Consider the following 144,179-nt stretch of genomic DNA (forward strand, 5'->3'; position numbering starts at 1 on the left):
CTTCACTGTTTTTACTCACTGGACTGACTCTCCCTAGACGGACTCTCCCTGGATGGACTCTCCCTGGACTGACTCTCCCTAGACTGACTCTCCCTGGACTGACTCTTCCTGGACTGACTCTTCCGGGACTGACTTTCCTTGGGCTGACTCACTGGACAGACTCTCCCTGGACGGACTCTCCTTGGACTGACTCTCGCTGGACTGACTCTCCCTGGACTGACTCTGCCTAGACTGACTCTCCTTGGACGGACTCTTCCTGGACGGACTCTCCCTGGACTCACTCTCCCTGGACTGACTCTCACTGGACTGACTCTCACTGGACTGACTCTCACTGGACTAACTCTCCCTGGACTGACTCTCAATGGACTGACAATGACTCACTGGTGTCCCCCAGGGATGCCCGTTATCACCCTTTGACATTTACATTTTCGACACGGCCGTGTCCCTTTTTCTGAACCTGTTATTTTTCTAAACTCGGAAGCCGTGGACTGGAGGTGAGAGCCAGCGGGCGGTCCGGTCCTCACCATGGTGTTGCCGCCCCCGGACAAACGCCACGTGTGCCTGACCACCATCGTCATCATGACCAGCATGGCCTTCATGGACGCCTACCTGGTGGAGCAGAACCAGGGGCCCAGGAAGATCGGCGTGTGCATCATTGTGCTGGTCGGGGACATCTGCTTCCTCATCGTGCTGCGCTACGTGGCCGTGTGGGTGGGCGCCGAGGTGCGCACGGCCCGCCGCGGCTACGCCATGATCCTCTGGTTCCTCTACATCTTTGTGCTGGAGATCAAGCTCTACTTCGTCTTCCAGAACTGCAAGGCCGATAGGAAGTCCCTGGAGACGGTGGCCCGGAAAGCCTTGACTCTGCTGCTGTCTGTGTGCGTCCCGGGGCTGTACTTGGTTCTGGTGGCTCTGGACAGCATGGAGTATGTGAGGACCTTCAGGAAGAAGGAGGACATGCGGGGGAGGCTCTTCTGGGTGGCTCTAGATCTTCTGGATCTTCTGGACATTCAGGCCAACCTGTGGGAGCCTCAGCGGACCGGCCTGCCCATCTGGGCCGAGGGACTGATGTTCTTCTACTGCTACGTCCTCCTCCTCACCCTGCCCTGCGTCTCCCTCAGCGAGATCTCCACGCAAGGGGAGCACGTATCACCCCAGAAAATGATGCTTTACCCTGTCCTCAGCCTGATCACCATCAACGTGGTCACCATCTTGATCCGCGGGGTCAACATGGTGCTGTTCCAGGACAGTAGAGTCTCCACTATCTTCGTCGGCAAGAACGTGGTGGCGATCGCCACGAAGGCGTCCACCTTCCTGGAGTACCGGCGTCAGGTGAAGGAGTTCCCTCACCCGCAGAACGCCATGGCGTTGGAGCTGCAGCAGAACTCTGTGGGCCACAGACATATGCCCCACACGTCGCACTCGCAGCCCCTGGCCAACTCCACCAACCAGCCCCACGAACCCTCGCCAGCGTGTGACATCGACACATGACCGCCAGCACTGGACTGTCTAGACACCAGCGGAGCCTCTCCACCGCTGCCTTCAGTGACTAACTAAAACAGAACTTCTGGTGTGACTGGTTCTCTCTCTCTCTCTCTATCCATCCATCCATCCATCCCACTCTCTCTCTCCCTCTCCCTCTCTCTCTCTCTCTCCCTCTCTCTCTCTCTCTCTCTCTCTCTCTCTATCTATCCAGTCTCTGAGAGTTTGGTGTTAAGAAATATGTGGGTTCCATGACAGGATGGTTTTCTTATTTCTGTCAAGCCCACTTGAACAACAGAGGATGTAACAACTAGAGGGATATTTTCAGCCTCTGTCTGCCTGTTGGAGAAGGATAAAGATTCACCTTCTTGATTCTGACAGGAGGGAACTGATGTGGTTTTTATTGAATTGTTTTTAAATGAACAGTTTTATTCTGCAATTGAGTAATGTATGTTCTGTAACAGTAAATTTGACAATATGTACTTCCCTGAATATCTGTGATTTTCGAAAGGCCCCTTTTCGACCATCCATTGAGTGGCTTTTTTTATTTGTAGTCCTTAAAAAGGAGGCATACCACTCGCCCTACAGAAGCACTCAGTTGAAGTGGAGAAAGAGAGGATGGAGAGGAGAAGAAGGGAAGGAGAAAGGGTCAATAAGAAGGGTGTGTTGGAGCTGTGGGGAAGGGTGGCAGTAGAAGAGGAATTCAGCCTCTGCTTGGTTCTGCTGCATCGGTCAGTGTGACACGTTACGACCAAATGGTTCTGCTGCCTCGGTCAGTGTGACGCGTTACGACCAAATGGTTCTTTTGCCTCGGTGAGCGTGACGTGTTACGACCAAATGGTTCTGTTGCCTCGGTCAGTGTGACGTGTTACGACCAAATGGATCTGCTGCCTCGGTCAATGTGACGCGTTACGACCAAATGGTTCTGCTGCCTCGGTCAGTGTGATGCGTTACGACCAAATGGTTCTGCTGCCTCGGTCAGTGTGACACGTTACGACCAAATGGTTCTGCTGCCTCGGTCAATTTTGACGCGTTACGACCAAATGGTTCTGCTGCCTCGGTCAGTGTGACACGTTACGACCAAATGGTTCTGCTTCCTCGGTCAGTGTGATGCGTTACGACCAAACGGTTCTGCTGCCTCGGTCAGTGTGACGCGTTACGACCAAATGGTTCTGCTGCCTCGGTCAGTGTGACGCGTTACGACCAAATGGTTCTGCTGCCTCGGTCAGTGTGACGCGTTACGACCAAATGGTTCTGCTGCCTCGGTCAGTGTGACGCGTTACGACCAAATGGTTCTGCTGCCTCGGTCAGTGTGATGCGTTACGACCAAACGGTTCTTCTGCCTTGGTCAGTGTGATGCGTTACGACCAAATGGTCTGGTGCTTTCGGTCAGTGTGACGCGTTACGACCAAATGGTCTGCTGCCTTGGTCAGTGTGACGCGTTACGACCAAATGTCTGCTAAAAGCACCAGCGCTCAGCACTATACACTCTGCATGAGGCAGCCAACCATGTGTGTTATTCTGCATGTGTGTGTGCGTGTCTGTGTGCGTGTGCGTACACGTTTGAGGGGCAGAGGGGTGCTCATGTGAAACTGAATTTCAAGTTCAAGTTTTATTGTCAAATGCACAAGTACAGTGAAACGCTTCACTTGCAAGCTTTACCCAGCAGTGCTGTAATCAATATCAAAATAGTATAACTAATAAAAAATTTAAAATAAATTATAAATATAAATAAGAGAGGAAGCTACAGTTGAAGTCGGAAGTTTACATACACCTTAGTCAAATACATTTAAACTCTGTTTTTCACAATTCCTGACATTTAATCCTAGTAAAACTTCCCTGTCTTAGGTCAGTTAGGATCACCACTTTATTTTAAGAATGTGAAATGTCAGAATAATAGTAGAGATAATGATTTATTTCAGCTTTTATTTATTTTATCACATTCCCAGTGGGTCAGAAGTTTACATACACTCAATTAGTATTTGGTAGCATTGCCTTTAAATTGTTTAACTTGGGTCAAACGTTTTGGGTAGCCTTCCACAAGCTTCCCACAATAAGTTGGGTGAATTTTGGCCCATTCCTCCTGACAGAGCTGGTGTAACTGAGTCAGGTTTGTAGGCCTCCTTGCTCGCACACGCTTTTTCAGTTCTGCCCACACATTTTCTATAGGATTGAGGATGGCCACTCCAATACCTTGACTTGTTGTCCTTAAGCCAATTTGCCACAACTTTGTATATATGCTTGGGGTCAATGTCAATTTGGAAGACCCATTTTCGACCAAGCTTTAACTTCCTGACTGATGTCTTGAGATGTTGCTTCAATATATCCACAACATTTTCCTTCCTCATGATGCCATCTATGTTGTGAAGTGCACCAGTCCCTCCTGCAGCAAAGCACCCCCACAGCATGATGCTGCCACCCCCGTGCTTCACGGTTGGGATGGTGTTCTTCGGCTTGCAAGCAACCCCCTTTTTCCTTCAAACATAACGATGGTCATTATGGCCAAACAGTTATATTTTTGTTTCATCAGACCAGAGGACATTTCTCCAAAATGTACGATCTTTGTCCCCATGTGCAGTTGCAAACCGTAGTCTGGCTTTTTTATGGCGGTTTTGGAGCAGTTCCTTGCTGAGCGGCCATTCAGGTTATGTCGATATAGGACTCGTTTTACTGTGGATATAGATACTTTTGTACCTGTTTCCTCCAGCATATTTACAAGGTCCTTTGCTGTTGTTCTGGGATTGATTTGCACTTTTCGCACCAAAGTACGTTCATCTATAGGAGACAGAACGCGTCTCCTTCCTGAGCGGTATGACGGCTGCGTGGTCCCATGGTGTTTATACTTGCGTACTATTGTTTGTATGAACGTGGTACCTTCAGGCGTTTGGAAATTGCTCCCAAGGATGAACCAGACTTGTGGAGGTCTACTATTTTTTTTCTGAGTTCTTGGCTGATTTCTTTTGATTTTCCCATGATGTCAAGCAAATAGGCACTGAGTTTGAAGGTAGGCCTTGAAATACATCCACAGGTACACCTCCAATTGACTCAAATTATGTCAATTAGCCAATCAGAAGCTTCTAAAGCCATGACATCATTTTCTGGAATTTTCCAAGCTGTTTAAAGGCACCTTCAACTTAGTGTATGTAAACTTCTGACCCACTGGAATTGTGATACAGTGAATTATAAGTGAAATAATCTGTCTGTAAACAATTGTTGGAAAAATGACTTATGTCATGCACAAAGTAGATCTCCTAACCGACTTGCCGTAACTATAGCTAAACAAGAAATTTGTGGAGTGGTTGAAAAACGAGTTTTAATGACTCCAACCTAAATTTATGTAAACTTCTGACTTCAACTGTATATACAGGGTCAGTGCTAATACTAAATGTACAATGTGCAGGGATACTGAAGTATTTGAGCTAGATATGTACATGTAGGCAGGGTTTAGGATAAAGTGACTGGTAGCAGGATCCATAATAATAACAATAATAGTAAACAGTATGGCAGGAGTGGTGGGTGTGTGGGTGGGTAAGTAGGTGGGTGTGTGGGTAAGTAGGTGGGTGTGTGGGTGGGTGGGTGGGTGAGTTGGTGGGTGTGCGCATGCGTCGTGAGTGTGTATGTAAGTAAGGGATGTGGGTGTTAGTGTGAGTGTGAATGCAAGTATGACAGTGTAGGCGTGATTTGGATGTACTGTAGCGTGTGTGGCTGAAACGCGGGTGTGAAAGAAACCTTACTGTATTTTCCTCCACAAGTAATCCTTGAAGTCAGAGAATGCGGAGTGCAGACAGCCTCATTAACAAACGTTAAAATATACATTTACAATCCAACCTGAAAACTGCAAACTATTTCTACTTAATTGATGAAGTGAGTATTAAAGTATTATTATTATCGTTATTACTACGTGTACATTCTTTACTAAATGTGTATGTTGGAGGCCAGTGATGTTTTAATAAAAGTATTCAAAGAATGTGAAGGCGTTGTCTTACTCTTAACCCACAGCATGTCGTGGTGTTGTACTCAGCATTATACAGAAGAGGAATGTAACCTTAAAAAACCCAAGTTCAAAGGTTGACAGACTATTTATCCATTCTGAGCAGGTTCCAGAATATACTTCTGTCTACAAGAAAATGACTTCACTCTCGTTTCTCTTTTTCAAAAGAAAACACATTAATTTATTTGCAGGCCAACTCAATTGAATTCAATTTTTCCAACGAGCCCTTTTATATTTTCTGTATTTTTCCAAAGGCACTATTTTTGATTTCTCGATTTTCTCTTGTCTGAACTCTTCTATGGTTGGTGAGCTATTTGCTGTTGCCTTGGAAACATTGTTTCATTGGCCAACCCTGGCATTATGGACAGAGAAGAAAAGTTCAGCCACGTGAACAATGTACTATTGTGTACCCAGAATGACACATGCAAAGATCAACCACAGGTACCAGCACTCTGAGACACACTGGAGAATCATCAGTGGCCTTTGACCCCATCAACAACAACTGACTGGCCTGAAAGTGACAGTACCCTTTAACCTACCATAATAAAACACAGAGACATAGAGAGAGAGAGAGAGAGAGAGAGAGAGAGAGAGAGAGAGAGAGAGAGAGAGAGAGAGAGAGAGAGAGAGAGAGAGAGAGAGAGAGAGGGCGAGAAAGAGAGAGAGAGGGCGAGAAGGTGAGAGGATGAGAGAGAGAGAGAAAGACAGATGAGAGGATGAGAGAGCGAGAGAGAGAGAAAGACAGATGAGAGAGAGAGAGAAAGACAGATGAGAGAGAGAGAGAGACAGATGAGAAAGAGAGAGAGACAGATGAGAAAGAGAGAGAGAGAGAGAGAGAGAGAGAGAGAGAGAGAGAGAGAGAGAGAAAGAGAGAGAGAGAGAGAGAGAGACAGATAGAGAGAGAGAGAGAGAGAGAGAGAGAGAGAGAGAGAGAGAGAGAGAGAGCGAGAGAGAGAGGGGGGAAGAGAGAGAGAGAGAGAGACAGATGAGAAGAGGGAGAGCACCTGATTACAGCAAATGCAAGAATGCCAATTCTCTTTTTAGCAGTGCCCTTTCAAATGTAGACTTTTGCTTTAGGATTAGAGAGGAAACATGCCAGACTACCATTGTGAAGATCACTGGCCTTACTAGATCGCACAAATATGGATTTGTTACATCTAAGCCTTGCTCTCAGTGGGTCTCTATCTCACGACCCAGCTGTCCCAAAAAGACACCACTCAGTGTTAGATGAACACTTTTGTTTGAATAAATCTTGGATAAAGGAGAGAGAAAGTAAATGGACAACTTGGGGATAGGAATAAATGACCTGTAGCCGCCTCAGCATGAGCTCACCTTAGCAAGACCCCTTCGCAGCGCCAGACACATTCATAAATCAACCAGAGCTTCATCATCATCATCATCATCAGGAAGTTCATTGTGCTCCCTCCATACGCAATGGGGGTCGTGAAAACGCTTTCCTCTCTCCACCAACCTGTGATTTATTTTGCATCTCTAACTTTTGTGAAATATTCAATTTTCGACAACATTAATTCAGGACGGCGTGCATAGAGGCGAGGGAGAAGCCTCAGGAGAGTGAGCAAGTGTGGGTGTTGACCAACCTAAGGGACTGCTAACTCAACGCTTTCTCTGATCTCCACGTGGCTGCTCTGTCAAATCAAATCAAATTGTATTTGTCACATGCACCGATTACAACAGGTGTAGACCTTACAGTGAAATGCTTACTTACAAGCCCTTAACCAACAATACAGTTTTAAGAAAGAATACCCCCTTTTCCCCCCCTCCAAAAAAAAGTAACAAATTATTAAAGAGCAGCAGTAAAATAACAATAGTAAAATAACAGTAGGGAGGCTATATACAGGGGGTACCGGCACAGAGTCAATGTTAGTTGAGGTAATTGTCTGCTCTACTACGCCCCAAACCCTCTAATCACTTAGCTAGCCACTCTAGCTGCCCTGAGCACAATACCACTTCCCAATGTGAGCAGGAGTCCCATCTATATGGACATACAGGTACTGGAGCTCTGTCCCAAATGGCACCCTATTCCTTTATCGTACACTACTATGACCAGGGCCCATAGGGCTTGAACACAACTTAATTATTATCCTTTTACAAATACAAAATATACACTTACTGTGCCCCGTTTTACCACAGATTTCTACAGAGGTTTTTTGTCTAACAGCTTTCAGCAGTTATTTTTTTTCAATGGGGGGGGGGGTGGGTGGGTGGGGGTTCCCTCCCGAGTTTCCATTAGCTCAGGAAGTGCTGTAGCCTTGTTCAGGTAAATGTGCAACACTAAACACCTCAGTGGGAATCTGTGTTAAAACGCTGCACAGTAGGTGTATCTTTTGTATTTTTAAACTATTTTTCGGTGATATGAAAGCAGAGTTTCGGTGGTTTCTAAAATCGTATTTTCACGCAAGGATTATTAACAGTTAGACAGAGCATTGGGACTGTTGCAGGCCTACACATTGGCTGCACTGTGGTCAGTAGTTGGAATGAGAATGACTGGGGATGGCCCATTGGATTCTCAAGCGCTAGACACAACCCAGCAACAGGTCTCTCAATAAAAAAATGAAACTAATAAAACAGTGTATATAGGTCTATCTCTAAAGCAGTCAAACACTTTGTCTAAATTATGGATCATATCATGACAGTGCCAAAATATCCATTATAAACTGGGTGGTTCGAGCCCTGAATGCTGATTGACTGACAGCCGTGGTATATCAGGGGTATGACAAAACATTTATTTTTACTGCTCTAATTCCGTTGGTAACCAGTTTATAATAGCAATAAGGCACCTCAGGGGTTTGTGATATATGGCTTATATTCCACGGATAAGGGCGCATTGCGTCGTGCCTAAGAACAGCCCTTAGCCGTGGTATATTGGCCATATACCACACCTCCTCTGGCCTTATTGCTTAATTGAGACCTACGCCATCCATTTAGGCCCCTCTCTCTCCCAAACTCAGTTTTTGCTTTGCCTTGCCGTTTCAAAGACACAAAGCTCTGAGCACACAATTCATTCATCTATATTTCAGCAACAAATGCGCCGGTGTGCTTGGTCATGACTCATGACTGATGTGTCTGGCCCTGTTAAACCGAACTAAACACGAAGCATACTACCAGCATCCTGCCCGGACATCCCGTCTAACCGTTGGTGTTCACGGTTTAAGATGGGTTCCTTTGTTTCTTCTTGTACCCACTGTCTTAGTGGAGTGCTGTGGTCCTGTAGCAGCGAGACTCATCAATCCTCACCTCTACAGCTCATTGTAAAGTCTTCCTGACCCAACCAGGACTAGTCAACAAGAAACGCTGATTTGTTTATAATGGTCAGTCAGCACTAAACCCATCAGAAAAACATGGGAGGGAACGAATGTCATGTAAAAAAATATATATATATATCATCACAAATGAATCAGATGGCATACAGAATCAAATCAAAATCTTCCAAACTCAACTCAAATCAACTCAAAAGGCACACTCTCTGAAACACAAATGGAAATGCAAAATCAAGTCTCCGTTTTAGTTGAGCAATAATGTCTCCACCCTTTAAAGGACAGAGTGATTTACTAGTTTAGTATGTGTAATAATCCAGGAAGGTAATAGTCCATCGAGACAATGACACTATAAGTATGCCAGTTTATGTCAAATTGACATCAAAAGTTTTAAATGTTTGCATTTTAGCTAACCCTAACCCTTTCCCTAACCTTAACCTAATTATCCTAACCTGCTGCTTAAGTTCTCCTAACCTGTTACAAAAAGTCAATTTAGACATAAATTGTATTCTATCTAGTCAAAACCGCTATGGAGTGACTGGGGTGGAGCCCAGAGCCTGTGCACATCTCAAGAAACCATGGAACATGTTTTTTGTTGCAAAACGTTATAAAACATTTTCTGTTCCATGCCCTAATATAAACGACCCTGGAGAGTCACACTGCAGTCTCTGAAAGTCTATTAATTCAGTGATATGGCCATTTCTCCCTGCATGTGGGATCTAAATGCTAAAATTGGAATGTCATAAACACAAATAAGAGATAATATGATGGTGTGTGTCTCTGGAAATCTCTTTAATAAATCTACTTTACAAAATGGATGACACAATGGCTGACTTCAACTTTTTTGCTGAATGCACCAATTTGTAAGTCGCTCTGGATAAGAGCGTCTGCTAAATGATGTAAATGTAAATGTAATCTAATTGCAAGGTTCCCAGACAGTTTTAGAAGACACATTAAATGGAACAGTATTCAGACCTGCCTGGCTAACCAGACACATCACTCCTACCAAACGCCACGCCCCCACTAACGTTTCTTCTTCACGATGAGTCTGGGTGTCGCGTTCCCCTGACATTGCATTGCATCAATCAATCGTTGCTCAGACGTTGCATTGCTACAACCAATGGTTGCTGCCACGTCATCAACTGTGCAGTCGGGCACCAGATTGCTGTAACATACTGTATGTTGTTAGCTGATATGTAAAATACATATTCAGGTGTTGTAAGATCTGTCATGCGTCAGAAACGTCTGAGCAGGGGAACACGACCTGAATATGATCACCTCCCGACTGCTTCTCGAACGCGAACACATTCAAGCCATTCTGATTGGTCTCAGAAACCGATGGGTTTGACCAGAGCCAGAACACACGTGGGTAAAGCGGCGTTTCGGAAATAGTAATTGGCTTTGATACTCTGATTGGTTAGAGACAATCCAATCGCTAATGACTTGTTTTGTACAACGCCCCTCACTTTGGCATCAGCAGAAAGGACATCTAGGATGGCAGTCTGACCGAATGGATCGTCAGAAAGGACTTCTAGCGTGGCAGTCTGACAATGTATGTACCAATAGATAGAGCAGGGGAATTAAATTCAGTAGGAGTCGTCAGGAAAATTCAGACCCAGAGACACTTAGGATTTTTTGGGGGTATTCGAGGGACATTTCCATTTTATTCATTTAGCAGACACTCTTATCCAGAGCGAATTAAAGGAGCAATTAGGGTTAAGTGCCTTGCTCAAGGGCATATCGAAATGTTTCACCTAGTCAGTTCAGGGATTCGAACCAGTGACCTTTCAGTTACTGGCCCAACACTCAATTGCTAGGCTACCTGCCGGGACCTTGAAGGTAGCCAGAAAGAGTACTTTTCAGAATACTCAGTAAGATATTGGAGGAACAGATATTGGAGGAACACTATTTGAATGTCCGAAAATAATAGATAGTTCAAAGTCTGTTCTGTAAAATCATTTTTTGGGCTGACATTTACAATCTGTTCCTGACGAATCCATATTGCGCTTCAGACTTATATAAAACCATAAATATATCTAACACAAGGTGTCCTTTAAAAAAGAAAAATCAGGATTGAGGAAAGATTCAAACCATGTGCTGTGAGAAAGTACAAATTATACATATATTATATATAGATTTCATTTTGTTAAACAGATACCTGGAGGTTATGTTACACATTCCCTTTATTTTGGTGTCATCATCACAAGGTAAAACCAAGGAATTAGGTAACATTGACATTAACTTTTTGTACATGGTGTACTTTGAGTGCGTCAGAGAAACGACAATAGGCAACAGCAGCCCGGAATGCTCACCATCCATCACTTTGAGCAGAGCGATTTGCAAAAACAGCAGGACCATGTAAAAAAAGAACAGAGAACAAACACAAACAAAATGTCCCCAAAATACTACCACAGAGATGACTGGAAAAACATTTTTCTCCAGATCTCCAGAAGAGCAGTTGGACTACTAGCTGTATATAGGCCAAACTTCTAAACTGTCTATGCCATTCTCTCAGGATTTGGATGGGAGAGAAACAGGAGAGAGAGAGCAGAGTGAGATATTCATGAGATAAAGCAGTCCAAACGGAACGCTTGTTAGGGGCCATTGAGAAGAAGAGGATCTTCAGAGCACAAGATCACGCTTGAGAGAAGCGGGGAGAGAAGAGAGAGAGAGAGAGAGCGGGAGAAGCTTGTTAACAGTAATATGCTAGCCAAGAAGCTGTCTCATTAGAGGAAGACGCATCATTGGCTACATGGGGCCAAACATGCTGCTAGATCCAGATGGCCAGATCCCCGACGTGATGTGCGTGAATGGACCACGAGATGGTCACCCATCTTGGAGAAATGTGTAGATTAACAAAGTTAATATTGAAATCGAAAGGCAGTTGTGATGGAAATGGAACCATGCTTTGGCATTACAGTTTTCACTGTGGGTTTGGCGGATGCCAGGAGAACGCTACCTGCCCCACTGCATAGTGCCAACTGGAAAGTTTGGTGGAGGAGAAATAATGGTCTGGGGCTGTTTTTCATGGTTCGGGCTAGGCCCCTTAGTTCCAGCGAAGGGAAATCTTAACGCTACAGCATACAATGACATTCCAACTTTGTGGCAACAGCTTGGGGAAGGCCCTTTCCTGTTTCAGCACGACAATGCCCCTGTGCACAAAGTGAGGTCCATACAGAAATTGTTTGTCAAGATCGGTGTGGACGAACTTGACTGGCCTGCACAGAGCCCTGATCTCAACCCCATCGAACACCTTTGGGATGAAATGGAATGCCGACTGCGAGCCAGGCCTAATCGCCCAACATCAGTGCCTGACCTCAATAATGCTCGTGGCTGAATGGAAGCAAGTCCCCGCAGCAATGTTCCAACATGTAGTGGAAATCATTCCCAGAAGAGTGGAGGCTGTTATAGAAGCAAAAGGGGGACCAACTCCATATTAATGCCCATGATTTTGGAATGAGATGTTCGATGAGCAGGTGTCCACATACTTTTGGTCATGTGGTGTATGTAGACAAACACTACAGCTGAGAAATTCAAGTCAAAGCACAGCTGTCAACATCTGTATTAATTGCTACATTTAATATGTGACTTTAAAAAAATCTTGTATTCAAGGCCGTTGAGACAAATGTACAGGAATTATTTTGCCATTTTATTTTTTCACGTTATTGCTTTACAGTAAAATGCATCGTTGAATATGTCCAATATAGAGACAATACATTCATATAAGTTATACAGATGTTTTCGATAATGTTTCATAGTAACTAACTTTAAATTAAATATATAATCATTATGTTTTATTTCTCATTTTTATTGGTTGACAAATGACTCCCACATCACATTGAGCTCACAGTGCATCAGGTCGCATTCATTCAAGAGAATTACATACGGCTCCACTCCGGTGTTGAGAAGTCACAGTTATTGAACGTGTGTGTGGCCTACATTTTCATAGTGCAAACAAATTGTTGCTGAGTGCAAAAAATACAGTAAACCACTATAATCTGTTAGTTTGACAATTAACTTTTCTTCAACAATGTGTGCTATAAAGAGGTGATGTAACTACAGTTTAGTAAACTGAGCGTTTTAACACACATTGAAGAAAAGTTTTAAATTAAATCACACTACTAGATTATAAATTAGTTTTATGGTCATTTTTGCCCTAGGTGTGTGTAGATACGTGCACTTTTATTTTGTACAACATGGTTTCCATACAATCTGTATTTTTGATGCAGAGCTATGACATTTACGGCATCTGAATACTACTTCTTTTTAAAAAGTGAAAGTAAAGTTATGAGGCAGATTGCCTGGTGAATTATTAAACGGTGGTGTGTGTGGGTGTTGGAAGAGTTAGGACAGTCAAACAGTAGGAGCAGTGTGACCTGCTGTGCTGAGGTGTATTCATTAGTCGCAGACCGTTACAAATCATTTTGCCTGTTGCAAAACATTTTGCAATGGTAACCGTTTACTCTAGGAACCAAACAGGGAGGGACCTACCTGAATTTGTCCAATAGAAACTCTCGTTTTCGTTGCAAAACATTTTCCGTTTAGAGTAAACAGTTTCAGTTGCAAAACGTTTTGCAACAGACCAAACATTTTGCAGCGGTCTGGACTAATGAGTACACCCGTTGACACTCTCAGGACCTGGCAACGAGGGCCCAATTTTAAAGTAACCCCTAGACCCTATGCGCTATACACTTGTGGAGATCATAGACGATTTGATTGGTATTAGCGCAATATGGTGAAACTTCCACCGAGCCTGGACGTTAGGTGGCTATGTGGAGCTATTACTTACAGCTGTCAAACCCTCTCATCTCTCCACAAGTACCTAGGGCCTAGGGGTCCATTTGGGATTGGACCAAGGACACAACCACACAGGTGTTGTACACAGACCCAAACCCACCGCTCAAAACCAACAGACAGACAGACAGACAAAGGGAAATGCACAAAATCAACAACCCCCCCCCAAAAGACATGAGACATTCTTAATCAACTCAGGTATACGCTTGACCCAAAAAGCGAGCATCATATGTTCAAAAAATATCTATGTATGTACAGTTAATAAGAACCAGTGAAAAGATTGAGAATGCAGTGGTCGTTACAAAGAAGACTACAATGAGAATCAGAATGGCACTAGCAGAGAATACTCTTTCACTGTTCTATGGGGAAAAGACCCACTGGGGTATATACAGTGCAGTAGGGGTAACTGCTATAAGTTGATGGTCGAGCGGGGTGAGGGGGACATGACACGGGATGGGGGTGGTCAGAGAGAGCATTGGGGTGTGATAAGGAGGGGTGAGGAAGGGGGGGCAATAGAGTCTTGAGGACCTGTGTGGTCACTTTCTTTCAAGAGAACACAGCAAGTCCAACGCCCCCCCCCGCCCAAGAGTAGCATTTAGGTCCTGCTACTAAAATGTCTGCTCCTCAGGTCCTTCACACAGAGAGGAGATCTCTTTCCTGGAGAAGGAGAAGTTCAGAGTACGCTAGACTAAACCATCTGTAGCCAGCCTGGGGGGTGTTTCCCAGCTGGAGTCCTTCCCCTCCTCTCCTCAGGTAGAGTTGGTGGTTGAGTAATGCCCTTGTACCAGAGGGTCGGACTCCACCGAACACACAGAATCCCCCGTTCCAGAACATTTCCTCAATGTCCTCTGGCTCGGTCCTTTAGCTGTCATTCAGACCAACGAGCTCAAATGTTCCACTAACATTATGGCAACCCCCATGGAGGTCCTCCAGAGTCCAACACACATTACATTGAGATTGCATATACAAGTACCTGCTGCCAACACAAAAAGGAAAGACAAGTTATCATCATTAACACTCCCCTATTAATGCAAGTCTCTCCAGCTTATTGTAGACTCCGTTCCTGCAGGTGTTTTTGCATGATGTCAAATGTCTTAGATTGCAGTAGCCTGTAGCTGCCGTTTTTTATAAAGTGGGCGCAGGAAGGGGGGGGGGGGTTCGTGCCATGGAGGAGCCTGCATTTATTGTCCCAACATGCATTGCACTGCAGACAGAAACGGGTGTGTGCTCACGGTGTTGGAGGTTCAAGTTCAAGGGATTAGAGGTGGTGAGACCGACCTGGGCGCGGGCCTGCAAGTCAGCACACACCCTCGTCATTCTCTCACACACACACACACACTGTACATACAACCACACACACACACACAAAGGAAGCACTAGTTGATTCAGAATGAGAGGACGGCTTTGCTTGTTTTAAAGTGCAATATCTACATGTAATTCACAGAGAAAACACCACCTATGTCGCCCCCTACTGGAGCTGCAAGGCTCCAGATATTCCCTGATAACCAAACGGCTGTGGTTGCTTGAGACCCCTGCCATGCAGATAGATCAGTGAGGGAGCATTGCCCCCTGGTGGTCAAAGGGGGGATAGAGCAGACAGGAGAAGGAGAGAAGAACAGACCAATTCTACCATCTGTGATACTATACACATTTCGCCATGCTACTGTCCAAAGACGTCCGAATATGGACACCGTCCCTAAGATATCCCCCAACTCAGTGACATATCCAGCGCATCTCTGGAGCAAGTGTTTCTTCTCTTCAGGTGTTGTGCAGTCAGAGGGGGTGTGTGAGAGATATCGGTCTCAGAACAAGAAAAAAAACAACAGCTGAACTTTCAGCACCACGGGTTTTGGAGTCGCCGCCTTCAGCCAGACTCCCCCCTTCTAGGGGCAGCCAATTCTCCTTACAATAAAAGCATTTTCTCTGTGCGCAATTCATTACTGTGAAACAGGCAATGTCCTTTATGATTGCAACAAGCTCTCCTCAAAGTATTTCATACTAGTCATTTTTTAACTCTAAAAAAAACAAAAATCCACAATACAAAAACGAGAAGAAAAAAATAATTTTACAAGTTTCCCCATTGTGCAGTGCTGCAAATATACATGATACTCTCTTCTGGCAGTCTCAGCTTTGAGTTGGACTGCAGACTCGTTAGACACAAAGATTCCTGACAAAATGTCTTTCTTAAGAGGTGATTGAGAGAAGGGAAAAGTTAAAGAGTAGAAAGAGAGATTGAGGAGTGAAAGTGAGTGTCTGGTGCAGAGGGGTGGGATGTGGTGATATGGATAAAGTCACAGTTCGGACCATGTCAGAGGGGTCCAGGTCTGAAAGGGGAGGAGGAGAGTTCCTCCTCCAAAGGTTGGGGGTACAAGCAGGAATCGGGGGAGAGGTAGAGGTTTAGGGCGAGGTTGTGTATTCTCCATAGGGTCTTTGGGTGGATCGGTGGGGTGGGGTTGGGATAAGAGGAGAAGTTTGGATGGAGAAGAGTAGAAGGGGTGAGGGTCAATGCTGAGGGTCAGGACTAACCCTAACCTGGACAGAGATATGTGTGGGTTGTTGTGAGAGGGAGACTATTGTAGCTACTGTAGGGTTGATTCTAGAGCCTGTGGGTGAATGCTAATAAAAGCACAGTGAGACTACAGATAGTGTGGAGGGGGGGGGAATGGAAAATGGACTTGTCTGAAAATGGGTCCAGTTTGTTTAATGCGTCTGTCCACTCCACAGAACAAAGCCTCATTGGAAAGTGAGTCCAAGCACAGGGAAAGAAAGATTTAAAGACCAGGATCAGATCAAGAGGTCAACAGGTCAGTTATGACAATGAAAGGTGGGTCAGACAGACAGGAGATATCCAGGTAACCAGGTTTAGTAACGTGGTGGAGGATGGGGAAGGTCGATTGTGATTGGTTGCTGTTTGGGGTTGAGGGAGTGGAGCTTCCTAGTTCAGAGGTCAGCGTGGGTGGGCGTGGTCTAGCTACTCCTCCATGCACATGGGCAGGTTGACGAAGGTAAACACGTTGTACTCAATCATAATGGAGAAACACAGGAAGACAGCGTACAGGACCAGGGTGTAGATACCCAGCTTCAGGTCCAACTTCCAGTGGTTCACGTGGATTCCCCCCACCTGCAGAGGGGAACACACACACACATACACATCATACATAGTCACTCTGCAGAGAGGAACACAGTACACCCTACATTGTCACTCTGCAGAGAGGAACACAGTACATCCTACATCGTCACTCTGCAGAGAGGAACACAGTACATCATACATAGTCACTCTGCAGAGGGGAACACAGTACATCCTACATAGTCACTCTGCAGAGAGGAACACAGTACATCCTACATAGTCACTCTGCAGAGAGGAACACAGTACATCCTACATAGTCACTCTGCAGAGAGGAACACAGTACATCCTACATAGTCACTCTGCAGAGAGGAACACAGTACATCCTACATTGTCACTCTGCAGAGAGGAACACAATACATCCTACATTGTCACTCTGCAGAGAGGAACACAGTACATCCTACATAGTCACTCTGCAGAGAGGAACACAGTACATCCTACATTGTCACTCTGCAGAGAGGAACACAGTACATCATACATAGTCACTCTGCAGAGGGGAACACAGTACATCCTACATAGTCACTCTGCAGAGAGGAACACAGTACATCCTACATTGTCACTCTGCAGAGGAACACAATACATCCCTACATTGTCACTCTGCAGAGAGGAACACAGTACATCCTACATAGTCACTCTGCAGAGAGGAACACAGTACATCCTACATTGTCACTCTGCAGAGAGGAACACAGTACATCCTACATAGTCACTCTGCAGAGAGGAACACAGTACATCCTACATTGTCACTCTGCAGAGAGGAACACAGTACATCCTACATAGTCACTCTGCAGAGAGGAACACAGTACATCCTACATTGTCACTCTGCAGAGAGGAACACAGTACATCATACATAGTCACTCTGCAGAGGGGAACACAGTACATCCTACATAGTCACTCTGCAGAGGGGAACACAGTACATCCTACATAGTCACTCTGCAGAGGGGAACACAGTACATCCTACATAGTCAGCCGAACAATCAGACCTCTAGACACCTGACTAGGCTTATGCAAGGAACACTGATCATCTGACTATTTTACACACACACACACAGTTAAGAATGGGACAGAAATGTTCACATTGAATTTATACCATCATTTATCCAAAAAGTATGATCTTTGTCCCCATGTGCAGTTGCAAACCGTAGTCTGGATTGTTTATGGTGGTTTTGGAGCAGTGGCTTCTTCCTTGCTGAGCGGCCTTTCAGGTTATGTCGATATAGGACTCGTTTTACTGTGGATATAGATACTTTTGTACCTGTTTCCTCCAGCATCTTCACAAGGTCCTTTGCTGTTGTTCTGGGATTGATTTGCACTTTTCGCACCAAAGTACGTTCATCTCTAGGAGACAGAACCCGTCTCCTTCCTGAGCGGTATGACGGCTGCATGGTCCCATGGTGTTTATACTTGCGTACTATTGTTACAGATGAACGTGGTACCTTCAGGCGTTTGGAAATTGCTCCCAAGGATGAACCAGACTTGTGGAGGTCTACAATTATTTTTCTGAGGTCTTGGCTGATTTCTTTTGATTTTCCCATGATGTCAAGCAAAGAGGCACCGAGTTTGAAGGTAGGCCTTGAAATACATCCACAGGTACACCTCCAATTGACTCAAATTATGTCAATTAGCCTACCAGAAGCTTCTAAAGCCATGACATCATTTTCTGGAATTTTCCAAGCTGTTTAAAGGCACCTTCAACTTAGTGTATGTAAACTTCTGACCCACTGGAATTGTGATACAGTGAATTATAAGTGAAATAATCTGTCTGTAAACAATTGTTGGAAAAATTACTTGTTGTCATGCACAAAGTAGATGTCCTAACTGACTTGCCAAAACTATAGTTTGTTAACAATACATTTGTGGAGTGGTTGAAAAACGAGTTTTAATGACTCCAAACAATGTCTATGTAAACTTCCGACTTCAACTGTATGTAAGCAATTACATTTTCCAATTAGCTGTGATTTAAGATACAGTACCTTAATTATGTTTTTAATTGCACATGGTGCCTTTAAACAAACTACTACTACTACTACAGTGCAACAGCACGCATGTTATGAGTACCTTATTAGCAAATTCATTAATTAATCTAATTATGCCTTCCATTAGTGTAACTGAGCTTATTGCACACTTTTTTCAATAACACCAACTAATCACTCAAATCTAACACACACACACACACACACACACACACACACACACACACACACACACACACACACACACACACACACACAGCAAAAGTTTACACAGTAGCCTTACAGCATTATTCCTATCCAGAAAACAGAACCATACCAGTAAAATCTGGTTGCATAAAGCTACGGCCACTCAGAGACACATGAACACGTGCAAATAGTATATGCATTCATTACATTTTAGTCATTTAGCAGACGCTCTTATCCAGAGCGACTTACAGTTAGTGAGTGCATACATTTTTCATACTGGCCCCCCGTGGGAATCGAACCCACAACCCTGGCGTTACAAGCGCCATGCTCTACCAACTGAGCTACAGGAGGCCCTACAAAGTTGTATTTTTTTAGTGACCCAATTGACATTTTAGTCATTTAGCAGACGCTCTTATCCAGAGCGACTTACAATTAGTGAGTGCATTCATTTTTCATACTGGCCCCCCGTTGCATTATGTAAAAAGACGTTTGTCGTTGGACAATCTTCTCCGTCGTACATCAGTCAACGGATGACTCCATTGAAAAACCATTGGCTCAATTCATAATTTTAGGAAACAAAACAATGTTTTACGTATTGGGTGGTCCCGGGAATCGAAACCACTATCCTGGCATTACAAGCGTCATGCTCTGCCAACTGAGCTACAGAAGGGTATCTGCTCACCGTTAAAGCCACAGATCCCAGTAGCAACACCACAGAGTAGACCAGTCCTCGACTGTTGATCATGACCTAGAGGGGGAAGTCATAGTTAACGTTACATGGGGAATATTTAAATAATGCTTTGTAACTGAATGTTTAGAATTAGAACAATATTCAAAATTCTAAAAGTTGTCCCAACTCTCTAAATGCACGGCTCTAGTCATAGTTAACTCAAGGGGTGCATCTCAATAGTCTTAAGTGGCTGCCATGAGCAGAGGACGTTTTATACTATTGAGATACACTCCTAGTAGACGCGTGGGAGAGAGCTGGAGCGACAATAAGGTCAAGGACTCACACAGTACTGAAACACATCTTTACTTAGTTCTTAGAAATGTTTTATTCCCTCTCCAAAACATGAGTGATGAACACGTGATTTAATTTGAGTGTATTCACTTCCAGAAATAACAAGTATTTACAGTGCATATTGAGTTAAAGTTGTACAGCTCCCCCTATCCTAACCTTAAACCATTAGTGGGGGAAAATGCTAAAGTGATCCAAGATCAGTGTCCAGGGGCAACCTCACCCTATGCCGTTCCCTACAGCTGTTCTTACCTCTGAGCCGTAGTTGACCGCCATGGTCTGCAGTGCCCAGGGAACGCCCAGCCCAACCAGGATATCAAACACATTACTGCCAATGGTGTTGGACACTGCCATGTCACCCAATCCTAAACACAAATTGTTGTCGTTCAAATATAAGCATTACATAAAAACAACCTCCAGAATTAACTTGGAAAAGCCTTAAAACAAGAGTATTGCTAAAGATGGTACAGTCTGAAGATACCTCAGTCTCTAGGACCCCCCCAATTGAAAAAAGCCAATGAGTAGATGTCCTGGATTTCCCTCCTGTCAAACAGTTAAGGGAAATGACAGAAAGTAGAGCTGTACCTTGCCGAGCAACAATGAGACTGGCGATGCAGTCTGGAACGCTGGTGCCCGCTGCCAGGAAGGTGATTCCCATAATGACGTCTGGGATGCCAAGAGTGTAGCCGATGATGGTGACCTGTGATCACACACACGTTACAACCGATAAGTGACCAGAACAGCCCCACAGACAAACACCCCTTGCCCCCCACACCCACACACCCCCCCACCCCCCCACACACACTCCTCCACCCTCGACCCTGAGACTCACCATCCAGACCATGAAGTAGGAGAAGACAGCGATCCAGACAGTGGAGAGGAAGAAGGAGATCATGAAGAACTTCTCCCAGCGAGGCTTGGCACAGTTGGGGATGGTGAAGAACAGGAGGAGCAGCAGAGGCCAGGAGATCAGCCACTTGCACTTGCTGCCGATGCCATCTGCGGAACAGAAGTGGCAGGTAAAAATCTATCAAATGTATGTATTTATAAAGCCCTTTTTATATCCAGTCAACGTGCTTTACAGTAACCCAGCCTGCCTAGTCTCGAAGAGCAAGCAGAAGCACAGTGGCAACGAAAAAAAGGAACTAGATGGACCTACAACTCTAGAACAGTGTTCTGGTGACCCACAGAGGTCTGCAGGTATTTGTTCCAGCCCAGCACGTATACAACAAATTTAAGTCATCAGCTACTTTAATCATCAAGCACTTGACAGTTGAAACAAGTGTGTTTCATACACAAACTTGGGCAGTGTTTTCCATGCACATAACAGTCTGTCAGATCATTAGAGTTTGTCATGATATGATAAAGTCACAGGGGTAATTTGGGCAACACTGAAGAGGAAGCAAATGAGACCAATCTTGTCTTGACGACAAAACATTTCCTCAGTAACGTCAAACTCTGTCTGGATAAACATCACACTAATACACACAAACACACACACACCCGGGATATGAAAGGGGGAGATGGTTTCGTTCTCCTGCTCCTCTACTGCCGGTTTGTCTTCGGGCACGTTGCCGTTCTCAATGTCCACCTTCCCCTCCAGAACCTGGGTCTCCACCCCGTTGGCACCCTGGACCAGCTTCTGACGCTGTCAGGAAGAGGCAAAACAGGGCGCTGTTCATTACGGCACACATCGGAAAACTTCCAGGGGTGAATTCATTAGTGGCAGACCGTAGCACAACTTTTGGCCTGTTGCAAAACGTTTTTCAACTGAAACAGTTTACAGTTTACTCTAGGAACCAAATGGAAACAGAAGGAAGCGGAACGAAACAGGGAGGGACCTACAAGAATTTGTCCAATAGAAACTCAATTCTTTGTACCACAATGAAAGCACTATAAAAATCTATATCTGAGACCATTGGATTCTCTAACATGGAAACTATTCGCTCCTCATCTATTTCCTATAGTTGCATCCCTATCTATCCGTACCTCAGTGATGATAAGGCGACTGGCCATGCGCAGCCGGGTCTTGGGTCCAAAATGGCTGGTGACCATGACGCGGAGGCCGGCCTCTGGGAAGCGTAACTTGGGAGGGCTGTCGTGCATAATCTCATCAACCATGACCACAGAGCCACGACTGTAAGCCTTACTGGGCTTAACTGGAGATGGACGGACACGTTAGTCCTTCAAACTGACATACACACAATCATGCTAGCAAAAAACGCCAAACACCAAACATCCATTGAAGTAACTGTCCAGTGAAAATCTCCCTTTTAAAAGTTCATATTCTGTTAACTCATACCCAAATAATGTTGTTGACTCATCCTATACTCGTATTTGTGGCCAAAGCATAAATTGGAGAAAAAAAACTATTAAAAACTATCTCTGCTTGCCATTTCCTCAGGGGATGTCGTCATTCTCTTAGTAATTTTTTTGGGGTAATTTTTTTGGGGTAAACTCTTTTGTAGAAAGACATGACTTTACAATTTCAAATGACTGAAAATGTTTGTATTCAGTGCATTGTTAGTTGTTTGGATATCATCTATATCTAGGCCAATATGAGCAGGACGATTTTTTAAGTAAGAGAATATTTAACCTTTAACATTTAACTCGTCTTCTCATGAGATTAAAGTCTTATTTACAGTTTTACTGCAAGATATGAATTGCCACAATGATGTTTGTTCTTCAAATGATGTATTTTATTAAAACAGAAAAATGAAATGAAGTAAATAGCCAACATTATCTTGAAAAGGAAATAAAATGCTACATTGAAAAACAATGAATATCAGTCTTAAGTATATCTTTCAGATTTTACATAGTCTCAATTATTTTAAAATGATTAGATAGGGCCCTATAAAATATACAGTGAGCTCCTAAAGTATTGGGACAGTGACAAATTGACTGGGGTTAAACTGCAGACTGTCAGCTTTAATTTGAGGGTATTTTCATCCATAAATCGGGTGAACCCTTCAGAAATTGCAGCACCTTTTGTACATAGTCCCCACATTTTAGGGGACCAACAGTATTGGGACAAATTCACGCATGTATATTAAAGTAGTCAAAAGTTTAGTATTTGGTCCCCTATTCCTAGCATGCAATGATTACAAGCTTGTGACTACAAATTAGTTGGATGCATTTGCTATTTGTTTTGGTTGTGTTTCAGATAATTCTGTGCCCAATAGAAATGAATGGTAAATAATGTATTGTGTCATTTTGGAGTCACTTTAATTGCAAATAAGAATAGAATATGTTTCTAAACATTTTTATATTGATTACTCCATGGATATAGTCCTGAATGATGAGTTTGAAAGTTAGACGCACAAATATCATACCCCCAAGACATGCTAACCTCTCACCATTACAATAACAGGGGAGGTTACATTTTTTTTGGGGGGGTATGATATTAATCACTCATCATTATTCATGATTCCATCAGGACTATCTGTAATCATGGAGTAATCAATGTAAAAGTGTTTAGAAAGTGTTTATTCTTATTTACAATAAAAGTGACTCCAAAATGCCAATACATTATTCACCATTAATTTCTATTGGGCACATTGGACTCTGAAACGCAACCAAAACAAACAGCAAATGCATCCAACAAGTTTGTAGAGTCACACGCTTGATGTAATCATTGCATGCTAGGAATAGGGGACCAAATACTAAACGTATGACTACTTTAATACACAAGTTAATTTGTCCCAATACATTTGGTCCCCTAAAAAAATGGGGGGGGGGGATGACTGTGTACAAAAAGTGCTGTAATTTCTAAACGGTTCACCCTAAATGGATTAAAATACCCTCAAATTAAAGCTGACAGTCTGCACTTTAACCTCAGTCTTGGATCATTTCAAATGCAAAGTACAGGAGTACAGAGCCAGAACAACAACAAATGTGTCACTGTCCCAAAACTTTTGGAGTTCACTATTTGTTTGTTGTTCTTTCCCAAATTCAGTTCTCCATTTTGTTTTTCCAGGTTTCTGTTTTTCACTCTCAAAATCAAAAAAAACTTTTTTTATAAATAGAAAAACACAATTTGATGTTCGAAGTCCACAACAATGCTTAAACCACATCAGGAGACAACTTTTGAGGTCTGTGAAAAATCTGAGAAATGTTGAGATTTGGGTGTAGTTTTCCAGTGTGCAAAAGGCTGTTGTTTAGTGGTGTTTTTGTAGCACACATGATGGTAGAGTTTGCTAAACAAATACCCACTGGATTGATGAAAATAATCATGATATTCTGGCCCGATACTTTGTAGTTACCATTTAATTGAGAAGTTTTTTGGGAAAGCCTTTCCATCTACTGGAAGACGTTTCATTAGCATAATCGCTAACGGCTACACAAAGTGGTATATGCGCACACAAACGGGCATTCTCATTGCCTCTTCAGAAAGTTGCACGAAATACGAATCATTGATGCATTCTGTTCATGTCCTATGTTAATTCATTTTTCCAAGTTTAATTTTCAATACATTTAGTGGATTCCCTAGTAAGGCCAATAAAACATTTTAATATTGTTGAATTCCATTTTAATGCCTAGATTCTGTGAGAGGCCTAATTCTGTGAGAAGCCTACAAAAGGGAAGCACAGCCGTGAGCTGCCCAGTGACACGAGCCTACCAGATGAGCTAAATTACTTCTATGCTCGCTTCGAGGCAAGTAACACTGAAACATGCATGAGAGCATCAGCTGTTCCGGACGACTGTGTGATCACGCTCTCCGTAGCCGATGTGAGTAAGACCTTTAAACATGTCAACATTCACAAGACCGCAGGCACAGACGGATAACCAGGACGTGTACTCCGAGCATGTGCTGACCAACTGGCAAGTGTCTTCAATGACATCTTCAACCTCTCCCTGTCTGAGTCTGTAATACCAACATGTTTCAAGCAGACCACCAAAGTCCTCGTGCCCAAGAACACTAAGGTAACCTGACTAAATGACTACCGACCTGTAGCACTCACGTCTGTAGCCATGAAGTGCTTTGAAAGGCTGGTCATGGCTCACAACACCATTATCCCAAAAACCCTAGACCCACTCCAATTTGAATACCGCCCCAACAGATCCACAGATGATGCAATCTCTATTGCACTCCACACCGCCCTTTCACACCTGGACAAAAGGAACACCTATGTGAGAATGCTATTCATTGACTACAGCTCAGCGTTCAACACCATAGTACCCTCAAAGCTCATCACTAAGCTAAGGACCCTGGGACTAAACACCTCCCTCTGCAACTGTATCCTGTACTTCCTGACGGGCTGCCCCCAGGTGGTAAGGGTAGGTAACAACACATCCGCCATGCTGATCCTCAACACGGGGGCCCCTCAGGGGTGCGTGCTCAGTCCCCTCCTGTACTCCCTGTTCACCCATGACTGCGTGGCCCAGCACGACTCCAACACCATCATTAAGTTTGCCGACGACACAACAGTGGTAAGCCTGATCCCAGACAACAACTAGACAGCCTATAGGGAGGAGGTCAAAGACCTGGCAGTGTGGTTCCAGGACAACAAGCTCTCCCTCAACGTGATCAAGACAAAGGAGATGATTGTGGACTACAGGAAAAGGAGGACCGAGCACGCCCTCATTCTCAATGACGGGGCTGTAGTGGAGCAGGTTGAGAGCTTCAAGTTCCTTGGTGTCCACATCACCAACAAACTAACATGGTCCAAGCACACCAAGACAGTCGTGAAGAGGGCACGACAAAACCTATTCCCCCTCAGGAGACTGAAAAGATTTGGCATGGGTCCTCAGATCGTCCACAGGTTCTACAGCTGCACCCTTGAGAGCATCCTGACTGGTTGCATCACTGCCTGGTATGGCAACTGCTCCGCCTCCAACCGTAAGGCGCTACAGAGGGTAGTGAGTACGGCCCAGTACATCGCTGGGGCCAAGCTTCCTGCCATCCAGGACCTCTATACCAGGCGGTGTCAGAGGAAGGCCCTAGAAATTGTCAAAGACTCCAGCCACCTTAGTCATAGACTGTTCTCTCTGCTACCGAACGGCAAGCGGTACCGGAGCGCCAAGTCTAAGTCCAAGAGGCTTCTAAACAGTTTCTACCTCCAAGCCATAAGACTCCTGAAAATCTAATCAAATGGCTACCCAGACTATTTGCATTGCATCGACTTTATTCAGTCAGTTTGACACCTTTTATAAAAACTAGTCAACACTTCCTGTTCAGTTGTCAATCAAAGCACAGTAAATAGCCTATGTTCCACGACTCCGCGTGGCTGGCTATGTGAAAGAAAATAAATGAATGTGCCATAAAACAATTCGGCTAATTTGATTTCGACTCATCGTTACCACTTACATTACATGGGACACGGAAATTAACGAGCATCATGCCCTCTCCCTCCTCTGTGTAAAGAAATCTGACTGCAACCAACCACAGTGCACACAAATTGTAACGGGAGGCGAGACAGACAGCAGACTGCGTTTCCCTGTCATCGCTTGCTTTGTGACTGACAGGCACCTATCCTATCAAAAGATCGCTAGAAGATGCATAAAATCGGTCATTCTAGCGGGAGAGGGCTCGACGGACTAGCGAATTGAAACTTTTAAATGAAACATAGCCTAGTTAATATGAAGTTGAAAAGGTACCCGGCTGATTAGAGGACGGCCGGTGCTAATGGAAAACACTGTTCCAACCCAGAAAATAGGCTTTTTAACATAATTTTTAAAAAATTGGAAGGAAAACTATTTTCACTCATACTGTAATGAAATATTGGTAATATCTAATTGAAATCTGGAAACACTGGACAGTTACTTTAATGTGTAATAATGCCTTTTTGTGTTTACACATACTGCTAGTAAAATGCCTGGATGCAGTGTCTGATAAGGGTTCTATATTCAATTCTTAAGAGTTTATTAATTAGTGCCTTTGGAAAGTATTCAGACCCTTGACTTCTTCCAAATTTTTTTACGTTACAGCCTTATTCTAAAATTGATTAAATTGTATTTTTTCACCCCCTTCATCAATCTACACACAATACCCCATAATGACAAAGCAAAAACAGGTTTTTACAACAAAAATAACTGAAATATCACATTTACATAAGTATTCAGACCCTTTACTCAGTACTTTGTTGAAGGACCTTTGGCAGGGATTACAGCCTCAAGTCTTCTTGGGTATCATGCTACAAGCTTGGCACACCTGTATTTGGGTAGTTCCTCCCATTCTTCTCTGCAGATCCTCTCAAGCTCTGTCAGGTTGGATGGGGAGCGTTGCTGCACAGCTATTTTCAGGTCTCTCCAGAGATGTTCGATCAGGTTCAAGTCCGAGCTCTGGCTGGGCCACTCAAGGACATTCAGAGACTTGTCCTGAAGCCACTCCTGCGTTGTCTTGGCTGTGTGCTTAGGGTCGTTGTCCTGTTGGAAGGTGAACCTTCGCCCCAGTCTGAGGACCTGAGCAATCTGGAGCAGGTTTTCATCAAGGATCTCGCTGTACTTTGCTCCGTTCATCTTTGCCTCGATCCTGACTAGTCTCCCAGTCCCTGCCGCTGAAAAACAACCCCACAGCAGGATGCTGCCAGGTTTCCTCCAGAAGTGACGATTGGCATTCAGGCCAAAGAGTTCAATCTTGGTTTCATCAGACCAGAGAATCTTGTTTCTCATGGTCTGAGAGTCCTTTAGGTGCCTTTTGGCAAACTCCAAGTGGGCTGTCATGTGCCTTTTACTGAGGAGTGGCTTCCGTCTGGCCACTACCATAAAGGCCTAATTGATGGAGTGCTGCAGAGATGGTTGTCCTTCTGGAAGGTTCTCCCATCTCCACAGAGGAACTCTAGAGCTCTGTCAGAATAACCATTGGGTTCTTGGTCACCTCCCTGACCAAGGCCCTTCTCCCCTGATTGCTCAGTTTGGCCGGGCGACCAGCTCTAGGAAGAGTCTTGGTGTTTCCAAACTTCTTCCTTTTAAGAATGATGGAGGCCACTGTGTTCTTGGGGACCTTCAATGCTGCATATATTTTTTAGTATCCTTCCCCAGATCTGTGCCTCCACACAATTCTGTTGCAGAGCTCTACAGACAATTCCATCGACCTCATTGCTTGGTTTTTGCTCTGACATGCACTGTCAACTGTGGAACCTTATATAGACAGGTGTGTGCCTTTCCAAGTCATGTCCAATCAATTGAATTTACCACAGTTGGATTCCAATCAAGTTGTAGAAACGTCTCAAGGATGATCAGTGGAAACAGGATACACCAGAGCTCAATTTCTAATCTCATAGCAAAGGGTCTGAATACTTATGTAAGTAAGGTTTGTTTTATTATGTTTAATACATTTGCAAAAAAATTATAAAAACCTGTTTTCGCTTTGTCTTTATGGGGTATTGTGTGTAGATTGCTGAGGAATTTTTTTATTCAATCAATTTTAGAATAAGGCTGTAACGTAACAAAATGTGGAAAAAGTCAAGGGGTCTGAATACTTTCCAAAGGCACTGTATATAGAAATTGACATGCATACATTAACTAAGTAAACAAAGCTGACAGAAGCATTCCCTATATTTGGATATGTATTACCATAAGTCAGTGGGTTGATACCTCAAGAGACAAGCAGAAAAACATACTGCAGAGAAACACACTGAAATCTAGCATGCAGAAACACTCACTACATACAATAAGCAACAGAAGGTTTAGTAAGGCTAAACAGACAGGCGCTTTGACATTAGTGGAAAGAAAGCGGAAGATATGGGTCTCATCTACACAAGTTACATCCCGCTTATGACATTAATACCTAGATGGCTAGGTTGAGAGCGAGACAGGGAGCTAGAAAGAGGCAGATAGAGAGAGCAGAGTACTGTGGTAGGTACCTCTTATCCAGTATTAGTCAGCGTAGTAGATGGGGGACTGTAGAACTGCAACACCTTCACCACACTGACAGAGGAAGTCCTACCCAAATCCCATGAACCCACAAGTCCATATTCCAACCCACCTTCACAACCCAACCCAACCCAACTCAGCCAAGCTCTTTGCGATTGAACCAAAACAGCCATTCCCTCAAACGCATTTGATCAAAAAACAACCAATAGTTCATCTTAGCCCGAGTCCATTTTGGGAATTTGAAAGAAGACCAGTAGAGAATGTCTTCGAGAAGCCTTGGCGTGTACTATAGCCTGTCTGGTCAGCCTTACCTGCTGCTGTGCTGAGTATAGGTAATGAGGGGTCGTCATCCCCATAACAGGCTGTTTTACCGTCCTCCATCTCGCTGCTGGCCGCCGCGTTACCGTTGGCCTGGTTCTTGTCTTTACCCCCTTTCCCTGTGAACAACTTTTGCAAGCTCTGGTTAAACCTGGGAGAAGAGGGGAGAGCGGGACACTGGTCATTGGCTCCCTTGTTCATCAACAGCCAATAACTGAACTGTATGCAGTCGTGTGTGAATTCTAGGGACCAGTTTCCTGGACACAGATTAATACATTGACTTAATTCTCCATTTTAAAAAGGTGTTTTAGTCCAGGACTAGGTCTAATCTGGGTCCGGTAACCTGGCCCTATGTATACAGTAAACTGCAGCAAAATTGTTACAACTGTTCATGTGTACAATAACTGTGACAAACTCAGGTCCTGCAACTTCTGGGGAACGTGAAACCATGTTCTATATTTTACATCCTGTGTATTCACACTTATTTTGATAGGATATACAGCAACCCCTATGGACAGAATAGTCTGAAATAGTCAGTGAGTAGGCTATTTTCCGAGTGGCATTCATAATGGGTCATAGAAGGGCAGTCTGAGAACTCCTTTCCTCCTAACTAGACAGGAGACAAGTGATATCCAGTTAAGCCTGGTTCTCTTTAGCCACGGCAGAGGGAGGATTAAAGACTTATGGCTGGGCTGGGAGTGAGCAGGCTGGGGCTGAGAGACAGATTACTGGCAGCAGAAGTGACCTGGATGAACCAAGGCAAAAACAGACAGACCAAACCCTTCCGGCCCCCAGAAAATCAGGGGGGACTCAAATTCATTTCTTTGCATTGAGTCTTTGTATATTTCTTAGAAATATATAAGATATCTTAAAGAGATATTACAGAAATGTAAACCTCCCGCTTTGGGCTGGATGTTTCAAGGTGTAGTTCATACATGTACAATATATCACCAGAATTACTGTCTTACCTCAATTAGCCACCAAATTACTTGTGTGTTTACTGGAAGCTGTGCTTTGCCATTTTCCCTACATTTTCCCCCACATGGGCCAGCCCCCTAGCAATTCAAGTTCTAGCCAATGAGCTTCACCCCCTCGCCATTTGAGTGACAGCTAGCAAGATTAACACACAGCAGAGCGAGAAAGCAATGACGTGGTGCAAAAGCATGTGGACACGCCTTCAAGTTAGTGAATTTGGCTATTTCAGTCACACCCATTGCTGACAGGTGTATAAAACTGAGCACACAGCCATGACATCTCCATAGACAAACACTGGCAGAAGAATGGCTCGTACTGAAGAGCTCAGTGACTTTCAACGTGGCACCATCATAGGATGCCACCTTTCCAACAAGTCAGTTTGTAAAATTTCCAACAAGTCAGTTTGTAAAACTGGGTTTGGCAGATGCCAGGAGAACGCTACCTGCCCGAATGCATAGTGCCAACTGTAAAGTTTGGTGGAGGAGGAATAATGGTCTGGGGCTGTTTTTCATGGTTCGGGCTAGGCCCCTTAGTTCCAGTGAAGGGAAATGTTTATGCTACAGCATACAATTACATTCTAGATGATTCTGTGCTTCCAACTTTGTGGCAACAGCTTGGGGAAGGACCTTTCCTGTTTCAGCATGACAATACCCCCGTGCACAAAGCGAAGTCCATACAGAAATGGTTTGTCGTGATCGGTGTGGAAGAACTTGACTGGCCTGCACAGAGCCCTGATCTCAACCCCATCGAAGACCTTTGGGATGAATTGGCACACCGAATGAGAGCCAGGCCTAATCGCCCAACATCAGTGCCTGACCTCACTAATGCTCTTGTGGCTGAATGGAAGCAAGTCCCCGCAGCAATGTTGCAACATCTAGTGGAAAGCCTTCCCAGAAGAGTGGAGGCTGTTATAGCAGCCAAGGGGGGACCAACTCCATATTATTGCCCATGATTTTGGAATAAGATGTTCGACGAGCAGGTATCTGGCCATGTAGTGTATCTGCACATATGTGAAGAAGTACACCATTTTTTGGGGGGACCACTTTTGGATCATTAGCTCTACTTTCAGAACTACTGGCTAAAAATTAAACAAAAGTACCGGATAATTTCTTCAAGATATCCCCCCTCAGTTTCATTGGCCGCCCTGAGTTTTGTTGTGTCACAGACTTAGTAGTGCATCACTTACTTCATGATGAGGATGTATCCACAGTACATGAGCACCAACACCAGGCTCTCCCACCTGAGACGGACAGAGGAGCACAGGGCCAGACACAACCAATGAAATCCCGTTATCTCCAAATCACCCAATATAGACCAATGAAATCACATCACAGTAACCCAATAAAATCACTTCATATCACCCAATAAGGAGCAGAGTTCAGGTGCACAACCAATGAAATCCCATCATATCAAGGTAATATTTCAAAAGGGCTGATCACTTACCACACCACCTTCTCATCGTAAATGAACTGGGGAACAAGAGCATAGGCAGAAATTAAAACAATGCCAGTTAGGGATTATTCAATAAATACAGTGTTTATGGTCGCAATCAGTACATGTTACATGCATTTTAATTGTCAGACTTACCGCAATAAGCGCGAGGATAGACAAGATGTAGTAGAATGAATCTCGGAAAACAGACCACCAACCCAACATTACGACCTAGAAAGAGAAACAGTCCCTGTATACAACCTGAAGTGTCTCAGACTAGAAGTGCTGATCTAGGATCAGGTCCCCTTGTCTACGTACAGTGCATTCGGAAAGTATTCAGAACCCTTGACTTTTCCAACATTTTGTTACATTACAGCCTTATCCTAAAATGGATTAAATTGTTTTTTCCCCCCCTCATCAATTTACACACAATACCCCATAATGACAAAGCAAAAACAGGTTTTTAGAAATGTTTTACAAATGTATAGAATAAAATTAACGAAAATATCAGCTTTACATAAGTATTCAGACCCTTTCCTCAGTACGTTGTTGAAGCACCTTTGGCAGCGATTACAGCCTCGAGTCTTCCTGGGTATGACACTTCAAGCTTGGCACACCTGTATTTGGGGAGTTTCTCCCATTCTTCTCTGCAGATCCTCTCAAGCTCTGTCAGATTGGATTGGGAGCGTTGCTGCACAGCTATTTTCAGGTTTCTTCAGAGATGTTCGATCGGGTTCAAGTCCGGGCTCTGGCTGGGCCACTTAAGGACGTTCAGAGACTTGTCCCGAAGCCACTGCTGCCTTGTCTTGGCTGTGTGCTTAGGGTCGTTGTCCTGTTGGATGGTGAACCACCCTAGTCTGAGGTCCTGAGCGCTCTGCAGCAGGTTTTCATCAAGGATCACTTTGTACTTTAGTTAGGATCGAGGCAAAGATTAACGGAGCAGTCTCCCAGTCCCTGCCACTGAAAGACATCGTCACAGCATGATGCTGCCACCACCATGCTTCACCGTAGGGATGGTACCAGGTTTCCTCCAGATGTGACGATTGGCATTCAGGCCAAAGAGTTCAATCTTGGTTTCATCAGACCAGAGAATATTGTTCCTCATGGTCTGAGAGTCTTTAGGTGCCTTTTGGCAAACTCCAAGCAGGCGGTCACATGCCTTTTACTGAGGAGTGGCTTCCATCTGGCCACTCTACCATAAAGGCCTGATTGGTGGAGTGCTGCAGAGATGGTTGTCCTTCTGGAAGGTTCTCCCATCTCCACAGAGGAACTCTGGAGCTCTGTCAGAGTGACCATCGGACCCTTCTCCCCCGATTGCTCAGTTTGGCCGGGCGGCCAGCTCTAGGAAGAGTCTTGGTGAATCCAAACTTCTTCCATTTAAGAATGATGGAGGCCACTGTGTTCTTCGGGACCTTCAATGCTACAGAATTTTTTTGGTACCCTTCCCCAGATCTGTGCCTCGACACAACCCTGTCTCAGAGCTCTGCGGACAATTCCTTCGACCTAGTTCAGCACTCCTGCTCTTTGTGAATACTGGCCCAGAAATATGCTTTCCAAGACTAACGATGGCTGTGAGAAATTGTTAAACTACCAGACATCTGGACATGGTTCCCCTACTTCTCAGTCCTAAAGTGATCCAAACGCAAATGCTGCACTATACGAGACCTGCATGCACACATGCATACGCACACAGAAACACAAAACACAGAAACACAAACACCCACACACCTGTCCGGCGAAGATTCCGCACACACCGATGATGCACAGGATATTGAAGACGGCTGAGCCAACGATTGTCCCCACCCCCACGTCACCGTGGGTGATGAAGACACCTGCACAGAGGGAGGCAGCCAACCACAATCAGCCCTGACAACAGCCATCTGGGAGATGTGGTGTGTGTGTGTGTGTTTTTTTTTATTTGGATATATTGGTGTGTTAAACTCTGGTGAACAGATGCACGTAGAGCCTGTCAACAGACTGTGGGATGCGATGATTAACAAGGAACATTTTCCGGTGCGTAGATTGTTTTTGGCACTGAACATTTGGACAAAGCACAATTTTGCAGGTGTTCACATCTTTTGAATTTCAGAAGGGAGAGGGGACATTTGGTCCATGCTTTGTCTGAGAGTTTCCGTTTAGGGGGGGGTGGAGACTTCTCTAGTCTGGTTAATATCTTATCTCATACATCTCTCCCCAGAACATAATCCAGCATCTGACGCAATTATACACGATTTTACTTCTGGGTTTCAGAGATTATGTGTCGATGTAAGTGAGTGTGTGAGTGAGCCTGTGTGTGCCGGTGTGTGCGTGCGGTGGTGTGTCATATCTTACCAATGACGGAGGCAAACAGCTCTGGAGCAGAACTCCCAGCTGCCATAAAAGTGGCTCCGGCAACATCCTCACTTAGATCTAGTTTCTGACGGACAGAAAGAGAGGAGAGAAAGAGAGGAGAGAAAGAGAGGAGACCAGAGTGCTTATTCAGGGTGAGCTTCCCAAAAGCTTTGTAGTTAAATGTGGCACTTCATTTATCTCCACACCCAAACCAATCATAGAATAGCGAAGTACTTCATTAGGAATATTTCATTCAGTTCTCACAAAGAATATTGATTATCTAAATTATTACTTGAGAAGTAAAGTGCCACCCTAGCTACATAAGGCTAGGGTCACAAGGACCTAATATCTCTGGCCAGTTTCACCAGATTGTGTTCTAACAAGGGTGGGGGAAAACTGTCTCACCTCACAGATCTTCTCCAGCGATGTCACAAAGTAGTCGTCACAGATTATAGCCAGGGCCAGGAACATATAGAGGGCCTGTGGAGAGACGGGAGACAATAGTCAGGGTGTCTGTGTGTGTGTGTCTGTGTGTGTGTGTGTGTGTGTGTGTGTGAAACGTTAACTCAGCATTAATTGGCTGAACTGATAGGAAACTTGGCAGATCAAGGATTTTTACTGAAGGAGGAATGTAGGAGAGGTGAAGGATGACCCTAGAGAACACTATCGACCAATCCCAAATCGACCCCTAGCACATACCTGCTAGGTATGATGTAGATCTGAGAGGATTAGAAACATCTAGGATCCCATACATAAGGTAAGAAATGTGGAGAAGATTCTACCTAACATATCTGAAGGATGTAACAGCTACTACTAGGTAGAATAACACCCATCTGATCCTCTGATTTGGGATTGATCCAATCATTTTGAAAATTGTATGTCATTGCTTAGATATTAACTGCAGTGCGTACTGCATAATACCCCCCTAGCCTGGTCCCAGATCTCAGTTTGCGCTGTATAGCCTTCACCTATGATCATTGTCTTGTCAAATAACCATAGCAGTTGGCAAAACATCACAAAGAGATCTGTGACCAGGCAATTGTTCCTTAGCATTGTGTGAGTGAGAAAACCCCCCCAATTATATTTCAGTACAGCTGACGTGATAGATATATAAATTATAGATCAAGACTGTCATCACGGGGCTGCAGAGAGGTTGATGTGCTCCAACCCATCCACAGGGGGCACTGAAGGACCAGCAAATAATTGGCTCCAATTTACCATTCATCCGCTCATCTCACCCTCATAGCGTTACATTAAATGAATCAAGATTCCTCTTAGTTTCACACCTATTACATGTGAGATGTATTTTAAAATCTTTACTTATACAGTTAAGAACAAATTCATATTTACAATGAAGACCTGTCAAATTGAGAAATGGTTCCTAGACCAGTGCTGAAACCGGAAGGGAAAACTCCTAGACCAGTGCTGAACACAGCCTGGCAAACCCCTAGACCAGGGCTGAACACAGCTGGGCAAACCCCTAGACCAGGGCTGAACCCAGCAGGACAGAACCCAGCAGGACAGGGTTCGCTGTTAGTGAATATATAGGAGCGGGCAGGCGCCCCTGCTTTGGGTCAGAATAGTGTGAGATCAAGCTGGTGTGGTGGAGAAAGGAGACATAGCCAGTCCATTCAACCCTTAAAAGGGTGTCCAATCAAAAACACATATTTTGACCAATGGGTAAAATAAATTAAAAATTGGGGTGACTAAATCAGTGGAGGCCAGACAATAAAAGCGGTCAAAAATCAGAAAAATAGCATCGCTTCCGGAGGCTATAAAACAATAGAGGTAAGATAGATATAGATTTTGAGACATGACTTGTAGTATTTCATATTTTAGTATACGCTTTCACATATTAATACGAAATTCCTGTTCATTTTCAAAGATGTCTCACAAAAACAAGCATAGCTCTGTGAAATGTCAACAGAGCACTGAGTGTACCGCAAGCTTTTTAATTTCAAAACCTTTTACATTTAATTCAGTTCGTGTCATGTTCATTTGGCTTTTTGCGACCACCACACGTAAAATCCTCAAAAGTCTCTGTGAGAAAGCGCACCGCTCTGTCAACAGAGCTTGTTGCGTATTATCGGATGTATTAGGTTACGAAATCCGACTTTTTTGATATAAATGTTAATGATGTGTTAGAGAAAGACCCCACTGAACGATTCAGAACTTGATGATATTTGTCTTGGTAAAATGTATTTTATAACATAAGTGAAATGTCATCACCAAAGTGCGTTTTCACCCACTATGAGCAGTGAGTGGACACCCTAACCTTCGTACCCTGCCCAGAGACATCTCGTGATAATACTATGGTGGGGGTACCAGACGTTTCATGCCCACTGAAACCGAGGGGGTCACATTTCTATTTTCAGGATAACAAAATACAAGATATAAACAGAATTAAATGTGAAGATATTGAATTAAGCCATCATTGCCCCCTCAAATATTTGTGGTGAAAACTCCAGCCATCATTCTAAGACCACGGTCAAGTCATTCCCGTATTACTTACACCTTTCATACCTATCGGGGGCAATCAAGAAGTCTACTAACTAGGGTTAGGGACTAGAGGTTGATTTTGGACTGGACTAGTGATAAAAGCGTCATAATTAGTGATAGAAGCATTGAAAGAGCTGCCTTACCGCCGCTATGTGCAGCAGGACGGCCCCACTCTTGCGCTCGTTGTTGGTGAAAAGGTCTTCAGGGAACTCCTTGATCGCTGAGGAGAGAAAACATCACCGCATGTCAGTAATGTGACTGATGTCCCCACTCCAAGGATGAGGTCACCTTGTGAGGTGGTGGCGGCACTGACCAAGAAGTTGGTAAGACTTTGAAATGTTCGCGTCAACTCCGAAACACATTACTTATTTTTTGCAGTGACGGGAGAGACAAAGAGGTTTGTAAGACACAATGCGTGTATAATACATGTCAACTGCGAAACCAATGACTTCATTTCTATTTGCATTATGTCACCAATGGACCCATCCTCCTCATCCCCTAAAAGAAATGACAATGCAGTAATACTCAAAGAGCAAGAGCATGGTTTATGTGTTCAGTAGGGAGAAACTGTTTCGAAACAGAGTTAAACAGGGATGTACTACCTGAACTTGTCCAATAAGAAACACTTGTTTTCCATTGCAAACATTTCAAAGAGCTTCTTTACAGTGTGCCCTACTGAACATGGCCCTGATAGAGTGCAAGGAAGCTAGGTGGCAACACAGACACATAAGGCTAATTCAGCACCCCTTTAAACCTGGCCAGAAGCCCTTTAAACCTGGCCAGAAGCCCTTTAAACCTGGCCAGAAGCCCTTTAAACCTGGCCAAAACACAGGTTGACCCCTGACTCTACTGACCCCTGTACTGCCCAAGAACGTGGTCACTCCGCTGAGCATCTGGCCGCAGCAGTGAGAAACACACTGGCCCTCCATGGGAGCCAGCTAGTGTCTGGAGTAGGAATGATTTTGGGTCCACCAGAGGCCAGATGTACACCCACCTGCATGTGCCTTCTCTTCCTATTACTTCCATCATGTACAGTGGGGGAATATAGTATTTAGTCAGCCACCAATTGTGCAAGTTCTCCCCCTTAAAAATATGAGAGAGGCCTGTAATTTTCATCATAGGTACACGTCAACTATGACAGACAAATTGAGAAGAAAAAAATCCAGAAAATCACATTGTAGGATTTTTAATGAATTTATAAGTATAAGTATTTGGTCACCTACAAACAAGCAAGATTTCTGGCTCTCACAGACCTGTAACAACTTCTTTAAGAGGCTCCTCTGTCCTCCACTCGTTACCTGTATTAATGGCACCTGTTTGAACTTGTTATCAGTATAAAAGACACCTGTCCAGGCTGGGAAGACTGAATCTGCAATAGGTAAGCAGCTTGGTTTGAAGAAATCAACTGTGGGAGCAATTATTAGGAAATGGAAGACATACAAGACCACTGATAATCTCCCTCGATCTGGGGCTCCACGCAAGATCTCACCCCGTGGGGTCAAAATGATCACAAGAACGGTGAGCAAAAATCCCAGAACCACACGGGGGGACCTAGTGAATGACCTGCAGAGAGCTGGGACCAAAGTAACAAAGCCTACCATCAGTAACACACTATGCCGCCAGGGACTCAAATCCTGCAGTGCCAGACGTGTCCCCCTGCTTAAGCCAGTACATGTCCAGGCCCGTCTGAAGTTTGCTAGAGTGCATTTGGATGATCCAGAAGAGGATTGGGAGAATGTCATATGGTCAGATGAAACCAAAATAGAACTTTTTGGTAGAAACTCAACTCGTCGTGTTTGGAGGACAAAGAATGCTGAGTTGCATCCAAAGAACACCATACCTACTGTGAAGCATGGGGGTGGAGACATCATGCTTTGGGGCTGTTTTTCTGCAAAGGGACCAGGACGACTGATCCGTGTAAAGGAAAGAATGAATGGGGCCATGTATCGTGAGATTTTGAGTGAAAACCTCCTTCCATCAGCAAGGGCATTGAAGATGAAACGTGGCTGGGTCTTTCAGCATGACAATGATCCCAAACACACCGCCCGGGCAACGAAGGAGTGGCTTCGTAAAAAGCATTTCAAGGTCCTGGAGTGGCCTAGCCAGTCTCCAGATCTCAACCCCATAGGAAATCTTTGGAGGGAGTTGAAAGTCTGTGTTGCCCAGCGACAGCCCCAAAACATCACTGCTCTAGAGGAGATCTGCAGGGAGGAATGGGCCAAAATACCAGCAACAGTGTGTGAAAACCTTGTGAAGACTTACAGAAAACGTTTGACCTGAGTCATTGCCAATAAAGGGTATATAACAAAGTATTGAGAAACTTTTGTTATTGACCAAATACTTATTTTCCACCATAATTTGCAAATACATGTATTAAAAATCCTACAATGTGATTTTCTGGAGAAAAAAAATATCAATTTGTCTGTCATAGTTGACGTGTACCTATGATGAAAATTACAGGCCTCTCTCATCTTTTTAAGTGGGAGAACTTGCACAATTGGTGGCTGACTAAATACTTTTTTTCCCCACTGTAGAATAATGTCCCAGGCAATCAGGATACCAGACCATGAAGTTATAGAATCCTAGATTGTCCAAATCCACCATAATCTACATGTAGATCAGTTCTCGTGCATTTGCATGTGGCTTGATACAATAGTCTGTGGAAAGCTTTTAACACAAACCGAAACAATCATGCATTACCGTTCACATAGCCAGTAGAAGTACTAAGCACAGTTTCATAGACAGTATGCACCAATAACCTACATTTGATCTTCTGTGGCATATGGACTCATGAAATGAAAGTGATCACTTGAGACCCTATACCAGTGCACCTGTCCCACACTTATAATAATAATATGCCATTTAGCAGACGCTTTTATCCAAAGCGACTTACAGTCATGCGTGCATACATTATTCGTTTTTTGTGTATGGGTGGTCCCGGGGATCGAACCCACTACCTTAGCGTTACAAGCGCCGTGCTCTACCAGCTGAGCTACACACTTAATGCAATCCACCTTCTATCTACATCAGATGGTGCTCATGACTGATTCACTAACCCAAGTTCTAAAACCTCCTTGGCAACACTGCTTTGGCCCAACTCTTCCAAGGGATATCATATAATATTACAGTAGCCTATGACATCCCTTCCCCCAGTAGGCATGCAGGTAAAGAGATGGAAGAGGAAAGAAAAAAGGGAGTTTAAAATGTCAGCTCGGGGGATTCTGGTGGTCGCTGTCCATGGTGCTAGCAGCATGAATTGTTTATATTAGTGCAATATCGGACCTTTGCCACGTGACAAAGTCCACACACATACAGTGGGGGAAAAAAGTATTTAGTCAGCCACCAATTGTGCAAGTTCTCCCACTTAAAAAGATGAGAGAGGCCTGTAATTTTCATCATAGGTACACGTCAACTATGACAGACAAAATGAGGAAAGAAAATCCAGAAAATCACATTGTAGGATTTTTAATGAATTTATTTGTAAATTATGGTGGAAAATAAGTATTTGGTCAATAACAAAAGTTTCTCAATACTTTGTTATATACCCTTTGTTGGCAATGACACAGGTCAAACGTTTTCTGTAAGTCTTCACAAGGTTTTCACACACTGTTGCTGGTATTTTGGCCCATTCCTCATTGCAGATCTCCTCTAGAGCAGTGATGTTTTGGGGCTGTCGCTGGGCAACACGGACTTTCAACTCCCTCCAAAGATTTTCTATGGGGTTGAGATCTGGAGACTGGCTAGGCCACTCCAGGACCTTGAAATGCTTCTTACGAAGCCACTCCTTCGTTGCCCGGGCGGTGTGTTTGGGATCATTGTCATGCTGAAAGACCCAGCCACGTTTCATCTTCAATGCCCTTGCTGATGGAAGGAGGTTTTCACTCAAAATCTCACGATACATGGCCCCATTCATTCTTTCCTTTACACGGATCAGTCGTCCTGGTCCCTTTGCAGAAAAACAGCCCCAAAGCATGATGTTTCCACCCCCAAGCTTCACAGTAGGTATGGTGATCTTTGGATGCAACTCAGCATTCTTTGTCCTCCAAACACGACGAGTTGAGTTTTTACCAAAAGTTCTATTTTGGTTTCATCTGACCATATGACATTCTCCCAATCCTCTTCTGGATCATCCAAATGCACTCTAGCAAACTTCAGACGGGCCTGGACATGTACTGGCTTAAGCAGGGGGACACGTCTGGCACTGCAGGATTTGAGTCCCTGGCGGCGTAGTGTGTTACTGATGGTAGGCTTTGTTACTTTGGTCCCAGCTCTCTGCAGGTCATTCACTAGGTCCCCCCGTGTGGTTCTGGGATTTTTGCTCACCGTTCTTGTGATCATTTTGACCCCACGGGGTGAGATCTTGCGTGGAGCCCCAGATCGAGGGAGATTATCAGTGGTCTTGTATGTCTTCCATTTCCTAATAAATCACTCCCACAGTTGATTTCTTCAAACCAAGCTGCTTATCAAATCAAATCAAATTTTATTGGTCACATGCGCCGAATACAACAGGTGCAGACATTACAGTGAAATGCTTACTTACAGCCCTTAACCAACAGTGCATTTATTTTAAACAAAAAAAGTAAGAATAAAACAACAACAAAAAAGTGTTGAGAAAAAAAGAGCAGAAGTAAAATAAAGTGACAGTAGGGAGGCTATATATACAGTAAAATAAAGTGACAGTAGGGAGGCTATATATACAGGGGGGTACCGTTGCATAGTCAATGTGCGGGGGCACCGGCTAGTTGAGGTAATATGTACATGTGGGTAGAGTTAAAGTGACTATGCATAAATACTTAACAGAGTAGCAGCAGCGTAAAAAGGATGGGGTGGGGGGGCAGTGCAAATATTCCGGGTAGCCATGATTAGCTGTTCAGGAGTCTTATGGCTTGGGGGTAGAAGCTGTTGAGAAGTCTTTTGGACCTAGACTTGGCACTCCGGTACCGCTTGCCGTGCGGTAGCAGAGAGAACAGTCTATGACTAGGGTGGCTGGAGTCTTTGACAATTTTGAGGGCCTTCCTCTGACACCGCCTGGTATAGAGGTCCTGGATGGCAGGGAGCTTTGCCCCAGTGATGTACTGGGCCGTACGCACTACCCTCTGTAGTGCCTTGCGGTCAGAGGCCAAGCAGTTGCCATACCAGGCGGTGATGCAACCAGTCAGGATGCTCTCGATGGTGCAGCTGTAGAATTTTTTGAGGATCTGAGGACCCATGCCAAATTACCTATTGCAGATTCAGTCTTCCCAGCCTGCTGCAGGTCTACAATTTTGTTTCTGGTGTCCTTTGACAGCTCTTTGGTCTTGGCCATAGTGGAGTTTGGAGTGTGACTGTTTGAGGTTGTGGACAGGTGTCTTTTATACTGATAACAAGTTCAAACAGGTGCCATTAATACAGGTAACGAGTGGAGGACAGAGGAGCCTCTTAAAGAAGAAGTTACAGGTCTGTGAGAGCCAGAAATCTTGCTTGTTTGTAGGTGACCAAATAATTATTTTTTTCCACCATAATTTGCAAATAAATTCATTATAAATCCTACAATGTGATTTTCTGGAATTTTTTTTCTCAATTTGTCTGTCATAGTTGACGTGTACCTATGATGAAAATTACAGGCCTCGCTCATCTTTTTAAGTGGGAGAACATGCACAATTGGTGGCTGACTAAATACTTTTTTCCCCCACTGTACATCTCTGTGAGAGTCCTCCCAAGGTCGGATGCTGCATGTCACAACAGATATAGGCAACAAAGGCAATATGTGGAATTCAGTGCGGGAAAAGATTACACCATTGATTAGATTTGAAGGCAGGCAATGTGGCGAAAGCTTCGTGTAGGCTACTGCTCAGGAGATCACAGGTGCAATAAATTAGAATATGACAGCTGCGCACGAGGAGGGTTTGTACTTGAGTAACATAACAATAACACTAATAGCCCAATTCGGGAAATACCATAGGTATCATTAACTTGACTCATTTGGCAATGACGACTACAAAGCTTAGAGGAATCAAATAGAGCTGCCAACCAAGTAAACAACATCCTTTTCCCCCCCGATAGTGCGCTTTAACCCGCTCTCTGTACCCTATAGTCCACATTTGCCTGTCCTTGTCCGACACGTCTTCCAATATCGACTGGGGTGTTCTGTGAGTCAATCAATAATTTAATAGCTCTACCCGCCATCACCATCTCTCCCTCTTTGTAGTTAATGGGACAATCCTTTGGTGCCACGATACAATCAGGTCTGGCTGTGCTCGTGGTATAAATAGGTACGATAGCAAAGGTACTTAGAGGACGCCACCGGGAGCTAGCGCACAGTTGGGCGGACGGAGGGGGTCGCGTCTCGCTCACTGCGTTGTAAACAGTGAACCAGACACGGTCTGCGCAGGGTTTGCCCGTGTCCTTCCCTGCGGAGGTCAGTCCGGACACGAACATGCTTCAACAGCCGTTTGCCACACGGGGATAGGCGAGGAGTTCGCTAGGCTACTGCTACAGCAGACAGGGAGGGTACAGCCCTTGGAGGGAGCGTGCTGCTTGATTAATATACGCGTCTCAAACCTGGCTCAAGAATAGCATCATCTAGACTAGCTAGATTAATACCCTCACATGGGCCAAGGTGATTTTTATGCTCGCTTTCTGCCAAATGTCTCGCTATTAATTGGAAGAACGTCATCATGCATCGGTATTTGGTACGTTTTCTGCCAGTGTTGATGTTTAAAGGGGCAATCTGTGATTTCTACATCCATTTGTAGACGTTTAAATTAATTATATATACCCTTTGTTGAATAATACAACTTGGATGCCTCGTGACATTACTTTTGTTTACAATGTAATTGTAAACAAACACTCCATAGCCTAAAAGCATGGTTAAAACTATCATGTTGATATCATGGATAGTCAGTCCTTGCATCCATAGCACTGTCCAACAGTTTGAGAATGGTTACATTTATCCAGCCCCATCCCTCAGCTGTTTACCAAATCAGTGGTGGGGTACCTGCTTTATTGTTCGATATGCAGATTTACCCTTTAAAAGGGTGGCACACTTGACAAGTGGATCCAGAGGTGACAGTATTTGCACTGGCAACCTGCTGCTGCGTTCTGCATGTTGTTGAAGTTTGTCAATGTGAAACAATGTGTCAGTGTGTGGAAACCTTTTGGGATCCCTTTTTGGAGTAGGCTATGTATAATTTAGTTCGATATGAATCTCAAGTGGCACACCATACATTTGTGTATTGCCATAATGTAACTTCAAAATCACATGCAGTGAGACACCTTGGCCCCCTATACACACTCAAGTTGTACAACTGATGTATGATGCATTTGACACAATGGTTGTGATCCAACGGAGAGTTTCCACAAAGTCTGTTTATTTATTACTGTTTAGAAAAACTCTCCTTTGTGTTATGAATCGTGAACTCTTGTGCCAAAAATGTGTTGCACATCAGTTGTACAACTTCAGTGAGTATAGGGCCCTTGTCATACCAATGTGAATCCATTTCAGCTAGAAGACCTTTGCGTCGTTTTGTCATAACAACTACAAAGTAGTTGGCTACGAGAACGTCTGAGTGACATATTGCACACATGCAAGGTTAAAATAGTGTGGCGCCCTTAAATAACATGTTAACTTGTATCATATTAGTTTCAGTACCAACAATAATAGCAGTGAAAGAACCATCTGACTCAGCAAAATAAACGTTTAAAATGTTTTTTTTTCCTCAGATGATTACCTTTTTAAAAAGACGACCAATTAGTATTAAAAGTAAGTCTACAAAATGTGCATTCTATTGATATTTTTTTCCACAACTGCAGTCAGCGTAAACACGTGTGGCATTAACAAGCTACATTTTGTACCAACTAAATACATACTATGCTCAAAAGGACCTTGTGAAAAGGACAACAGCAGAATAACTTAAAAAATTAAACAAAAGTCACTCCTCCTTTGTCACATTGTTGTTGAATTTGCTTGAAAACAACCAAATCATCCACATCTATTAATAAATCACTGGATTCTCTGTTTGGCCACCTGATGAGTGGCAGCTGCTTATGCAAGAAAATGCTGGCAACACTTATCATCCGTCTCCTCTCCACACACACACAGCCCCAGGAGTAAGCCAAGTCCCCAGAGCTCTGTTGGAGGGTTTACCAGCACAATTCTTTACCCTGCTAGTGCTAACCACTAAAGCACTGGTTGGTCAACGAAAATTCTTATCCAATCATCTTCCGCCGCATACTAGATCCTATAGGCCACAACTGTCTGGACATTAGGCCTGTGGTCATAAGTAGTGATAATGCTCTCCTCACCACGTCGCTCTTTCTCACACACACAAAATAACTACATGTGTTAAGCTTGGACTTGACATACAGATCTCCATATGTATTAGTACATCAACATGACTGAATAGGCTGTGTGTGTGTATATAGTAGTTGGATATGGTCTGCCATCTCTGCCAAATTTAATGCATGTATTTCATGTTTTATCCGGGTGCACCTAGGGCTGTGGCGGTCATGAAATTTAGTCAGCCGGTGATTGTCAAGCAAATAACTGTCGTTCTCACGGTAATTGACTGTTCATTAACAAACACATTTAGCATCTCCTGGCTTCCACACATAGCCAACAAGCCACTGATGCAGACCATTGGAACATCTACATTTAAAAAAGTCTAATAAATCCATGTAATATAGCCTACACCTTCACAATAAATCCATTATTTATTTTAGACAGGTCTAAAGAAACATGATGACGAAAATGTTGTCTATTTCAGAAGCACAGAATAGCATACGCTGAGTTGTGTTAGGTCCTGGCTATGCCATATGGCTGTGGGCTACACTAGTTCATTTAGCAGACAAGATTTGCTTAGAATTCCGTGGCATTATTTTATATTGTTTTATAGTATGAAGAATACAATTGAACAACGCTGAATTAAATAAAAATCATATTTTCTCCAAAGGATTTGAGGGAGTGCGCACATGCGGCTATTCTGTGTTGAGCGGTTAACAAAGAAAATAGGTCCTCCTATATGTTTAATTTAGAGTTATTAATGTAACTTTAGTTGTTCTACAAACATTGGGCTATATGTTTGGATGTTTAATACATTCTAAGGCTGCATGATGCGACTAATGATGACTTGAAAAAAGGATCATGAAAGGCATGAGCTCTGCTTTGTTTCTTGCGCAGGCTGCACACACTTCATCAGTCTCTCATTCACAATTTGACAAGCACTTGATAATGCCTCGAATTTCCCGGCGGCATCCCCTGTGTGCCGAATTTCCCGGCGGCATCCCCTGTGTGCCGAATTTCCCGGCGGCATCCCCTGTGTGCCTTTTGCGGCCAGTGGCCATTGTGCCCTTGGCCCGTAGTGCTGCGTTGTGCCCTTCTCCCTGAGTGCTGCGTTGTGCCCTTCTCCCTGAGTGCTGCGCGCTCCCAAGCACCTCTTACTCACATGGCTCTCCATCACGTGATTGGGTCTTTCTCACAAGCTACATGTGAAAACAGACACATTGGGGACACAACTGCACGCGTCCTTATCCAATTCCAAGGTGCATATTGAAGATATTGGAAAAAAAACTGTCCACAGCCAACAAGATGAGTAGGCCTAACGAACAGCCAAAGCACTAGCCTATGTCAATCTACTATCCCCCATAGTACAAAAGTTGACCTATTCTATTCTGTGCGAGAAATAAATATTCCAAACATAGTCTGGGACAGTTGTGGGATGCGATAGATCTCAAATTAATACAATCACTAGCATCAAAAAAACTTTTTTTACGCAATGTGGCTGACGCAACAGATCAGAACGTTTAGCTTAAAATGTTGATCAACTATTAGGCTATTTCTTCAAATTATAAGTACAGCAATGAGTAGGCTATAAGCACGAATATGCCATTAGTGGGAAAACACCATTATCAAAAGTGACCGCAAATGCGATCATGCATGTAATGCTTTTATTATAAAAGGTGCATTTTTATGGTGAAAATATCTTCCCCAAACTTGAAACTCACACGCTGCTTATGTATGCCAGTTAGGCTCTACACTCTTTGTAAAGCAGATTAATGTGCTTAATTTTAAATAAGTTATTTGGCCACTTTAGTTGTGATACAAACCTTATCAAAACATATAGGCCTATGGGCTAGGCTACATGAGGTGTGCGACTAAGATTAGAAAAAGTCACAAAGTGATAATATATCATTCACAAGTGATAGGCTAATATTGTCACCCATCAGACTATTCTTGATTTAATTGTCTTCACATATACTAAATAATATATGTGACATTTGTTTTGATTTAGAATGGACCATTATCATGCACCTGTATCGAAACAGGGGCAGGGGAAAAAATACATGTAATCTATGCACTTAAATAGCAAATGGAGGACGCTTTTCCCGTGATTCATTTTCATGCCAGCCAGGTAGGCTGGCATGAAAGATAAGCAATGTGCTTAATATTAGGAAAGTTGAGAAATAAATATAGTAGGCCTAGCCTATAGAAAGCTGATGGGATCCTCCTCTTTTTAATAGAGGTCATCACTCTGTTTTCTCGTGCAATTGCATAGCCTATAGAAATGTTGTGCAACATGAGCTCATGGGCTCTCATGAAGTGTTTGATTAGATTTTCGATTATATTTGCATTGATGTCAGAGTGATTAGAGGGACAATAGAGTGCTGAGTACCAGGCAGTTAGCAAGTTTGGTAGGCTACTAATGACCATCAGCAGCATCAGAGCTTGGAGAAGCCTAATTACCGTGACTAAACGGTCATGTGGAATTTGACTGCTTTCATGACTCTTGACCGCCGGTGTGGCGGTAATACGGTCACCACAACAGCCCTAGTTGCACCTTTCAAATGTCCATTCACTTATCAGCCATAATCAAACAGAACACACTAACTATGCTGTAATTTAATGCAATTAGTCTGTAATCTGATTGATAGATGTATGCTGAGGCCTTACATAACAAGGCTCAGTATAGGGGTCCGTCTGTCTGTTGTCCCAGACCCATGTCAGGACAGACAGACACACAGACAGACCACTCATCACACTAGCCAGTTCTGATACCATTCTGCCAATGACCAAACCAAATCAATAAGGTCCCCCACAAGAAATGCCATTATTGAAATTCATACCACAGCATTGCAGAATATTACATTCTGATTGGTCAAGAGGGTGTTGATTATTTTCTGAAATACACACTGCAAAACATAATATTCAACTGGAAAAATAAATGATGAAAGTTGCAAGTAACCGATCGCGACTCATTATTTGTAGATAATGACTCATTTGCGTGACCAGATAGACATCATTGGCAGGCATGACGAATGACATCATAGGTAAACAATAATTATGTGACATCATCAATGGAGGCCCACATCATTCAGTCCACTCTCTGGGGAGCTGGTCAAGGTCAGGCTGCACATCTGAGCATGTTGCCGTGGCACCTAGAAACCATGTCAACACTGCAACTCCCACGGTTGGCAGGTGGCAGTTGACGTATCAGTCCAAGCTGTGCCTCCCCATCACATTCCAACCTTCCCTCAACCTCCCCACCACATGGCTGGGTAAACCCACTACACAACAAGCGCACACACACACACACACCGCTTCTGCTCAAGTAGATTGACGACGCACGAGTCACTTCAGACGTGTGAGCGTCGTGTACAGGGCAATAGAGTGCCAGGGCAGGCTAGTTGTAGTGGCGGGAGGGGAAGCAGACTTGTTGGACCAGAAGATTGCTGCTTCAATAACCTAAAGGGGGTACCGCTGTGGAATGTAAGCATTCAGCTGTGTAACGGGCAATAGGTAAAACACAACTCCCCCTAAAGGACCACGCCATGGCCATGCAACAAAAGCTTATAGCGGTGGGGCCTATTCAGAATGCACTTAGTGGCCAATTTAATGCATGGCTGAATTACTCGAAACAGCTAATTGAAGTAAAAACCATAAACTCATGAATAATATACAAAGTGTTGAGTCGAACCTCTCAATGGTGAGAGAGAAGGGGACTTGAATTCAAGTACATGAATAAATACATGTCTGATGTGGGTGTTGGACCATATAGATCTGAGTGAGAGAAGGTGGCGTTGGACCATATAGATCTGAGTGAGAGAAGGTGGCGTTGGACCATATAGATCTGAGTGAGAGAAGGTGGCGTTGGACCATATAGATCTGAGTGAGAGAAGGTGGTGTTGGACCATATAGATCTGAGTGAGAGAAGGTGCCGCATGCAGCCTAGTACAGTCGCTCACCCATTCCACTGGGTTCTGTTCATTTAGGGCCTGCAACGTTTTAAAACGTTTTGCAATGGAAAACAGAAATGGCCATTTCCTGTTAGACCCGTTTCAGTCCGCTTTCATCCATTTGGTGCCAAATGAACAGGGCCCTGTATAGTTCTTCCTGTTGGCATGCTGAAGAGAAAGCGGAAGCAAGGTCATGTTCCATTATGTGGTAGCAGTAGCAGCAGCAGAATCCCCTGCTTGTGTAATTCCCCTTTTAAAATGCCTCCTTCTGGTGATTCCCCAGAGTTGACTAACCTGCTTGCCTCGTCACCGAAGGACGGCAAGCAGGGAGGGCTGGCTGGAGAGCAGGGAGGGCTGGCTGGAGAGCAGGGAGGGCTGGCTGGAGAGCAGGGCTGGCTGGCTGGAGAGCAGGGATGGAGGGCTGGCTGGCTGGAGAGCAGGGATGGAGGGCTGGCTGGCTGGAGAGCAGGGATGGAGGGCTGGCTGGCTGGAGAGCAGGGATGGAGGGCTGGCTGGCTGGAGAGCAGGGATGGAGGGCTGGCTGGCTGGAGAGCAGGGATGGAGGGCTGGCTGGCTGGAGAGCAGGGATGGAGGGCTGGCTGGCTGGAGAGCAGGGATGGAGGGCTGGCTGGCTGGAGAGCAGGGCTGGAGGGCTGGCTGGCTGGAGAGCAGGGCTGGAGGGCTGGCTGGCTGGAGAGCAGGGCTGGAGGGCTGGCTGGAGAGCAGGGATAGAGGGCTGGCTGGAGAGCAGGGATAGATGGCTGGAGGGAGAGCAGGGATGGAGGGCTGGCTGGCTGGAGAGCAGGGATGGAGGGCTGGCTGGCTGGAAAGCAGGGAGGGAGGGCTGGAAAGCAGGGAGGGCTGGCTGGAGAGCAGGGAGGGCTGGCTGGAGAGCAGGGATGGAGGGCTGGAGAGCAGGGATGGAGGGCAAGGAGGGCTGGCTGGAGAGCAGGGAGGGCTGGCTGGAGAGCAGGGAGGGCTGGCTGGAGAGCAGGGAGGGCTGGCTGGAGAGCAGGGAGGGCTGGCTGGAGAGCAGGGATGGAGGGCTGGAGAGCAGGGAGGGCTGGCTGGAGAGCAGGGATGGAGGGCTGGAGAGCAGGGAGGGCTGGCTGGAGAGCAGGGAGGGCTGCAGCCACCGGCAGGCTACCGTTTCTAACCGCCACCCGCTCGCTCCACATCTGCACAATCCAGGCACTCACACTCACCCCTTAAATAAATTATCCCAACACTACAGCCGCTAATGTACCGCATTTTCTCCAGCCCTCTCTCCCTCACAGACACGCATATATACACACACACAAACACTGCAGTTTCAAGGCTGCCAGAGCCATGACATTTCAGTTTTGCGGGCAGTGTGACTCACCTTCCCCTCTCCCTCCCACATCACCCCTGCCAAATCACGCAACATATACACACACACACACACACACATCCCTCCACCTCTCTCCCTCCCTCTTGCAGATTAGTGTGATGCAGTATCTAAAACCACTGTAATCCAAACAGTCAGTTGACTGACTAGGTATCGCCCTTTCCCTTCCCAATGCAGTGTCCCGTCCGCGGCTTTAAATTAGCATTAGGGGCCTGAAAGAAATTTAACGGTTTGAAAGAAAACCATTGGAGTAAGTGCCTGTATCAAAGTAGAAGTCAAAAGCAAGTCGTTCACTCGCCAATTTGGTTCACTTCCCCTTATAGGGGCTAATAAAACATTTGAGTTTTGCAATAAAACAGAACTGATTTCACTCAGAATTATTATATGTTGTCAAATTAGCCATAGCTCCAGTTACAGCAGAACTACAGTTCCCATTCATCATTGGGACAGTCAAAGGGGAATTGAGATCTCTAAACACACGTTTTAATTAGATGAGAGGGTAATGATGACTCAAGTGAAGGGTTAAAAATAAAAATAAAATAAAAAAAGAATACAGAAGCATTCCAGTACATATAATGATCCTGTGAATGAAGTCAAACATCATACATTGTTTTAATTTGCCTGTACTTCATAGTCTAGTGTACCAGCAACATAATTCTTTGCTTTTTTTAAAATAATAATACATTTTTATAACTTCTTTATTTCTAAGAGTGTAATATTGCTAAACGGCCAATAAACCTAATTTACGATAATGGTCATCATCAAGCATCCTCCGCCTCTGATCAACATTAGCACCTCTGGTGAACCCAGGAAAGGACTTTCTCCTACTGAGGTGATGATGATGAAGAGAGAGAAGACCAAAGCAGGAGGAAGATCATCTATGCTTCCCAAACACTGGCCTAATTACACACTGCTTCAGATGTGGTACACACTCAGCATTAAAAAAAGAAAAAGGCCTTGGATAATAATCATTCTCATCCATCCATCCAGTCTACCCTGGTGCCATCCCCAGTCCAACTCTCCCTGCTCTGTCACAGTGGGCTGAGGGGGAGATGCCAGGATGCTATGTGGGCGTCTCGGTCACACAGAGACGATTTCTGGAAACACAACCAGACTCTCAAATGAGCATGTTTTTATATTATAAAGAGATATGGTCGGCCAGGAGAAGGTAGAACAAAAGAGGGGGGGGAATGAATGGTGCAGTCTGTCTGCAGTGGGCAAGAAGGCGTATTAAGGGAATAAAGGTAATCCCCTTCGGGATTAGAAGTAGTACGATTTCCAGCCATTAATCTTGTCAACTGGCACTCGTCTCAAAAGGAACCTACTGCGTTTAAATAAAGTGAACACCAAAAAAAAAAATTAACGCGCTTGACAATATAAATCCAATATACTTTGAGAGTAATACAACAACAAAAATTAACTCTACAAAATACATTTGTAGTGTTAACTCATTCTGTTCATGGAGGCATTGCTTGAATACTTCAACACCGACAAAACTTCCTCTTATAATAACAGGATGCTTCAACCCTCAACACTTCCAGTGAGGCCCTCAAAAGATTGTGCTCTATGTGGACAGTAATGAGAAACAGTCAATCTCCATTGAGTCAAACATGGTGTCACAAAGGAGCTATATATAGCCAGCCATTACCTTCCAAAGTGTCGGTTACATTGTGTCACCCTCCGAGTGTTTAAGGGACAACTTCCTATAGTCATATAACATGTTTAGAAGTTCTAATGATCGGAATCACACCAATAATTCACGGTGGAATGGAAGCTTGAGTCTACTCATACATAAATGGTATCCATTTAAATTATATACACAGCTGTCGTTACCGGTGTACTGTTAAATCAATGAGAATTCATGCACACCCGAGCATTCATCACAATTTATCAAGCCAAATGTGGAAAACCCTTTCACCAATGTCAGTGGTTTCTTCTGTGTACTACACAAAATTATAAACTGGGTGGTTCAAGCCCTAAATGCTGATTGGATGACAGCCGTGGTATATCAGACCATATACCACAGCAATGACAAAACATTAATTTTTACTGCTCTAATTACATTGGTAACCAGTTTATAATAGCAATAAGGCACCTCAGGGGTTTGTGGTATATGGCCAATATACCACGGCTAAGGGCTGTATCCAGGCACTCCAAGTTGCGTCGTGCACAAGAACAGCCCTTAGCTGTGGTATATTGGCCATATACCACACGCCCTCTGACCTAATTCTAGATTGGGTTTCTACACCTAGGAGGACCAAGGGTGCTCTAACATAATCAACACCTGAACTTCTAATAGGTATTTTAATGTGCATTGCAATGCAACTGATTTAAATGGATTTGGAGCAACACTAAACAACGCAGACTGCAGGTCAATTGACCAGAGGAAAACCTCTGCATTGACCAATAAACCCTGATCAGTGTTTAAATAGAACACTGATCAGTTACTCTTTTGGGGTTTAGGCTGGGTATCTGTAAAGTACTGCTGATATAAAATACATTTGATTGATTGATTAGTGTGAAAATATAAACACTGATCAGTTTTCAAATAATAAATACAAAACTAAGGCCAATGTCACCCAATAGAAGACCAACCCATTAAGAACAATGACGACAGTAGTTTTCTCCAGTGATGGAGCATACCTGGCTCTGTGCAGTTCTTCGACTCAGTCTCATTGTCGTTGTCGGGTTCATGTCCCATGAGCCTCCTTCCCCAATGTTCGTGCTTCTCATGTCCGTTCTCCAGGATCATTCCATGCCCTGTAAGAAAGAAAAAGAGGCATCCTTGCTCATCAAAACACACGTTACAAAGAGGCTGAGTAAACACTGAACCGGACATAACCAATGTATCTGAAAAAGCTGCTCAAAAATCACTGATTCATTCACAAATCATGTCAACCATCTTAATGTTAATCATTACGATGCTTAACTGATAGATATGCATTTCTACCACAATGGATAATAAATCGTATTGTACGATGGAGTGGATTTAATTACATTTCCCCCTTCCATTCAGGTTTGAATGTTTCAAGGGTTTTTAGTGGGATGAATACAAAATGAGAATGTTTAATTCCTGATTACTGGATGCAAATCACCCATACACACAGTCAACTTCTGACGTTTGTGGCTTTTGTTCAGTCATTTCTCAAAGGTTTTCAGGAGCTTTTGAATGAAATTTTAATGAGCAAATAACCCAGATTTGCAGGCTCTCAGTGTTGGACCGCAGTTAGATTATAGGCTCACTGATTTCAACCACCAACAGAAAATGATTACAGTCTTAACCGAATGACTAACTAACCTTTCCCTTTGGATATTGATTGTTGGTCAAGTCATTGAAAAGAACAGAACAGACCAACCAGACTTGAGCTTTGAGGTAAGACAATTAAGATGCGTTACAACGTCTGAATTCAATAGGAGATAAAAGCCTCAGGATGAAACCATGGAAATTGCAAGGCAAAACAAGCTAGGTTACAGAGAAAGAGTCTTAAAAACCCAAACTAATTTGCTGCCTTGAGGCAGAACGCAAAGACATTAGCCAAACAGAGGAGCATCTAGCTACCTTTGACTGCAATATGCTGCAAGAGAGAGACGGAGAGACGGAGAGAAACAGAGGGCGAAATTATCCTGCAACTCGGTCCAATCAGCTGGCGAGGGAGACGGACCAAGGATGCCTATAAATCTCTGCCACCTTCCTGTGCCACGAGCGGCTCCCGCACGAACACAGCTCCTCTCCGCCTCCCTGCCCTGATGTCCCAGCCACCTCTCCCCCAATCAACATCACCCTACAACACACACACCTGTCAGACCGGGGCCTGGCCCTAGCTCTGTAACCACTGTCAACCGTACTCTACCTTTTCCATCATGGAGACATACACCCTCAAAATGGAGGGTGAGAGACGATGGAGATGCCATCCTTGATAGAACAGAGGGGCATAACCCTTAAGTAGTCCATCACTCAATTCCCATTAATCTGGCCCATTCAGCTTGGCACTACATTTGTCACAGACATAACCAACCCTGGAGTACTCCCATCAGAGTCAGAGAAGGGACAGAGGCATAGTATGCAATGATGAATGCCTGGTTACTAGTCTTATGGTGGTTCAGGAATGAGAGCAGTCAGATGAGTTCGGGGGGGGGGAGTGAGGGATGAGTACAGGGGAGGTGAGGGGTTATATTTCTCTCTGATCAAACACCTGCCTCACCTCACAAAAGGTGACGGTCAAACATGTTACATGTCCCATCATGGTTGGCGTTCACACAGCACGCCCTCTTATCAAATACCCTCTTATGGCCGACAATCACGGCACACACGTCAGCAACCTTGATTAAACGCAAAATAAAGGCAAGCCATTACTGACCAAAGCCTTTACTTTGGTCCCCAGAGAGCCTTTTGGAGATGAGCTTGTCTGCATGATATCATTCCAGAATAATCTTTTAAGCCTCTTGTTGTTTGTAATGTAATTAATAAAAACTCCAATATATCCGTGCACGCTGATATAGGCCTACACAACATAGTGTGGTGATTTATTAGTTTCTGAGTTCAAGGGTCGGAGTGATTGACATCAGATGGACATGTTCTACTACTGGGTAGGAGAGGTGGAGGGCCAGGGTTAAAAGCATTTTGAGAACAAATCAGATTTTGCTCATCCCTTACCTGCGTGATCACCGCAGGCAGAGAGGACGGCCTATGCTAGTCTCCGGCAGCAAATCCCCTATGTACACTACTATTACTCTGAATCCAAACATGTCAGGTGAATATATTAATGTTGAAATTGGAGCGTTACCTGGTGTGTGCTCTCCAAGCTTATTGCGTCCATCCTAAACATGGCTGTCTAAACAAAGTAGGCTGGTTTTGACAGCCATTGGTCATTTGTAATTGATCTCTGGTGAAATCTCCATTCGTGTCAGAACAAGATTAAGACAGTCTGAGTGACAGAGTGCTTATCAGTGGGACTTGTCAGTCATACATATGATGTTCTGTTCAAAAGCCAACTTACAGGGCTACTTGTCTGTGTGATAAAAATAAATAACAAATGTTTTATTGTCACATACACTGGATAGATGCAGTGAAATCTGTTGTTTTACAGGGTCAGTCTTAGTAGTACGGTGCCCCTGGAGCAAATTAGGGTTAAGTGCCTTGCTCAAGGGCACATATACAGATTTTTCACCTTGACGGCTCGGGTATACCAACATCATCCTAATGTGTGATTACATCATCCTAATGTGTGGGAAAATCTGATTATGTGAGCATGTAAATGTTCACACACGCCTGAGGTGAGTCTTACAACAAGTGCATGGGGGTCCTTTGGTTCTTGGGCATGTCTCTCTCTCACACACACATCATGCATGGTAAGCCATCTGAAACGTACAAGTTTACACAGAGCACACCTCTGAGCAGCTGTGAATAATGTATTAGCCAGAGAGAGAGCACTCCTCCTCATGTTTAGGTAATGTCCCAAATGAGTGTCTAATCTTCTACGGCCTCTGCGTAATCGTATCTCTCCAACTCCTTGCGCAACCAGGGAGCATGATGCTGGAGAGTGATTAAGGTGTTCCAGTGTGCAAAGCCCCGGGCGAGACGCAATGATGCCAGTATTACCACAAGCCTACGCTCACTCGCTCCCTTTCTCTCAACCGCTGGGTGACTGATGATGCGCCTGGCACAGGCACGTTTTGCCGTAGGATGTCAACGCTCAAACCAAATGTCGACCAACAAACACATAAGCAACTTTAAAATATTTGTGGGGTTCCATGATTCATCCGCGGTGATGAAGGCTGCTACATGCTTGTCAATGTGTGTTAGCCACCGTGCCCGCTTCTCTTAGAAACGTGTCGTTGCCGCTGCGCACACTGCGGCATATGGACAGACCGACTCATACTCGAAAACGAGGAAGAGAAATATGATATCAGTGTGATCCATATTGCCGAGAAGGTTTCCTCACAATTAACAGGTACATGAGAGTTCTGTAATAACAGCATGCAGAGGCAAACATAGGCCAGGCTACAGCCACTGCGTCGACATTGAGACTAAATGCAGTTTCTCTCGACACTGGTATAAAACATTCGTTACGCTTTTTTCCCTGAATAATTAAGAGTAATAACCCTGCACGCTATCGGTGGTTCCATCTTATCTCTCCATCGGTTTAATGCAGATAAATATCCGGAAATGCTGGGGGGGGCACCATAAATGATTTGGACTGAATGCTCCGCTTGCATGTCCTTGAAAATGTATTTTCATGACCGTGGCGAAAGACAATTATCTGTAGACTATGTAGTTAATGGCTTGCTGGTTATAGAGTGCACGATTACACTGCAGAATTCTCAGCTGTTTCGTCCTCCCTGCCCCGCGTTTATCAGCAGTTTCCACCGCTCACACTCACCTGTCTTTGTCAGAAGTGCTGACATGCTCCACGCCATGAAGAGGACACTGCAGAGAAAACACACTTGCACGAAAAGCATCTCTCTCCTCTTGCGAACTTTGAAAATCTTTGCGATTATGGTCTTTTTAGAGACGCTCTTGTTCTCGTCCTGGTCCATGGCTGCAGCTCGGCCAAACGGCGACTTTTCGTTCTTGCCTCACTGCAGACGGGAGAGACCGAAGGAATTGCCCGTTTTCGCAGCTTCACACAGAATATGCTCCGGACGCCGTCCTCATTTCTTGTGGCCGGAGCGGAGATGGGAAGTGGTGGAGCGGAGATGGGAAGTGGTGGAGCGGACAGTTTGCATGTGCCGCCGAGACAACGCTGTTCAGCTGTTGGATTGCTAGAACAGCGCGTGAAATTTCCGTGCCTGCACAAGAGGCAATGAATGACACAGGGCGGGCAATTCCGATGGTCTCCAATCAATTCAGCATTCCCTCGCAAATCCCAGATTCTGCCCTTTAAATTTCAGAAAATAAGCTTCCATTGCATTTTAAATGAATTATATCACTGGTTGCCTTCAAAGTAGCACTAAATCTACTACTGCATATCAATATAAAATCATCCTCTTCAGTGAAATGATTAAACTGGATGTGGCCGCAGAACTAGGCTACAAGCACCCGACTGCGCTCTGCCGCGCATATTAATTGAAACCAATCTGATTTCATCAAGGTTCGCCTAATTGTTACATTCGGGTAGCAAAGTCATGTCACCTCGGTCTGGCACCACCCCCTCCCCTTAAATTCCTAGTGCAGAAGAATAGGTGCGCAGATGATGAAACAATCATTAACTCCGTCGTTCCAGGTGCAGTCTTCATGTACAGTCTTTGGTCCATATGATAAAACACTTCGCCGGATTCCGCCAACTGCAACTTTTCCGAGGGTGTCATGCGCGTACACGTGATAGTTTGCAACAATAGATAATTCTCTCGTAGAGAGCTCGGTTACAACTGAACTGAAAACAACTGGACCGTCATGACAGCCGGTCATCGATCACTCTGAACTACAACGTCGCTTTCTTTGACCACACATTATTCGCTGGTTGCCGCTGAGGCAAAATAGGTTTGGCTCAGTGCGGATGAGGCAAGCCCTATCATGCTACCCAAGAGGTACCGACTTTAGAGTGCTGCAGTATTGGAGAAACGCAATCTAATATCGGTCTGCATCCTTCCTGAGCATCCACCCTTTAATAACTGACTGACCCTGGCCACTGGGATATTCACAGTTTGATATACCAGTATGAAATTGAGGTGAAAGATCCCATAGCTCCGAGGTACCAATATACCTGTTTGTGTGCTCACCTTGAATTATATTCTCACAACCCCAAGGTTTGGTCTAGACTTCGGGGCTTCTCCATGGCTCTATACTGCGGGGCAAGAATGCACGCAAATCAGAATGCACAATTGTGTGCCTGGAGGAAAACGTTAACACTGACCTTTCAATAGGCTTAATAATAGTGTCAAGTAGCCTATTGCATACAGTGTTGCGTATATAGTCCTGTACCAGTGATGTATGACGAATTTGAAGTATGGTTAGCTATGTGCCTTTGTGATGGTTGAGGTAAGGACAAGTCAAGTGTCATTATGCGGTATCCATCAGTGGACATGTGAGCTTTCATCACCTTATGCTGTCACCTTGTGTGAGAGGTGGCCGAGTGCAACTACTTCCCATGTGGATATATGGTGTCAATATGTATGACGTTTAATAATTTGAAGAAAGTCTATGTAAAGGGTTGTGTGTCCATGTGTGTATGTGTCCATGTGTGTATGAGTGTATGTGTGTGTGTGTCTGTGGCTCTACTTCCTTGCACCTGTGTGTGTCACAGAGTATACAGTGGTGTCAGTGGGACTGCTGCATGGTCCCTCAACTCTACTGCCTGGCCCCTCAGCTCCGCTGCCTGGCCCCTCGGCTCTTCTGCATGGTCCCTCGGCTCCGCTGCATGGCCCCTCGGCTCCGCTGCATGGTCCCTCGGCTCCGCTGCATGGTCCCTCGGCTCCGCTGCATGGCCCCTCGGCTCCGCTGCATGGTCCCTCGGCTCCGCTGCATGGCCCCTCGGCTCCGCTGCATGGCCCCTCGGCTCCGCTACATGGTCCCTCGGCTCCGCTGCATGGCCCCTCGGCTCTGCTGCATGGTCCCTCGGCTCCGCTGCATGGCCCCTCGGCTCTGCTGCATAGTCCCTCAGCTCTGCTGCTTGTTCGCTCTATGGGGCCGTCTCTCCAGATCCCCACTGCAGCAGCAGTGTGCAGAGGCCACCCCTATTAACCAGTTATATTTATAGACTTCTCCTGCAATAATTAACTCAATTCCCATTGTTGAACTTTCAATAGCTTGCCTCATTCAATTAAATGTTGATGATATTCCCACTAATGAAGAATTACATACTTGAGTGCCACCAATGTAACACACCTACAAATCATACCTGTTTCATAAGGGTAGACCGCTGTAGACCGTAGCCCCGAGAAATTGCTGTGGGACAGAGATTGCTCCACTCCCCATGGGCCCCTCAGGTCACCTTAACTGACAAGATAACATGCAGGAGAGGAGACGCCGCATGCAGCCATGCACAAATCTGCAGGGTGCAGGTTGACAAGTCAGTAAGCAGCCTGTCAAAAAGCAGCCTGTCAGAAAGCAGCCTGTCAAAAAGCAGCCTGTCAGAAAACCAGCCTGTCAGAAACCAGCCTGTCAAAAAGCAGCCTGTCAGAAAACCAGCTTGTCAGAAACCAGCCTGTCAGAAACCAGCCTGTTAGAAAGTAGCCTGTGAGAAACCAGCCTATGAGAAAACAGTTTCAGAAAACCAGCCAGTCATCTTCCGCCACGACCTACCTACCGCCCACTTAGCGAAAACAGCAAAATACCAAGGAGGATATAGAGGTCAAGGAACTAGCCTCACAATCTCCAGTGGACTTACATTATGTCAGGACAGGTCACCAGTTTATTCAAATCAACCTCCAAACCACACTCACTGTGCAGTTAGGGATGTACTGCTGTATCATTGATGCTTTCTGAGGGGACTGTGTCTGTGTGCCGGCTGGTCATGTGGATAGAAGGCGTCTTTGTCATTAGGGAGGGCTTTTAATCTGGCCCCAGGTCGTCTTCATCCTGCAGGCTGCAGCTTGGGTCTCCAGCCACACACACACAAACAAACACACACTCAACATGTGTGACCCGCACGCGCCCATGCCAAAGGATTAGTCCCCCCAGGCCGCGGCCCACACGGAAGGCAGGCAATCGGGGAGCCGTGCCAGGGCCTGCTTACAGGGTTTTATCCACTGTTCTACACTCCCTGGTCATTTCAAAGCTATACACACATTGCCTGCCTGCCTGCTCCCTACTGCTCCTTCTGTGGGAGCCATCGCAGTGCCACAGACCTGCAGCAGAGAAACAGCGAGAGAGAGAGAGAGAGAGAGAGAGAGAGAGAGAGAGAGAGAGAGAGAGAGAGAGAGAAAGAGAGCAGTACGTGGACTGCTGTGGCCAAACAACTTACGATGCAAAAGCAAAAAAGCACCAACCTCATTGGAGGAAAGGTTTTTAACAGGGACAAGCAGTCTGTCAGAGTAAACAATCAGTCAAATCAAATCACATTTTATTTGTCACATACACGTGTTTGGCAGATGTTATTGCGGGTGTAGCGATATGCTTGTGCTTCTAGCTCCGACAGTGCAGTAATATCTAACAAGTAATATCTAACAATTTCACAACATATACCCAATACACACAAATCTAAGTAAGGAATGGAATTTAAGAATATATACATATATGGACAAGCAATGACAGAGCAGCATGGACTAAGATACAGTAGAATATTATAGAATACAGTATATACAGTGGGGGAAAAAAAGTATTTAGTCAGCCACCAATTGTGCAAGTTCTCGCACTTAAAAAGATGAGAGAGGCCTGTAATTTTCATCATAGGTACATGTCAACTATGACAGACAAAATGAGAAAAAAAAATCCAGAAAATCACATTGTAGGATTTTTAATGAATTTATTTGCAAATTATGGTGGAAAATAAGTATTTGGTCAATAACAAAAGTTTCTCAATACTTTGTTATATACCCTTTGTTGGCAATGACACAGGTCAAACGTTTTCTGTAAGTCTTCACAAGGTTTTCACACACTGTTGCTGGTATTTTGGCCCATTCCTCCATGCAGATCTCCTCTAGAGCAGTGATGTTTTGGGGCTGTCGCTGGGCAACACGGACTTTCAACTCCCTCCAAAGATTTTCTATGGGGTTGAGATCTGGAGACTGGCTAGGCCACTCCAGGACCTTGAAATGCTTCTTACGAAGCCACTCCTTCGTTGCCCGGGCGGTGTGTTTGGGATCATTGTCATGCTGAAAGACCCAGCCACGTTTCATCTTCAATGCCCTTGCTGATGGAAGGAGGTTTTACGCAAAATCTCACGATACATGGCCCCATTCATTCTTTCCTTTACACGGATCAGTCGTCCTGGTCCCTTTGCAGAAAAACAGCCCCCAAAGCATGATGTTTCCACCCCCATGCTTCACAGTAGGTATGGTGTTCTTTGGATGCAACTCAGCATTCTTTGTCCTCCAAACACGACGAGATGAGTTTTTACCAAAAAAGTTCTATTTTGGTTTCATCTGACCATATGACATTCTCCCAATCCTCTTCTGGATCATCCAAATGCACTCTAGCAAACTTCAGACGGGCCTGGACATGTACTGGCTTAAGCAGGGGGGACACGTCTGGCACTGCAGGATTTGAGTCCCTGGCGGCGTAGTGTGTTACTGATGGTAGGCTTTGTTACTTTGGTCCCAGCTCTCTGCAGGTCATTCACTAGGTCCCCCCCGTGTGGTTCTGGGATTTTTGCTCACCGTTCTTGTGATCATTTTGACCCCACGGGGTGAGATCTTGCGTGGAGCCCCAGATCGAGGGGAGATTATCAGTGGTCTTGTATGTCTTCCATTTCCTAATAATTGCTCCCACAGTTGATTTCTTCAAACCAAGCTGCTTACCTATTGCAGATTCAGTCTTCCCAGCCTGGTGCAGGTCTACAATTTTGTTTCTGGTGTCCTTTGACAGCTCTTTGGTCTTGGCCATAGTGGAGTTTGGAGTGTGACTGTTTGAGGTTGTGGACAGGTGTCTTTTATACTGATAACAAGTTCAAACAGGTGCCATTAATACAGGTAACGAGTGGAGGACAGAGGAGCCTCTTAAAGAAGAAGTTACAGGTCTGTGAGAGCCAGAAATCTTGCTTGTTTGTAGGTGACCAAAGACTTATTTTCCACCATAATTTGCAAATAAATTCATTAAAAATCCTACAATGTGATTTTCTGGAAAAAAAAATCTCATTTTGTCTGTCATAGTTGACGTGTACCTATGATGAAAATTACAGGCCTCTCTCATATTTTTAAGTGGGAGAACTTGCACAATTGGTGGCTGACTAAATACTTTTTTTCCCCCACTGTACATATGAGATGAGTAATGCAAGATATGTAAACATTATTAAAGTGACTAGTGTTCCATTTCTTAAAGTGGCCAGTGATTTCAATAGGCAGCAGCAGCCTCTAATGTCTAGTGTGATTGCCTGTTGCTGGGAATAAAATGGCAAGCATGTGTTATGTCCTTCTCCAGCGAAGACAAGTATCGAGGGCTTTAACAATGGACCACTTGACACATAACAATTGGTGTGTTCAACCTTTCTCCCGCTGTGTCCATCAGCACTGGGGTGATTCATGCCCCGCTATTCACAATTAAAATGAACAATGTCTGCATCTCTGCATTGTCATGCTACATAACTTGATTTTATTCTGAAGTTGTTAGCAGGCATTATGTAAGTGGCGGGGACTTTGAGGGGGACTTTTGAATGGGTTCAGATGTGCAGTTGCTAGGCTGAGCTGGGATATCCAATCAGTTGCTAGGCTGAGCTGGGATATCCAATCAGTTGCTAGGCTGAGCTGGGATATCCAATACTATACCGTGAGGGAAAAAAGTATTTGATCCCCTGCTGATTTTGTATGTTTGCCCACTGACAAAGACATGATCAGTCTATAATTTTAATGGTAGGTTTATTTGAACAGTGAGAGACAGAATAACAACAAAAAAATCCAGAAAAACGCATGTCAAAAATGTTATAAATGTATTTGCATTTGAATGAGGGAAATAAGTATTTGACCCCTCTGCAAAACATGACTTAGTACTTGGTGGCAAAACCCTTGTTTGCAATCACAGAGGTCAGACGTTTCTTGTAGTTGGCCACCAGGTTTGCACACATCTCAGGAGGGATTTTCTTCCACTCGTCTTTGCAGATCTTCTCCAAGTGATTAAGGTTTCGAGGCTGACGTTTGGCAACCCGAACCTTCAGCTCCCTCCACAGATTTTCTATGGGATTAAGGTCTGGAGACTGGCTAGGCCACTCCAGGACCTTAATGAGCCTCTTCTTGAGCCACTCCTTTGTTGCTTTGGCCGTGTGGTTTGGGTCATTGTCATGCTGGAATACCCATCTACGACCCATTTTCAATGCCCTGGCTGAGGGAAGGAGGTTCTCACCCAAGATTTGACAGTACATGGCCCCGTCCATCGTCCCTTTGATGCAGTGAAGTTGTCCTGTCCCCTTAGCAGAAAAACACCCCCAAAGCATAATGTTTTCACCTCCATGTTTGACGGTGGGGATGGTGTTCTTGGGGTCATAGGCAGCATTCCTCCTCCTCCAAACACGGCGAGTTGAGTTGATGCCAAAGAGCTCGATTTTGGTCTCATCTGACCACAACACTTTCCCCAGTTCTCCTCTGAATCATTCAGATGTTCATTGGCACACTTCAGACGGGCCTGTATATATGCTCTCTTGAGCAGGGTGACCTTGCGGGCGCTGTAGGATTTCAGTCCTTCACTGCGTAGTGTGTTACCAATTGTTTTCTTGGTGACTATGGTCCCAGCTGCCTTGAGATCATTGACAAGATCCTCCCGTGTAGTTCTGGGCTGATTCCTCACCGTTCTCATGATCATTGCAACTCCACGAGGTGAGATCTTGCATGGAACTCCAGGCTGAGGGAGATTGACAGTTATTTTGTGTTTCTTCCATTTGCGAAAATCGCACCAACTGTTGTCACCTTCTCACCAAGCTGCTTGGCGATGGTCTTGTAGCCCATTCCAGCCTTGTGTAGGTCTACAATCTTGTCCCTGACATCCTTGGAGAGCTCTTTGGTCTTGGCCATGGTGGAGAGTTTGGAATCTGATTGATTGATTGCTTCTGTGGACAGGTGTCTTTTATACAGGTAACAAGCTGAGATTAGGAGCACTCCCTTAAAGAGTGTGCTCCTAATCTCAGCTCATTACCTGTATAAAAGACACCTGGGAGCCAGAAATCTTTCTGATTGAGAGGGGATCAAATACTTATTTCCCTCATTAAAATGCAAATCAATTTATAACATTTTTGACATGCGTTTTTTTGGATTTTTTTGTTGTTATTCTGTATCTCACTGTTCAAATAAACCTACCATTAAAATAATAGACTGATCATTTCTTTTTCAGTGGGCAAACATACAAAATCAGCAGGGGATCAAATACTTTTTTCCCTCACTGTACATGACAGTTGCAGATTATGCTGAGTCCACCAGCAACACGAGCATACGTGTCTGTCTGTCTAGAGAGAACAGGAGAGGAGGGAAGAGGAGAGGATGACGGAGGAGAGGAGGTCTGGGCCTGGGTGACAGTGAGATCTGCAGGAGGAAGTCTGACACCTTGCATTAATGCCATGCTGGCATTGTAACTAATGTTTCGCTAATTGTTCAGGAGCTGGTAGAGGAGAGAGGGAGGGGAGTCCGAGGGACGCTAATCCACTAGTCTCCGGTTCTGTATTAATAGCACAACGTAATGCAGAGGCCAGGACTGACCTTTTTTACTGACGGTTTCCCATGTGCTAACGTTCTCCCAACTTTCCCCACCTGAACGGATGCCACAAATAGCACAGTACAGCATTGTCGTGTACAAGGAGAGTCCCTGGGGAAGCGCAGAATTTACTCCTCGCAAAAACCTTAGTCAGCTGCAAGAAAAATCTAATATTCATCATCGAGGTGGAACGTTGGTTCTGTGGCAGCAGCACCACCGCAGGTTTGTTTGCATGCCTGGTCGGGTGTGAAGAGTAAACAGCAGAGAGAGAAGTGGCAGAGAGCCTAGTAATATATGCATTCTGGAGCCAACACTCATCTCCACAGCACTATGACTGACTGACTGATGTCATCTCCATAACAAGTGGACACAATCATCCATTGAGTGTTACCTCTGATACAGCCAGGCCAGGCAAACACAATTTTCCCATAAGAGTTTAATCTCTTCCCAAATACAGGTAGATATTGTCTGCTGGCTACCGCTATGACATATTGGTAAACATCACCTGTTCGACTACGAAGAATATCCTTGAAATGGAAGGAAAAGATAAGCAGCGTATAATTCCCTGATTTCCTGTGCTTATCTACGGCTGGAACTTAACATCCGATGGCGTAGAATGTGGATTCATCTTGACATTAGACACATTTTGAGGTCTGAAAACATCTGACCAGCGTTGATTTCGGAGTGAAGTGTCCCTTTAAACTCTGGTCTACATTCCATAAGAGTTCACTTCCTGACCTGCCCACATTGTGTCCAGTTAAAGAACTCATCCTTTATACCACTGCAGCACTTTACAGTCCTTACAAAATATCACCTTGGTCCTTCAGGCCCAATGACACTCCAGTCATTTTGCTGTTTCAAATGATCTTATTCATTTGGACAAAAGCCCTAGCAGTACTTGACCAAATTGAATTACGTATTTTTTTTGGTATTTTTTCTGTAAAATGGGGCAATGTTTCCATGATTCACATTCAAGTTCCGTCCTTAGGTCAGAGGATTCATACGATGGATGGACGAGCGGAGAGTGGGCTATCTCGGCTAGGGCACGGGGTATTTGTAATGAGCGTCACATAAATAACTTCATTACTCTTCTGTCTGCCGAGCAGAAAGGAAGGCAGGCAAAGGAAAGAGAAACATTTCCCCCCTTGCAAAGCACAGCAAAGAATCACATTGAGACAGTCCACAAATGTTATTCCTGCAGTCAGCCAAGCCCATTTATTCTGGGAAGATAACATCAGAGTTGCAGAGACAGGATCCAAAATATGATGCGGCTCGACTGGGAAACTGATACGACAAATGAGGCAATAGAGAGGTTCACTGAAGTAGGACCACTCTATAAGGGCTGGGGTGATGCAATAAAGCCAATGAGCCACAGGCTTTTAAAAATACGATTTCAGCAGTTGTAAACCCTAACTTGCTCCAGGGTGCCATACAACACATTTCACTACACCTTATCTGGTGTATGCGACAATACAACATTATTTTTTTATGGTAATGGCTGGCAATGTGTTTTTCTATAAGTTTGTGTCTTGAGTTCTTAAAGAACAGTTGCATCACTAGTTTGAAGCTCCCCACTGGGCAACGTCTAGTTTTGATTTTCATTTGGTTGAGTTGTCAAGTAATGTGAATTCAATGTGAAATCAACAATGTCATTGGATTTAGATTAAAAATGTGGTGAAAAAAAGTCGAAATGCCCTTACATTGATGACTTGCAAATCCAGTCAGTTTTCCACATTGATTAAACGTTATCGCATAGATTTTTTGGGTTGAAATGATGTGGAAACCAGTTTTTGCCAAGTGTGAATGCCCATTCACAATTTATTGCAAATATATATTTCTCTAAAATATACAACTGTGAAATCCATCCAAATGCTATTGATATGCCATGCTTTCCTCGTCATGTAGAACAGATTGTTCTAAACTTTCAGAATGAAAAAACGTCAGTTCACTTCAGTTCAGCCACATCCACCTACTTTACGATCTTGCTTAGGGTTGTTTTTTTGTTTTTTTTCCCCTCCTAAAATGTAATAAAATAATGCTGCTTTACAACAGTCCAAAGACGAGTGGAAAATTATTGAAAATGATGCCACTGTGGCAGACCAGGTATATGTTTTTTTGTTATTTTTATATAAGGGCTGGGATGATGCAATAAAGCCAATGAGCCACAGACTTTTTAAAATACGATTTCAGCAGTTGCTGCTTCCTAATGTGGTCCTCTGTAGCTCAATTGGTAGAGCATGGCGCTTGTAACGCCAGGGTAGTGGGTTCGATCCCCTGGACCACCCATACGTAAAAATGTATGCACACATGACTGTTAGTCGCTTTGGATAAAAGTGTCTGCTAAATGGCTGGTTAATATTATTATGATGCCCTTACGTGACAAAACACCTGACAGCACAATTCATTTATTACATCATTCTCTACCTGCAAACCAGCTCTCACTAATTTCAAACATCAGCCACGCAGGCTAATTCATAGCAGTAAAGTACCACATTTACCCAGGGGGTTAAAATGGGAAATCATTTTGACATGTAAAAAATTGTGTTTTAAGGTGAATTCAAATACTTTAAATTGGTGCGTTTCCAGAGTGACCTTTTACATTTCGACCCCTGGCTGTAGCCTACTACTGTGTACAGGTTTCCTGTACATCTGGACAGCTTTCAAATAAACACTGGAGTTGTCCCAAAAGGCACCCTTTTTTCATACAGTGAGGGAAAAAAGTATTTGATCCCCTGCTGATTTTGTATGTTTGCCCACTGACAAAGACATGATCAGTCTATAATTTTAGTGGTAGGTTTATTTGAACAGTGAGAGACAGAATAACAACAACGAAAATCCAGAAGAACTCGTGTCAAAAATGTTATAAATTGATTTGCATTTGAATGAGGGAAATAAGTATTTGACCCCTCTGCAAAACATGACTTAGTACTTGGTGGCAAAACCCTTGTTGGCAATCACAGAGGTCAGACGTTTCTTGTAGTTGGCCACCAGGTTTGCACACATCTCAGGAGGGATTTTGTCCCACTCCTCTTTGCAGATCTTCTCCAAGTCATTAAGGTTTCGAGGCTGACGTTTGGCAACTGAAACCTTCAGCTCCCTCCACAGATTTTCTATGGGATTAAGGTTTGGAGACTGGCTAGGCCACTCCAGGACCTTGATGTGCTTCTTCTTGAGCCACTCCTTTGTTGCCTTGGCTGTGTGTTTTGGGTCATTGTCATGCTGGAATACCCATCCACGACCCATTTTTAATGCCCTGGCTGAGGGAAGGAGGTTCTCACCCAAGATTTGACGGTACATGGCCCCGTCCATCGTCCCTTTGATGCGGTGAAGTTGTCCTGTCCCCTTAGGAGAAAAACACCCCCAAAGCATAATGTTTCCACCTCCATGTTTGACGGTGGGGATGGTGTTCTTGGGGTCATAGGCAGCATTCCTCCTCCTCCAAACACGGCGAGTTGAGTTGATGCCAAAGAGCTCGATTTTGATCTCATCTGACCACAACAGTTTCACCCAGTTCTCCTCTGAATCATTCAGATGTTCATTGGCAAACTTCAGACGGGCCTGTATATGTGCTTTCTTTAGCAGGGGGACCTTGCCTCCCATGTAGTTCTGGGCTGATTCCTCACCGTTCTCATGATCATTGCAACTCCACGAGGTGAGATCTTGCATGGAGCCCCAGGCCGAGGGAGATTGACAGTTCTGTTGTGTTTCTTCTATTTGCGAATAATCGCACCAACTGTTGTCACCTTTTCCCTGACATCCTTGGAGAGCTCTTTGGTCTCTTTGCCGGGGGCGGCAGGTAGCTTAGTGGGTAAGAGCGTTGTGCCAGTAACCGAAAGGTCGCTGGTTCTAATCCCCAAGCTGACTAGGTGAAAAATCTGTCGATGTGCCCTTAAGCAAGGCACTTAACCCTAATTGCTCCTGTAAGTCGCTCTGGATAAGAGCGTCTGCTAAATGACTAAAATGTAAAAATGTAAAATGTCTTGGCCATGGTGGAGAGTTTGGAATCTGATTGATTGATTGCTTCTGTGGACAGGTGTCTTTTATACAGGTAACAAGCTGAGATTTGGAGCACTCCCTTTAAGAGTATGCTCCTAATCTCAGCTCGTTACCTGTATAAAAGACACCTGGGAGCCAGAAATCTTTCTGATTGAGAGGGGGTCAAATACTTATTTCCCTCATTAAAATGCAACTCAATTTATAACATTTTTGACATGCGTTTTTCTGGATTTTTTTGTTGTTATTCTGTCTCTCACTGTTCAAATAAACCTACCATTACAATTATAGACTGATCATTTCTTTGTCAGTGGGCAAACGTACAAAATCAGCAGGGGATCAAATACTTTTTTCCCTCACTGTATATCACAATTCCAGTGGGTCAGAAGTTTACATACACTAAGTTGACTGTGCCTTTAAACAGCTTGGAAAATTCCAGAAAATGATGTCATGGCTTTAGAAGCTTCTGAAAGGCTAATTGACATCATTTGAGTCAATTGGAGGTGTACCTGTGGTTGTATTTCAAGGCCTACCTTCAAACTCAGTGCCTCTTTGCTTGACACCATGGGAAAATCAAAAGAAATCAGCCAAGACCTCAGAAAAGAAATTGTAGACCTCCACAAGTCTGGTTCATCATTGGGAGCAATTTCCAAACGCCTGAAGGTACCACATTCATCTGTACAAACAATAATACGCAAGTATAAACACCATGGGACCACGCAGCCATCATACCGCTCAGGAAGGAGATGCGTTCTGTCTCCTAGAGATGAACGTACTTTAGTGTGAAAAGTGCAAATCAATCCCAGAACAACAGCAAAGGACCTTGTGAAGATGCTGGAGGAAACAGATACAAAAGTATCTATATCCACACTAAAACGAGTCCTATATTGACATAACCTGAAAGGCTGCTCAGCAAGGAAGAAGCCACTGCTCCAAAACCACCATAAAAAACCAGACTACGGTTTGCAACTACACATGGGGACAAAGATCGTACTTTTTGGAGAAAACAAAAATATAACTGTTTGGCTATAATGACCATCGTTATGTTTGGAGGAAAAAGGGGGTTGCTTGCAAGCCAATGAACACCATCCCAACCGTGAAGCATGGCGATGGCAGCATCATGCTCTGGGGGTGCTTTGCTGCAGGAGGGACTGGTGCACTTCACAAAATAGATGGCAACATGAGGAAGGAAAATTATGTGGATATATTGAAGCAACATCTCAAGACATCAGTCAGGAAGTTAAAGCTTGGTCACAAATGGATCTTCCAAATGGACAATGACCCCAAGCATACTTCCAAAGCTGTGGCAAAATGGCTTAAGGACAACAAAGTCAAGGTATTGGAGTGGCCATCACAAAGCCCTCACCTCAATCCTATAGAACATTTGTGGGCAGAACTGAAAAAGCGTGTGCGAGCAAGGAGGTCTACAAACCTGACTCAGTTATACCAGCGCTGTCAGGAGGAATGGGACAAAATACACCCAACTTATTGTGGGAAACTTGTGGAAGGCAACACAAAATGTTTGACCCAAGTTAAACAATTTAAAGGCAATGCTACCAAATACTAATTGAGTGTATGTAAACTTCTGACCGACTGGGTATGTGATGAAAGAAATATAAGCTGAAAGAAATAATTCTCTCTACTATTATTCTGACATTTCACATTCTTAAAATAAAGTTGTGATCCTAACTGACCTAAGACAGGGAATTTTTACTAGGATTAAATGTCAGGTATTGTGAAAAACTGAGTTTAAATGTATTTGGCTAAGGTGTATGTAAACCTCCGACTTCAACTGTACATAGTGCACTACTTTTGTTCAGAGCCCAATGGGCCCTGGTCAAAAGTAGTGTACTATATAGGGGATAGGGTGCCATTGGGGACGCACACTGAACCCTTACAGCCCCACTCCTCTTGTCACCGAAATTCAATTAATCATGACCATCATCACCAGCATCATAGCTATTTTCACGGCATTGTCAGGCATGTCAAATCAGATAATGCTCTTTCCCACTGACGTAGGCTGATTAAGATGAGCCGGAGAGCCAGGTCTCATTCTGCTGACTTTAGCTGTAACTACATGACAGTGGGAGCTAGGCTAGGGTAACATCCAGACAGTCACACACACACACACACAAACGATCAGCTGTATCTCATCCATAGCTCCATCATCTCGATCACCCAGCCCTTTGTCCTCCATTCACAAATGCAAACAAACAACAAAAAGCACCATTGTCTTATCACAAAGGCAACATGGCAGCTGTCTGTATGATTGGCCCCTGGGATAATCTGGCAGCGAGCTGCCTGCCTTTGTGGATGGATTTGTGCTCACAGGGATCGCCTGCCTTGCATTGTAGGCCAGTGTGAGGAGCAGGTTGCGTAAGAGGATCACCTCAGTAATGGTGTAATTCAGAGGATGCTCAGCCCATTGCATCCCCAGCTCCCCCAGCCATGCAGCCCCGAGCCAGCCCAGCCCCTCCATGTTTGTTTTACAAGTGAGTGGGCATGACTAGCTCCCCTGCAGAGGGCCATTACCGCAGGAAGACGCTGGCATAGGGGGATTACCCAGCCTCATGGAGTCGAGGGGGAATTAAAGATCTAGAGACAGAGGGAGAGAGAGGTGAGAGGGAGGGGATGGAGAGAGAAGGGAGGGGAGAGGGAGGGGAGGAGAGAGAAAGGGAGTGGATCCCTCCTCCTCCTACCCGCATGCAGGAAACCAGGGATGTTTCACACCCACATGAAACTGTTCATACCTTCTGGAGCCCAATGAAAGCTGGAATGGGATTTTGCTTTGTATGTCTGTGCCATATGTTATGCTTAGAACATTCTGTTTCCTAGAAAACCACTCCTCTTTCACATTATTCCATTGATGTCACTGGCAGCATTAAGTGGTCAGCCTAGTACAGAGAGAGAGAGAGAGAGAGAGAGAAGCTATGAATAGATATACATACAGTAGATGGGACTTTGCGTTTGTCCTAATATCCTCTCTTGTCCTTCCACCCCATGGTGCACATAAATCAGGAACACAACAACAGTGACTTGACTAATTTAACCTGATCTCAGGATAGATTATAAGGGCACTTGTTGAGTGAGTAGGGGAGAAAGGGCCTTCGTCCCATATGGCAGCCTATTTCCTACTTTTACAAGGGCCAATAAGGCTCTGGTGCACTATATAGGAAATACGGTGCCATTTTGGATGCAGTCAGGGCGCAGAACCCGCATGTCTCCTCCCTGGCTCCGGGGTCTTAGTGGACCGAGGTGGCAGAGCGACTCATGATGTCCCATGGACACGATAGGCAGGCTTAGCTGCTCGTTACATTAAAACAGGGGCTTCTGTGACAGAGTCAGCATTATGAAATCTAAGAGGATTACGCTGATGGACATTTCTGGCGTTCCCGCCGTCAATTATCAAAATGAAAAGCAGTGACTGGGCAGGCCTGGCATGCCCTGTGGCACAGAGGAGCCTCTATCTCTCTCTCTCTGTTCATCCGTCTCCTTTTCTCTGTTTACCTCTCTCTCCATCTCACTGTCACAGAAGGGGTTACTGACGTTCACAAGTTTTGTGTGTGTGCCTGTGCCATGGATTATAAAAAAGGGCATTTAAATTTTAATGTTTCTAAAGTGCAAAACTGTATGTTACATAACTGTCCTGTATAAAACTGTCCCAGCCGCATGTCAGTGGGCCAGCCGTCCATGCTGCATATGCCTATAACTCCCTCCATCCATGACCCCTCTATCTATCTCTCTCGGCCCACCCTGGCTAGTGTGTTTATCGCCCACCGTCCTCTGATTGGCTGCGGGGTCATACGTGGGGGCGGAGTTCGGTGGTCTACTAGCCGACAGGACGGAGGTTGGTGTGACGTCATTGAGCGTGAGAGAGTGTGTGTGTGAGGTAGGGCGGTGCTTTGTTGTGGTGGGTAGAGCCACGGCAGTGACCATGTGGAAGGGACGGCTGGTCTAGGGCCGACCCTGGGGATTAGCACAACGCTGCCTGCCTGCGAACGCAAATCAGCCGATACGATGTGCCCCCCACTGCTGCAGCAGCGGATATCAGCCAGTGACAAGCCACGCCCTAGCAGAAAAAAGCTCCCTCCCTAGAATCATCCCTGTCACAACACTAACACCCCCATACTGCCCCACACACACAGGCACCCTACTCCCTTTATAGTGCACTACTTTTCACCATAGGGCTAAAAGTAGTGCACTTTAAAGGAATTAGGGTGCCATCTAGGACACATAGGTCTACTGTACACACACACACACACACACACACACCAAGCCTCCTGATACAATGGTTCATTTAAACTTCACAGGGATAACAACATCGACCTTATATGTGGATTAGAAAACAACACAAACCAGCGAGCCATTTTAAAATCCATTTTAACTTTCCTCTGTCTCATAAGAAACCCGATTTCAGTTACCTGAAATACAAGCATGAGAGAATGGACTATTCTAGCGTGTTATTGACATGACAGTGAATTATACTAATTTATCAAGATATCACTGCAGGGACAATGTCATCTCTAACCTGGAATTGCTGCTGTGTGAACACATTTGATTAAGGGAATGTGAGGTGGACAGAATGGCTGAAAAATGTCTCCATCTGGTGTTACCCCACCGTCACTGCAGCAGTACAGTATAACAAAGCCCCTGTAATGAGACTAGCCTACATACAGGCAATTCCATTTCCATTTAATCAATTCAGGAATTAAACTGAAAATCAAAAAAAATAAAAAAATAAAAATACGGACCTCATTGAAACACAGTTTACTTCCTGAATTGACTGAATTTAAATGGACCCCAACCCTGTGTGCAGAATATACATGTCTCGTTCCCCTCTCTCAACCCACGGCAAAACATATAGGAAACAAACCAATTTATTTGTTCAGAACAGGGAATTTAAAAAGGTGCAATATGCAGTAATCGCTCCACCCTTTCCTGGTTGCATAAATTCTAATCGTTTTCCTAATTTCAGTTTATGTGACCAAACAAGCAATGTATAGTGTAGAGAATCATTGTACCATTTAAACCACTGTGAAATATCTTTAAAGCTGGTGTACGAATCCGAAAGTAAAAGATGCAAAAACAAAACGTAAGAACGGGAAGCATAGAAATAGAACAGATCTAGCAATTCTTAGACTTGCTTTCAATGAGAATTACAGATCTAAAACTTCAATTTCTATGTGAATTTGGTCGGGTCGCCCCGAAAAGTTACATATTGCAGCTTTAATGAGAAACAAAAAAAACAGATACACTGATAAACCATTCCAGCCTATGTGGAACGATGTTGGGACTCTCCAGTGGTGATCTTTCGCCTCGCCAGCCAGTCTAGTCCAGAGCCGAGGGGGCTTGAGGAGAGGTAAAAATGACCCTAAGGGTTATCGTTCATTCGCACATCATGTGTTCGCATCAAGAGGTCACTCCAGAAGAGCCCATCTGTCTCTCACTGCGGGGGGGAAAGACGCACAACAAACATAACAGTAAACAGATTTTTAAAGGGGGGAAAAAAGGACAAATCAACATTGCGGTTGGAAGTCAAACAGCTGGAGAGACTCCGGAGGGGAGCTCAGGTAGCCTGTGTGTGGAGAACACCTAGAACCCCGTGGTCCTCTGGGTAATAGTCCTCTCTCCTCTCCATCCTTTCTCCTCCTAACGGAATGTCTGTGTGATACTGTCATGGCTGACACCATCTCTGCTCCTCCTCTCTCCTACAGCACAGCATACTGCTGATAGAGCAGCTCACGTATCTTATAGTAGTCATCACATAGGCATCCCTCCAGGCCGATGCGCCCAGCCTCCGTCTGTACAGGAGAGGAGAGGAGAAAAGGGTTAGAGGGGTCACAAGTAGACGCGAAATGGAGATTGAGTGGTGCTGACTTTTGTACACAAACAGAAATGGTTTGTTGGCACATAGGTTAAAGTCTTGGCTCTTCAGACTGCATACTGCTAATCGCCAACTCTGAATAAAATTGATGGTGTCGTTTCCGCGTCATCGTTCCTTCCCCAGAGCATTCTTGTAAATAAATAAGAATTGCTTTTCAATTAAATTCAAGTTAGATACAGTGGGGAGAACAAGTATTTGATACACTGCCGATTTTGCAGGTTTTCCTACTTACAAAGCATGTAGAGGTCTGTAATTTTTATCATAGGTACACTTCAACTGTGAGAGACGGAATTTAAAACAAAAATCCAGAAAATCACATTGTATGATTTTTAAGTAATTAATTTGCATTTTATTGCATGACATAAGTATTTGATACATCAGAAAAGCAGAACTTAATATTTGGTACAGAAACCTTTGTTTGCAATTACAGAGATCATACGTTTCCTGTAGGTCTTGACCAGGTTTGCACACACTGCAGCAGGGATTTTGGCCCACTCCTCCATACAGACCTTCTCCAGATCCTTCAGGTTTCGGGGGCTGTCGCTGGGCAATACGGACTTTCAGCTCCCCTCCAAAGATTTTCTATTGGGTTCAGGTCTGGAGACTGGCTAGGCCACTCCAGGACCTTGAGATGCTTCTTACGGAGCCACTCCTTAGTTGCCCTGGCTGTGTGTTTCGGGGTCGTTGTCATGCTGGAAGACCCAGCCACGACCCATCTTCAATGCTCTTACTGAGGGAAGGAGGTTGTTGGCCAAGATCTCGCGATACATGGCTCCCATCCATCCTCCCCTCAATACGGTGCAGTCGTCCTGTCCCCTTTGCAGAAAAGCATCCCCAAAGAATGATGTTTCCACCTCCATGCTTCACGGTTGGGATGGTGTTCTTGGGGTTGTACTCATCCTTCTTCTTCCTCCAAACACGGCGAGTGGAGTTTAGACCAAAAAGCTCTATTTTTGTCTCATCAGATCACATGACCTTCTCCCATTCCTCCTCTGGATCATCCAGATGGTCATTGGCAAATTTCAGACAGCCTGGACATGCGCTGGCTTGAGCAGGGGGACCTTGCGTGCGCTGCAGGATTTTAATCCATGACGGCGTAGTGTGTTACTAATGGTTTTCTTTGAGACTGTGGTCCCAGCTCTCTTCAGGTCATTGACCAGGTCCTGCCGTGTAGTTCTGGGCTGATCCGTCACCTTCCTCATGATCATTGATGTCCCACGAGGTGAGATCTTGCATGGAGCCCCAGACCGAGGGTGATTGACTGTCATCTTGAACTTCTTCCATTTTCTAATAATTGCGCCAACAGTTGTTGCCTTCTCACCATGCTGCTTGCCTATTGTCCTGTAGCCCATCCCAGCCTTGTGCAGGTCTACAATTTTATCCCTGATGTCCTTACACAGCTCTCTGGTCTTGGCCATTGTGGAGAGGTTGGAGTCTGTTTGATTGAGTGTGTGGACAGGTGTCTTTTATACAGGTAACGAGTTCAAACAGGTGCAGTTAATACAGGTAATGAAAAAGAAAAAGAAAAACTAACAGGTCTGTGAGAGCCGGAATTCTTACTGGTTGGTAGGTGATCAAATACTTATGTCATGCAATAAAATGCAAATTAATTATTTAAAAATCATACAATGTGATTTTCTGGATTTTTGTTTTAGATTCCGTCTCTCACAGTGAAGTGTACCTATGATAAAAATTACAGACCTCTACATGCTTTGTAAGTAGGAAAACCTGCAAAAATCGGCAGTGTATCAAATACTTGTTCTCCCCACTGTATATATACAATAGGTCATTTTGTTGACAAACAGGCCACCCCATGCACCCTTTGGGTTTATTTACCCTTTCTCATGTAGCAGGTCAGGGAAGGGGTTGGCTTATGCTGTCAGAGAGCTGAATGGAAGGAGCCTTGGCTAGTGCGAGCTGGAACGGCTCATAGGAGCAGGAGCCTATCTCCTATTTGTGTAGCGTGGCAGCTTGATGTTCATGTACACCCCCTGGACAGGACGCTAGTCTATCACAGGGCCTTACCCCCAATCTATCTCCTTAATGCTGAGTGCCAAGCAGAGACTTTGGTATGACTCGGCCGAGGATCGAACTCCCAACCTCAGGGCAGACACTAACCACAAGGCCACTGAGTTGGTGCAGAATGAACACAGAGCTGAATGAATAACCATACTGTGTGTTGGGGGGGGTGACAGACGGATGGAAAACTCACCCTGCGGACAGCCACCATGTTGTTACACACCAGCACTCCTCCCACAAACTCAGCCTGAATGCCCTCCCTCAGCAGCACCTGCTTGAAGTCGGACAGGCGCGGCTCGTTGATAAACACTGACTGGTGGCCTGGGATCTGTGAGTTAGACAGGGTGTGCATGGTTTAGAACCACATCTTTCTATACACCTGATCCCAGACCATTGGGACTCTGTGGAACTAAAACCATACAGTCGCTATACATCAGAGGTGAGTTTAACAAGGCTTCTGTTTGCGGCGAACATGTTACTTAGTAACAATTTCAGTTGAACGATTTGAATGGATATTCCAAAATGTTATGGTAAAACATTGAACAGCACATTTTTTGTAAGGATTACTGTGGCATTTTACAGGCAATAATCAAACTGTAAATCACTTTGCTATTACTTATACATGACTACATGATTATTTGTAACGGCAGTTTAGACCAGAAACAGACACGTTTGTCGCACACTACCGTCTCAAAAAATAAAACGCAACATGCAACAATTTCAAAGATTTTACTGAGTTACAGTTTATATGAGGAAATCAGTCAATTGAAATAAATTCATTAGGCCCTAATCTATGGATTTCACGACTGGGAATACAGATATGAATCTGTTGGTCACAGATATGTAAAAAAAAAAATGGGCCTCAGGATTTTGTCACGGTATTCCTGTGCATTCAAATTGCCATCGATACAATGCAATTGTGTTCGTTGTCCGTAGCTTATGCCTGCCCATACCATAACCCCACCGCCACCATGGGGCACTCTTCACAACGTTGACATCAGCAAACCGGTTGGACATTGAAGGTAGCTTATGGTAAACATTGTTGGAGGTGGCTTATGGTAGAGAAATTTACATTCAATTCTCTGGCAACAGCTCTGGTGGACAATCATCCTGCAGTCAGCATGCCACTTGCACACTCCCTCAAAACTTGAGAAATCTGTGGCATTGTGTTGTAACAAAACTGCACATTTTAGAGTGTCCTTTTATTGTCCCCAGCACAGGGTGCACCTGTGTAATGATCATGCTGTTTAATCAGCTTCTTGATATGTCACACCTGTCAGGTGGATGGATTATCTTGGCAAAGGAGAAATGCTCACTAAGAGGGATGTAAACAAATTTGTGAGAGGAATAAGCTTTTTGTGCGTATGGAATATTTCTGGAATCTTTTATTTCAGCTCATGAAACATGGGCCCAACATTTACATGTTGCGTTTATATTTTTGCTCAGTGTAAATGGAATATGTTAGCTAACGTTTGCAAACTATTTCCCTTGTTGAATGCACCTCTGATCTTAGATCAGTTGGACTGAATGCACTCTGTGGAACAACAAACATACAGTTAATATACTGGTAAATCTGATCTCACATCAGTTTGACTCTCTGTGGATAAGTGCAACCACAACTACACAGCTTCTGATCTCATTAGTTTTGACCATATTATAATTAATTCATTTTGAAATATGGAAATCAAAATTTGGTTGATCACAATGTTTACCATAACATTTTCACCTTAGTTTTGGTAAAGATTAAGATGCTGAAGATGTATTGACATCTGTGCACTCCCTTCTCTCTCTTGCTGAATTAACCACAGGCTAGCTTCCTTCCTGTCCATTCTGCTGCTCTCTGTGTCTATTCTCCTATTGTTCTCTGTTTACCAACAAGGTGAACCCATCATTTCCCCCTCTGAATAAAAAAGTCCTGGGATCAACTCTGTTGTCTCTCTCTCCCCCTGGGGGCCAGCTCTCCCTCTGGGGCCAGCGCTCTCTCTCCCTCTCCCCCGGGGCCAGCGCTCTCTCTCCCTCTCCCCCGGGGCCAGCGCTCTCTCTCCCTCTCCCCCGGGGCCAGCGCTCCCTCTCCCTCTCCCTTGGGGGCCAGCTCTCCCTCTGGGGCCAGCGCTCTCTCTCCCTCTCCCTCGGGGCCAGCGCTCTCTCTCCCTCTCCCCCGGGGCCAGCGCTCTCTCTTCCTCTCCCCCGGGGCCAGCGCTCCCTCTCCCTCTCCCTCTCCCCTGGGGCCAGCGCTCCCTCTCCCCCGGGGCCAGCGCTCCCTCTCCCTCTCCCCCGGGGCCAGCGCTCCACTCCCCCGGGACCAGCGCTCCCTCTCCCCCGGGGCCAGCGCTCTCTCTCCCTCTCCCCTGGGGCCAGCGCTCTCTCTCCCTCTCCCTCTCCCCCGGGGCCAGCGCTCCCTCTCCCTCTCCCTCGAGGCCAGCGCTCCCTCTCCCTCTTCCCCGGGGCCAGCGCTCCCTCTCCCTCGGGGCCAGCGCTCTCTCCCCCCGGGGTCAGCGCCCTCTCCCTCTCCCCGGGGCCAGCGCTCTCTCTCCCTCTCCCCATGGGGCCAGCGCTCTCTCTCCCTCTCCCCATGGGGCCAGCGCTCTCTCTCCCTCTCCCTCGGGGGCCAGCGCTCTCTCTCCCTCTCCCCATGGGGCCAGCGCTCTCTCTCCCTCTCCCCATGGGGCCAGCGCTCTCTCTCGCTTGCTCTCTCTCACCTCGTGGGCGGGCAGGGGCTCCAGGGTGGGGATGACATCACTCTCCTCTGACGGCTCGCGCACGTCCTCGCCAAACAACGTCTTCATGGCGCGCTGCTGTGCAACCACGCTATGGTCCGTTGTGGCGTGGTCAGCAGGGGTCACGTCCATGGCCAGCTCGCTGTCTTCCACAACCTCCTCGCCTTTCACTACGCCCTCCTCGGGCAGCACGCCTGTGTCCACCTTGACCACACGCATGTCAAGTACACCGTCGATCCACGCCAGCTCTGTGTCCTTGGCGCGGCAGAACTGCAGCGAGCTCACCAGTGAGTCTTTCAATCGCACCTGGGGAAGAAGAATACAACATCTTATGTACATACGACAGAAAGTGGTTAAGCTCAACGTTTACATGTTTCTATACGTTTCTGCACACAAATAAACTGCTCCTGTAGCTCAGTTGGTAAAGCATGGTGCTTGCAACGCCAAGATAGTGGGTTTGATTCCCGGGACCACCCATACGTAATATTTATGCACGCCTGACTGGAAGTCACTTTGGATAAAAGCGTCTGCTAAATGGCATATATTATAATATTATTATAAACCTTATACACAATTGATCCATTGTCTGGTCCAGAATTCTAAGATGGCTTGACCTGGGTTTGATTAGTTACAGTAACAGTTACTAAAGCACATCAACTTTCTGACTGGTGAATTGTGATAACATAAAAATATATATCAATGGTTCAATTATTCACAGGGCATTAGTAAAAAAAAATCTGTCAAAAAATATCCTGCATGAGCATGGACTTATGTATGACATTCTACCTGGTAGATGTGTGTCTCACTGGTGGCGTCTACAGTCTCCTGCAGCTTCGGCGTGTAGACCTTGATGTCCTTGGTGAAGGCCTTGCAGGACTCGGCCAGGTCCAGGCTGGCCTCGGGGGGCCCGTGCACGATCACCAGCTGCCGCGGCTTCATCTGGTTAATGATCTTCTTGATGGAGTCGCCGTCCGAGCGGCCCTCGTAGTCGATGTACGTCACTCTAGCTCTGCACAGGAAGATCAGACCAGAATTGATCATTTCTCAATATTTCAAATATGCATTATTAAGATAAAACTTGTGTCAAAACAATTATTTATAGGATCATATTAGAAAAAGATAATAAGGCACTATTCATATTTTGCGCAAATAAAAAAATACTTTATAGTCTTGGCATGTCCACAAGTATAATTAAAATCACAAACGTACATTTTTCCGCAATATGCCTTCCTTGTAAGTCATTAGAATATATATCAGAATGATTTTTGCAGTGAGAGTCTCTGAATACGTCTGCTCTACATTTAGGTGGGTGGGCCCACTTACTTGATCTCTAGGTTCTCTGTAGTGGAGGTACACTTGGTGGGTACTTTGGATGAGGAGTCTTGGTCCATGGGTTCGTCCCCGTTGGCCATGCCCGACTCCAGCTTGTTCTTCTCCTCCTCTGTGGCCTGGAGCTCTGGTACCAGGAAGTCCTCCGGTCTGGAGACAGACAGTCATTAGTACCTTATTGTGTGACCTCATCTGGAGCTGCTACAACAACAAATCCAATGCATAGCTAGAGCTCATTATCCAAAAGGATTTCATGTTTCGATTTTCTATGTTTCTACGTTACCTGATCTCTCCATAATACTAGTACACTGACTACAGTACCTGATCTCTCCATAATACTAGTTCACTGACTCCAGTACCTGATGATCGCTCCATAATACTAGTTCACTGACTCCAGAACCTGATGATCGCTCCATAATACTAGTTCACTGACTCCAGAACCTGATGATCGCTCCATAATACTAGTTCACTGACTCCAGAACCTGATGATCGCTCCATAATACTAGTTCACTGACTCCAGAACCTGATGATCGCTCCATAATACTAGTTCACTGACTCCAGAACCTGATGATCGCTCCATAATACTACTTCACTGACTCCAGTACCTGATGATCTCCCCGTACTCGTCCCATTTGACCCTCTCCTCGTGGGTGGGGAACATGGGGTAGGACTTCTTGGCCTGTTTGAAGAAGCTGCCCTTGCGGACGCCGTCTCCCTTCATCATGAGGTCGTGGTGTTTGGTCTTCACTACCGCTGGCAGCTCCAGGTCATCCTCCATGTCGCTCTCGTCACTCGAGTCCAAGTCCACCCTGAGATAGACACAAATATATTAGACACGCACAATCTCGCTGTGTTTTGTCACCACAAAGACAAACACATCTTCATTCATGGACACCAACTGTGCTGTTATGTGGTGGTCTCACCTAGTTACCTTAAAATGGATGCACTGTTAGTTGCTCTGTATAAGAGCGTCTACTAAATGACTGAAATTAAATTTGTGCGCACACATACAAACACACAGAAAACAGCTAAACAATACCACTAACCCACCTGGAAGAATATTATTCACAGTGCTGTAGTATTGTAAATATGAACAGGCCAGAAATAAAGAAAGTGTCAGTGACTCACTCTTTTTCTTCTTCAAGTTTTTTGGCAGCTTCCTTCTTCATTCTCTCTTTCTCCAGGTATTCTTCCAGCTCCCTGCCTTCCAGCTTCACCCGTTTCCTAATCTGTCAACATGACAAGGAAAATAAATGAAGGGGAAGGGGGGCGTTGAGAAAGCCAGTGTGACACATCAAGCTGTTTCCACGCTTGAGTTGAGACAGGAAGAGCCATATGGACACGCTGCACTAAAACAGATCAATCCAAAACTCTGAGCCAACATGGCCGCTCTTCTTCCCTAAAGCCTTCTCTTATAGTTTCACCTCCAGGTCCAGCATCTTCTCCCCGGGGTTGTCGATGAGGTAGCGGCCCAGGGTGCCAGGTGTGGTACGGTAGGTAAGGATCACAGAGTTCTTGGCGTCCTGACACCATTGGATGAAGAGCTCGCGGGAGAAGCCAGACTCCAGGTCGGGCTGGCTGCAGAGCACCACCTTGGGGCTGGGCACGCGGGCCAGGTCGGCCAGGCTGTGGCAGAGGGACAGGTGGCGGAACTGGAAGGGGTTGTTGCGCTTGTCTTCGAAGCAGCGCATCAGCTTGTCACTCATCCACTCCACCTGTAGGGGAGAGTATAACAGAGTCACACCTATTACAATGACAGAGTGATGCGACACAGACTGTTTGGGCTACCGTTTGTGACATGCTACATTTTGCGAAAAATATTAATTCCATGCCACAAAATGCAAACATTTTACTATCTTTCAAAAGACACAGCATGTTACAAATGTGTTACAAATGAAACCCCATATGAATGAGTAGTGAGCACAATTGAAAAGTGAATATAAGCACACATATGTTCACTACCGCTCAAAAGTTTGGGGTCACTTAGAAATGTCCTTGTTTTCCATGAAAACATACATTAAATGAGTTTGAATAGGAAATATAGCAAAATGCATAGGAAAATGTAGTCATTGACAAGGTTAGAAATAATGATTTTTAAATATAAATAATAATTGTGTCCTTCAAGCTTTCGTCAAAGAATCCTCCATTTGCAGCAATTACAGCCTTGCAGATCTTTGGCATTCTAGATGTCAATTTGTTGACGCAATCTGAAGAGATTTCACCCCATGCTTCCTGAAGCACCTCCCACAAGTTGGATTGGCTTGATGGGCACTTCTTACGTACCACACGGTCAAGCTGCTCCCAAAACAGCTCAATAGGGTTGAGATCCGGTGACTGTGCTGGCCACTCCATTATGGACAGAATACAAGCTGACTGCTTCTTCCCTAAATAGTTATTGAATAGTTTGGAGCTGTGCTTTGGGTCATTGTCCTGTTGTAGGAGGAAATTGGCTGGAGTGATAGCCTTCCTTCTTCAAGATCCCTTTTACCCTGTACAAATCTCCCACTTTACCACCACCAAAGCACCCCCAGACCATCACATTGCCTCCACCATGCTTGACAGATGGCATCAAGCACTCCTCCAGCATCTTTTCATTTGGTCTGCGTCTCACAAATGTTCTTCTTTGTTATCCGAACACCTCAAACTTCGATTCGTCTGTCCATAACACTTTTTTCCAATCTTCCTCTGTCCAGTGTCTATGTTCTTTGGCCCATCTTAATATTTTCTTTTTATTGGCCAGTCTGAGATATGGCTTTTTCTTTGCAACTCTGCCTAGAAGGTCAGCATCCCGGAGTCGCCTCTTCACTGTTGATGTTGAGACTGGTGTTTTGCGGGTACTATTTAATGAAGCTGCCAGTTGAGGACCTGTGAGGCGTCTGTTTCTCAAACTAGACACTATTGTATTTGTCCTCTTGCTCAGTTGTGCACAGGGGCTTCCCACTCCTCTTTCTATTCTGGTTAGAGCCAGTTTGCGCTGTTCTGTAAAGGGAGTAGTACACAGCGTTGTACGAGATCTTCAGTTTCTTGGCAATTTCTCGCATGGAATAGCCTTCATTTCTCAGAACAAGAATAGACTGACGAGTTTCAGAAGAAAGTTATTTGTTTCTGGCCATTTTGAGCCTGTAATCGAACCCACAATTGCTGATGTTCCAGATACTCAACTAGTCTCAAGAAGGCCAGTTTTATTGCTTCTTTAATCAGCACAACAGTTTTCAGCTGTGCTAACAGAATTGCAAAAGGGTTTTCTAATGATCAATTAGCCTTTAAAAATGATAAACTTCGATTAGCAAACACAACGTGTCATTGGAACACAGGACAGATGGTTGCTGATAATGGGCCTCTGTACGCCTATGTAGATATTCCATTAAATCAGCGGTTTCCAGCTACAATAGCCATTTACAACATTAACAATGTCTACACTGTATTTCGGATCAATTTGATGTTATTTTAAATCGATAAAAAAATTGATTTTCTTTCGAAAACAAGGACATTTCTAAGTGACCCAAAACTTTTGAACAGAAGTGTATATGGTACTGGACCTGGGGAAAAACATTTGAGATCTTTCAAATACTTTTTAGCTGTGCTCGCTTGAGCTCGCATGATGCAACTGAACCAATGCAAATCCCACCCATCTGGCACTCCAGGAAGCTGAAGCACACACTCAGATTTGTCTGGTACTGTATGGTCATGTTGACGACGGACTCGCTCAAGCTGTCAGGACTAACCCACAACGTTAGACACGGACACGAATGATCTGCTTGGCGTGTTGACACACTGGTGGTTTGTTGTGGCCGAGTATTGGTGCTAAACCGTGTTGTTGGAGTCCGGCATGCTAGCTGGCTGTGGCGTCTTATGACTAGGTGCCCTGGACAATTTTCACGGAAGAATACTGTACCATGTTAGCTAGCTGAATAAACTAAGTTAGTCTATTCCTAGAAAACATTGAACCGCTGTAGTTTACAACAATTATAGTTTCTGAGGTGGAAGTTGGGAGAGTTATATTTGGGTGTTGTGGTGAGGGAGGCCCCGCTCTCTCCTTTTCCAGATGTTTAGTTAATTTCATTCCGATCTCCTTTGCATTATTGTAGCCATTTTCTGTAGCCTGTCAACTATGCCTCTGTCTATCCCTGTTCTCTCCTCTCCGCACAGGCTATACAAACGCCTCACACCGCGTGGCTCCTGCCTCTCTAACCTGGTGGTCCCTGCACGCACCACCCATGTGGAGTTCCACGTCTCAGGCAGCCTCTGGAACTGCCGTTCTGCTGACAACAAGGCAGAGTTCATCTCAGCCTATACTACCCTCCAGTCCCTCGACTTCTTGGCGTTGACGGAAACATGGATTACCACTGAAAACACTGCTACTCCTACTGCTCTCTCCTCGTCTGACCATGTGTTCTCGCATACCCCGAGAGCATCTGGTCAGCGGGGTGGTGGCACAGGAATCCTCATCTCTCCCAAGTGGACATTTTCTATTTTTCCCCTGACCCATTTGTCTATCTCCTCATTTGAATTCCATGCTGTCACAGTCACTAGCCCATTCAAGCTTAAAATCCTTATAATTTATCGCCCTCCAGGTTCCCTTGGAGAGTTCATCAATGAGCTTGACGCCTTGACAAGTTCCTTTCCTGAGGATGGCTCACCCCTCACAGTTCTGGGGGACTTTAACCTCCCTACGTCTACCTTTGACTCATTTCTCTCTGCCTCCTTCTTTCCACTCCTCTCCTGACCTCACCCTCTCACCGTCCCCCCCTACTCACAAGGCAGGCAATACGCTTGACCTCATCTTTACTGGATGCTGTTCTTCTACTAATCTCACTGCAACTCCCCTCCATGTCTCCGACCACTACTTTGTATCCTTTTCTCTCTCGCTCTCCTCCAACACTACTCACTCTGCCCCTACTCAGATGGTAATTCACCGTCGCAACCTTCGCTCTCTCTCTCCCGCTACTCTCTCCTCTTCCATCCTATCATCTCTTCCCTCTGCTCAATCCTTCTCCCTCCAATCTCCTGATTCTGCCTCCTCAACCCTCCACTCATCCCTTTCTGCATCCTTTGACTCTCTATGTCCCCTATCCTCCCGGCCGGCTCGGTCCTCCCCTCCAGCTCCGTGGCTTGATGACTCATTGCGAGCTCACAGAACAGGAAATGGAGGAAAACTAGACTCCCTGCGGACCTGGCATCTTTTCACTCCCTCCTCTCTACATTTTCTTCATCTGTTTCTGCTGCTAAAGCCACTTTCTACCACTCTAAATTCCAAGCATCTGCCTCTAACCCTAGGAAGCTCTTTTCCACCTTCTCCTCCCTGCTGAATCCCCCTCCTCCCTCTCTGTGGATGACTTCGTCAACCATTTTGAAAAGAAGGTTGACGACATCCGATCCTCGTTTGTTAAGTCAAATGACACTGCTGGTCCTGCTCACACTGCCCTACCCTATGCTTTGACTTCTTTCTCCCCTCTCTCTCCAGATAAAATCTTGCGACTTGTGACGGCCGGCCGCCCAACAACCTGCCCGCTTGACCCTATCCCCTCCTCTCTTCTCCAGACCATCTCCGGTGACCTTCTTCCTTACCTCACCTCGCTCATCAACTCATCCTTGACCGCTGGCTATGTCCCTTCCGTCTTCAAGAGAGCGAGAGTTGCACCCCTTCTCAAAAAACCAACACTCGATCCCTCTGATGTCAACAACTACAGACCAGTATCCCTTCTTTCTTTTCTCTCCAAAACCCTTGAGCGTGCCGTCTTTAGCCAACTCTCTTGCTATCTCTCTCAGAATGACCTTCTTGATCCAAACCAGTCAGGTTTCAAGACTGGTCATTCAACTGAGACTGCTCTTCTCTGGGGCACGGAGGCTCTCCGCACTGCTAAAGCTAACTCTCTCTCCTCTGCTCTTGTCCTTCTAGACCTGTCTGCTGCCTTTGATACTGTGAACCATCAGATCCTCCACTCCACCCTCTCCGAGCTGGGCATCTCCGGCGCAGCTCACTCTTGGATTGCGTCCTACCTGACCGGTCCCTCCTACCAAGTGGCGTGGCGAGAAGCTGTCTCCGCACCACATGCTCTCACCACTGGTGTCCCCCAGGGCTCAGTTCTAGGCCCTCTCCTATTCCCGCTATACACCAAGTCACTTGGCTCTGTCATATCCTCACATGGCCTCTCCTATCATTGCTACGCAGACGACACACAACTAATCTTCTCCTTTCTGATAACCAGGTGGCGAATCGCATCTCTGCATGTCTGGCAGACATATCAGTGTGGATGACGGATCACCACCTCAAGCTGAACCTTGGCAAGACGGAGCTGCTCTTCCTCCCGGGGAAGGACTGCCCGTTCCATGATCTCGCCATCACGGTTGACAACTCCGTTGTGTCCTCCTCCCAGAGTGCGAAGAGCCTTGGCGTGACCCTGGACAACACCATGTCGTTCTCCGCTAACATCAAGGCGGTGACCCTATCCTGTAGGTTCATGCTCTACAACATTCGGAGAGTACGACCCTGCCTTACACAGGAAGCAGCACAGGTCCTAATCCAGGCACTTGTCATCTCCAGTCTGGATTACTGCAACTCGCTGTTGGCTGGGCTCCCTGCCTGTGCCATTAAACCCCTACAACTCATCCAGAATGCCGCAGACGTCTGGTGTTCAACCTTCCCAAGTTCTCTCACGTCACCTCGCTCCTCCGCACACTCCACTGGCTTCCAGTTGAAGCTTGCATCTGCTACAAGACCATGGTGCTTGCCTACGGAGCTGTGAGGGGAACGGCACCTCAGTACCTTCAGGCTCTGATCAGTCCCTACACCCAAACGAGGGCATTGCTTTCATCCACCTCTGGCCTGCTGGCCCCCCTACCTCTGCGGAAGCACAGTTCCCGCTCAGCCCAGTCAAAACTGTCGCTGCTCTGGCACCCCAATGGTGGAACAAGCTCCCTCACAACGCCAGGACAGCGGAGTCACTCACCACCTTCCGGAGACACTTGAAACCCCACCTCTTTAAGGAATACCTGGGATAGGATAAAGTAATCCTTCTACCCCCAAAAAAAACTTTGTAAAGTGGTTATCCCACTGGCTATAAGGTGAATGTACCAATTTGTAAGTCGCTCTGGATAAGAGCGTCTGCTAAATGACGTAAATGTCATGAAAGGGTATGTGTGATGCTCAGACCTGAGACTTGGAGAACTCCACCACGTTGTAGCTGACGTTGTTGAGCAGGGCCAGAGAGTAGACCCCCAGCCCAGCGTCCTTCGTCCTCCAGATCTGGTCCAGCAGCTGAGCGAGTTCCAGCACACGGCCTGCCGTATCCACCGCGATCAGCACGTTGCCGTCGCCGCGTAGGGTCTCCATCACATTGGCTGAAGGGGGGGGGGGCGGACGGACGATTGGCCAATCAGTATTTTTTTAAAGATTCAACCGATAGGTATTACTGTAGCCTGGTCCCAGATCTCTTTGTGTTGTCTGGCCAACTCCGCTGGTCATGACGTGCCAGTGACCACAAGAGTTGGTAAGACAGCACAAACATATCTGTGACCAGGCTAGGATTGCAGATGATTGAGTGTTGATTAACTTACTAAGGAGCTGCTCGTCCCTTTGCTTGCGACGCGGCTGCACGTATGTAGCATTGAAGGAGTCTGTGATGAGGAGGGAGGGACGACTCACCGACTCCAACGTACACCCATTCAGGTGGCTGGAGAAAAGAAACAGAAAACACTAACCATCTTTCCCCCTCTCCTCTAGCCAATAGAACATACAAAATACGGCCAACAAATTGGTGACGAGGTAACATTAAGAAAGTCTAAAAATACATTTCAGCAGCTACAATACATGCTCTTTCCCTCTCTCATCTCTCTCTCACACATCTCTCTCACTCTACTCATCTCTATCACTTTTCACAACTCTCTCCTTCTCTCTACTCACATCTCTCTCTTTCTATCCCCTCTACTCACATCTCTCCTCTCACATCTCGAGTGTTTGTTTAATAGCCTACTGATTCCTTGCGGACCAAGCCTCACGCAACCACAACATGTCTGATAAACAATTTCACGAATTTGGCTGTTATTAATCTTTGCTATGCTGTAATAAAGGCTTTACACTTTTTTTTCGTTAGAACAGCCTCTCTGGTATTATTTATAATTTATTTTGTGTTGTTTACACTTCCAGATTGTTAGAAAAATAATATTATTAATAATAATCCTCCTTCTCCTTCTTATTGTTATTATTACTATTATTATTGTGATCATCATTACATCATTGTCATTATCATTAGTAGACTTAGTATAGCAGCCTTGTATAACCACCATCGAGCTGTAGGTTTAAGAGCGCATCCTGTTTAGACTTAATACTGTAACTTAGGCCTTTATTTCAATACTTATATAGGCTACTACTGTATCAATCAATAATTCATGTCATCACACAGCATGAGTCATTCATGACTTTAAATGCAATCAAGCATTTTAGTTTTAAAATAACAAAGCGACCCTTGAATAATTAGTAAATAAACCATTCCATGTTGGTAACTGCATTCACGAATGCATGCGACTGTTTTTAGTCTTTGCTGTAATAAAGGCTTTCCAAAAAAGTAATAAAACGTACAGACTCTACGGTACGCTTATTATTTATTTAGTGTTGTTCCAAAAGGTCAGAAAAATTATATTGTAATCTAACAGCACCTGTTTGGCACACATAATATGCACGCATCGCTTGATCCTTACCTTCTTTTTCTTGATCGCCAGTATTTTCCACAACTAGTCAAATTTATTCCACACATCTGACTTCCCCTTTACCTCCTGAGCAACCAGTAAACATTCCCCCGTTTCCAGTTTGTCACGTCATCTGCATCCATTTTGCTGTCACATGCGTTCCGGTGTTCAGAGTTTGTTATAACCAATTTATTAATGTGATTATGATATGCTATTAGGTCAGGCCCTATTGGTCACGTGCATGCGATGCATACATGTGTCACGTAAAGAGAGCAAGGATTGAGGAAATAGGGAATGTTTTTCCTAAACAAATGAGGGATTTCGTTAACAGAACTGTTCAGTCAGAAATGGCTGTAATTATTTTGCAGGTTCAGCAACACGGACAGCATGATAAACATGTTGATATGCTGTGGTGGTCACTGCAGCAGGGAGGAGAGAGACAACGGGTGCTAGTCACACAGTCACTCGCTGTCTTTTTTTTTTTAACACAGCACAGCAAGTCTGAGCCCAGCACAATCAAATAAATTGCAGTCGGACTCCCTCTAGTCATCTGTGCACTTAAAGCATCAGACAAGCTCAGTGCATATAGTTGATTTGATTAAAACACATAGGATGTGTCTATATATGGAAAAATATATATACACATGATTGTAAGTCGCTCTGGATAAGGGCGTCTGCTAAATGATGTATAAGTAAATGTAAAATCACATTTAGACCAATTGATTGGTCGAAAGAACAGACGACTCTCGGTCGACCAATATCTTGTTTTTTTAGGTCGGGGACGGCCCTACTCTCTTTCCCTTCTACTCACATCTACCTCTTCCCCTCTACTCACACCTCTCTTCCCCCTCTACTCACACTTCTCTTCCCCCTCTACTCACACTTCTCTTCCCCCTCTACTCACACCTCTCTTCCCCCTCTACTCACACCTCTCTTCCCCCTCTACTCACATCTCTCTTCCCCCTCTACTCACATCTCTCTTCCCCTCTACTCACATCTCTCTTCCCCTCTACTCACATCTCTCTTCCCCTCTACTCACATCTCTCTCCCTCTCTCTACTCACATCTCTCTCCCTCTCTCTACTCACATCTCTCTTTTGTGGTTGAAGTCCACAGCGTAAACAATCTCCTCCTCCCCATCCTTCACAATCTTCCAGATGGTCCCTCCAATCATGTGACCAGCAGGAAGTGGAGTGATGGACAGACCATGTCCTTTCCCTGTCAACAAAAAGTAGAAAGGTCAATTGAACCAGTGTTTTTTGCTAGAACAAAGAGATGAATAAAACAGGAGTCAATAGAAATTGGACAGACCATGTCCTTTCCCTGTCAAATAGGAAATATGGATTACTGTAGACCAGTGTTATGGTTTGAACAGATACAGTACATTACTCAGCAGGAGTCAATAGAAATTATATATTATAATTGAGTCATTATGTAACACTGATACATGGATTACTGACCTTTCAGGTTGACAATCTGGGAGTACTTCAACTGCTGGATTTTGTCGAAAGCGCAGTCCACATCATCCAGGGTGAACAGGTTGAAGTCCTCAGTGTTGTTGCGTGACTACCAAAACAACATATCACAATAGTGAGAATAGTTTTACAGTGCATTGTTACCTCTTGTACTTCCCCCCTTTTGGTTTTTGCCCTAGCACTACACAGCTGATTGAAATAATCATCAAGCTTAGATTATTTTAATCAGCTGTCTAGTGCTAGGACAAAAAACACAACGTGCACCCCTTGGGGTCCCCAGGACCGAGTTTGGGAGAGCTGGCATAGGACATTGCATACATCCCCTAGCCTGATCCCAGTTCTGTTTGTGCTGTCTTGCAGCGTTGGCAAGACAGCACAAACTGATCTGGGACCAGGTTAACACACCTCTGTCTCACCTGATACAGGTCATACATGAACATCTGACCCATCTTGTAGACGGGGATGGTGGCGTATATGGGGCAGTTGAGGCCCAGCTTGCCCACAGCGTAGGGCAGGGCCCCCAGGTGCAGGGGGTCGGGATGGGAGAGGAGCACCGCGTCGACCTGGTGGACATACCTGGAGAGGAGAAGGAATGGCCCGTTAGAGATCTGATTGACTGGGGAAAGTTCTAGTTGTTGACTTTAGGAGTCCATTCAATTAAGACTGTGGTGGGGATTTCTAGATAGCTTACATCAGAGATTCTCAATTCGTAACTCCAATAACATTTTGCCCTGCCCGATGTGTACCCAATCATTAGGCCTATGTTCTGAGTCTTCCCAAGTACTCCCTTTTGATATGCCAAATACACCATTGAGAACTACTGGCTTAGATTATGATGGGACTTTCTACCTTTTCATGGCATCAATGATGTCCATGGAAAAGCTCTCATCCCAGCCACAGTCCAGGAGGAAGCGGAACTCATCCACCTGCAGCAGGTAGCAGAGGGCAGACTCCTCCTGCACCCCTGACACAGCAGTCAGTTTGATAATAGACGTCATTTTCCTCAGTTATCATACTGCAGAGACATAGAACCATTAGTTAACAAGCTATTAACAAGATTATATTTTGAACCACTTTCACATGCAGCAATATGACTGAGGCATGCATGTATTGTAAACAGAAAAATGTAAACAGCCATGGTCCCTAAATGGTACGGACATGATACAACTTCACAGCAGTTTCAAGATTTACTAGCCATATTAACACTATTTATCATACAGGACTAACGTTAACTAGTTAAGAGATCCCAAGCTAAAGTCATTGTTAGCAGTCCCAGCTAGCTAACGTTAGCTAGCATGCTAAGTTTGCTAGCAGGCAAATGTTACTATTACAATGGGCAATAGACTAACGAGTAACATACCATCAAGTGCCATATACGTTTTAACTTCAACTGAGCAAAAAATTCAATAACATGAAGAGTCTAACGTTATAATATTATGACATTTTTAGCAACGATTGTCCACACTTCTTTCATCGAAGCAGACATGTTTGCCGCTAAAATGTCAAAGGTCACTGGGAGATACCATATAATCAGATTTATGGCGGCGTAAATATAAATAATTTTACTGTCAAAGAAGAAATGCACTCGTTTTAGCATTCAAATGAAAATGATCTTCCAGACTAATTCTTATATTCTGAAGTTCAAGCCATATTGAATGAAAAAGCATTCTTCATTACTTACCGTTACAAGTTAACACCACCATTTTAGAGCAGTTGGTAGGGTCCAATGTCCTCTGAAGCCCAATGAGCGAGAGAAGCTGAAGGCTAGGTAAAATGTCACTTTTGTATGCTTTTTTATAGGTTAATTCTTAGTTTGCTATATGTATTTCTATAGCCGTGCGTGCAATACTTCAAATATATATCTTGCAATCGCAACATAATGTAGAATTATTGTGGGAAGAACCGAGGCTTAATTGCTTGCTAGATAAACAGCTGGAGTCCAGAGTCATTAAATAGAGAAAGGCGTCTTCTGGAGGGGGTAGTTGTTAAGAGCCGCAATGTTCGGTCTGAACATGAACACTCATCGCTTGCGGTACGGTTTTGGAAGCATAAGGACCTTATCTTTCATAATGGCAAATAATTTTCAAAAAACGAAAGGTTACATTGATACACACCTTTCTATATGGTTAGGGTTCCCACATGGCCATATTACAGTGCTTGTTTACGGAAGACAGAGGAGACTACCTGTTCTAATTAACAGCAGAAACAGACTGGCATACATACTAGTTTATTATGCTCTCACACAGTTATAGCTGCACCAAATATTTATTATATACGATTTGTGGCTGCATACAGTATACTGTAAACTCCTATTGTGTGTGTTTTGCACCCAACAGGAAACATGGTGAACTTTGCTGCCCTGATGCGTGACCATTGGGTGAACATATTTGTTCCCCTTGGCTTTGTGATCGGGATCTACATGGACAGAGCACAGGACCAGAAGCTGACCGCTTTCAGGAACAAAAGCGCATTGTACAGCAGGGGAGTTATAAATCTGCACCCACACACCAATACCAGATTCACAATATAGAGGCGAGCCATACCTGCATGGATATTCTCTTTTCACATTGTCCTTTTCAGAAACTATGGCAGATGCAAGACCAGGCCGGCCCAGTACAGCTTGGTCTTGTGGTGTGAATCAGGCATCAGCATCTAGCCTTCATATGAAAGGATACATTCCTAGCAATAATCTAAGTGGGTACTAACGGTCCTCTGAATATTCTTCCTTCTGTATAGGGAGCTGAAGCCAGGTGAGGAAGTCACCTGGGAGTAGACCCACCCATCACCTGGAATATTTATTGTGCCCAAGTCACATCTTCTGTTGTGTGAATGATGTTTTCTGGATGGTCTTCAAATCAAGTATGCCGATAAGAAGTTTCTGTATCTTTAAGGGTTGTATCGACCAATAAATATGTCCCTTTGTCATCCAGTCAATCATTTGTGTGATGAAGTATACACAATTGTAGCGATAATGTGAAGTTGGACATTTCTATTACAATGTACTTCCATTAGCAACACACACACACTAGGATTGATTTACACACCAATATGCAAGACGGTTTTAATTCAATACTTACTGAACAAGTAAAGGGTAACATTACAGACCTATTACTTTTGATTGATCATTGCGTTCCAGCATTGCACCATTGTTTCTGAAGAGTCTAGATGAGTTAGTTGTAGAGGGCAATGCTGATGCACTCAAGTTAATTCGACTGCTGTCCTAAAATCAGATAACAATTATTCCTACACGTAGTTCGAGGTGAATGATGCTGGTGCAGCAGATATTTCTTGTGAAACTTGTATTAGAGTCCCTTCATGATTCAGGATCGCTGCAGAGGTTCTGCAGTGTGAATAAGCCCTTTCTCAAACAGCAGCTCGGCCAAGGACACCTGGAAGAGAGCACAGAATTACATCTAAGAAAACTGCAGTGCAGACCCAAGCACTGAATAGCATAAAAACTCGACCATCCAAATATCTACACTACTGGCATACAGATGTGGCTGGACTTTATGCAGAAGACGGCGTACGTGTTTTAGCAATGTTGCATAACATGTTGATAAACATACCTTGTCCTCAGCCGACTCGCATGGCAAGCTGCCCACTGTCACAAACTTTGGATACGCATGGATCAGAAACTCCATGCCGTCTGTTTGCTGAAAGAGTTACATCATGTTGAACACAAAGGCCATCACTGCAGTGCAGCATCTCAGGCAGGCACACGTCACTGCTATAGTAGCAAGGCAATTACAGAGCCCAATCATTCATACCTCTGTTTTTATTTCAATGCTCTTGGGCTCCTCTTTGTGGTAGACTCTGGAGTTGTCTGCAGTGTAGTAAAGCCAAACTGCTTCTCCATCACTGCATAACCTGCAGCAGCACAAAGAAAAGTCAAGGTCATTTCTGGAAACGTTTTTGTAAGAGCTATGCTTTTGTAAGTCATGGGCTATTGCATGTCTGAGATCTACCTGGCGATTCCAGAACGGATGAGTCTGACTCTGGTCTGGCCCCTGATGGTCACACCAACATCCACAGCCTCTCCGTCCTCCCACCTGGAATGAGCTCCCTGGACACTGCTGGCCCGCTCCTCTGTGGATGATCACTAGAATCAGTTACACTGACCACATGGCGGTCTAAAGCAGGGTTTCCCAAACTTGGCCCTGGGGCCACATTTTGGTTTTTGCCCTAGCACTACACAGCTGATTCAAAAAATCAAAGCATTATGATGAGTTTGTTATTTGAATCATGACAGGAGAAACTGATGACATGACAGGAGAAACTGATGATGCACTACCCAATTTCAAAATTGCACCTTGTGCATTCTACTATTACAACTTTCAAGAGTAACTTCAAAGCCGGACTGAGTTCCTTTTTGTTTGGGGGGGGGGCGGAGAAGATATGTGTTACCTGCGGTGAGCATTGGGGGTAGACAGTCGTGGAAGAAGTCCCTAGCTTTCTGATCAACAGCAGCATCCACAGGGGCAAAGGTTACTAGCTTCTTCATCAGCCCTTCTATTCTGGATAGGAACTGCGCCCTGCGTGGATCCTCCTATACACACACAGGTAGACCAAGGGCTTTCAAGATGGTGCAACGTTACAGAGAATGTTCATTCATATATATATATATATATATATATATATATATATATACACACACACACAGTGGGGAGAACAAGTATTTGATACACTGCCGATTTTGCAGGTTTTCCTACTTACAAAGCATGTAGAGGTCTGTAATTTTTATCATAGGTACACTTCAACTGTGAGAGACAGAATCTAAAACAAAAATCCAGAAAATCACATTGTATGATTTTTAAGTAATTAATTTGCATTTTTTTGCATGACATAAGTATTTGATACATCAGAAAAGCAGAATTTAATATTTGGTACAGAAACCTTTGTTTGCAATTACAGAGATCATACGTTTCCTGTAGGTCTTGACCAGGTTTGCACACACTGCAGCAGGGATTTTGGCCCACTCCTCCATACAGACCTTCTCCAGATCCTTCAGGTTTCGGGGCTGTCGCTGGGCAATACGGACTTTCAGCTCCCTCCAAAGATGTTCTATTGGGTTCAGGTCTGGAGACTGGCTAGGCCACTCCAGGACCTTGTGATACTTCTTACGGAGCCACTCCTTAGTTGCCCTGGCTGTGTGTTTTGGGTCGTTGTCATTCTGGAAGACCCAGCCACGACCCATCTTCAATGCCCTTACTGAGGGAAGGAGGTTGTTGGCCAAGATCTCGCGATACATGGCCCCATCCATCCTCCCCTCAATACGGTGCAGTCGTCCTGTCCCCTTTGCAGAAAAGCATCCCCAAAGAATGATGTTTCCACCTCCATGCTTCACGGTTGGGATGGTGTTCTTGGGGTTGTACTCATCCTTCTTCTTCCTCCAAACACGGCGAGTGGAGTTTAGACCAAAAAGCTATATTTTTGTCTCATCAGACCACATGACCTTCTCCCATTCCTCCTCTGGATCATCCAGATGGTCATTGGCAAACTTCAGACGGGCCTGGACATGCGCTGGCTTGAGCAGGGGGACCTTGCGTGCGCTGCAGGATTTTAATCCATGACGGCGTAGTGTGTTACTAATGGTTTTCTTTGAGACTGTGGTCCCAGCTCTCTTCAGGTCATTGACCAGGTCCTGCCGTGTAGTTCTGGGCTGATCCCTCACCTTCCTCATGATCATTGATGCCTCACGAGGTGAGATCTTGCATGGAGCCCCAGACCGAGGGTGATTGACGTCATCTTGAACTTCTTCCATTTTCTAATAATTGCGCCAACAGTTGTTGCCTTCTCACCAAGCTGCTTGCCTATTGTCCTGTAGCCCATCCCATCCTTGTGCAGGTCTACAATTTTATCCCTGATGTCCTTACACAGCTCTCTGGTCTTGGCCATTGTGGAGAGGTTGGAGTCTGTTTGATTGAGTGTGTGGACAGGTGTCTTTTATACAGGTAACGAGTTCAAACAGGTGCAGTTAATACAGGTAATGAGTGGAGAACAGGAGGGCTTCTTAACGAAAAACTAACAGGTCTGTGAGAGCCGGATTTCTTAATGGTTGGTAGGTGATCAAATACTTATGTCTTGCAATAAAAAAAAATGTAATTACTAAAAAATCATACAATGTGATTTTCTGGATTTTTATTTTAGATTCCGTCTCTCACAGTTGAAGTGTACCTATGATAACAATTACAGACCTCTACATGCTTTGTAAGTAGGAAAACCTGCAAAATCGGCAGTGTATCAAATACTTGTTCTCCCCACTGTATATAGTGTAGAACAGACATTCTTCCTTGCCATGGGGAATAGGCAATGGTGTCAGCTCTATCCGTTACATCTTCAACGTTCTGAATGTTTCACCCTTCTGACACACCCCTGTTGAGAGTGGGTGCTCAGAGGTCAATTGGACACCAGAGAAAGTAAACGGTAGTGTCTGAAGTACCTTGTCTGAGTTCTGCACCCCCATGTAGGTCAGGTAATCCACAGGCAGGCCTCGTCTGAAGTCCACATCCTCCTCCATGGCCATCTCTAGGGCTGCTGGGACCACCTGTCAAAGAGATCATGTTCTGCATCAAACACAACACAAGCCTATACTTCCAAGTACATGCATGTTGTATAGACATGACATTGTATATCATTCAATACTGTACCTTTTTTTTTTTTTTTACTCAAGTGTAAATTGATCCATGCCCAATCTACACTACCGGTCAAAAGTTTTAGAACACCTACTCATTTAAGTGTTTTTCTTTATTTTTACTATTTTCTACATTGTAGAATAATAGTGAAGACATCAAAACTATGAAATAACACATATGGAATCATGTAGTAACCAAAAATCAAATCAAAATATATTTTATATTTGAGATTACATTTTACATTTACGTCATTTAGCAGACGCTCTTATCCAGAGCGACTTACAAATTGGTGCATTCACCTTATGATAGCCAGTGGGACAACCACTTTACAAATATATATTTAAAAATATATATTTCTTCCTCTTTGGGGTGGGGTACGGGGTGGTAGAAGGATTACTTTATCCTATCCCAGGTATTCCTTAAAAGAGGTGGGGTTTCAAGTGTCTCCGGAAGGTGGTGAGTGACTCCGCTGTCCTGGCGTAGTGAGGGAGCTAGTTCCACCATTGGGGTGCTATTCTTCAAATAGCCACCCTTTGCCTTGATGAAAGCTTTGCACACTCTTGGCATTCTCTCAACCAGCTTCACCTGGAATGCTTTTCCAACAGTCTTGAAGGAGTTCCCACATGTGCTGAGCACTTGTTGGCTGCTTTTCCTTCACTCTGCGTTCCGACTCTTCCCAAAGCATCTCAATTTGGTTGAGGTCAGGGGATTGTGGAGGCCAGATCATCTGATGCAGCACTCCATCACTCTCCTTCTTGGTAAAATAGCCCTTACACAGCCTGGCGGTGTGTTGGGTCATTGTCCTGTTGAAAAACAAATGATAGTCCCACTAAGCCCAAACCAGATAATAATAATAATATGCAATTTAGCAGACGCTTTTATCCAAAGCGACTTACAGTCATGCGTGCATACATTTTTTTGTGTATGGGTAGTCCCGGGGATCGAACCCACTACCTTGGCGTTACAAGCGCCGTGCTCTACCAGCTGAGCTACAGAGGACTACAGATGTGATGGCGTATGCACAATGCTGTGGTAGCCAGGCTGGTTAAGTGTGCCTTGAATTCTAAATAATTCACAGACAGTGTCACCAGCAAAGCACCCCCACACCATAACACCTCCTCCTCCATGCTTTACGGTGGGAAATACACATGAGGAGATCATCCGTTCATCCATACCGCGTCTCACAAAGACACGGAGGTTGGAACCAAAAATCTCAAATTTGGACTCCAGACCAAAGGACACATTTCCACCAGTCTAATGTCCATTGCTCGTGTTTCTTGGCCCAAGCAGGTCCCTTCTTATTATTGGTGTCCTTTAGTAGTTGTTTCTTTGCAGCAATTCGACCATGAAGGCCTGATTCACACAGTCTCCTCTGAACAGTGAACAGTTGATGTTGAGATGTGTCTGTTACTTTAACTCTGTGAAGCATTTATTTGGGCTGCAATTTCTGAGGCTGGTAACTCTAATGAACTTATCCTCTGCAGCAGAGGTAACTCTGGGTCTTCCATTCCTGTGGCGGTCCTCATGAGAGCCAGTTTCATCATGGCGCTTTATGTTTTTTGCGACTGCACTTAACTTTCAAAGTTCTTGAAATGTTCCGTATTGACTGACCTTCATTTCTTAAAGTAATTATGGACTGTTGTTTCTCTTTGCTTATTTAAGCTGTTCTTGCCATAATATGGACATGGTCTTTTACCAAATAGGGCTATCTTCTGTATACCACCCCTACCTTGTCACAACACAACTGATTGGCTCAAACACATTAAGAAGGAAAGAAATTCCACAAATTAACCTTTAAGAAGGCACACCTGTTAATTGAAATGAATTCCAGGTGACTACCTCATGAAGCTGGTTGAGAGAATGCCAAAAGTGTGCTATTTGAATAATTTTTTTAACACTTTTTTGTTACTACATTATTCCATATGTGTTATTTCATAGTTTTGATGTCTTCACTATTATTCTACAATGTAGAAAATAGTTGTTTTTTTTTATAAGAAAAACCCTTGAATGAGTAGGTGTTCTAAAACTTTTGACCGGTAGTGTACATCACAAAGTTGATACAAAATGAGACAAAGAACTAGACAGTGTCACATACAAGGAAAGCAGAGGATTGATAACAAACCTTTGCCAGTAGGTTTCCCCAGCTGTTCCTCTGGTAAGATGAGACAGTGATGTGGAGGGAGTGAGCATCCGGCAGGCAGTCCCCCTGGTGGATAAACCCTCGGGGGAAGTAGAGGAGATCCCCAGCCTCCAGGACCACCTCCAGGATGGGCTTCCCAATCTCTGACTGGCTGAAGTTAGCTGGAGGAGGAGGAATACCAACCCATCTGTAAGGGATGAGGCTGAGGCACAGGGGACTGGGAAGTGATCTGTCGTGCTTATAGTCTATTTATAGGCAAAAGGGTGGACAAAGGAATACTTACGACTGGAAACGACAGGCAAGACCTCATCTTGTGACCTAAAAAGTGACAGGAAACAAACGTCCCACAAAATATACAGAATTAGTTTCTCAGCAGAGTTTAGTGATATGAATCTTGTTCAAAATGGTTTGATGCATGCACTAGGTGCTGATCACCTTTTGGGGAATTTTATAAACTAGATTTAGACTGTTAATAACTCAGTCACCTGGGGTTGTAAACTCTCCAGTGCTTCTTCCCTTCCAGCTGAACCACAAAGGCCTCGATGTCATCATAATGTGGAGCAAAGCCCTGTGTTCCTGGAGGTGTCAGATACCTGGGGACAAAAAACTACTTTTTACTGATATGTCATATGAGGAGTTGCATCAGCATTCAGCATGTGGTAAGAATACAACAGAATAGTGCATGCTGTTGTCTTAAGTTCTGGTTGTTATTGACGGTCTTTGCATTGTCATCAACTCCAATCCGGCTGAGGGCACTGAATATTCTCTTCCTAGTCCATTGTGGATTGATATAGTTTATTAAATAGCATAGGCTACAGTAACAAGTGATAGCAACAGTAAAATACATCCAGTGTTTGCTCAGTATGTTGAGTGTTGACAGCCAACATTGTTGTAATTGGCTTCAATGAGTATAGGCCTTTGCTAGGCTCCCGTGAATTGTATTTTATGTGTGAGGCACGTTCTCAATAAGCAAGATACAGCCTAGGCCTACCGTTGATATGGCGTTATAGGGCTGGAAAATGAGGAGAGAGTCTTTGGTAAGCGGACAAGAGGCACTCTGTGGAAATGGGGATGGATACAAGCCGAATGGAGTATGCAATGCCGGTAGGCCTATGTGAATAATGAAAAAGCTTGATGGCAAAAGCCTCACGAGTAGACCATTTAGAAACTTTTTATGGATAGGCTCCTTGGCTAATGCATGGCCAGGATAACAAAGACTCCAGACACATTGCTGTTGTACCAGCTTTCATTATAGCAGGGTAAGGGGTCATTATAGTAGGGTAAGGGTAGACTATATGGGATTGTTTTTTTAATCAAACGAAACAGAAAACAAGCAACTGTTACAGGAAAATAACTTACATTTTTCTAAATACGAGTGTCACCGGATCATCTCATCTCTCGTTCCAAAATAATAACAGGAGCTGGCTAAAATAATGTAATATAGCCTACATAGATAAAAAGTGGATGCTCCCAAACTTGATCTTTTAATAAAGCTTTGGTGATAAAGGTTCACTTCAAAGCGGTCTCATGAGCCAAACCCTTCATGATAGTCTTGACTACTTGGTGAATGCATTGGGCATTACCAAAAAAACAGCCTTCATTGGTTTTTATGGGCACTGTGCGTCACGGCTGGATAGGCTGCGCTTCCACTGTCAAAATCCACACCATAACCTAACGTTTTACCGCTAAGACCAGCTTTTGGTTGGTCTTAAATATCCCCAGCATTGCCTGAAATTGGCACTTTGGCGCACATTTTTTAAGGACACACCTCAGATATTGCCACCCCTCCCATGAGCGAGCTCATATAAGACAGATACATTACCAATCCTGGCGCTAGGGTTTGAATACAGAAGAACACAGCTTTAACAGGTCGAAATGTCAAACGAGTGCGAGTTTGACAATTGCACTGGCTTAACGCAAGCCGAAAATAGAGCCCTCAATGTTGTGTGAGAGCATCTCACTGGTCAGAGATTGTCAGAGAGGGTCGCTCACACGTTGGCTCCTGCCATGCTACCAAACTGCTCCTGGAGGATGGACAGCACAGTCCACACAGTGGAGGAGAAGGCCTGGGGGTTCAGCATACGCAGGGAGCAACCACTCTGTGGATAATATAGAATATATAATGATAATAATAATAATAATAAGCCATTAAGCAGACGCTTTTACCAAAGCGACTTAGTCACGCATGCACACATTTTAGTCCCGGGAATCCAACCCACTATACTGGCGTCACGCTCTACCAACTGAGCTAGACACACTACACATGGATGACATGGAACATACCAGGTTAGGTTTCAATATTATGAGGTACTAAGAACTTCCAACTACAACATGTTACACAGATATTGGTATGATCTAGATTTTAACCAACACTTGCTCACACTTAGTAAATAAAAACTGGGAATCAGGAGACTTTCATTTGGCTTTTACCTCATAGAAGGCCCATACAGTAAAAGGAAGAGCCCTCCCTGGAGGATTGTGTGTCTCTCTTTTGCCGTTTGTGTAGCTGGTGACATCCAGGTTCACTCCATACTGAACATCATCCTGGAAATGTCCATAGCAACATTAACCTTATCTGATCAACAAAAATGACACCAACACAAAAACAGAAGATGGCTAGCTAGACATGACACCTTACCTGTTTTAAAATGCAATCAAACTCTGCTGTGGAGAACAGTCCCTTGTAGTAGTCTGGATTCTGACGTTTGATCAAAACTGGCTTCTTTTCCCATGTATCCCTAAGATGGAGGAAGTCAATACATTTAACAAAGGATATCTCCCTGTGCAATCTAGTACATGACTGTACTGTGAAAACAAAAACTACACAGGCATCAGTACCTGAAGAAGCTCTTGGCAGGAATGGGGTGGATGAGCCACTGGAACAGTTTGCTGGCCCTCTCTCGGCTGTTGCTGACTTTAGCCAGGTCACTCAGCAGAGCCTCTAGTGCCTCTCCACTTTTCTCGTCACACTGCACCTCCTGCATACAGAAAGACAATGACAGGTATGGCTAGAGAACCACAGTCAAACAGTTACAGTATGTGAACAAGTGGCTTCAATATAGAGGGAGTGACCTGATTGTACAAACTAACCTCTTCGAGTCTCTCCAACCTCTCCTCTCTCTGTGCCGATTTGATGACCTGCTTGACCATCGGTTTCCTTTTGACCTTTTTGATGGATTTGGGGGGCTGGATACCATTTTCCTTCTGCTTCTTCTTCTTCTTTGCTGTAACCTAGAAAATCATCCAGTAGGCTGAGGCAGTCAGTTTGAAATAGTTTCAGGCAATCAGATGCACATTGCAAAAGTAGATTCAACAGATGGTCTTTAAATGCACATTATTCAACAAGCCCACTTCACAATACATCAGTTAGTTAGCTTTCTTCAGTTGATTTGTCAACCAGGTTGATTTGTGTGCCTGCCTAACAAAACAAGACACTGTAAAGTCACTTTTACAAAAACTATCTGAAATTGCAAGGGGCAAACACCAGTAATAACTTAATCCCAAGTACCTGCACAGATGATGGTTTAACTTCAGGAGTCGATTCTATTAGCGCATTTTGGTACAATTCAAAAGCTGACACATGTTTCTTCTCCATGTTGTCGAATATTTTTCATTCCTGACGTCATCAACATGCGACAACGGGGACTGCTTTTTCTTTTTTTTTTACTGTATGTAAATCAGAAAAAACTTTATCGCCCTCTACTGTGCAGGCAGTGAGATGCCGCATATCTCTACCAAAGATACTGGGGCCTCACGCAAAAGTTGGCATTTATAAAAATGTAACTTGATGTGAGAATGTGCTGACCTCCTGGCAAACTTTAGCCATGGGTATCTGCTCGTGGCTGAAATATTGGGCGGTTCTAGCGGATCACTTTTGTCAAGACATTGACACATCAAACAATGAGCCAGATATTTAACCGGATGATAAATGTGAAGCCTCCGGTTAGCGTTTTTACTCACTGCCAAATATGGTGATGAGAGGAAGCCCAGTGGCAGGAAGTGGCAGGAAGTGGGAGAAGATGGAGCAAGATGGATTTTGGCTGACATTCTGCTAATTTTCTCATCGATGAAACATTTGATCCCCATACAGTTTTCTGTTTTGTAGACTTTACCCTTTGTCAAAGTTTTTAAAAAATATTTAGAAGGAGTGCAAGGGCGGATAGAGTTATTGCACACCCGCACATCACAGAGCAGGCGTTCCCAAACGGAAATATGCTAAATAAAAGCATCAATATGATCTCACTAGCTCGTGCTTGGCTCTGCCCACCTCCTTGCTTGTTCTGCCCACTATGATTAATTTTCCCCCATTGAAACGACACGCTCTGGTCTATCTTGGGTTAGTTATCAAAATATTTGACGTTGACCAACAGTTGGTCACAGCCATTCAAAGTGTGTTGCAATATTGGTTTAAACATTTTACAACTCGCGACTGCAATGGGCTAGGGTTCTTGTCTAGAAGGACAGTTTCAAGTGCTCCTACAGTTTTGCTTCGGTACTGCAGTTTAACTGACACCCGGCCCAGAAAGATAATTTCCATAGATGGCCACATAGAAAAGTCTGATTTAAAAATTCCTAATAATACTCTTTAGTCATCACTGTGCACAAAACATCCATTTAATTATTCAAATAGTTGTAGCTGAGGCCAATTGTTTTTCCATCACTCACAGCTGAAGATATTAACATTTATATAATGTCTGCAATGTTTTTGGATAACATAATGAAGTCGTCGCTGCTCTCACTGGTCTCTGTGTGCACTGAGTGCTAGTGCGCATGTGATGTTGGTCCGTATAAACAAGATGCAACCAGGATATAAACGGTCCATGCGAACGTGTGTAGATTACCTTGAAAACAACGGTCAGACATCTTGGACGCAGTCTCCAGTGATTATTATATGTTGACTGCATGACCTTTACAACAACCATGTGATCAAAGGTCGTGCGCTGAATACAACAGGTGTAGACATTACCGTGAAATGCTTTCTTACGAGCCCTTTCCCTACAATGCAGAGTTTAAAAGTAGAAAGTAGAAACACAATAACGAGGCTATACACAAGGAGTACCGGTACCGAGTCAATGTGCAGGGGTACGAGGTGGTTGAGGTAGTATGTACATGTAGGTAGGGGTAAAAGTGACTATTCAATCAGGATAGATAATAAACAGAGTAACAGCAGTGTTTGTGAAGAGTGTAACAGTGTGTGTGGTGTCAATAAGCATGTGTGTGTGTTTTGTGTGTGTGTGAGCGTATGTAGTGTGTGTGTGTCTGTGTGTGTGTTTTTGTACCAGATGTCCTCACAGAGATAGTAAAACAAGGCCAATTTGGACAAGTGGGGATATTTCGCCGGTCCCCACGAGGAAAGATGCTATTTTAGGCTTAGGGGTTAGGTTTAGGGTTAGGGTTACAATTAGGGTTAGGGTTAGAATTAAGATTAGGGTTAGGGTTAGGAGCTAGGGTTAGGTATAGTTTTCAGGTTAGGGGTTAAGGTTTAGGGTTAAGGATAGGGTTATGTTTAGGTTAAGGGTTAGGGTTAGGGTTAGATTTAGGGTTAGGGAAAATGTTTGGTCCCCACAAGGATGGCAATACAAAACTGTGTTTGTGTGTGTGTGTGTGTGTGTGTGTTGGAGTGTCATTGTAAGTATGTCCTCCCGAGTGGCGCAGTGGTCTAAGGCACTGCATCGCAGTGCTAGCTGTGCCACTAGAGATCCTGGTTCGAATCCAGGCTCTGTCGTTGCCGGCCGCGACCGGGAGACCGATGGGGCGTCGCACAATTGGCCCAGCGTCGTCCAGGGTAGGGGAGGGAATGGCCGGCAGGGATGTAGTTCAGTTGGTAGAGCATGGCATTTGCAACGCCAGGGTTGTGGGTTCGATTCCAGTATATAAAAATGTATGCACTCACTAACTGTAAGTCGCTCTGGATAAGAGCGTCTGCTAAATGACGTGAGTGTGCATAGAGTCAGTGCAAAAAAGTGTCAATGCAAATAGTCCGCGTAGCCATTTCATTAACTGTTCAGCAGTCTAATGGCTTTGGGGTAGAAGCTGTTCAGGATCCTTTTGGTCCCAGATTTGGCGCTCCTGTAACGCTTGCCATGCGGTAGCATAGTGAACAGTCTATGGCTTGGGTGGCTGGGGTCTTTGACAATTTTCCGGCCCTTCCTCTGACAACGCCTGGTATATCAATCAATCAAATGCATTTATAAAGTCATTTTTACATCAGCAGATGTCACAAAGTGCTTATACAGAAACCCAGCCTAAAACCCCAAACAGCAAGCAATGCAGATGTAGAAGCACGGTGGCTAGGAAAAACTCCCTAGAAAGGCTGAAACCTAGGAAGAAACCTAGAGAGGAACCAGGCTCTGAGGGGTGGCCAATCCCCTTCTGGCTGTGCCAGGTGGAATTTATAACAGTACATGGCCATTAAGGCCAGATTTTTCTCCAAGATGTCCAAACGTTCATAGATGACCAGCAGGGTCAAATAATAATCACAGTGGTTGTAGAGTTTGCAACAGGTCAGTTGATCAGGAGTAAATGTCACTTGGCTTTTCATAGCTGGGCATTAAGAGGTTGAAATAGCAGGTGTGGTAGAGAGAGAGAGTTGAAAACAGCAGATCTGGGACAAGGTATCACGTCCGGTGAACAGGTCAGGGTTCCATAGCCGCAGGCAGAAGAGTTGATACTGGAGCAGCAGCACGACCAGGTGGACTGGGGTCAGCAAGGAGTCATCAGGCCAGGTAGTCCTGAGGCATGGTCCTAGGGCTCAGGTCCTGAGGGAGGGGAGGGAGAGAGGGAGAGGCCCAGTCATCCAGGTATAGAAGTCCTGGATGACTGTGCTGTCTGCACCACCCTCTGTAGCACCCTGCGGTCGGATGCCAAGAAGTTGCCATACCAAGCTGTGATGCAACCAGTCAAGATGCTCTCAATGGTGCAGCTGTAAAACTTTTTGAGTATCTGATGGCCCATACCAAATCTTGTCAGCCTCCTGAGGGGGTAGAGGTGTTGTTGTGCAATAGAGATAGCGTCATCTGTGGATCTGTTGGGGTGGTATGCGAATTCGAGTGTGTCCAGGGTGTCTGCGATGATGGTGTTGATGTGAGCCATGACCAGCCATTCAAAGCATTTCATGTCTACAGATGTGAGTGCTACGGGGCGATAGTCATTTAGACAGGTTACCTTGGCGTTCTTGGGCACAGGGACTATGGTGGTTTGCTTGAAACATTTATGTAGTACAGACTGGGTCAGGGAGAGGTGGAAAATGTCAGTGAAGACACTTGCCATCTTGCCAGCACATGCTCTGAGTACGCGTCCTGGTAATCCGTCTGGCCCCGCGGCCTTGTGAATGTTAACCTGTTTAAGGTCTTACTCACATCGGCTATGGAGAGCAAGATCACACAGTCGTCCGGAACAACTGGTGCTCTCATGCGTGGTTCAGTGTTGCTTGCCTCGAAGCGAGCAATCCATGATAGTTTGTAAGCCCTGCCATATCCGACAAGCGTTAGGTAGTAGGATTCGATCTTAGTTCTGTATTGAGACTTTGCCTGCTGGATGGCTCGTCAGAGGTCGTAGCGGGATTTCTTATAAACAGCTGGATTAGTTTCCCGCTCCTTGAACGTGGCAGCTCTAGCCTGTAATCCATAGCTCAGTGCGGATGTTGCCTGTAATCCATGGCTTATGGTTGGGATATGTACAGTATGTACGGTCACTGTGGGGATGGTGCAGTCAATGCACTTATTAATGAAGCCTGTGACTATTGTAGTAAACTCCTCAATGTTATCGGATGAAGGATTACTTTATCCTATCCCAGGTGTTCCTTAAAGAGGTGGGGTTTCAAATGTCTCCGGAAGGTGGTGAGTGACTCCGCTGTCCTGGCGTCGTGAGGGAGCTTGTTCCACCATTGGGGTGCCAGAGCAGCGAACAGTTTTGACTGGGCTGAGCAGGGAACTATGCTTCCGCAGAGGAAGGGGAGCCAGCAGGCCAGAGGTGGATGAACGCAATGCCCTCGGTTGGGTGTAGGGACTGATCAGAGCCTGAAGGTACGGAGGTGCCGTTCCCCTCACTGCTCCATAGGCAAGCACCATGGTCTTGTAACGTATGCGAGCTTCAACTGGAAGCCAGTGGAGTGTGCGGAGGAGGGGGTGACGGAGAGAACTTGGGAAGGTTGAAAACCAGATGGGCTGCGGCATTCTGGATGAGTTGTAGGGGTTTAATGGCACAGGCAGGGAGCCCAGCCAACAGCGAGTTGCAGTAATCCAGACGGGAGATGACAAGTGCCTGGATTAGGACCTGTGCCGCTTCCTGTGTAAGGCAGGGTCGTACTCTCCGAATGTTGTAGAGCATGAACCTGCAGGATCGGGTCACCGCCTTGATGTTAGCGGAGAACGACAGGGTGTTGTCCAGGGTCACGCCAAGGCTCTTCGCACTCTGGGAGGAGGACACAACGGAGTTGTCAACCGTGATGGCGAGATCATGGAACGGGCAGTCCTTCCCCGGGAGGAAGAGCAGCTCCGTCTTGCCAGGGTTCAGCTTGAGGTGGTGATCCGTCATCCATACTGATATGTCGGCCAGACATGCAGAGATGCGATTCGCCACCTGGTTATCAGAAGGGGGAAAGGAGAAGATTAGTTGTGTATCGTCAGCGTAGCAATGATAGGAGAGGCCATGTGAGGATATGACAGAGCCAAGTGACTTGGTGTATAGGGAGAAAAGGAGAGGGCCTAGAACTGAGCCCTGGGGGACACCAGTGGTGAGAGCACGTGGTGCGGAGACAGCTTCTCGCCACGCCACTTGGTAGGAGCGACCGGTCAGGTAGGACGCAATCCAGGAGTGAGCCGCGCCGGGAGATGCCCAGCTCGGAGAGGGTGGAGAGGAGGATCTGATGGTTCACTGTATCAAAGGCAGCAGACAGGTCTAGAAGGACAAGAGCAGAGGAGAGAGAGTTAGCTTTAGCAGTGCGGAGAGCCTCCGTGACACAGAGAAGAGCAGTCTCAGTTGAATGACCAGTCCTGAAACCTGACTGGTTTGGATCAAGAAGGTCATTCTGAGAGAGATAGCAAGAGAGTTGGCTAAAGACGGCACGCTCAATAGTTTTGGAAAGAAAAGAAAGAAGGGATACTGGTCTGTAGTTGTTGACATCAGTGGGATCGAGTGTTGTTTTTGAGAAGGGGTGCAACTCTCGCTCTCTTGAAGACGGAAGGGACATGGCCAGCGGTCAAGGATGAGTTGATCAGCGAGGTGAGGTAGGGGAGAAGGTCACCGGAGATGGTCTGGAGAAGAGAGGAGGGGATGGGGTCAAGCGGGCAGGTTGTTGGGCGGCCTGCAGTCACTAGTCGCAAGATTTTATCTGAAGAGAGAGGGGAGAAAGAAGTCAAAGCATAGGGTAGGGCAGTGTGAGCAGGACCAGCAGTGTCATTAGACTTAACAAACGAGGATCGGATGTCGTCAACCTTCTTTTCAAAGTGGTTGACAAAGTCATCCACAGAGAGGGAGGAGGGGGGGGAGGATTCAGCAGTGAGGAGAATGTGGCAAAGAGCTTCCCTAGGGTTAGAGGCAGATGCTTGGAATTTAGAGTGGTAGAAAGTGGCCTTAGCAGCAGAAACAGATGAAGAAAATGTAGAGAGGAGGGAGTGAAAAGATGCCAGGTCGGCTGGGAGTTTAGTTTTCTTCCATTTCCGCTCAGCTGCCCGGAGCTCTGTTCTGTGAGCTGCAATGAGTCATCAAGCCACGGAGCTGGAGGGGAGGACCGAGCCGGCCGGGAGGATAGGGGGACACAGGGAGTCAAAGGATGCAGAAAGGGAGGAGAGGAGGGTTGAGGAGGCAGAATCAGGAGATTGGAGGGAGAAGGATTGAGCAGAGGGAAGAGATGATAGGATGGAAGAGGAGAGAGTAGTGGGAGAGAGAGAGCGAAGGTTGCGGCGGCGCGTACCATCTGTGTAGGGGCAGAGTGAGTAGTGTTGGAGGAGAGCGAGAGAGAAAAGGATACAAAGTAGTGGTCGGAGACATGGAGGGAGTTGCAGTGAGATTAGTAGAAGAGCAACATCTAGTAAAGATGAAGTCAAGCGTATTGCCTGCCTTGTGAGTGGGGGGATGGTGAGAGGGTGAGGTCAAAAGAGGAGAGGAGTGGAAAGAAGGAGGCAGAGAGAAATGAGTCAAATGTAGACGTAGGGAGGTTGAAATCCCCCAAAACTGTGAAGGGTGAGCCATCCTCAGGAAAGGAACTTATCAAGGCGTCAAGCTCATTGATGAACTCTCCAAGGGAACCTGGAGGGCGATAAATGACAAGGATATTAAGCTTAAATGGGCTAGTGACTGTGACAGCGTGGAATTCAAATGAGGAGATAGACAGATGGGTTAGGGGAAAAATTGAGAATGACCACTTGGGATAGATGAGGATTCCTGTGCCACCACCCCTCTGACCAGATGCTCTCGGGGTATGCGAGAACACATGGTCAGACGAGGAGAGAGCAGTAGGAGTAGCAGTGTTTTCAGTGGTAATCCATGTTTCCGTCAGCGCCAGGAAGTCGAGGGACTGGAGGGTAGCATAGGCTGGGATGAAGTCAGCCTTGTTGGCGGCAGAACGGCAGTTCCAGAGGCTGCCTGAGACCTGGAACTCCAGGTGTGTGGTGCGTGCAGGGACCACCAGGTTAGAGAGGCAGCAGCCACGCGGTGTGAGGCGTTTGTGTAGCCTGTGCGGAGAGGAGAGAACAGGGATAGGCAGAGGCATAGTTGACAGGCTGCAGCAGATGGCTACAATAATGCAGAGGAGATCGGAATGAAATGAACTAAACATCTGGGAAAGGAGAGAGCAGGCCTCCCTCACCAAAAAATAAATAGTCGGTGCTAGCGAAACAGTCCTGTAGCTTAGCATCCGCTTCATCGGAGCCCTTCTGTAATGAGCGCATCACTGGTATTTCCTGTTTGAGTTTTTGCTTGTAAGCAGGAATCAGAAGGATAGAGTTATGGTCATATTTGCAGAAGGGAGGGCGGGGGAAACAGTGGCTGGCAAACAGTTGTGAAGTGGGTATAATCTAATTTTGCCAGAAAGTTCCCAAATGGCCCGCCAAGCGAAGGAAAGGTGCCCTGTGTGAAAAATTCTATGAGAAACAGTGACATACACACTGAATGACGTAAAATGATAAATCCCATATTGGTCTTTCCCAATCAGGCCAACCCAAGATGTTCTGTGCAGTAGGCTAATAGTAGGCCTACTATTGAAACAGATACAGGAGGCTGTCAACTGAGTCTGATTTTTTTTCTTCAGGTTTTCACTCTCAAAGTCACACTTTTTAAAATAGAAAAACAACAGAATTACATGTTCTAAGTCCATAACAATGCTTAAACCACATCAGGAGACCACTTTTGACATCTGGTAAAAATCTATGAAATTTAGAGTTTTTAGTGTAGTTGCCCTTTAATTCAAGTGCACACTATTATTTGGGGAGTGGTGTTTCTGTAGCAACATGAGATGGAGTTTGCAAAAGAAATGGCCACAATATTGATGCAAATAATCATGATATCATTCTGCCAGGTAGGCATACTTTGTTAGGCCAATCATTAACATCACTATATTTTCCTCTTCCTTAATTGTTTGAAACCTGGACATTTTACTTCATATTATGAGGCATGTCTTACCTTGCTACAAAGTATAGCAAAAATCCCACCATAGAAACGTGGAGGCAATTCGTTTATAAAGACTTCCACAAATCAATTCTCCTGTTCTATTTGTTTTCTTTCACATTTCTTTCATTGTCTAGCAGCCAAAGGCAGTATCCTAGTCAACCCATGATAGTTGTTGTATCTTTAGATCTCCCCTCTTTCTAAATTTCTAACAGATATCCATGAAACTGCTCTCATGTGCTGTGCGCATTTTAGAACAGTGTTTTCCAGCAATTTGCATTTTTGAACATTCAAGTGTAGACCTACCACCATGTGCACATTGCTGCCCCTAAAATTTGAATAAATAATAGTTTATCACCATTTTAAGCTAAACATTCTGATCTGTTCCATCAGTCTTATTAATTGATATGGCGTATACCTCCACTACACTACTTTTATAGGCATCATAGGGATTAAGAAGTGAGTCTATGCAATGCACACAATGCACAAAATGGGTGTTTGGCATATACTGTACATGCATATACCCTCCACTACACCACTGCTGGCAAAGGACCATGATTTTGTCTCTGGTTTTGAATCTGTTTTTTGAGAACTGAATTTGAAAAATGAATCTGAATACATCTGAGAAGTTTAATATCTTAAACTTTGATTAACTTGAAATTATGGTTTGTAAATTTAACACACAGACGTTGACTATACCATATTGAAACTGAATATATAAATATTGAATTTTAATATTAGATTAAATTGAAATTGTATTTGAAAACTTAATGCAATATTCATTCAAATCAAATCAAATCAAATTGTATTGGTCACCACACATATTTAGCAGATGTTATGGCGGGTGTAGCGAAATGCTTGTGTTCCTAGCTCCAACAGTGCAGTAGTATATAACATTCAATTCAGTTTCAAATCATGAAATACAAATTCAATTTATGAATTCAATGATTCAATGTGTACATTAAACATTAAAAAACATTTTTTACATTCAAATTCAACATCCTAATACAAATTGAAAATGATCAAATTCAAATACAATTTCTGTTGGCAGCTGTGGTGGAAACAGGAAGTTTCTTTACAATTGTATAATTGCCGACAGATGATTTGTTCGTTGGACACGGTAGGTTCTTTTCGTTTAGGTAAAATGTATTATGCAATAAATGGCAGGGAAACGCCTTTATGGGGCAAATATTGATATAATAGCCGTCATATGAAAGTAAACTTGGGAGTTACGCGATGATATCGTGTGGTCCTCCCTCTACGACTCGGGAAACCATGCAGTTTATTAGGTTATAGATGAAATAAGTAGTGATGAACTTCACAGGGTGGTGAAAGTGCAAGGTGATGAGCTTGATGCTCCTTTCCAATAAATATCGATGGTATACTGGTGAAATGATGATAGATGCTTGAATGACGTTTGACAAATAAAAATGATGACCATGCTACATTCCCCACATCATGTTGGCTAGACCTACATAAGTATCAGAGACCGTATACAACAGGACAAGTACTCAGTACGCAGTCTACGTTTTATGGCCACCAGGTGTAGCACATCGCCTACAGTTTGTCCAAGGTTAATCAACTCCTACTCCCAGAATGCTTCAGTATACGTGTTTGCCTAGCCTTCAACAATGCAGCCTTGATCGTGCACACAGGGGTATCTAGCTACTCGTACAGCGCGCGATTGGCATGGACATGCTTACAAAAATAAAACATAACACCGAGCATGACATTTTGTTATCAACTTTCATAACGCGGAATATATTTTGCAGCTGATTTAAGTTTTTTTGTTGTTGACATTTTGGAGCCTCATACCGGGTGAGTAGCAAGCTAACTAAACTAACGTTCGTCTGCTAGTAAGCAAATGCCTATTGTGGCTAGCTGGCTAATTGGCCAGATGAGACACATAGCCCCCTTTGCCTTTTCTCAACCACATTATATTGTATTTTTCTTGTTGTGCGGAGACGTCTATTCCTTTTAGTAGCTATTCCGTAATTAACTTATTTCGCCTCGAGTATTGTGCTCTGAAAAACCGTATCTCCAGCTCGTTAACACTGTGTGTGTGTCGTGTCGTGTCGTTATTGGTACCCTCGCAAGCGTGTCTGTTTTGATCTCTCCCTCTTACCGACACACACGTCAACCGAGCAGCCAGTCAGCGTTAGTTTGATGGCAAAACATGTATCAACTTGAAATTACAAAACATCACTTGATGTTTGCGTTACAAGCAACCAACATGTTTATTGTAGCAAGTTACTTAGATAGTTAGCTAGCTAGTCAATGCAACCCAAAAGTAGTTTGTCCTTTTCCCCATTTGATGTGCATGCTGCAATGTAGTCGGCTAGCCGGCACAGTAGATAGCCAATTGAAGATGAGTGTACCATTTGAAGAGTGTATCATGGTACAGTACAATGAAGGGTGAAACCAACAACAAGGATTTAGAACCAATACATTGTAGCTTACCATTTTGTAATATTGTTCTGGGCTGGGTTTCCATAAAGTATCGTAGCACTAAGATCATCTTTCGTTCATTTAGTTTCAGTGGAATATGACGATCTTAGTGCTATGATGCTTTTGGGAAACCCAGCCCTGTTCTGTTACATTAAGCTTCAGTAGAGGTCCCAAATGAAGCTACCCCTTACTAATTGTGGTAACGTAACCAAGGTGACGTTACTAAGAAGACTAATCTCAGGTTGCCTTACCACTAGTGGTGTATTTGAATTTCATATTATGTTTTAAAATGTATCTTGTGACTGATGGAGTATGGATACCTTTTTGAAAACAAGTTAGGATTTGCATACTCCTCCATAGTTGCATTATCAACAGTAATAGGCCTAGCTAGCCCTTGATCATAACTGTTCCATTAGAGTAATTGGAAGAAGGCATCTTCCATACCAGGGAGTTTTGTTAAGAGCCCCGATGCTCAATTTGAACATTAACACGTGTCGCTTGCGGTACGGTTTTGGAAGCATAAGTACCTTATCTTTCATATCAGTGAGAAATAATAATAATTAAAAGGTTAAATTGATACAGGCCTTGATAGGGTCAAGGTTAGTGTTCTCACACAACCATATCTTCATGTTACAGCACTTGGTTATGGAAGACAAGAGGCGACCACCTGTGCTAATTACCTATCTAGCATGCTCCGAACAGCTGTGTGTAAGCGTAACTCGAGAAGTGTAGCGGAAGTGTAGTTTCATCGGATGGAGGCACCCATAGCCGTATGGATCTGGAACTGCTACAGTAAGTCTATATTTTCTTTCTCACCGATGAAAGATAAGGGCCAATTGTTTCGAAAGCCGTATCGCAGGCGATGATTATTGAAATTTCTAAACGTTAAAACACAGCGTCGGGATTGTAGTTCACATTAGGTAGTCGTGGGCGAAGCTAATGGCTGAAAACTATAGGGAGAAAGGTAGAATGCCGCCTAGAGTTTTCAAGCGCTAAGGCCTAGCTAGCTACATTTTACATTTTAGTCATTTAGCAGACGCTCTTATCCAGAGCGACTTACATAAAACATTTTTTCATACATATCTTGATCACAGGAGGTTGGTGGCACCTTAATTGGGGCGGAGGGGCTCGTGGTAATGGCTAGAGCGGAATCAGTGGAATGGTATCAAACACATGGTTTCCATGTGTTTGATGCCATTCCATTCGCTCTGTTCCAGCCATTATTATGAGCCGTCCTCCCCTCAGCAGCCTCCACTGGTCTTGGTATAGGCTAAACAGTGGTTCAATGGTAATGTCCAAATTATTTCTGCACCTAAATGAGTCATTCTGATTCGTTCCGTCTTTGTCCCAAGGTTTCCATCCAATTGGCGACAGATTTTCATGCAAATATTCTCAAATCTGCATGAAAACAGAGCTGTGTTTTCATAAAATTAACTTGTTGTGGATAAAAGGCTGTGTGTGATGACATAGTGCACATAAAAATACCTTTTGAGGTTAAATTCCCATGTACCAAAAAATAAATAAATAAGTTAAATTCCATCGCATTTTCAACTCTACTGATGGTTTTGTCACAAAAAATGTTGCGTTTTAGTGAATCTGTCCACTCTGGTCTTGGCACGTGTGGTCTAGCCAACAGCTCACACTCACAGATAGCCTACATGATGAGATTATTATGGACAAAATAATGAGATTAGTTTTATTTGTCAAACGGCAGCCAAGCATCAATCATGTCACCAGAATAAGACCCTTGATATTTATTGGGAATGAGAATCAAGTTCATCACTGTGTACTTTCACCACCCTGTGAAGTTCATAAAACTTATTTCATTTTTAGCCTATAAACTGCATGCTTTCCAGAGTCGTAGTGGGAGAACCACACAATATCATCGCCTGACTCCAATTTACTTCGATATGATGGTTGTTATATCAATATTTGGGCTTAAAAGCGTGTCACACACGACTTTGCAATGAGCTGGAGGCAGTATGCATTTTGAAAACATATACTTGTTGTTTGAAACCTGAACGTTTGAATACATATTATGAGGCATGTCTTACCTTGCATCAAAGTAGCCTATTAGATCTCTCTTTCAAAATTTCTAACGGATATTTCCATCTCTGTCACATGAAACCGCTCGCATGTGTAGTGCCCTTTTGACAATGGTGTTTTCCTGCTAATTGCATTATGGAACCAACATTTGCGCGTATCCTACTGCCTTGTGCACATTGTTGCGCTTAAAATGTGAAAAAACAAAAGTATCAACATTTTAAGCTATTAGTTCTGATCTGTTGCATCAGACTCATTGCTTAAAAAAATTAATATATATATATATATATATATATATATATATATAGCCTAGGCCTACTGGTTGGATGGATTTAGGATCTATCGTCCCACAACTGTCCCAGAGTCTGTTTGGAATAGGCTATTTCTTTCTCGACAAGCTGACCAATAGAATGGGTAGCCTAAACTTCTCTACTTTAGTAAATTGACATAGGATAGTGATTTTGCTGTTCGTTACTCTTCTTGTTGGCTGAGGAAAAGTAAATGTGGGCAGTTATTCTAACATGTTCCAAGTGCACATCGGAATTCGGTAAGAAGGACCGCACATCATTGCATCCTCCACTTGCGTGTTCTGTTGATATGAATTACCATATTCTAAATGTGATTTCTGTCATTCTGAGCATCGTTGGTGGACGCCCTAATCCGGTTATGCACCCAATGCAGATGGGTCCGGCAAATTTTTCAAATGTCCGGTAAATTAAAATGTTGCCGGTCAAATGTCCGGTGCCACATTGTTACAGATGATACAGCACGTAGAAGATATGAGGGCAATTCCGTGGGAAAGACAACCTGAGCATGTATAGGCTAGTGACGTAACATCAGCCATATAGGCTAGTATGTCTGGGGGGGGGGGGCATGATGGTCACTCACAACAAGCTGAGGTCTGTAGATAGTTTGATTGGTTCAATAATGTTCCACCTGGTCAGCAGCATCATCAGATTTAGTTAATGGAAGTTTGCCGTGGGTGCTCCTTTTTCACACTGGCATTATCAACAGCGACCATGAAGCAATTAGGGCAAGTGCCTTGCTCAAGGGCACGTCGACATATTTTGCATCTTATCGGCTCAGGGATTCGAACTAGCGACCTTTCTGTTATTGGCCCTAACGCTCTAACCACTAGGCTACCTGCTGCCCAGTAGTGACAGACTAGTGATGTAATTGTTTCCATGGACCCCAGCAAGAGTTGAAATCAATATGTACCACATGGGATAACAGCTTTTAACAGTGGACAAGGTTATTGATCCCTCTCATAGGGGCTTGATTGCTGTGTCGCCGAACGATCTTCTCTTGTGGTCACCAACTAATCAACAATCGCTGCGAGTTGTGATATTGACACAATCAGCATTCCATTACTGTACTGTGACATGGGCTCTTGTTTAAGCATTTTAACCCTTTACACGTGTACACAGGTTGAAAATGGCTAATTTGGACACTGATAAGCACCTAAATTGGAACGCTGTGGCTACAGTAACATGCTATAAATGAGGTCAGAGCTCAGGCGCTGTGCTTCACAGCTCTTTATGGGTTTTGACTGACAGACGTTATGGGTTTTGACTGACAGACGTTATGAACTTGAGCACCGCACGCGACAAGAAGTTGCCCCCCATCCCTCTCGCTAATTCTGTAACGTTTTTGTTGTCTGAGAGAGGAAAATGCTGTAAATTAAGAGGACTCAATGTATTTAGAAAGATGAGACGTTGAGGATTATAATAGATACCGCTTTGATGTCATACAAGTCAGCCAAACACCCGTGAGTCCAAATGTGCACTTCACATTTCCATATCATCAAACTCATGTCATATTCAGTGTCATCGTTTATGGTCACTATATTTGATTTACAGTTACAAGATGAAATGGCGTTATACCCTGGGTTGTTCTGAACAGAATAGCCTATGTTTGTCTATTGTGAAGAAAATCCGCTGCGGAACGCGTACCTGACACTCATGACTCCTTTTTATGTACACCAAAATGACGATCTGTTTCTTTGAATTGCAGGGTTCTGTTCCAAACTAAACTACATTATTGTGTGATTGCAGGGTTCTGTTCCAAACTAAACTACAACTGTGCTTGCTCTAGTTCCTCAACAGCACAGCTAGGAGAGCTCAAAAAAGCACCTTATAGTTGAAGACTTCTTTGAATTATAAAAGTGCATTGAAATTACATAGGAACAGTGCACACTTAAGAGAGGTGTGTGGCCACATGGAGACACCAGTTAGTCCTCTCACTCAAACCGTTGTCATTTCTTTTGTCTTATTTTGCACCTACACCACATTTTCCAGGAAATATTATTATCATGTTACTGAATGTATCCAGAGTATTTTCAGATTTCGTTATTAACAAATGCAGCGAAAAGTACAGTAAATGTAAAATGCACATAAAATCAACATTGTAATGTTTGGATTCAGTCGTGTCAGGTGAACTGTTGTGTCCTCAACTTTGGTCTAATAATTTCCCCATGATCTTCAAACTGTTCCCTTTCAATTGCTACCGTGCTTATGCATTTCATATTTCTTCTGTAAAAAACATTTTAATTCAGCCCTACCCATATTGGCCAATTCCCACGAGTGCAAAGGGTTAACACTTTCCTTATGCAGCAAAATTGTGTGGGGAATTACTTCATTGTTAATGTGTAAGTTGTGTGTACTGGAGCCAGTTTAATGACAATAAATGAGCAAATAATTCAGAGGTGTTGCCTTTTGCAGTGTCTGCTCGACCTTCTCGCTGGCGACGCTGAGAGAGTGCAGAATTTTGGCTGTGTTTGGCCATGAATGTTCGTGTTGCCGGGCGGGCTCTAAAGCCGTACTCATCAACATCTGTTTTATTTTCTCTCGCTCTCTCAGACAGGGGGAAATGTATTTATACAGGGCCAAGCCACTCACTTTATTGTAAGAGAATGTTGGTATGCGAGAGAGACAGCAGAATTCATGTGTCTCTTGACGGTGGATAGCAGAGGCACACGCATTGTTAAATCGTGGCCTGCTTCACTACCGGGACTACTTAGCTAATCCATTATCTCCCAAACAACATTTTTCCAGAGCTCCGTTTGCCCTCTTTTTTTTTTTTAGAGGACCCTGATGGCAATCTCACCCCCACACATGGTAAACATACAGTATGTGTTGTTAAGATGAAAGCAGTTCAAGAGAAATAGCTAGCCAGCCTAGCATGGGCCAAGAGTAAATATTTGAATGGCAGTCCTGTCAGTGTGTTGTGTTAGTGGGGTGGCAGAACATAATGTCCTGTGAAAAGGCACGTAATGAGCAGGACATGGTCTTCCCGGGTCACAATAAATCTATAGTGCCAGTTTTCTGGGCCCTGGCTCCTGAAAGCATTTGGCTAGATACTACTGGAATGGTTTGTGGATCAATGTCCACAACATCAAATATTACCAAGGTTGATTACGTGTTACTGGAATGGATCCATGACAGTCTCCAACACCAAGTATTGCCATTGTTTTTCAACATGCTTTTTTTTTTTTTGCTGTCGCATGCTTACGGTAATAGATCTGCCTTACTATTTCATTCGTATGATATTTTATAATATGTCGTGAATGTTTGCGTTAAGGGGAATTCCACGGTATCGGAATTTCGCTGGGACTAAGACTTTTCACTAAAAATGTATGTCAATCAAAAAACTTTGATTTCAAAGTTTAACAAACCATACACCTCTATGCATTACTTGTAACAATTTACACAACATTTTGCAAAAACACATTTACTGGAATAACTGTGCAGATGAAGTTTTATAACAGAATTTTGATAAAATCTCCCTCAGTTTATGTCCACGTTTTCCAAAAACTCTGATAAAAATCTGCTCTGAATTAAGATTCAATGATGTCTGCAGAAAATAATGGGATGTCAGCTATGACATGATACATTGATTTTGAAAAAATCTATTTTGGTTATTGAACTACAGTAAGTGAAGTGGATTTACACCCGGTAACTGAATTTCATCATGGGTCCCTGATATGTACTACACAGAAATATATAATTATGGCTATAAATTGGTAAACAAATCCTCCTTCGCATATTTGGGTATTATTCTTCAACAGTCCGAACCGGACCAAATCTGAACCGATCATTGACGTCTTATGTTTCACAAGTTTGGACACCAAAGTACAGCTCAGTAGAGTATAGAACAGTAGAGTATAGTACAGTAGATTTCAGCACATTATAGTGTACTCCTCTCTAGTGTGCTCTACTTTGTAATGTATTGTACTGAACTACAGTGGGGGAAAAAAGTATTTAGTCAGCCACCAATTGTGCAAGTTCTCCCACTTAAAAAGATGAGAGAGGCCTGTAATTTTCATCATAGGTACACGTCAACTATGACAGACAAAATGAGAAAAAAAAATCCAGAAAATCACATTGTAGGATTTTTAATGAATGTATTTGCAAATTATGGTGGAAAATAAGTATTTGGTCAATAACAAAAGTTTCTCAATACTTTGTTATATACCCTTTGTTGGCAATGACACAGGTCAAACGTTTTCTGTAAGTCTTCACAAGGTTTTCACACACTGTTGCTGGTATTTTGGCCCATTCCTCCATGCAGATCTCCTCTAGAGCAGTGATGTTTTGGGGCTGTCGCTGGGCAACACGGTCTTTCAACTCCCTCCAAAGATTTTCTATGGGGTTGAGATCTGGAGAGTGGCTAGGCCACTCCAGGACCTTGAAATGCTTCTTACGAAGCCACTCCTTCGTTGCCCGGGCGGTGTGTTTGGGATCATTGTCATGCTGAAAGACCCAGCCACGTTTCATCTTCAATGCCCTTGCTGATGGAAGGAGGTTTTCACTCAAAATCTCACGATACATGGCCCCATTTATTCTTTCCTTTACACGGATCAGTCGTCCTGGTCCCTTTGCAGAAAAACAGCCCCAAAGCATGATGTTTCCACCCCCATGCTTCACAGTAGGTATGGTGTTCTTTGGATGCAACTCAGCATTGTTTGTCCTCCAACCACGACGAGTTGAGTTTTTACCAAAAAGTTCTATTTTGGTTTCATCTGACCATATGACATTCTCCCAATCCTCTTCTGGATCATCCAAATGCACTCTAGCAAACTTCAGACGGGCCTGGACATGTACTGGCTTAAGCAGGGGGACACGTCTGGCACTGCAGGATTTGAGTCCCTGGCGGTGTAGTGTGTTACTGATGGTAGGCTTTGTTACTTTGGTCCCAGCTCTCTGCAGGTCATTTACTAGGTCCCCCCGTGTGGTTCTGGGATTTTTGCTCACCGGTCTTGTGATCATTTTGACCCCACGGGGTGAGATCTTGCGTGGAGCCCCAGATCGAGGGAGATTATCAGTGGTCTTGTATGTCTTCCATTTCCTAATAATTGCTCCCACAGTTGATTTCTTCAAACCAAGCTGCTTACCTATTGCAGATTCAGTCTTCCCAGCCTGGTGCAGGTCTACAATTTTGTTTCTGGTGTCCCTTTGACAGCTCTTTGGTCTTGGCCATAGTGGAGTTTGGAGTGTGACTGTTTGAGGTTGTGGACAGGTGTCTTTTATACTGATAACAAGTTCAAACAGGTGCTATTAATACAGGTAACGAGTGGAGGACAGAGGAGCCTCTTAAAGAAGAAGTTACAGGTCTGTGAGAGCCAGAAATCTTGCTTGTTTGTAGGTGACCAAATACTTATTTTCCACCATAATTTGCAAATAAATTCATTAAAAATCCTACAATGTGATTTTCTGGATTTTTTTTCTCATTTTGTCTGTCATAGTTGACGTGTACCTATGATGAAAATTACAGGCCTCTCTCATCTTTTTAAGTGGGAGAACTTGCACAATTGGTGGCTGACTAAATCCTTTTTTTCCTCACTGTATACTATGGTTGGGCAGTATCCAGATTTTGATATTGTCAAACCGTCCTTCTCTTATCCCGGGATTTATGGTATTACCGGCTTAGTGTACAAGGGGGCGGCAAAAAAGCCCATCGGACGTCTATTACCAGAATGCTAACAAAATTAGCACAACTGATAATGCATTTCCATGGAGGCTGCTAACTAAATATTGTAACAAGCACAAACGAAAATAAACGAATTGCAATGACAGGCAATCCAGCTCATAAAGTTATACATATATTGGTAGGAGCTATCGAAATGTAATTTTTGGTGAGTTTGGAAATGTACAAGTGAATGTGAACGAGAGACATTGTGCCAATCAACAAAATGTTGACGCATGCTTGTCTGAAGGAGCAGCATGTGGACAGCATGTGTCTGTGTGGAGTCAGGAGTCGCTAGGGAAACAGGCCTGCCTGCTCTGCTCTGAGAAGATGGGGTAAGAGCAGACAGGCCGAGAATGGAGAGGAGAAAAAAGATGGCATTGGCAGCTGTACAGATTTCCCAAACGTGGCAGAAAGCTAACACAATATGATGCCCCATCTGCTTATTAATTCAGCCACTTAAGTTAAACTTAGCGGTTGCGTTGATGCAGCATTCTACGTTTTTCACAACAACAAAAAAGGTACAACGGCATAAGAAATATCTTGCTGCATTTTGTAAACGCAAATCTAAAATGATTCGTATTGTAATTTCTGCTCTGCACAGACTAATGTTGTGCTTCAGTTACACTTCTCCACTGTGTCACTAGAGATCCTGGTTCGAATCCAGGCTCTGTCGCAGCCGGCCGCGACCGGGAGACTCATGGGCGGCGCACAATTGGCCCAGCGTCGTCCAGGGTAGGGGAGGGAATGGCCGGCAGGGATGTAGCTCAGTTGATAGAGCATGGCGTTTGCAACGCCAGGGTTGTGGGTTCGTTTCCCACAGGGGGCCAGTATAAAAAAAAATAAAAAAAATATGTAAGTCGCTCTGGATAAGAGCGTCTGCTAAATGACGTAAATGTAATGTAAATGTAATGTAAATGGATGAGAATTCACGAAGGGGCATCTATCAGCAGACAGCTCTCTGACTGATGTGGAGCTACTTTTCTCCAATACCTTTCGGTGTAGCATAACTTTAAGTAAAGCATTAGGAAATGTAGCTTGCTCTACATTCTTTCTATGATAAACATTAGAAATATGATGGCCATGCATCGTTTTTGCAAAAAAGACCTTGCTTTTTCATTGTGCGCTCATTTACTTGTGTGTCTGCCAGCCAAATAGCGTTTCAACTGATAAAAAGGAAGCTAATTTCTGCCGAATGTGTTGCACTAATATATTTTCTGTGAAGGAAAACTATAGTTGCACGCCCCTGATCACTCTATTGAAGCAGAAAAACACTGTTGACTTTCAATATAAAACGCGACCCTTGTCAGTACACAGCTGGACTCGATTTCTCCCATTTGTGCTATTTACAAACAAACACATGACTGGCTCAACTGTTCTGGGGAACTAGGGTAAGCGTCATAATGTGACCCGTGAAATGAAGGACGTGATCTGCTTTATCTCCAACGCATGTTGACTGTAGGTATTTACTTAAAGTAGCTACAAATATGATTTTTATTTGTAAATACTTCAAAGAAGTAGTTAACGGTATTAAAAAACCATCCCGTGGCAATTTCCAAATAGCCCGGTATATACGGTATACCGCCCAAGCCCAAACTATACTCTACTTGTGTTTACTGTACTGTGCTGAACCATACTCTACTTTTCTTTACTGTACTGTGCTGTCCAAACTTGTGAACCGAACTGTGGTTTGTGACTACTATGATTTCCCATTGTAGCCAATTCAATTGCAGATATTCCCTTACCTACTTAAAACATTTTTTTATTTACAATTAAAATTGTATTCAGTTAATGGAATTTAGAGTTTTAATCACGTAATAATTCATAAACAAAATTGATATAAGTAAAAAACACGAACTAATTGATAGGTCTACCTTTACTTGTTACTTCTGTGAACTTTCATTATCCTCCCTAGTGAGGGAGAGAATTTAGAAAATATCTTAAAGATATGTAGGTTTTTGGTAACAGAATTTCAAGGCACAAGGCAATGTTTCTTAAACTTACAGAAGGCAGAAAAATGTATCCAAAACGAAATATATATGTTGATATTAGTTGACAGGGGTCTTTACTTCAACATTATTGTGTTTTGATGTAGGGCTATTTCATAATACATTTTTAAGACTTTTTCTGATGTTTTCTAAGACACATTTTCCTTCTTTTTGAAGTCGGAAGTTTACATACACTTAGGTTGGAGTCATTAAAACTCGTTTTTCAACCACTCCACAAATGTCTTGTTAACAAACTATAGTTTTGGCAAGTCGGTTAGGACATCTACTTTGTGCATGACACAAGTAATTTTTCTAACAATTGTTTACAGACAGATTTTTTCACTTATAATTCACTGGATCACTATTCCAGTGGGTCAGAAGTTTACATACACTAAGTTGACTGTGCCTTTAAACAGCTTGGAAAATTCCAGAAAATGATGTCATGGCTTTAGAAGCTTCTGATAGGCTAATTGACATCATATGAGTCAATTGGAGGTGTACCCGTGGATGTATTTCAAGGCCTATCTTCAAACTCAGTGGCTCTTTGCTTGACATCATGGGAAAATCAAAAGAAATCAGCCAAGACCTCAGAAAAAAAATTGTAGACCTCCACAAGTCTGGTTCATCCTTGGGAGCAATTTCCAAACGCCTGAAGGTACCATGTTCATCTGTACAAACAATAGTACGCAAGTATAAACACCATGGGACCACGCAGCCATCATACCGCTCAGGAAGGAGACACGTTCTGTCTCCTAGAGATGAACGTTCTTTGGTGCGAAAAGTGCAAATAAATCTCAGAACAACAGCAAAGGACCTTGTGAAGATGCTGGAGGAAACCGGTACAAAAGTATCTATATCCACAGTAAAACGAGTCCTATATCGACATAACCTGAAAGGCCGCTCAGCAAGGAAGAAGCCACTGCTCCAAAACCGCCATAAAAAAGCCAGACTACGGTTTGCAACTGCACATGGGGACAAAGATCGTACTTTTTGGAGAAATGTCCTCTGGTCTGATGAAACAAAAATAGAACTGTTTGGCCATAATGACCATCGTTATGTTTGGAGGAAAAAGGGGGTAGCTTGCAAGCCGAAGAACACCATCCCAACCGTGAAGCACGGGGGTGGCAGCATCATGCTGTGGGGGTGCTTTGCTGCAGGAGGGACTGGTGCACTTCACAAAATAGATGGCATCATGAGGAAGGAAAATGATGTGGATATATTGAAGCAACATCTCAAGACATCAGTCAGGAAGTTAAAGCTTGGTCACAAATGGGTCTTTCAAATGGGACAATGACCCCAAGCATACTTCCAAAGTTTTGGCAAAATGGCTTAAGGACAACAAAGTCAAGGTATTGGAGTGGCCATCACAAAGCCCTGACCTCAATCCTATAGAACATTTGTAGGCAAAACTGAAAAAGCGTGTGCGAGCAAGGAGGCCACAAAAAAAATATTTTTCTCACATATAGTAGTGTTATTTAACACTGTAAATTAAAGAAATTAGTGGTTTTGGGTGGATTTTAACTTTAAGACTTGGGTGGCATCTCCATCAGGTATACCACAGTAATTCCCCCATGGTAGGGCATTATCACCCTGGCTCCTCTCCCACAATCTATCAGTGTCTGGAGAATGGGGTGGCTGCAGGATTGCTGGGGCTGGCAGCTGTTGTCAGGACATGCCTCCGTCTGTGATGGGCTAGCAGCCTGGGCTGGGATAGAGAGGCCCTGGAACCCAGGGCTGCTGGGGCCAGATAACAAGAGGGAGGATATTTTTTTTTTTAGAGCTCGTTGTGGTGTGTGTGTGTGTGTGTGTGTGTGTGTGTGTGTGTGTGTGTGTGTGTGTGTGTGTGTGTGTGTTAATTCAGCTGATTGATTTACATAACAGTTTCCAATCTTGCTCGGATGTGGGCAGACTTGCCAGGGATTCACAGGGCATGTGGGTCTCCGTTCAGCTCAGGTATACCAGAGTGGAGTAGATAGCCACTGTACGTTTATGTTGACTAAGCTCAAGGTCATTACACTGACATTGTTTGGCAGGTAGGCTTAATATGTTGTGGCCTTCACATTCAGAGCACCTGTTTTTTTCTGTGTTGGTTGCTTTTTCGTTATTGCTCTCCTTGACCGATCCTGTCTGTGGGTTAAACTGGCCTCTGTGCTGTCTGTGTGCGTAGATAAAGCTGGCCTGTGCTGCTCTCAGTGCTGCGTTTCTCCATTAGCACAGACAGCCAGGGTCTCCTGTTGGGCCCTCTGCCCTGGGGCACTTCACTGCAGAGCCTCGCCTCGGATGGCTGCAACTCGCACCGCTGCGGATGTCAATCCTGACGAGAGGTGTGTGTGTTCCACTTTACAGTGCATTCGGAAAGTATTCAGACCCCTTCACTTTTTCCACATTTTGTTATGTTACAGCCTTATTCTAAAATGGATTAAATAATGTTTTCCCCTCATCAATCTACACACAATACCCCATAATGACAAAGTAAAAACCGGTTTTTAGACATTTTTGCAAATGTATTACAAATAAAAACATTATTTACATAAATATTCAGACCCTTTTGCTATGAGATTCTAGATTGAGCTCAGGTGCATCCTGTTTCCATTAATCATCCTTGAGATGTTTCTACAACTTGTTTTTCAGCGCCAGGGAATAGTATACTAGTCAGGATCAAGGGAAAGATGAACGGAGCAAAGTACAGAGAGATCCTTGATGAAAACCTGCTCCAGAGCACTCAGGATCTCAGACTGCGGCGAAGGTTCACTTTCCAACAGGACAACAACCCTAAGCACACAGCCAAGACAATGCAGGAGTGGCTTCAGGACAAGTCTTTGAATGTCCTTGAGTGGCCCAGCCATGGCCCGGACTTGAACCCGATCGACCATCTCTGGAGAGACCTGAAAATAACTGTGCAGCGACGCTCCCCATCCAACCTGACAAAACTTGAGAGGATCTGCAGAGAAGAATGGGAGAAACTCCCCAAATACAGGTGTGCCAAGCTTGTAGCGTCATACTCAAGCAGACTCGAGGCTGTAATCGCTGCCAAAGGTCCTTCAACAAAGTACTGAGTAAAGGGTCTGAATACTTATGTAAATGTGATTTTTCAATTTTCTGCTTTGTCATTATGGGGTATTGTGTGTAGATTGAGGGACAAAAAGCAATTTAATCAATTTTAGAATAAGGCTGTAACGTAACAATGTGGAAAAAGTCAAGGGGTCTGAATACTTTCTGAATGCGCTCTAACGTTAGCCAATGGCGAACTGCAAAAGTGTTGCTACTGCTCTCAACAACATTGCTGCCCTGAATTTAGCAGGCGCTATCAACAAAGTTGTGATGGACTTCTTTCACGGTCAGTGTGAACCGGAGTGACTTGACACAACGTTGGCCAAACAAGCTGTACAAACAAAATGAAAACGACGAAGGATGTCTTACTTAGTTAAAGGGGTTCCATTCTGCCGTGAAGCGTTCATCCATGTATACAGGTAAGAGTCTAGCTATATTTTCAGATATTATACTTTTTCAATTTTGTCAAAGTTGTTTTCATTGCAAGTTAAAGCATACTGTTAGCTAGCTAGAGAAAGTTACCTTGCTGGCTCGCTAGCTAACGCTACACGTATGATCTATGTAGTAATATTATTAGTATCTCAGAATTCCATTTGCATTGCTATGTATAGCTAACATTGGACCTAGTTGGTTAGCTTTAGCTACCTGCAGATTCATACTACAGCGTTTCATGCATGGTGGCTAGCTATGGCAATCAGTTTGTATTGCTAGTAGTACTGTATGGGTTGGGATTATGGTTCATTGTTTATCTGATATACCATTTTGTAGCTATGAGTCTCTCTATTTTATCCAATGTAAAAAATATACAGTGAGGGGAAAAAAGTATTTGATCCCCTGCTGATTTTGTACGTTTGCCCACTGACAAAGAAATGATCAGTCTATAATTTTAATGGTATGTTTATTTGAACAGTGAGAGACAGAATAACAACAAAAAAAGCCAGAAAAACGCATGTAAAAAATGTTATAAATTGATTTGCATTTTAATGAGGGAAATAAGTATTTAACCCCTCTGCAAAACATGACTTAGTACTTGGTGGCAAAACCCTTGTTGGCAATCACAGAGGTCAGACGTTTCTTGTAGTTGACCACCAGGTTTGCACACATCTCAGGAGGGATTTTGTCCCACTCCTCTTTGCAGATCTTCTCCAAGTCATTAAGGGTTTGAGGCTGACGTTTGGCAACTCGAACCTTCAGCTCCCTCCACAGATTTTCTATGGGATTAAGGTCTGGAGACTGGCTAGGCCACTCCAGGACCTTAATGTGCTTCTTCTTGAGCCACTCCTTTGTTGCCTTGGCCGTGTGTTTTGGGTCATTGTCATGCTGGAATACCCATCCACGACCCATTTTCAATGCCCTGGCTGAGGGAAGGAGGTTCTCACCCAAGATTTGACGGTACATGGCCCCGTCCATCGTCCCTTTGATGCGGTGAAGTTGTCCTGTCCCCTTAGCAGAAAAACACCCCCAAAGCATAATGTTTCCACCTCCATGTTTGACGGTGGGGATGGTGTTCTTGGGGTCATAGGCAGGACACAGCGAGTTGAGTTGATGCCAAAGAGCTCGATTTTGATCTCATCTGACCACAACACTTTCACCCAGTTCTCCTATGAATCATTCAGATGTTCATTGGCAAACTTCAGAAGGGCATGTATATGTGCTTTCTTGAGCAGAGGGACCTTGCGGGCGCTGCAGGATTTCAGTCCTTCACGGCGTAGTGTGTTACCAATTGTTTTCTTGGTGACTATGGTCCCAGCTGCCTTGAGATCATTGACAAGATCCTCCAGTGTAGTTCTGGGCTGATTCCTCACCGTTCTCATGATCATTGCAACTCCACAAGGTGAGCTCTTGCATGGAGCCCCAGGCCGAGGGAGATTGACAGTTCTTTTGTGTTTCTTCCATTTGCGAATAATCGCACCAACTGTTGTCACCTTCTCAACAATCTGCTTGGCGATGGTCTTGTAGCCCATTCCAACCTTGTGTAGGCCTGGGGCGGCAGGTGGCTTAGTGGTTAAGAGCGTTGTGCCAGTAACCGAAAGGTCGCTGGTTCTAATCCCCGAGCCGACTAGGTGAAAAATCTGTCGATGTGCCCTTGAGCAAGGCACTTAACCCTAATTGCTCCTGGAAGTCGCTCTGGATAAGAGCGTCTGCTAAATGACTAAAAATGTAAAATGTAAATGTCTACAATCTTGTCCCCGACATCCTTGGAGAGCTCTTTGGTCTTGGCCATGGTGGAGAGTTTGGAATCTGATTGATTGATTGCTTCTGTGGACAGGTGTCTTTTATACAGGTAACAAACTGAGATTAGGAGCACTCCCTTTAAGAGTATGCTCCTAATCTCAGCTCGTTACCTGTATAAAAGACACCTGGGAGCCAGAAATCTTTCTGATTGAGAGGGGGTCAAATACTTATTTCCCTCATTAAAATGCAAATCAATTTATAACATTTTTGGCGTGCGTCTTTCTGGATTTTTTTTGTTGTTCTTCTGTCTCTCACTGTTCAAATAAACCTACCATTAAAATTATAGACTGATAATTTCTTTGTCAGTGGGCAAACGTACAAAATTAGCAGGGGATACTTTTCCCCCCTCACTGTATATATATTTTTAAAATTTTGCAGCATAAGACCGGTGGTCTGTCACATTTATTAAACAGAATGGACAGGTAGCACAAATGTCTGTGGCAAAAATGTTGCTAGCCTTATGTTGAACTGCAATTCCACACTCAACAGAAACGGAGCATTCATTTTCCACAATCATGTTCATTTGATACTCCCGTTTTAGTATGGTTTGTTTTAAATGTTGGTAATTGAGACAAAAAGGGTATCGTTAGAAAGGTTAAGGTATCCTCTATTACAGTAAAATAATGTCTATGTGTTTCGGTGTCCATATGGCTGATTCTGTTGGACCAAACCCAAAATGCAAAGAGTTGAAACTGCTTGTTTTCAGAGAGGAAGAAGGGATCTTTAGTGTTTGTTGTTGTGAGTGACAGGGGAAGGTGCACACAGCACAGAAGGAGCGAAGGAGTCGAGACCAAAAAGACAAACGCTCAAAAAAATAAAAAAATAGCCTAATTAGGCGGTGACATCATTTAACGAGGACCATGAGGCCTTTGTCTGTAATTTGATTGTGGTTATGAAAGGGTCAAATGCCAATCAGTCACAGCCCTTTAGTTTGTGAGTCCCCTTGTTAAGATGGATGCTCAGCCTGGCAATGCATCACACAGATCATGCATTCATTGCCTATAGTGTTCGAACTTGTCTGTTTGAGCTTATTAGACAAGTGTGTAAGAGCTGTTCTGCTCTGGAAAACGGGAGAACCCCGTCTGTCTCCCTCTCACTGTCCCCCCCCCAAAAAAAACACGTGTCAGAGACGCGTGTCTCTATCGATGCGCCACTCCTGACTGAGAGGGTGTTTGTGCTAACAGCAGTTTTACAGCAGAAAACCTTCATTGATTCTTTGCTATCCATTCAACAGCCTTTCACACTAGTTTTCATGCCATGTTGATGGACTCTACTTCCCAAACACGTTGTTAAGTCCTATTTATTTTGTTCCCCACTAGGCATTGAGCTCAGTCTTTCAAACGGTTGTCAGACTAACTCAGCGTTTCCCAAACACGGCCATCGGGACCCCAAGGGGTGCACATTTTGGTGTTTGCCCTAACACTACACAGCTGATTCAAATTATTATTATTAAAGCTTGATGATTAGTTGATTATTAACTACTTTTGTTTATAATTTTCTTCAGGCTTGGGTTTCTAGAACGTGCCTCTCCACCACCACTGCAGCCATTGTGGAATTAAACTACACTGAACAAAAATATCAAAGTCATGTAAAGTATTGGTCCCGTGTTTTATGAGCTGAAATAAAATATCCCAGATATTTTCCATACGCACAAAAAGCTTATTTCTCTCAAAAGCTTCTTGATATGACATCCCTGTTAGTGAACATTTCTCCTTTGCCAAGATAATCCATCCACCTGACAGGTATGGCATATCAAGAAGCTGATTAAATAGCATGTTCATTACACAGGTGCACCTGGTGTTGGGGACAATCAAAGGCCACTCTAAAATGTGCAGTTTTGTCAATCAACACAATGCCACAGATGTCTCAAGTTTTGAAGGAACATGCAATTGGCATGCTGACTGCAGGAATGTCCACCAGAGCTGTTGCCAGATAATTTCAAATTCATTTCTCTACCATAAGCCACATCCAATGTTATTTTAGAGAATTCTGCAGTACGTCCAACCGGCCACACAACCGCAGACCACTTGTAACCATTCCAGCCCAGGACCTCCACATCCGGCTTCTTCACCTGCGGGATCATCTGAGACCAGCCACCCGGAGAGCTGATGAAACTGAGGAGTATTTCTGTCTGTAATAAAGCACTTTTGTGGGGAAAAACAAATTCTGATTGGCTGGGCCTGGCTCCCAAGTAGGTGGGCCTATGCCCTCCCAGGCTCACCCATGGCTGCACCCCTGCCCAGTCATGTGAAAGCCATAGATTAGGGCCTAATGAATTTATTTCAATTGACTGATTTCCTTATGTGAACTGTAAAATCGTTTAAATTGTTGCATGTTGGGTTCTATATTTTTGTTAAGTATAGTTGTACCACCCTAGTTTTTGCATACATTTGATAAGACCACTGCAGGTTGCACCATATTCAATATTTCCTATAGTCTTTCTCAACATGCTAACTGAAGCGCTTCTGCTTCTATTCTTGTCCGCCTATCCCTGTAGGACACTGAAACTAATCTCAGTCATATTTAGAGAGCCCCAGGCCCATCTGTCAGTGGTACACACTGTACGCACCACACGTAGAACACACACACTGTGGGCAGTAGGAGGTGGTACACAAGGAGACCACTCTAATTACTAATGTATGCAAGACTCCAACGCACCACCACAGAGACTGTTTGATCACAAACCAGCTAATTGTTATTTATTGGTGCTGAATTATCTGACCGCTATTAGAAGAGGAAGGTTATCTGTGTTTCTCCGCCTCCCTCTGTGGCTCTTGACTAGATGGTATACAGCTACCATCAGAATATACTTTTCGCAGCAGTTTAGGTGTACTTAAAGTCGCAGGTAAGGAGAATGAGGTTAAGGTAATGAAAACTTTGAGTTAGATAAAATGCAAAAATTCTCTCTGACATTCAACCTTTTGACATAAGATGTATCTCATCTAGCCATGTCCCTCGTTGTCGTTCCACTGTAACTCAGCAAGAGAGAGGCCCTCAAGGTGGCTCCCAGTCAGCTGGCTGCAGATGAGGCATGAGCCATGGCTGAAACAGCTGCTGCTCTCCTATTCTCACCTTCCACAGCCCTGTGCCCTGCTCCACAGCTGCCTTCCTCCTCCACACCCCTCCCTGTACAGCCCTGTGCCCTGCTCCACAGCTGCCTTCCTCCTCCACACCCCTCCCTGTACAGCCCTGTGCCCTGCTCCACAGCTGCCTTCCTCCTCCACACCCCTCCCTGTACAGCCCTGTGCCCTGCTCCACAGCTGCCTTCCTCCTCTTCCTCGTTCTTCTTGTCCTCAGAGAATACTCTCCAAGGTTGCTGCAACATCCCAGTGAATTCAGTTGGTAGTTTACTGAAACACACAGGGAGGGACGCTATTAGGAAATTAGACGTGCGCAGGCCCATGTAGAGCAGTTCTCCAAAAATACAGTTCTAACTCAGTACTCACACAAAGGCACCTTTATTACCTATATAGTGCAGTCATTTTGACCAGGGCCCATTGGGGATCTGATTTAAAAGTAGTGCACGATCTAGGGGATAGGGTGCCATTTGGGACGTAGACAGTAGGGGATAGGGTGCCATTTGGGACGCATACAGTGTCATCTGCTGGGATCATCTGTTCATCCGCAGACCACCTCCAGAGGCCTGTGCCAGTTGCTGCCTCAGCAAACTCAGAAATTCTGGATCGCTAAGTCCCTCGTGCTGTTCACTGTTTATGACGGCCGTATATATGGGCTCAACGATGCCCCCTGTCCCAAGCGGTCAGCACGCTTTGCCCTGTACTATTAAGTCAGCCTGTTACAAATGTAGCCTTATATAACAAGTTGTTGCGTGTTGCAGAGCTGCTATTTTACAACACAGATGCAAGAACTGAAGAATGACCGAGAAATCAAAGAGCCACCCTCTGAATAGTTTAGAGTGCGTTCCTTGGTACCCTTCTGGAGGAGTGCACACTCAGTACACTGGGCCTTAGGGGAGCAATCACACAGCGTGTATTTTTACTATCTGCTCACGGTCTGTCTGTCTCACTCTGTCAAATTAACATTCTAAATAACTTTGTAGGCAGGCCTCAAACTCTGTTCAGCCTTTCTGCAATAGTGTTGCATAAACATTTTATTGTCACATACACCGGATAGGTGCAGTGTAATGTGTTGTTTTACAGGGTCAGCCATATTAGTATGGCGCCCCTAGAGCAAATTAGGGTTAAGTGCCTTGCTCAAGGACACATCGACCGATTTTTCACCATGTTGACTCGTATTCAAACCAGCGACCTTTCGGTTACCGGCCCAACGCTCTAACCGCTAGGCTACCTGCTGCCCTGTACCTGTATACCGCTATGCTGCCCTGTACCTGTATACCGCTATGCTGCCCTGTACCTGTATACCGCTATGCTACCTGCTGCCCTGTACCTGTATACCGCTATGCTACCTGCTGCCCTGTACCTGTATACCGCTATGCTACCTGCTGCCCTGTACCTGTATACCGCTAGGCTACCTGCCGCCCTGTACCTGTATACCGCTAGGCTACCTGCCGCCCTGTACCTGTATTACGTACTGTACACTGGCAACTGCAGACAAGCTACAAAACCTCTCCTCCTGCCATCCCCATATCTAGTTGAGACAATGTCCCAATGTCTGTTTGAGTCCACTCAAATCTTATGTGCCTCTCTCTCTGGATGTAACAGTTCTGTCTCAGCCTTCCTTCCTTCTCTCCACAAGACGTGCCTGAAGACTCCCTCCCTCTCTCTCACTCACCCAGCCACAGTGTGCAGAGAGACTGTTGAAACATTTAGAGAGGCACTAAAGGTGCTGACAGATAGTGCACGGCGGATGGGGCCCATTCATTTTCAATGAAGCCTAGGCGGGGGGGGGGACGTAAATCTATCCAAGTGGAGTGCTCTGCGGTGCCCATTGAAGCTGCTCAGACTAGGTGGAGAAAATAGGATTCTGCTCTATTTTTCAAGCGGTACCGTCGTTGTTGACCAATCACAGTAGAAAACGTAGCCTGCATGGTGATACGTCAGTACGTACTGTACGTCCAACAGCAGAACCAGCTAACTTGCCCACTCTAGCTAGCTAGCTAGGAGCTAGCTGGCTAACACTATCAATTTACAGAGTCCTGTTTAACAATACAAATCTTTGTTTTCTAATACATTTTTGGATTAATAATTTATGTTGCATGTAAATACGTTTTTATGCAATGTTTGTTTATTTTGATGCTATTGTCACCGCCAGCTGTCGCATAGACTGTGGGCTGTCGTCCTTGTGTGTAAAGCACTAGCCGCGTTGACTAGAGGGAGAAGTGGTGTACTCTGCAGGGTATTCTGCGATATTCCGCTGGCTATCTGAAAAGTGCTTAAATGTTATGTAGCATTAATGTAATATATGGAATACGCATAAAATGTCCCAATGCAAAGTTACACCTCACTTTTATATTTTTCGCGCATGGCTTGTGGCTAACGTTAGCCAGCTTGAGCTAGCATACGAACTCGGTAGCACAGAGTAGATCCTCCATATGACGTTAAGGAATAGTATATTGTGAGTAGTTTAGAAGATATCTGAAATAAGTTAATACAAAAACATAACTGTTTGTACTTATAGGTAACCAGATTGTGAATACTACTAAGTCTTTGACCACACTGCTGTTACATTGGTGAGTAAAAACTCATGCTTCCTAGTTCCTTCCCTTTAAGACTTCCTCTCTCTCACTCACCCAGCCACAGTGTACAATTCGAGGCGCCAAGTCCCTCTCTCTCACTCACCCAGTTCGAGGCGCCAAGTCCCTCTCTCTCACTCACCCAGTTCGAGGCGCCAAGTCCCTCTCTCTCACTCACCCAGTTCGAGGCGCCAAGTCCCTCTCTCTCACTCACCCAGTTCGAGGCGCCAAGTCCCTCTCTCTCACTCACCCAGTTCGGAGGCGCCAAGTCCCTCTCTCTCACTCACCCAGTTCGAGGCGCCAAGTCCCTCTCTCTCACTCACCCAGTTCGAGGCGCCAAGTCCCTCTCTCTCACTCACCCAGTTCGAGGCGCCAAGTCCCTCTCTCTCACTCACCCAGTTCGAGGCGCCAAGTCCCTCTCTCTCACTCAACCATCTGTCCCTCTGACTCTGTGTGCTTCTTAAAGGGATACTGCAAAATAATTGTTCTACTTCCCCAGAGTCAGATGAACTGGGGCCGTATCCACAAAGCTTCCCCAGAGTCAGATGAACTGGGGCCGTATCCACAAAGCTTCCCCAGAGTCAGATGAACTGGGGCCGTATCCACAAAGCTTCCCCAGAGTCAGATGAACTGGGGCCGTATCCACAAAGCTTCCCCAGAGTCAGATGAACTGGGGCCGTATCCACAAAGCTTCCCCAGAGTCAGATGAACTGGGGCCGTATCCACAAAGCTTCCCCAGAGTCAGATGAACTGGGGCCGTATCCACAAAGCTTCCCCAGAGTCAGATGAACTGGGGCCGTATCCACAAAGCTTCCCCAGAGTCAGATGAACTGGGGCCGTATCCACAAAGCTTCCCCAGAGTCAGATGAACTGGGGCCGTATCCACAAAGCTTCCCCAGAGTCAGATGAACTGGGGCCGTATCCACAAAGCTTCCCCAGAGTCAGATGAACTGGGGCCGTATCCACAAAGCTTCCCCAGAGTCAGATGAACTGGGGCCGTATCCACAAAGCGTCTCGGGGTAGAAAATTGGTCATCATTTTACTCCTACTCTTTATGGGTCAAAATACTAAAGCCTCTTTAGTTCCACCTAGTCGACAGATATTTAGGAGACCTCATGAGCTGTCCTAGCCATGTACCGTATTTTCCGCACTATAAGGCGCACCGGATTATAAGGCGCACCTTCAATGAATGGCCCATTTTAGAACTGTTTTCATATATAGGGCGCACCGGATTATAAGGCGCATAGAATAGAAGATACTGCAGTCAAACGTTTGACTGGGGTTGCGTTATGCATCCACTAGATGGAGCTGTGCTAAAGGCAATCTTCTTTTTGCAGTATGCGCGGAAAGTGACCAGCTTTTCTTGGTAATCTTTTGGCAGTTGCTGCGAGACGCTAGTTCGTGTGCGGATGGAGAGATTACGTCTTTTCATAAAACGAAAGTACCAAGAAGGACCGCCTCGAAATTCATCGATGATCATGTCCCGTGCTAGCGCTGTTGCCTTCATTCGAATAGTGACTGTAGAGACGCTTCTACTTGCTGCTCTCTGTTCAACAACCCACTGTTCGAGTTTGTCCTCTAACTGTGGCCTTCTCGCTTTGTTCCCTCGGAAACTCTGTTTAGTCTTTTTTACTTGGCGCAGGTCATCTTCTTGCTTCCTCCACTTCCGTACCATTGATTCATTAATGTTGAATTCTCTCGCTGCTGCTCTATTCCCATATTCTACTGCGTGACCGACAGCCTTGAGCTTGAACTCTGCGTCGTAAACGTGTCTCTTGAAAGGTGCCATTTTGGGGTCTTTATACACACACAAGTGGTGTGGGACTGTGAGTAAGCACAGTACCGGTGTTTACTGACTACGGTAGCCGTAATGCTGCAAGCGGTGCGGCTTTGTAGTTTACCAGTCATACTGAAACATTTCATTATTATTAAATAGTTTTTATTGGTTTTTCATACTGAAACATTTTGACAGAGCGCCTTGAGCGCCGTGTACAACCAGTATGGATCAACCAATTAACCAATTGATCCATATATAAGGCGCTCTGGATTATAAGGCGCACTGTCGTTTTTTGAGAAAATTAAAGGCTTTTAAGTGCGCCTTATAGTGCGGAAAATACGGTAAGTTTTACCAGCAGGTGTCTTGATATAAGAAAAGTGTGGTTTCTTTGCCATAGACAGGCAATTGTTTTGGAGTTGTCGAAAGAATGCTTTGATGTTTATATATGATCAACCATAAATAATCTAGACCTACATGCATCAGTATCTCAATGATTTCACATGAGGTCTAATTTACATAATGTACCTAAATACTTAGAACCACTAGGCTAAAAAGTAATCACGTTTTTTTTGTCATTATTTCATTAACCTACATCATATCATGTCTCTATAAGCTTGGCACATCTAGCCACTGGGATTTTTGCCCATTCTTCAAGGCAAAACTGCTCCAGCTCCTTCAAGTTTGATGGGTTCCGCTGGTGTACAACAATCTTTAAGTCATACCACAGATTCTCAATTGGATTGAGGTCTGGGCTTTGACTAGGCCATTCCAAGACATTTAAATGTTTCCCCTTAAACCACTCGAGTGTTGCTTTAGCAGTATGCTTAGGGTCATTGTCCTGCTGGAAGGTAAACCTCCGTCCCAGTCTCAAATCTCAAGAATTTCCCTGTATTTAGCGCCATCCATCATTCCTTCAATTCTGACCAGTTTCCCAGTCCCTGCCGATGGAAAAACATCCCCACAGCATGATGCTGCCACCACCATGCTTCCCTGTGGGGATGGTGTGAAGGTAGCTTAATGGTTAAGAGCGTTGTGCCAGTAACCGAAAGGTCGCTGGTTCTAATCCCCGAGCCGACTAGGTGAAAAATCTGTCTGTGCCCTTGAGCAAGGCACTTAACCCTAATTGCTCCTGTAAGTCGCTCTGGATAAGAGCGTCTGCTAAATGACTAAAATGTAAATGTACATAAAAAAAAAAACATTTTTAGTCATTTAGCAGACTCCTTCAGGGTTATCTTTGGTCTCTGTTTCCTCTCTGATTAATGCCGTCCTTGCCTGGTCCGTGAGTTTTGGTGGGCAGCCCTCTCTTGGCAGGTTTGTTGTGGTGCCATATTCTTTCAATTTTGTTATAATGGATTTAATGGTGCTCCTTGGAATGGTCAAAGTTTCTGATATTTTTTTATAACCCAACCCTGATCTGTACTTCTCCACAACTTTGTCCCTGAGCTATTTGGAGAGCTCCTTGGTCTTCATGTTGCCGCTTGCTTGGTGGTGCCCCTTGCTTAGTGGTGTTGCAGACTCTGGGGCCTTTCAGAACAGGTGTGCATATATACTGAGATCATGTGACACTTAGATTGCACACAGGTGGACTTTATTTAACTAAGGATGTGAATACATATGCACGCACCACTTTTCCATTATTTATTTTTTAGAAAATTGAATTTTTCCAAATTTTTGTCACTGGCCCACACACAATAACCCATAATGTCAGTGGAATTATGTTTTTACAAATTTTACAAATTAAATAATAATGAAAAGCTGAAATGTCTTGAGTCGATACGTATTGAACCCCTTTGTTATAATACGTATTCAACCCCTTTGTTATGGCAATCCTAAAAAAGCTCAGGAGTAGAAATTTGCTTAAGAAGTCACAAGTTGCATGGTTTCGGAGTTTAATGGCTGTGATAGGAGAGAAGGGGGGGGGGGATTACTGTTATACTATTCCAGGTATTCCTTAAAGAGGTAGGGTTTCAAGTGTCTCCGGAAGGTGGTTAGTGACTCTGCTGTCCTGGCGTCGTGGGGGAGCTTGTTCCACCATTGGGGTGCCAGAGCAGCGAATAGCTTTCACTGTGCTGAGCGGGAACTGTGCTTCCGTAGAGGTAGGGGGGCCAGCAGGCCAGAGGTGGATGAACGTAGTACCCTCGTTTGGGTGTAGGGTCTGATCTGCTTTCCACCAGACACTGGGAGATGTATTCACCTTTCAGCAGAACAATAACCGAAAACACAAGGCCAAATCTACTCTGGAGTTGAATGTTGCCAAGCATGGTTGACTAGCAAAGATCAACAACCAATTTGACCGAGCTTGAAGAATTTTGAACTAGAATAATCGGCAAATGTTGCACAATCCAGGTATGGAAAGTTCTTAGCGATTTACCCAGAAAGACTCACAGCTGTAATTGCTGCCAAAGGTGATATTAACATGTATTGACTCGGGGTTGAATACTTATCTAATCAAGATTAGGGTATTCTTTTTAATATTTTTATACAAATGTTATAAATTTACTTCCTCTCTGACATTAGAGTATTTTGTGTAGATCATTGACAAGAAATACATTTTTATTATTTTTATTATTTTTATTTTTTTGTACTTTTAACCCTTTTTCTCCCCAATTTCGTGATATCCAATTGGTAGTTACAGTCTTGTCCCATCGCTGCAACTTTCCTTATGGACTTGGGAGAGGCGAAGATCTAGAGCCACGCGTCCTCTGAAGCCAGCTGCATGTGTCGTGTTTCCAGCTGGCGACTGAAGTCAGCTTGCAGTTGCCCGGCACGCCAAACCCTCCCCTAACCCGGACGACGCTGGACCAATTGGGCTCCGCCTCATGGGTCTCACGGTCACGGCTGGCTTTGACACAGCCCGGGATCGAACCCGGGTCTGTAGTGACCCCTTAAGCACTGTGATGCTGTGCTTTAGACCGCTGCGCCACTCAGGAGGCCCTAAGAAATACATTTTAATCCCACTTTGTAACACAACAAAATCTGGGAAAGGTCTAGGGGTGTATTTCCTTTGCGGTACCTCAAACTGTCGTGGTTACCAGCTGAGAAACTTTTATGAGTTGATTTTATTCTTGCCTCAGAGTTTGTCTGAGCATTGTCTTAACAGGTATATCTCACTGGTCATCCCCAAAGCCAACACCTCCTTTGGCCGCCATTCCTTCCAGTTCTCTGCTGAGACTCTTATCTCCCTCACTAACTTTAAGCGTCAGTTGTCAGAGCAACTTACCGATCACTGCATCTGTACACAGCCATTCTGAAATTAGCCCACACAACTACCTCATCCCCATATTGTTATTTATTTTGCTAATTTTGCACATAATCTTTTGCACATCTATCATTCCAGTGTTAATACAAAATTGTAACTATTTTGCACTATGGCCTATTTATTGCCTTACCTCCATAACTTACTACATTTGCACACACTGTATATATATTTTCTGTTGTATTTTTGACTTTATGTTTTGTTTACCCCATATGTAACCATATGTAACTCTGTGTTGTTTTTATCGCACTGCTTTGCTTTATCTTGGCCAGGTCGCAGTTGTAAATGAGAACTTGTTCTCAACTGGCTTACCTGGTTAAATAAAGGTGAAATAAAATAAAAATAAATAAAATAAAATAATAGAAAAACCTACTAAGAGCTGGGAGTTTTTGTCTTAAAACAGGTTTTAACAGGCTTCCTATGATGCTTTTTGGATACGGTCCCTGGTGGATACCATTTTTCTGCATTCAGTATGAAGGAAGATTGTTGTAGTTTCGCGAGCCAATGCTAACTAGCGTTTGCGCAATGACTGGAAGTCAACAGGTACGGTAGCGTATGCTCTGGTTAAGTAGAAAAACGGCTTAATTGCAAGAATCTCGCAGTTTCCCTTTAAACTTTGTCTGGAGGGTTAGCCAGTGGTGGCTCAACTCTCGACCTCTGAAACTAGAGCCACTGACGCTTGTCCTACTAGTCTAGACCTGCCTGGTTTTCACCATAAATATATAGGCCTAAAGCCTTCCATGCTCACTAGGCCTACATTCACCCTTTTTATCATTCTAGGCTCAATAATCCCTTTTCACTCCCTTTTTATCATACTAACGTCGTCATGTTGCCTCGTCACTGTCCCCCGACACACATTCTATCACTTAACAAAGCTAGCCAACATTAAAGCCTTTCTCTACGGCCGAAATGAAATGAAATTTTGAAATCGCCTATACATAGACTGCTCTGTTCCCCAGCTCTGAGCACCGATGTGCTGACTACTAACCCATCGACTGGCTGCTCAGCAGTGGAGTGAAAATATCCTTTATCTGGGTCTTCAAACAGACTGTGCTTCTGCCTCTCTGCCTCTCCCCCCCTTCCACCCTGGCCTCCTGAATTGATAATGTTGCAGAATTCTGGCCCCCTGAAATAGAGCTGGCCCAAGTTCTCACACGTTATCGGCCGACAGCATTACATATTCCTGTTGATGTAGCCGCTTGAAGGTGAAGGCAAGGACACCACATCTTAATGCATGCTGCTGTAATGCAATGTGTTCCGGGCAGCCTCTATTCCTCCTTGTACTGGTCTTTCTCCCAGAGTGCAAGTGCAAGCAGACACCACCGCGGCACTGCCATCTATTAGGAGCTTAACGTAAAACTGCCTCGCAACACGAGCCTATCCCGATGATTAGATTTTCATTGATTCTCTCATAAACTGTCTGGCTTGATCGATACTGTGGATGTGTGTTCCACAGCCATACCCTACAGATGAAATTGAACTCGGTAGTAGAGAGTAAAGACTATGCACTCTGAGGATTAGCCAAGTCCTGCCGTTGTAGATGAGACTACGTGTGTGTTTCATCCCAGGGCTAACATGAACACTGGCTCTAAATCTGTGTGTTCATGGCCCCAGATTAGAGGTGGCATTGGTTTGGCCCTGAGAGGCTGCAGCATCTGTCTCCCATTTCCTCTGGAGATCTGCATCACAGCCCTGCAGAGATTAATCTGAGGCTCCTGATAGGCCCTCTCTTAAGGTCGGCTATGAGCTCCACTCTGTTGATCTACGTGCATGCGTGCAGATGGGTGGAGTCGTTTTTGGGGGGTCAGCGGACTCTTTTCGTTGTGTTCCACCCAGAGAGGAGGTACTCCATGTGTAGTGTAAATCCACTAGGGGGCTTGGGGAGCCAGAGTAGTTTACCAAGCAAGAGAGGCCAAGGCACTCTTTTTACACTAGCTAGTCACAACGTTTGAACTTCCGAATCCGGTGTTATATGCCCGTTTCCAAATGCTAGCCAGGTCAGCCATGTCAGGCTAGTCTAGTGTTCTATGCTTTACGACACTACTTTTTAGCCACAGAAGCAAACATGTCTCTTTTTGAACTGCTATTACTGGTGAGAAGAAGAAGACAAAAAGACAGCTTGTCCTCTGAACGCTACAAGAGGGGACGATGGAGAATGCATGTCTCTTGTGCAACCTATGCGAAACATTGACGAGGAAAGACATTTTCAATACTTTCAGATGTCGGTTGCCAGACTTGAGGGTTGCTAGATGGGACGAGCCCTTGAGGTTGCCCCCTACAGTAAATGTTTGAGCGTGGTTTGGAAAAGGTGCACACACACGTTCTCTTCTTCAGGTTGATGACTGTTTGTTTATATTTAATGTTGTGAGCTACACACTTGGTTTTTCTGTTTGTATTTAGCCGTTTTCCTTATTCACACATTACAAACATTAACATTTACCTTTACGTCATTTAGTAGACGCTCTTATCCAGAGCGACTTACAGTTAGTGACTAACCACAGTAAAGAGTGCTATAATGACAGTCACTTCATCCTTGTGTTTTCGATTTTCATATATGTTTTGGAGTCTAGACCTTAAATACATTTACCTTTTCTTGTGTAGTGGCCTTTCAATGAGGACTTTCCTGCTATGGTAAATTGATGAAAATGTCTGTCCAGCTGTAGAGAATAAGGCTAGACCCTTGAGACATTAACCTCATCTACATAACACAAGGTTGTACATGGTCATGTGTAGTGGCCTTTCAATGGAGACCGTCCTGCTTTGGTACATGGTCATGTGTAGTGGCCTTTCAATGGAGACCTTCCTGCTTTGGTACCTGGTCATGTGTAGTGGCCTTTCAATGGAGACCTTCCTGCTTTGGTACATGGTCATGTGTAGTGGCCTTTCAATGGAGACCTTCCTGCTTTGGTACATGGTCATGTGTAGTGGCCTTTCAATGGAGACCTTCCTGCTTTGGTACATGGTCATGTGTAGTGGCCTTTCAATGGAGACCTTCCTGCTTTGGTACCTGGTCATGTGTAGTGGCCTTTCAATGGAGACCTTCCTGCTTTGGTACATGGTCATGTGTAGTGGCCTTTCAATGGAGACCTTCCTGCTTTGGTACATGGTCATGTGTAGTGGCCTTTCAATGGAGACCTTCCTGCTTTGGTACCTGGTCATGTGTAGTGGCCTTTCAATGGAGACCTTCCTGCTTTGGTACCTGGTCATGTGTAGTGGCCTTTCAATGGAGACCTTCCTGCTTTGGTACATGGTCATGTGTAGTGGCCTTTCAATGGAGACCTTCCAGCTTTGGTACATGGTCATGTGTAGTGGCCTTTCAATGGAGACCTTCCAGCTTTGGTACATGGTCATGTGTAGTGGCCTTTCAATGGAGACCTTCCAGCTTTGGTACATGGTCATGTGTAGTGGCCTTTCAATGGAGACCTTCCTGCTTTGGTACATGGGTGAGTGTCCAGCTGTAGATAAGGACAGACCCCCAAGACATTAATCTCATCTACATAGCGCATGTACAAAGCAGTAGAATTTACTAAGTGACTGATTCAAAACAGTAATATTTTCTGCCACAAGGACAAATAACCAGACAAAGACATTTGCAGACCTATTTAGATATTCATTTACGATCACAAGAGGTAAATAGTGCAATGTAAAACAATGTAATCCACAGGTGAAAAGTGTGATGAAAGGGGAAATAAGACAAAAAAAAAGTTAACACTAGTAATGTGAATGAGGAAATAAGTATACAAAAACCTGCAGTAAATTACCCACCACCCTAATGTATGAATAAGAAAAAAAAGCACACCGTTTTTGGGGCGAGACAAATGGAAGACGTTGATCAGCAGGAATAGACATCTTCCATGGTACCATGACGTCGTAGACGGAGCCTCAGCTGTCTTCCTCTTCCGGCCATTGGAGCTCAGTCGGGGAGATGGCGTGGAGGTTGATGGAGTTGCAGGGCAGAGAGCAAGGGTGCGCCTGGACGGTGGGTTGGGTGTTGGTGAGAAGGGCCTGGGAATTTGGGAGAGGTGCCAGGGAGGCGATGAACCAGGCCAGGGAGATGATGAATCAAGGGGCAATGAACCACCTGTAGATGGGCTCTTAGGGCTCAGCTCCGTCTCTGGACTGTCCAAAACACCACCCCCCTCCAACACCTACAAGCAGATGGTGAATACATTAGAATACACTGTAAGCAATCTTAAAACATCTCCATGGGCTCCTTTTTGAGTTAAAAATGTTTACCCAAAATAACTGATTTCATGAACATCTCAATCTAATTAAGACAGACACAATACACTGTCTGTTTTCAGATGTTTGTACTAGCCCTGCTCATCGTTATACTAACAACACAGGCACTGAATATTTCCCACTCACAATTTCTCCCATTCAGAATAGAGCTGATTTCACATGTTCTAACTAGGTCTACCAAACCTAAGATCACAAGCACACACACTGTACAAAAGGACTCGGCTGCATGACAAATACATACCGTATCTGGCATATTGGTGTCTGTCTGACGATGTTTCACGTGAACACGAAGCCAATCCAGTTGTCTGACAATCGGTGGGACACACACCAGCTCCCCTCCTCGTCTCCTTCACCCTATCAGATTGCGAACATACCAGTCCCAAATCTTTTCCCATGTTTCTTTATCAGTATCGGTGTTCAAATTTCGTGATATCTCCCTCCAGCTGTTGTCTTTTGTTTGCTTGTCTGAATACAACCGCATTGAAGGGTTGTTAAGGTTCTTGTATTATCTCACCAGCTCGCACAGATGCTCCTCAAAACTGGACATAGAGATAATTGAGCTTAGCAAATCTCCAAAATAAAAAGCACAAGAAAGGAAGCTTGAAAGTAGTAGATACGAAGTAGCAGAACATCCATCTCGTCTGTGTTTATACCTGAAGGGATACCGGAAAAGATGTGATGTAGACACGGGCAGGACTTCCGTTGCAAAACTCACTCAATACTGCCCCTTAGTCTTCGGAGGGAATGATACGTCAGGTTTCAATTTCCAGGTAGAAAAAAACTGTTGAATGACTGAGGGTATTACAAGAGGCCGCCCCTTTTATGATGAAACAAGACATTGCAACACTGCACTACGCTCCGTCAGCCATGTTTGCGTATTGTCTGTAGACCGCTTTAGTCTCCCAGTGGTACCTCAGGCCCAACGCCAGGCATCTGGGGGGGTGGTCAAGGGTCCGGAGGCAGAGATTAAATTATGTGACACGGGCTCC

General features: G+C 44.4%; 4 protein-coding genes, 1 long non-coding RNA gene and 1 other non-coding gene across 6 annotated transcripts; 2 read left to right on the plus strand and 4 right to left on the minus strand.

Annotated features, from left to right (window-relative positions):
- The first annotated feature begins 355 nt into the window (after positions 1–355).
- LOC123482441 (transmembrane protein 121-like) lies at positions 356–3,214 on the plus strand. Its single transcript, XM_045210056.1, has one exon. It carries the CDS (start codon positions 526–528, stop codon positions 1,489–1,491), a length of 966 nt encoding a protein of 321 aa, XP_045065991.1. The 5' UTR covers positions 356–525; the 3' UTR covers positions 1,492–3,214.
- A 9,088-nt stretch (positions 3,215–12,302) lies between these two features.
- LOC121548541 (sodium/potassium/calcium exchanger 4) lies at positions 12,303–57,052 on the minus strand. Its single transcript, XM_041860009.2, has 17 exons — positions 56,168–57,052; positions 52,431–52,547; positions 36,352–36,428; positions 34,115–34,189; positions 33,710–33,794; positions 33,107–33,210; positions 31,535–31,609; positions 31,391–31,416; positions 31,134–31,187; positions 29,026–29,123; positions 21,830–21,999; positions 21,344–21,488; positions 20,673–20,839; positions 20,426–20,540; positions 20,093–20,205; positions 19,505–19,570; positions 12,303–16,663 (listed from the first exon to the last, which is right to left on the minus strand). Exons 1-17 carry the CDS (start codon positions 56,322–56,324, stop codon positions 16,514–16,516), a joined length of 1,794 nt encoding a protein of 597 aa, XP_041715943.1. The 5' UTR covers positions 56,325–57,052; the 3' UTR covers positions 12,303–16,513.
- On the minus strand, positions 19,100–19,175 carry trnat-ugu. Its single transcript has one exon. It is a non-coding gene; the product is annotated as a tRNA-Thr (tRNA).
- A 16,172-nt stretch (positions 57,053–73,224) lies between the features above and the next one.
- Positions 73,225–91,650, minus strand: LOC121548542 (cleavage and polyadenylation specificity factor subunit 2). Its single transcript, XM_041860010.1, has 15 exons — positions 91,518–91,650; positions 91,007–91,172; positions 90,574–90,733; positions 90,143–90,248; positions 89,771–89,900; positions 87,556–87,671; positions 87,152–87,339; positions 81,423–81,713; positions 81,127–81,227; positions 80,604–80,807; positions 79,993–80,148; positions 79,456–79,678; positions 78,652–78,975; positions 76,146–76,280; positions 73,225–73,850 (listed from the first exon to the last, which is right to left on the minus strand). Exons 2-15 carry the CDS (start codon positions 91,153–91,155, stop codon positions 73,758–73,760), a joined length of 2,376 nt encoding a protein of 791 aa, XP_041715944.1. The 5' UTR covers positions 91,156–91,172; positions 91,518–91,650; the 3' UTR covers positions 73,225–73,757.
- Positions 91,651–91,869: 219 nt separating this feature from the next.
- LOC121548545 lies at positions 91,870–93,082 on the plus strand. The gene is made up of 2 exons (XR_005996664.1): positions 91,870–91,925; positions 92,494–93,082. It is a non-coding gene; the product is annotated as an uncharacterized LOC121548545 (long non-coding RNA).
- Positions 93,083–93,188: 106 nt separating this feature from the next.
- Positions 93,189–102,562, minus strand: LOC121548544 (ribosomal oxygenase 1). The gene is made up of 15 exons (XM_041860011.2): positions 102,438–102,562; positions 102,020–102,160; positions 101,768–101,907; positions 101,568–101,667; positions 101,360–101,473; positions 100,922–101,028; positions 99,415–99,522; positions 99,213–99,247; positions 98,912–99,090; positions 96,597–96,701; positions 94,562–94,703; positions 94,123–94,243; positions 93,925–94,024; positions 93,724–93,810; positions 93,189–93,546 (listed from the first exon to the last, which is right to left on the minus strand). Exons 1-15 carry the CDS (start codon positions 102,522–102,524, stop codon positions 93,478–93,480), a joined length of 1,635 nt encoding a protein of 544 aa, XP_041715945.2. The 5' UTR covers positions 102,525–102,562; the 3' UTR covers positions 93,189–93,477.
- Between the last annotated feature and the right edge of the window lie 41,617 nt (positions 102,563–144,179).

The sequence above is a fragment of the Coregonus clupeaformis genome, chromosome 33, assembly GCF_020615455.1.
Source record: "Coregonus clupeaformis isolate EN_2021a chromosome 33, ASM2061545v1, whole genome shotgun sequence".
Classification (NCBI taxonomy): Eukaryota; Metazoa; Chordata; class Actinopteri; order Salmoniformes; family Salmonidae; genus Coregonus; species Coregonus clupeaformis.

What these genes read in the sequence shown, in the direction of transcription:
- LOC123482441 (XM_045210056.1), top strand. Translation starts at nt 526, where the DNA reads ATGGTGTTGCCGCCCCCGGACAAACGCCACGTGTGCCTGACCACCATC.
- LOC121548541 (XM_041860009.2), bottom strand. Translation starts at nt 56,324, where the DNA reads ATGGACCAGGACGAGAACAAGAGCGTCTCTAAAAAGACCATAATCGCA. An exon ending in TACGATGAGAAGGTGGTGTG is followed by an intron (nt 31,188 to 31,390) that starts GTAAGTGATCAG and finishes TGTCCGTCTCAG; the next exon opens with GTGGGAGAGCCTGGTGTTGG. An exon ending in CGGTCAACTACGGCTCAGAG is followed by an intron (nt 19,571 to 20,092) that starts GTAAGAACAGCT and finishes TTCCCCCTCTAG; the next exon opens with GTCATGATCAACAGTCGAGG.
- LOC121548542 (XM_041860010.1), bottom strand. Translation starts at nt 91,155, where the DNA reads ATGACGTCTATTATCAAACTGACTGCTGTGTCAGGGGTGCAGGAGGAG. An exon ending in AGAAGATGCTGGACCTGGAG is followed by an intron (nt 81,228 to 81,422) that starts GTGAAACTATAA and finishes TCATGTTGACAG; the next exon opens with ATTAGGAAACGGGTGAAGCT. An exon ending in GAGTACGGGGAGATCATCAG is followed by an intron (nt 80,149 to 80,603) that starts GTACTGGAGTCA and finishes GTCTGTCTCCAG; the next exon opens with ACCGGAGGACTTCCTGGTAC.
- LOC121548544 (XM_041860011.2), bottom strand. Translation starts at nt 102,524, where the DNA reads ATGGAGAAGAAACATGTGTCAGCTTTTGAATTGTACCAAAATGCGCTA. An exon ending in CCTGCCAAGAGCTTCTTCAG is followed by an intron (nt 101,668 to 101,767) that starts GTACTGATGCCT and finishes CCTCCATCTTAG; the next exon opens with GGATACATGGGAAAAGAAGC. An exon ending in GGGTGCAGAACTCAGACAAG is followed by an intron (nt 94,704 to 96,596) that starts GTACTTCAGACA and finishes GTGTGTGTATAG; the next exon opens with GAGGATCCACGCAGGGCGCA.